Source organism: Helicoverpa zea, chromosome 21 (assembly GCF_022581195.2).
Source record: "Helicoverpa zea isolate HzStark_Cry1AcR chromosome 21, ilHelZeax1.1, whole genome shotgun sequence".
Classification (NCBI taxonomy): Eukaryota; Metazoa; Arthropoda; class Insecta; order Lepidoptera; family Noctuidae; genus Helicoverpa; species Helicoverpa zea.
The window spans coordinates 6,400,509-6,522,404 of NC_061472.1; the positions used below are offsets into that span (position 1 = coordinate 6,400,509).

The following is a 121,896-nucleotide window of genomic DNA, read 5'->3' on the forward strand; positions in this document are numbered from 1 at the left end:
GTATGAAGAGCCAGATTATAGGAATTTTCCCTAATAAAAAAGGGAATTTGCAAGTTGGTAAAAAACTACATTATGTTGTGATGTTCCCGGTAAACATAAAAATTGATTGTAAAAAAAAACCTGTTTGTTGAAGCAATTTTCCCTTTAATTTCACCTGAGTTGTAACTCATTTATAGGTACAACAATACTGCGAAAGTAACTTAAAATGACACAAAAGTCAACCGATTTGGTACACGGATAGTCCAGAACTAGAAAAAGACACTTTTTACTCGGATTCGGGAAATGGTTCTCCCTACATAAGTAAAACCGCGCTCAACAACCAGCTAAATCTAAGTAAAAAACGTAGCAACAGCACGAGGTCAAATGGGAAGAAAATTCAATTTCCAACGCTCGAACGTCGATTCGACATAATTTCATTTTAATTTAAAAATGAAAATGTCTTGTCTCACCATGGCGATGGGAGATATAAACATAATTGCATTGCGAGCGCGGCGGCATTCTAATGTAGCATTTGTGCGGGCTCGGCTAAATTATACTGAGAAAGTGACAACTTATTTGGATTCTTATAAAAGTGGTGCTGTTTTTTTAGTATTGCCTCTTAACTAATTTACTTTTTGTATCTCGTAAACGATTTGTTACTTCATATATTGAGGGTTATTTTAGTCCTCATGTTTTATGTACCCATATTTATTTAAATTTACTAGCTAACTACTTAGCACACTTTTATATTTTTGGTATTCTAATGGGCTTGGTAAACTATTCCTAAAAAATAATAACCATATGACCTTTCTTTTGACTGGTTTTGCAATTTCTCCATCCTCTACGCACAAAGGAAAGTACCTAATATTAATTTATCAAGAAACCAATATTATCACAGCATATCTATAGTAATACCTACTGACAGTCACTTCAGTAGGCATTCAAGTGAGCTGAAGGTTCATTCCCTAGACTCCACCATTCTCCATTGTGATGTCAGAACCCCATAATAAATTGCTTCTAACCTTTCGCATAATCATTTCCGTTCAGAGATTTAATTGTATTTCGAGGTTTATTAAATGACTTTACGAAGATTTAATAGGTCAAATAAATTAATCATTTTTAAAGTTGGTAAATGATGAGTATATTTCTTTCTCTTTAATATATCCGAAAGGATACGGTGATTGGTTGGGCGAATGTTGCATTGTGTCGTGGATCTTGTCGACTGCATATTTTTAAAGTATAGATTTTTTGTGTATTTGAAATTTGGTGCAAAGCGTTTGTTTATTGTCCAGCCAGGCTATTCTTTTTTTTCTACAATATATTAATGTTCAATGAAAGTTTCGAAAATCCCAGTTAAAAGGATATGTTTATTCTGCCTTAATTATATAATGGCAAACGTGCTACATATTTTTAATATGAAACATTAACAACCTAAAATAATTAACAACAATTCAAACTGAAAGCATCAATTTAAAAACATTTTATTTGAAATGCGTTCTCTCGTGCATAAATCCGTTTTCAATTAATCCGTACAATAACAATACTGTGGAGGAGGCCACAACCAATTTATTTAAATGAAATAACTGATAATTGCTTACGATATTTGTAAATATAAGCTGCCTACTGTATGTAGAAATTGATTATTTATATAAATATGAATTGTGGTTTGGTTAAATCCAAAATAGAAGGTTATGATAGGAACCATTAGTAACTTTACAAAGAAGAACACATTTAGTAAAATACTAGCTTCCGCCTGAGGCTTCGCCCGCGTAGAGTTCGGTTATATCGCGTTTCCAAGAGAATTTTTCAAAAGTCCGAGAAAGAAATGAATGTTCTTTCTCAAGGTCAACTCTGTCTCTGTACCAAAGAGTTACTTTCGCATTTATAATATTAGTAGGAAAGTAGGGATTTTTTTCTCAATGCAAGCACGGAGCTTGCACATTTTTCCTAATCCATCCATCCTCCGAGCCTTTTTCCCAATCATGTTGGGGTCGGCACATTTTTCCTAATATACTTGCAAAAACATTGAATTATAACACATGATTAATTAATTTAATTAACCTACCAACCTACTACCAACAAACATATTTAAAAAAAATTATGGATTTGTTGACAAAAAGATACAGCTGTCATTTTACAAAGTTACACAAAGGGAAGCCCATTCACCTGTTTCAATTAACACAAATAGCGATTCAAAGGCAGTTTAATGCTTCATTAAACTTTATTTTTATTTAAAAGGTCCAGTATTTAAACATGTACAACATTAAAGGGCTTTTGTTCAAATAAGTACAAAGGAGTAGGGAATAATATTGGACGTGTCGTAAGTTAGATCCCTTTAATTATTTAATGAAGATGGACTATACTTAGAATATTATTGTAGGAGAAACACACTTTTGTATTTACAACTTATATTTATATAGTAAACTAAAACAAACAGATTTATAATACAATAATCTCTCTACGAACGAAAAACCGACTGGTTTGACATGTCTTGTCTTCTAGAACGTAGTTGTCAAACCAGCCGGCTAGTACCAATGAGTTTTCATGAAAAAAGGTAGGTCACTACATTATGAAGCTGAGAGAAAAAAATGTTGAAGGCGTTTTTCATAGATTATTCGACCGCTTAGAAAAAAAGCAGTGTTCGCCCACTTATGAAGTAATGCCACAGGCCGAACTGTAGAGTTGTACCTATTTTGGACTGGTTTTTGTTTTTGGTCTAAATGTCTAAAAGTCGAACTTATATCGAAACAACGATAGTCAACTTTCTTAATAGCCATAAATGTTACAGTTTTTAGATCATTTTTTATTAAACTGATAGCACAATTTAGTTCACGGTGTTATTTTTTGTGGTCTACAAAACCATTTAAGCTAATATGACTGTGGAAACTGGTAATCATTTAATTACTTAGATACTAGAGACTTACGGCCAGTTTCTTCATCAAAAGTAAAAGTTAAAGTAATGTCTAAAGTAAAAGTAACGGTCAAATACGTTTTTTCAAGGCTAAAGTGACAGCAAAACTAATAGAAAATATTTGACCGATTTAATTGACCGTTACTTTTACTTTAGACATTACTTTGACTTTTACTTTGACTTTAACTTTTGATGAAGAAACTGGCTGTAAAAAGGAAGAATAATACCTTTCACAATAGGTTACAAGATTAATTAACTAACAGACGTTGCAGTACAGAAAAGTTACGATGTAAGTTACCAATTCGAGCGAAAAATATAAAAGTAGGAGCCGAGTTTAACTTACTTCTGCAAAGTCTGATCCGAGGCGTTGCAGATAGTTGCGGACTTCGCAGAGAAAGTTTTAATTCAGTTTGAATTTAAAGTAACATGAACACAATTAAAACGAGTTGATTCCTTGAAATTCTTGGGAAATGTATAGCTTAACCGGACGGGTTTGGATGGATTAACTTTTTAGAAATGTGCACTTAGCATTTTAAATCTTACTCAAAAATGGAATCTGTTACTCATTTGGATCTATCGCTATCTGTGGTTTTGAAGATATGATTTGATTTAAAAAAAAGAAGATTATTATTTAGATTCTAGACTATAGGAATCATTCATTGCACGAAATATGTTTTCACGAATGCGATATCGTCGGTACACTGCACGAAGGAGAAAACTTTTCTCCTCCGTGGTACACTGCCTGTTTGACGGAGAAACACATAATACTTTTCAGTGTGCGCATTCCATTCTTAAGAACAGTAGGTATTCATACATTATACTTATTTACGAAATAAATTCACATCAAAAGTGAGTGCGGCCTAAAGCTGCGAGATTAAATACATATTTAAGAATTAATTCATCTCAGAGGTATTTTCTTTGTGGTACATAATAAGTACTTTGCTGTTCATTTCGAGTATAAATTACACAAGTCAACAAAAAAAACATTTTTCTTTGAGTTTGTTATTTAGTGAATATTTTCTGACTGTATACATCGAAAAAAGCAGAAACTCTATTTATAATAAATAAAGTTTGCTTTTGTACCTTTAAACAATGTAAATCGAATTTTTCAGTTTTTTTCAGGAGCCGTTGTATATAAGATACAGGAGAGGGGTAGGGGGGGCTGTGGGTGTGAAACGGGAGTGACAAACTGTCACCGGAAGTGTGCGCGTGCACTTTGCAAAGAAATAACGTATTTTATGTGTCGTGAGGCCTAAAATGTCTTCCAAAAAGTGCAAAAAATCCCGTGGACTCTTATTGTTATATTTGCGGCGAATTCATTAAACAGAGAGCCAAAAAAATTGTTTATCGTTAAATACGAGCCTTTGTGAAGCCTAAGAAGCTTATTTTAATTTACCCCGAGCTTATTACTGATATGCTTCACAACTTCAAAGTTATGGGTTGCAGAATGTCTTTGAAAATCCACATGCTACATGCTCATTTGGATAACTTTAAAGACAACTTAGGTGCATATTCAAAAGAGCAAGGGGAACGTTTCCACCAAGCTGTAATGAACTTTGAAAAGCGTTATCATGGATAATATAGTGAAAACATGATGGAAAACTACATTTGGGGGCTCATACGAAAAAGTTCCAAATTACACAGAAGAAAAAGCAAGTCTGTTCATTTTAAAAGTCTTTTTTGTATTCTTTTTTGTGTTTGGGGGTTTATATATGCCGTCTTGTATAATTAAAGTCAATAAAAATATATGAATTCAAAACTGTTTTCCTTTTACATATAATTGAAATTAAGAAATAGAGCTTTTTCATAAAAAAATAAATTTCGTTTTAGTAACTACAAAAGCAAACTTTATTAGATAAAAATATTTTTGTTTTAATTAGTTAGGCATAAGTAATCAAAATCAGAGGTACAGAACGCAAACTCAAAATTCGTGTTGACCTGTGTTATCTTTTATAGGTTGACTTTTACCTCATTTTTGCGTAAGTGAACAATCTTTGCATTAAAAGAAATTGTGTCTGTTAGGTAATAAAGGCTTTTTGAGTTTTAAAAATGAAAAAAGTTTTTTTAATGTAATATTTATTAGCATAATATTTTATGATAATGAATGTGTGATTAGTACTGAAACATTTTAACCCTATAATGTTTTTTTGTAAGCCTTTGCAAAAACACCAACGGGAACACAAAAGTAGTCACAAAAGAAATTCATTAACGTCAACTCCGAGAAATATTAATATAAAGAAAGCTTATAAAAAAGTGTTAAAGCTCAAAATGAGCGTAAATTTCAGAGATACAAAAATACACTGTGGCAAAAAAAAAGCAAAAAAGTGTTGGGGCTTTTCATAAAATTAATTTCAGTGAGAAGCAACTGACTGGGTATGAATAATTTATATTTCTTTGTGACATATCTCTTTGGGACCGTCACTTAGTGCCGTAAATAGAACAGGTACCTTTTTTGTTCCCGTTCTAAACTCAATACAATTTTAGCGAGCAAAGTATACTAGGTTATTCGTTTGAGGATATTATTTTCATGGTAGTTCGTGGTTCTTTCTATAAATTCTATTGTTATACAAAGTTGAATCCCTATTAAACCTAAATACCAGCCGGGGAACCAAATAATGTGTATTAAAAGATTACAATCTTAGGAGTCAGTAGTCCCAGAATTCAAACAAAAAGTCTTCAGCTTTATAAGTGTAGATTGAAGAAATAAAGAAGTTGTTTGCAGAAACAAAATATTATTTGTAATATTATAAATAATACTAGCCGTTTTCCCGCGGTTTCACCCGCGTCCCGTGGGAGCTACTGCCCGCACCGGGATAAAATATAGCCTATGTTACTCGCAGATAATATAGCTTTCTAATGGTGAAAGAATATTTAAAATTGGTCCAGTAGTTTTTGAGTTTATCCATTACAACCAAACTAAAAAACAAACAAAGTTTTCCTCTTTATAATATTAGTATAGAAGTATAGATTACATGTAATTTTGTTAAATGAAGTATCAAATAAACACGGTATTGTTAAGAGTCTCCGAGACAGTTTTCAGTAAAATTAGCATTGTGAGAGCACGGAAGTCAAGACTAAAGGATTGTTGAGACTTTCCTTGATGCAGCGCCAAGAATTTAAATGAGATACACTGCTGACTTTATGAACTTTGTCATATTTGTTTGGTTGTTTGATAAATAACTGTGATAATATATCTATATTAATTTGAAATATAATGTAGGCACATATGGTTCTGTGCTATGTGTATCTGATAAATCATTAGGTAGGTAGGTGATTAGGTTTAAAAAAGTGTGATGTTTTTTTACTTACGAGTAAAATATCAGAAAAATCATCAAAAAACACGGGCACTCTTGAAAGAGTGGTAGTGGCTGTTGATGGGCAGGGTTGCGGCGCACTATCGTCGGGAGCCTTTAGGGCCGCTGCACGTCGCACGATGCCCCTCCATTTTTGCCGGTTTTCGGCATCGCGAACACATTGTACCGCAGTCGCTTCTGTTGTAGCTTTAATGAGGTCGATCCAGCGGGTTGGAGATCGACCCCTCAGTCTTGTGCCTTCTACACTGCCTTGCACTACGCCTACTATATGTAGTACGCCACTTATATATAAATAATTAAGGACTAGTATTAAGATCAAACCCTATTATATTTACAGACGATACCGAGGTGCCTTGCTGATTAAAAAAAGATACACGTTTTAAAAGATTTTCATTAAATTATATGGACCTGCACCTGCACTAACCTACCGTCGTAGGTGCATGAAAAAAACAACTTAAAAGAGTTCTTAATAAATTATTAACACGTTGTTGGTAAAGTGTAAAATATAATTACATTCGTTGACCTGGATATAATTTTACGTCAGCTTGCATGCAAGTTTTAACAAAAGGTCACTTTTTATAAAATATTTTATTTTATTTTATAGAAAGTTGATGTTACGTGACAGGAAAGTTCTAGACACTTTCATAAGTGAGCTTAAGGTTCTTAAAACCAAAATAAAAAATATTAAACCTACTTAAAAAAAGGAGGTTCTCAGTTTGACCTGTCGTATGTTTGTGCGCGATTATCTCACGTTTTGCTGAACCGACTTTGATTTGGTTTTCACTATAGTATTTTTACTATAGTACTGAGCAGAAGGTTTTCGGTACATTATATATGCCTATTTAATCAGTTTAGTACTCACAGAACTTCGCAGTTTTTGTAAACATAGTTTTAGTATTGAAGCTACTTACTAGACTCAGACAATACCAAATTAATTAGCTAATTGACTGTAGCGGCCATTGCAGGTTTGTGGGTGACGAAACATTAGTGCTATACTTCTTTTGTTTTTATTTTAGTTCATAATAGTTCTGTCTGAATTTAGACATAGGTTAAAAACTGACATATTTATACGCTAATGATGATGATTAGAAACTGATATAATAATAAACTTACAAGTAAAAAAAACTGAAACTTAACTGAAACTTATTTGAATTTAGGTACCTAATTTGTGTTTTGTAAAACACTTTCATCTTATTTATAGTTGACGAGTACGTTATATACGTTTGAATATCTACTAAGCATATTTAATGGTGGTAGGCGAGGGGAACCGGGTCAGCTAAAATTAAATTATTAAAATTAGTTAACGTGAAGGAAAAGTTGCGGCTAATTGGAAATATTCCGAAAGGGACGATGGGTTTGTAAAACATATTTCAATGTAATCTCAGTTATAATTACTTTGTATACAAGTATTTTGGGTTGGTCTTGGTTCAACCTGTACAAAATGACTGCATAATACTTATAGAAAGGTATTAATTTATACATTAAAAAATCTATAATGTATGTATCTGAATTCACGAATAGTGTATAATACCCTTTTTTTTCTAATCAAAAATGTTTTAGCCAGCATGCAAGTGACCTTGAAAACGAATTGCCAGAAGCTTCTTACACACAAATATTTATAACTAGCCAACTACATATAGAAAAAAATATATAGTTGTCTAGTTGTAGAAATAGCTGTCTGTCTTAGGCCCTGAAGTTATTTCATAAGCCGCTTACGTAGCTGATCTTCTAGAAAAGAAGATTAGATCTAAGAAATCAGGATTTTGCTCACGAAATAGTATAAGCGACGTCCATTTTTGTGATAAATAAAATACACAATCTTCAAAAGAAATTCCGTAATATTTTTCCCGAAGGATTTATTGAAGTGAAAATGAAATATTGGTTTTGCCAGATTTGCTTTGGAAGGGACTCCTAAGTAAACTATTTACATTATTATATAGTTGATATAATATTAAGAATATTTGGATTGATTCTTCAAAGACCCTTTATGATAACTTGGTAAGTCTCAAGTAAATATACAAAGGTCTGAAAAAAGACGTTGATTTTGCACAAAAAAATTGGTCATAGAGTGATAAAAAAATCTTCTTCGACTTTGAGATCTTGGTTTCCAGATTTCGAACTTAGCTTGTATCTATATTTTTGCACCTATTTGCATCCAAAAATCAATATGCTGAGAGTGTATTGAAACTTCAACTCAAGAATAAAAACTTGATTTTATGATCAATACACTATAAGATTCTACTATTAGAAGTTAATTTATCACTGTTGACCTTGAACTTATCAATTACGACATTTATCCATTTATTTATTGATGGGTAAATCGCTTTATTCTTCTAGGTAAAACTTAACCTTAGGTTCTTGTAATTTGTATTGTTTATTTCCAAACCAGACTGTTAGACTGAGTTCTTATTGGTGGAACTTCTAACATATCTAACAAGACTGGACGAAAGTCTCTCTCCAGCTAAAATGAAAATAAGTGGTATAATAAAAATGACCTTGAAACATAAAAGGCATAGTATTATCATACAAAAGCTAACAATACATATAAAACATGCGTGTTATGAAGTTTTATGTTAGAAATAAAATAAATTAGCAGTTAATAACATTTCCACCATTATTCGTCGTTTCTTTTGTTTCAAGGTCAAGGTTGGTTTTGGTTTGCTTTGAAATATGACCTTGGCTTTTAAATATTTAGGCAGTAGGTATTGATGTCAGTGAAATGGTTTGAAACACGTTTTTCGATTGATTGATTGTCTTTTCAACTTTAATTTCTGGCTTTTCCCTTGTTGCTGTAATGTTTTGTGTTTTCTAATAATTTAAGTAGATATTACATCGCTTCCGCCTGCGATTTCACCTGTTTTCTAAGGGAACTACTTCCCATATATGGATAAAAAGGAGCCTATAGGTTTATGTTATTCTGATTGGCAAATACCTGAAAGAATTAAATATTGCTTTGTAATTTTCCATATCATATTGCTACCAATTGATACGTTTGACAGCTTTCATTCATAAACCATTCATTTGTTTCATTTATAAAACGGGTTGTTATTTGCTCACTTAAATTTCATATTTATGACCATATTACAGCAATAAAATTACGTTACGCTTGTTACAGTTAAACAAATGACTCTCAAAGGTACAATGAAGTCTATATGTCACTGAGATTGTGTGACTTTCTGGTTTAATCACTCATTAGGGGACCGCACATAACTTGTGTAAGTTTAAACGGAGATAGTAAGCTTCTTATTACAAACGTTTTCGAATTATTGCCCGTACCGGGATAAAATTATAACCTATGTTATTTGGGAAGAGTGTAGCTTTTCATCTTTATTATATCAGTGGATGGAGTTACTTTAGAATCGTTCGATCATGAAAGTTCCGTTTTTATTATTTAAGTATTTAAGCTTCAAAAGGTCGAAGACTTAAATTGTTAGTTGGTTGGTCGGGTGTTAGATATTGTCCTGACCAGAAGTACATTTTGGACTTATCATACCGTAGCACAACACTTAACTTTTATTTGACGTTTCTGTGCAAAAGTTATTTAAATAGAAATAATACCATACGAATTAAGTATCACTTAGACGTTGGAAACTCCTTACTTAGAATATGGAAAACAGTGGCAGATAGAAGACTATGGAAGGAGAAACTCTAAATAAAATTGAGAGAAAGGCAGGAGCGTGATGACGATAATGAATATGGAAAATAGTAAAAAGAAACAGTGAATCCCAATGCAATAGCAAAATATGCCTTATTTGTCTCAGAATAAGATCTATATTTAATTAAACCCAATTATTATATATGTCACCGGAAAATAACAAGATCCATAAGTACGTCCACATTTTCGTAAATTGATAAACTTACTGAACTCACTCGTAAAATAATAAGTAAGCAGTAACCAAACGCTACGCGCGATCTGATTGGTTGGCTGTCACGTGTTACTTCTCATTCCTAAGCATTGCCACTATGAACATTGACCAATCAGAGAGCAGTGTGTTATTTTATGTATTTCAAAGATCGTATATTTAAAAGAGTTTCTGTGATTGGTCGAACCATATAAAATCTTACGAATAGATATTCGTTAGTTTATAAATTTACCGTATGACGTCGGAAATTGATAAATTTACGAAAATGTGGACGTAAAATATTACAATTTATCTCCCGTTTAGAATCTTACGAAAGTTTATAAACTTCCTAGTAAATTGATAAACTTACGGATCTTGTTATTTTCCGGTGACATATACATTACAATCTCAATTTATTCCCCAAAGAACAGCCAAATTATTCGTCACTTAATAACAATGTCTAGCAGTCAGAACAAGTGACATCGCATTAAATCAGATCTAATTTGAATTCTAATACGAGTGTCGGAAGAAGTGTCAGGAGATTGCCTGAGATCAAAGGGATGTCAAGCGAAGTGTTTTGTTCAAGTGTTAATTTTCGCACTTATTCACAGTTTGACCTAGTTTCGATAAATTGGTCGAAGGTATTTGTGAACTTTGAGATAAAGATTTTTTTTTTGAAGTAAGTTTGGGTCATCGAAATGTTTTGAATGGTTTATGGAATGTTCCAGAAATGGTTATTTGTCAGTCGATAAGAAGTGTGATTCGTAACATAATATCAATATGTTAGACTAAAATCTATACATATAATAAATCTGTAGAAAAGTAATTTTTGTACATTGAAGAAATTGACGAAAAAAATAGCCAGCATGTTAAAGGATAACTATATAACAGAACCCATTTCCATCATTTTTGTCTGTTTGTCTGTTTGTCTGTTTGTCTGTTTGTCTGTTTGTCTGTTTGTCTGTTTATCTGTTTGTTTGTTCGGGATTCACGTAAAATCTACAAATTAAATGCAGACAATGCTTATATACAAAAATTCTACGTAACTTGGGGTATTACTTAGTTTTTGTTTCATCGAAATCGATTCACTCTATCAAAAGATATGATTAATTTTGTGAATTCAAGATGTAAAATATTACGACACGCAATCTATTTGTCAAAACTGTACATTTGAATGTTGTACTTATATTAGTTGATCGGCCTATTATTAATCTTTACACAGAAAATCACACCTTTATAAGTAACTTCGGAAGAAAAAAAAATATGAAAATTTTGTTTAGCCAAGATTAAAGTAGCTCCATCTGTGGTAAATAAAATACATCATCAATTTGTCAAAGGAGCGAGGTGGTAAATGACAATATTACCATACATTCTTTATAGAGGATTATTATTTCAACAGATGGAGTTGTGTATTTTCCGTAATTCACCATATTTTAACACGTAGTGTAATTTTTCGATAGACATTTCAATAGTGTTTGTCAGTTTGCCGTGCCACATCAAAATCCAATTATAATTATTACCTTGATGAAAAGAAAATTAATAGTTCTCAGCCAAATTTAAAACGGTGCCATCTAAATTATTTTTTGAACATTATGTCAAAAATGACGACTTTAGTGGAACAATTAATTATCATTTAAAGTTACAGATGGAGTTCATATCAGAATTTTTTCATAAACATAGTTTAGCTTATCTTTCACTAATGTGGTGGCCTTAAAACAAATTACTTTGAGTGAGTAGTATTAAGTAGACCTTAATTATTTTTTCTGATGCAAAATATGTAAACTTAATCCTAGAAGAAATGAGGATCTATCTCTCGCAAGCGCTGCTAAGTGAGGAAGGTAATGTAGGATTCTGTAGCTTTAAAAACAAGCCCAGATACAAAGTGCAGATAAGAAATGGGAGCTCTCTCTATTTAATACCATACACACGTAAAATGCTGTATGCGTCTGAAAACGTACAAATTACGCGCCGCATACCAGAGACATGCTTACTTTCAACTTCTGATCGCAAATACACTGTTCACGATTACGAACAGTCTCAGTAAGACCCGAGCCAAGTCTAAAAACCCTAAAAAACACCTTTTATATAAAACTACGTTTGATGTCATTTAATCACAAAGACAGAATTGTTCTCTGTTGCAAATCCTATCCACCTATATCCTGTCCTAATCCAGAATGCATTGCAGGTGTGCATTGCACAAAAACCAATGGTATCCTATTCGAGAAGTCAAAAGAGTTGACCTGCCAACGTCAGCTTCTGCGCTAAGCAAGTGTTCTTAATAGTACAGTACCATCAGAATTACATTCATCGTTAAATGAGGTGAATAAATTTTCAGAAACCACAATAACAGTAGGAGCCAAAGAGTATTATCGCTTCATAGAGCTCTGATTGGCCCCAGGTGACCAAGTCAGGTCTGATTTGTTCGTTCATCAGATCTTTGAAAGTGTTTCGGTGGATACATATTGTCGTCCTGTTTACGTGTGACACAAAATATGGTATATAAACGTCCTCCGCAAGAGCGAAATTTTCCCGGTGTGCGGTAGTGACGCACAGTATACAACACTTATGTTTCTTTTGATTTGCTGGCTCCACCAAGAAATCACAAATTGCGAGCGTACATTCTGAAAATCTTGGCAAAACTACAGGTTTCAAGTACGAACACATGAAGTGGACTCTCACAGATACGTACATTTTGCCTATTCGTGAACTAATGCAAACATTTCGGTGGAGTCCCGGCTTAGGCCTCCCCCACATTAGGCGTGCGCGATCCTCGGGCGTGTGAGTAGCGCGGGCGTCGCTCACGCAACGCGCTCGCGACGCACGCGCGGCGCCCGCGCTACTCACACGCCCGAGGATCGCGCACGCCTAATGTGTGGTCAGCCTTACCATGAGTAAGTGAAACTATCCTACCCTATGCGCCTGCTGATGATGATGACTCATTTTATCATCCATCCAGCTATTCCCCAACTATGTTGGTGTTGGCTTCCAGTCACCGAATCTGTTTTAGTACCAATATTTTGCTTGGAGCGACTACCTATCACAATCCAGTCAACTACACAAGACGATATCCATATTATGGTAAGACTGACAGACTTTCTGGCTTCTGATTAGTCGCAGCAGCTGCAGAAAATGTACAAATGACAGCTTTGTCAGACTCAAAGCATGTAGACATAGATTATAGCTGTTTCCTGTGAAAATTACTTACGCACCATACGTAATAATTTTCCAAATTGGCTGAACAACGTCACAAACTTTACTTCTTTTGTTTAGATAAATGGTCACATCCACAACACAACCTTGATCAATGAATCTATGCGACTGCTAAGTGCTAATCCTAATTATACTGTCACGTGAAAGAATGCACCTACGGGATAAGTAGTATTTTGACTATTCTATATTGCCCACGCAGACGAAGTTGCGGGCAACAGCTAGTTGTAGAATATATTTCGAATATGTTCTCTTCGATTATGTCATTCGTAATAAACATCAGTCATAAAAGTAGGGTAGATGGCAATTACTTCGTTACTTATTATTCAGCTCATACATCACACATTCTCGTTTATTACGACGTGTTACTAATGAAATTATGGCCGTCGAATGACTAATAAGCCCAATAATGTAACAGTCATATTGGATTATGATATCAGAAATACTGCGTCGCATTTTGCTCAACAGGTTATTGGCACCCACCGTGGGACCATTCATATTTTTTTTAGACAATTTTAGTCATATTTAACCTGTAGATTTATGAAGTATTAAGTTCGCATAAGTCTGCAATAAAATCAATACCTCGATAACATTGAGCTGATTGGTCCCACGGTGGGCGCCAATAATAATTTCCCTAATGCAATTGCGTTAAAGCGTCTCTTCTACAAACTACAGCTTATTCCCGTGTTCTATTTAATAAAATTAATGTACCGCATCATGACCTATACCAAGAATAGATGGGAAGACGCCCGTGGGTGCCGTAAGACGATACCTGTTATATGTGGGTACTCAGTGACCGTAGGTGGTGAGAAGTTACTATTATTATGTATATGGATACTATTTAGTTAATTGACACTGGAAACTGCTTCAGTTCTTGGGTAAGAGTAATATAGGTATCTATGTATGTGGGAGTTTTGGTTTATCTAGATTTTTTGGATTTTCCTATCAAGGATTGTTCTTGCTTTTTGTTGGTGATGTATGATATACCAAAATAGTTAAGGTACACAAACTTTACTGTTTGTCTCGTTTATTGTTGGATTATACAAAATCGTGGCGTACGACTCAATAATAAGACGCAGTTGTAAGAAACGATCACCCTATGTCAAAATATTTACCTACAAAAAACTTCACTTAAAATTCTCTAAAACCCTTCAGGCAAAATTCCAATAGAGCTGTAGAAATAGAGTATTAGTTCCATGAAAGCTTTTGAATAGGTCAATGTGATTGTAGTGGCCATTCCGATGGCCGATAGTTGGGATTGCTTTGTAGCTGGCGTGGTTCGAGCTGTTTTCTAAACGAGCTTCACATTGCCTGGTGCATACTTGAAATACAATTTGATTTTGAATTAAATCTAGGGGTTTTTATTGTGAAGTGCTTTTGGTATGACTGTAGGTTTAGTTTGAATGATATGGTGGTTATAATGCTAGGATTATCTGTGGGCGAAGTTTACCGGTTTTATATTCCTCACGAGGGAACTGTACTTACCGCAGAAGGATAAAAAGTAACCCATATGTCTTTCTAATATATGCACTATGCACTATATTACCTACTGCCAAAGTTCACAAAAAACATCCAGTTGTTTCAGCGCGAAAGAGTAACAATCATACAGACACGTACTAGTATCCTTATGATATGAAGTATTTATAATATTAAAAATATCTTTTCCAATTTCATGAAAAATCCTAATAACAATCCAGATACACAAACTGTAAAAATGATTTTCTATATTAATGAAAAACTTTTCCATAACATTTTCTACTAAGATCTCCTTTTCTTACAATTCCGTCTATCTTAGACGTAGATTCTAGCTATAAAATACCTACCTACGTTATTTTGCATTTCAAAATCGGATTTAATTCCAAGATTTGAATTTCACAATTTCCTATGAATTTCCAGTGTGCATTCAAGTAAACGGAATACCGAGTTTTCCCGTACAACACTAAGATTTCAGTTTAACGAGCTCGCTGCGGCTTCAGCCTGAATATTCATGGCATAAACATACGCCTGTTCTTTGTTCAAATAAATTGCCTGAAAATAATACCCGCATTTACATAGGTAGGTGGACTAATTAACTGGAAGATTTTGTGGTTTAAAATGCATGTTTTTTTAGTGTTTGGATTTGTAAATAGGATGTATGTTATGATAATTTTGGCATGTTAGTTTTAGGCAAAAATTTTGTCAGTGTCAATACACATAATTTATAGAAAAAAAATGAATTTTGCTATTTAATCTCACACTGGGGTCTTTCTTTTATATGCGATTGTTAAAAATATTCTCTATTTTTGGCTTTTTTTATCGAAAATACAACATTAAAAACTGAAATCAATTAAATTCCTGACCAAATTATTACACACCAGCCAAGTACCTTCAAAATTACGTTTCCTACTACAATTTGTTTATGAGTAAATAGTGCGTGGTATTTACTTTCAATAGTTTTCCGTGCCAAAAAGCTATAATACATCCGAGATACACTGCCGGCCATAAAACTTTGGTCGTTAAACCGTTTACAGTTTTCATGAACAATCCTGAAATTAGGTTAACGTACAGATAGTTGTATGTATTTTTATGACATTGGTATTGACACGAGTAAGAGTACCTAGTGGCGGAATATTATTTATAAATGTACAAACATGTAGTACCTAGTACATAGTAGGTACTGAAAAACATGCTGCGCCAACTCCAAATAAAATTGGGATAAGGGCAGGAGGATGATGAGTAGGTACTGAAAGTTTTGAACAATTAATGATTTCTGAGGCAGTCATCAAATGGTCATTGAGAAATATCTTTTGAAGATTCTGCGCTTTTTTTGACTAAAGAGTTATTTAAATACAGTTATTCTATTTACATAATATTAATATATAAGTACTTAGACTTACAAACTTAAGTTACTTAACAAGATTAAACGCCTACGCCTTTATTCTGATTTCTTTGTAAGTTCTCTGCTACTTTATAACTTGGTAATTTCCCTTAGCTTCGGCTTCATTAAAAACCAATTATACAAAAAGAAATTCAAAGCTACATTAAATAAATCTGAAAGAGTTTAATTACAAAAAAAAAAGTAACAGAAAACCAGATTATAATAACTCACGATGAAAAATTAGAGCTGTAGCACAAAAAATATGTTTAAAGAATTTCTATAGGAGAGCTCGAAAAGTATGATAAATCACTCTTTCCGCTATCTAAACTGTTTCCCTTTTGTTTAACTAAAGGTCAACAAACCTAGCTGTCGTAACTTGTTATAATTAATTAAATTTATCGCTTCGGATGCTCTTTATAACGACTTTGTGAACTTTTGCTGTTACGTTCCGCTTAAGCGACAATTTGTCCGCTGTTGTTTATTTTAGTATTGAGAGGTAGTATTTACTAAAGGAAGATCTTAGTAACCTATTTTTTTATTTGCTTACAATAGATAAGAACATGCTTGTATGGGCGGTTAAGTTAGTTGTAAGGGGCTTATGTCAAATGTCTATCTTTGGTAAGAAAATCAACAGAAAGATCAATCACTAGTCAGCATAATATTATTTTGAAAATAACCTTTCGCAAGATGATCTTAAAGGTTTGAGGTGCCAAATGGATAAATTCAGAAATGCAAAATGTTGGACCGGGAGATCGCTAGATTGCTCAAATGAAAAACTTGATTATGAGATCACGACGTTTATTGTACGAGCTCGGGTGGTGAAGTGACAACTTCAGTATAAAAATCCTTATCCATTCTTTTTCATGGAACCAATTTAAAACGATTGTCCTGCCATCACCAAAATATAATAAATAAAACCTTACAATGAAAAAGTTTCTAACTAAAAACATGAAGTTATGTCTAGCCGACTGTAAATATATTACCTACTACTTATGAGCATTATTGCTATGTTCATATTAAGCGAGGTTAAACTAACTTATATTTTAAAAGGTAGTAGATATAAAAATCTTCCGTGTTCTCTCAGTACTTCATTTGTTAGCTTAAGTTCTAGTTGAGTGAAGTTAAGTATACCTTTAAAGCGCACTTAGTCTAAGTTGTTTTCTTTGCTACTTCAAGAGACTAACGGAGATTATGGAAAATATTTTATATTGTAATCTCGTAATAAGGAGTAATCTCCTGACCTACTAAACAAATTCTGAAAATACTTTTTTTTTATAGAATTCTAAATCTACTCTATGAAATTGAACACATAAATTAAAATTAATATCTACATAGATATTTACAATACATATCAAAAACTATCCTAGTAAATTGATTAAAATTGATGTCGTTTCGTCCTCTCTTTTGAAATATTTTTGAAACGAAAACACTGTTATAAATGTCTACTCGAAAAAAAGTGTTTGTATTGGTCAGTGCCCAAAACAAATAGTAATAAGCGTAAATAAATATATTTTTCCTCTAACAAAATCGGTGTCTACAACCATGATAACTAATTTGATGCCTTTGGGATTGGGTACAACATTTTCCTTACCCAAAGTTGTGTTACACGCTATAAAACCGACTGCAAATTGCATTTGCAGATTACATCGGCAATAGCATAGCAGAATAAGTGTCATCCCTCCGGGGTTCGAATAACTAGGGAATTCGTTGGTTAGGACTGGTCTACACTAATGCCCGGTCCATAGAAACAAGAAACGATTCGTTTTGTTTGCGAACGGTTATTTGAGGTTTATTTTATGCACATCATATGGCTATGTCATTGGCTTATATAAAAGAATTAACATGTATTTTAATTTATTTGTAAGCAAAATGACTCGTATCTTTTTATATGAACCGGGCATAAATATATTTGGTGAGTACTATGAAAATGCTATGCCATTTTTTTTTTTCAAAGTATTGAAGAATTGGTAAGATTTATCTACGTTTCAGTATGCACTCGTTGAATCTAATAACAAACATGGCAGCTAAGCTATGATATACTTAGTCTAGAAGCTTTTGTTGGAATTTTTAATTGGCATATCCAATCAGTCCATATTTTATAAACATAGAAGATACGGCAAACTATGTTCGCTTGTAATTTCTAAATATTCCTGCTTCGTTGGTACATAATGAACCAAGTGTACTCTGACCTTTACAACGCATTCAGTACAACAAGCACTTGAGCTTGGGATTCTGACACAGGTCAATCGTACCAATGCATTCTCTACGGAGACATAATATATGCAAAATATACATATATTCAGTTATTATATGTAGTTTACCGAAATTATTGAGCTGATTTGTACAATTCAATTTCCTGTTTATTATTTTAGTAAGGACCAGTCAGTAGGGAAAAATAACAAATCTTGTGCTTCTGTTAATGAGTTTAAAAATAACACTTTAAGTAAAAAGGCCGCTTTTTTCTATCGTCAGATAGAGAGCTACGGCTTGAGAAGAAACGCAGAAACAAACAGTCTCTTTTAAAGCCCAAACATGGCTGTACTAAGTACTACCCGGGTTTATCGGGGTTTCACCCGCGTCCCGTGGGAACTATTGCCCGTACCGAGATAAAATATAACCTATGTTACGCGGGAAGAGTGTAACTTTCCAATAATGAAAGATTTTTTTACAACAAACAAGTGAAGTGAAGCAAGGAACTCAAGTGGCTCCCAATTCGTCTTCGCAGGAACACTCGCATTCTGTGTCTTTTATTTAATATCCTCTTCAATCCTAAATCTCCTTCGTACCTGCGGGAACGTTTCTCCTTTCTCCGCTCACCTGATGCGTCCTGCAGGACACATCTCAAATCCTTACTTAAAATCCCTTCCCACTCCACTGATTTCTACTCCTACTCCTTCACCGTGCACGCTGTACGGCTGTGGAACAATTTGCCGCCTGAGCTGAGGAGCTGCCAAACTGTTGCTTTATTTAAATGGAAGTTGAAGGAACATTATCTGTCCTTACCATCATAGACGCATATAGTATTTAGTGTATTTATATATATTTATTTATTTATATGTATATATATATTACATATGTATTTAGGTTAATGTTAGTAATTATTTTTAGTTATAGCTTCTTTCTTTTTTACACACTATCTGCATCTCTTCTTATTCTAACTCTCCCATAACGGGCCTGCTGGAAGAAATTTCTCTTGAAATAAGCTGTGCCTATGTACTATGTGTTCTATCTTTCTTCTTTTCTGTATTCTGTGTGTGTATCTATGTACATAAACTATTAAATAAATAAATAAACAAACAAGAAAATGTTTCCTATTTATTATATTAGCATGGATGGGCAATATGGGCTCATATAATCCGGCCTTATACGACACGGCGCCGTGACGTGCCGGTTGCAATCCGGACCGGTTTAATTAAACCTCAGATTGCACTGTACACTATACACAGGACGAAAAACGAGCTGTTTAAACGAGTTTATTAATTCCTACAGAGTTGGAATACAGTTGAAGTGAAGTTGGGAAATTAGTATTGCAGTGCGCTTAAAATTGTTATTTGTTTTCTATGGATTTTGTGGTTTTATTTGTGAAAGGTAAAATGTATTGTGAGTAATCAAAAAGCAAATGTTTTTAAAACCCTCAGCAAAATGTTGTTTTATCATTTATACGAGTACATATGTAGTAGCCCCAATATATTTTAATTGCTTAACTCTGCGAATGCCCCAATTCGCGTTGCTGAATGAAAAGCGCTATCACACTAGCGGATTTTCTGCTAGCTTTTTCTGCGCTGCTCGGTTCTTAGGTTGCATCTACACGGTGCAAGTAGCTTGAGACACATGCGCAGGCTACATACCTTTTAAAAACGTGCGGGATGTACATACCAAAGCAACATACCCACCCGCGTGCTCTTATCACTTGTCACTTGCACATGTTCTAGCTCCAGCTACGTGCACCGTGTAGATGATCCCTTACTGCATCGCTGACAAAACAATTTGACATCTGAAACAGCGTGGCCGATGTTTTCCGCGCGGAGTATGTAGAGAAACTACGCGTAGGTAAATGTAAGTACGTGCGATAAAATCCACTAGTGTGAAAGCACTCTTAGGTTGTCAGGCATGGCTGGGATGTTGCGAACATATTAAATTATATCGTTCCACATCGCAGTTGACATTTTCGACGTTAATACGTTTTATTGGTTACTTTGACATTGGAGGAAATACCTACATATTATTTTATGTTTGTATTTTTTTATAATGATATTAATTTCTTTAATAGTGCCTAGATATTGGGATGATGACAGAAAGAAGAGTACGAAAGGTGAAAACATGCTACACTGACCTGAAATAAAATTAAGATAATGGCAGGAGGATTATAAGACAAAGTATCATAAATCCCAAGTGTCAAAAAAGTTGTAATGAAAAAAAAAGTCTTGAAAGACTTTTTTGATAGAATGTTTTTACAATATACAATATGTTATTATATAAGCATAACTTATCCAATATATAAGGTTGCCAGCTTCCATGGATAGAAAAATAAATATGCCAGTTTCCGTCACGTAGTACGTAATTTATCATTTTTTTTTTTCATTTCTTTGAGCATAACGTTTAAAAGGATATCTTTAGAAAGTTTTTATCCAATATCCAAACAAAGTAAACAAATGCTTTTATAAGTATTTTTTAATTTGCTTTTGACACGAAAAACAATTGTAACAGAACAGTTTCATGGCATTATTTCCCAGATTTAATGAAACTTCAATCGGATTTCTTTCAGAAAGAATAGAACCGTTCTTTATTCAGCTGAGAGAGTTTCAGTTTGTGAAGGCTACGCTATCGATACCTTTCAAACGGTTTGGAACAAAAGGATAAATCTGAGGAAAATGTAACTGGTTTTATGAATAGTTTGTGTTGTTTTTAACAGATTTTCCAAGAAGTATGTTCTGAATTTGGATGTCTTTAATTGTTGCCCCTTTGTTTTGTGAATGAAGTTATTTATTATTTTAGTGGTATGATAATTGATTAGCTTGAAAAATCAATAGGTAAGTAGGTTCAGTTTTTGTTTCCGCAAATGATATCTACAAGTTGGGTATTGCATGGTGTTTCAACAACCCGTTTCATGGAATAAAATTATTACTGTATGTAATGTACTAACTATTTTAGCATCAGCACAAATCTAAAAAAACAATTTTCTATTGCCGAGCTTTTCTAGCTCAAAACCAATTACACATGTGTACCCAGCTTATTTACACAGCAGTGTAAGCCAAACATGCTACCTACTGCAAGCTGCATTCGTTGAGACAGCAGACAAATGTATACCATCCTTCTTGTCTCAAAGACTTGAATTTCAATCTGATATCACAAACATGCTACGTTTAATGTTTATTTTTGTAATGATAGTTGCAATTCAATGTTTGTTGTTTAGTTGGAAAATAGCTGCTGTTTTTACTAAGTAGTTTCTACTTTAGGTAAAATGATTTTAATTCAAGATTGGATTTAGTAGAGATGTTCATATAGGAAGACCTCGTGGCTAAGTAACAGCTAAACCCGTCGATTAATCATGAGGTTAAGCAACTATTGGTGCGGTGGATCTGTGGATGACCAACAATGTCATAAGTTCCTCCGTGATTCGGAATGTACGTTAAGTAAGGGTTTGTTCCCACTAGTTCTACTGCTTAGTTCTACCGTAGAACTAATGGGAACTTTTTTTCCCACTAGTTCTACTATTTGAGGTGTAACAAAATAGTAGAACTAGTGGGAATTATGGTTTTTATTGGTATTCCCACTAGTTCCACTGAACATTTGCAGTAGAACTAATGGGACATTTTGTTCTACTAGACAGAAGAAGTACAGTCGATGGCCTGGGTGGTTATCTGTAGTTGTGATTTTTTTCAGAGCTCAAAATCGATAACAATCAGAATAACTTAGATTTTTTTTATGAATTACAACAAAAATTAAATGTTTTTCATTATAAAAGTACTTGGACAGCAGACATGAAGAGGAGCTAGGTGGTGTTTGAAATCAGACATTGATATTCATCTACAACACTACTAATTAAAAGACATTGTTTATAATAATACACATTGAATAGCAATGTAAGTAAACAATAACGCAAAAATTACTTTGAAGAGACTGACTATTTGAACTGCAGCCCTATGATTTAGGCAAAAAAATAACAAATAAATAAAAATAATCTTTTAAAAAAACACAATAATTCGGACATTTACCGTCGTACCACAAAAAAATTTAAACGTCTGTTGAACACTTGTATAAATGACAAACGACGTTGAAATAAGGTCCCTTTTGTAGCCACACTTTTTTAGACAAGTGTTCAACAGATGTTTAACTTTTTGTATTAATACTGTTAGTTTCAAACACAACACTCACATCAAACTAACAAAATCAAAATCAAAAAATCTAAAATCATTTATTCAAACTTGGCTGCAAGACAGCACTTTTTGAACGCTAGGAATTTACAATAGACAGCCCCCAAAACGCCCGCCCTTCACCACTTCCTATGTGTTTTTGCTGGGAAGAAGAAGTGGCGCTACAAACTCCCCAGCAACACATGTCTGTCTGTAGGTTAGAAGAACCTTTTAACTAAACTGACTTTAGTGTGTTTTTTTTAATCAATGTGTCAAATACCACCATAGAGGTGTTATAAAATTTTATAACACCTCCACCTGTTTAAAAATCAGAAGAACAAAAAGATTAACTAGCTCCTCTTCATTTCTGCTATCCTAGTACTTTTATAAAGAAAAACATTAGATTTTTGTTGAAAGTAATGAAAAAAATCTAAGTTATTCTGCCTGCTATCGATTTTGAACTCCAAAAAAAATCACAACTATCGGCCGTCGACTGTATTTCTTCTGTCTAGTAGAACAAAATTATGTCCCATTAGTTCTACTGCCAATGTTCAGTGGAACTAGTGGGAATACCAATAAAAACCATAATTCCCACTAGTTCTACTATTTTGTTACACCTCAAATAGTAGAACTAGTGGGAAAAAAAGTTCCCATTAGTTCTACGGTAGAACTAAGCAGTAGAACTAGTGGGAACAAACCTAAGTAAGCGGGCGCCGGGTGGCATTTATAAATTTTTGGTTATTGTGACGGCTGTAGTTAGAAGTCAGAAAGTCTGATCCGTTTACACTGAAAGTCGACGTCAATCTATTTGTGAAAAGGCTAAACAGTTTCCACCTTTAGTAATAGCTTTAGTCTACTGATTTTGTTCGGGACGGTGGTTTAAAGGTGGAACAAAAGCTGGTACGTTTTATAATAAGGATTTATCGTTATCGTTTTATACAAAGTTACTTATATTAAATCTAGTACGTCTAGATTCTGCTAACGAGTTTGTGTGGGTGTAGGCTTTCGCTCCAATTAAGATGCGGCTATAAGTATGTAGGTTTCAATATAACGTAGGCATAGCAGCATCTGACCTTAACAACACTGTTTCCGTTACTAAATGTACCTCGTTAGTTCGATTGTTGATTTGTTTCCTTATGATTGAACACGCTAATCTCAGGAGCTAAAGGACTCATTTGAAAAAAAAAATCACTCAATACCTACACAATATACAGGTAAATTTCTAGATTTATATAAACGTAGCATGAAAATTCAACTACTTTAACTTACGAAACTGAATTATTAAAGGATAAGATTGACTGGTGTTTCAATTAAACGTTTTTCACATTTTGAAAATTATTTTCCGATCCAATTTCGAAAATATTTTCTTAAATTCTTTCACATATTAAATTTTCCGAACGATATCAAACCGCAAGCGATCGGTTTCCAGACATAAATTAAATCACACAGGTGGATACTTTATGAATTTTATGCAGAAGTAGGGGTTTAAATTCATATGAAATAATATTATCACATTATTACTACTATTTTTAGTGGATTTTATACACTCTTTTGCAAAAAAAACGGGCACCTATGCGAAATCTTAGTTTTAAGGACTTTACTTTATTTATTTTATTTATTTAACAATTTATGTACACACACACAGAATACAGAGAAGAAGAAAAATAGAAAAGATAGTACAAAGGCACAGCTTATTTCATTAGAAATCACTTCCAGCTGGCCCGTTATGAGAGAGTTAGAATAGAAAGAGATGCAGATAGAGTGCGTAAAAAGAAAAGAAGCTATAACTAACATAAAATAATCACTAACTTAACCTAAATATGTATATATAAAATATATATCAATATATATATATATATATATATGTATAAAAATATATAAATACACTAAATACTATAAGCATCTATGATGACAAGGAAAGATAGTGTTCCTTCAACTTGCGTTTAAATAATGCAACAGTTTGGCAGCTCCTCAGCTCAGGCGGCAACTTATTTCACAGCCGTACAGCGTGCACGGTGAAGGAGTAGGAATAGAAATCAGTGGAGTGGGAAGGGATTTTAAGTAGGGATTTGAGATGAGTCCTGCAGGAAGCATCAGGTGAGCGGAGAAAGGAGAAACTCCTCATCATTTTTCATATGGTTAATTTAACATTTATCTCAAAATTTGGTATTTTTTTAATGTCAAAGTCTGATAGGAGACGAGTTGTGATCGGCACTGCTTACTTTAAATTGGTTTTGTCGCAGCCCAAAGTACTGATACTCCTCTAAATAGTGTTTATTTATGAAAAAGCGATATTTTAAACCACGTGGGTACAATATCTAAACAACAGAACGCTTTACACAAAAATACAGAAACTCTTAATATTGCTATCAATCATCACTATAGACCAATTAGAGCAGGTGAAAATTTTATCAAATACGCATAGTTTTTCAAAAATGTTTTGATCTAACAAAAAGGTACATTAATTAAGACTGCATTATCAGTTTTCTGAAAATCACTTCAAAAACTTTTCAAATCGCTGACGAACTTTCTACGACGAATTAGTCCAAAACAAGGATTAACTAATTTCTTAGCAATTGTAGAAAATTCAAATTTAGAATACACTCTCACCTATGCTTGGTTAATCCTACTGATGCTAGTCACATACTATAATCATTAAAAGCCTTTGAATTACACGTAAAGTCCTTAAAACTAAGAATTCGCATAGGTGCCCGCTTTTTTTGCAAAAGAGTTTATATAGGAAACGTTCGATTTTCAAACTCAAACCAATAAATCGTCTTCTGCATTTTAGCCAAAATGAAATGAATGTGAAATGAATCCAGGTTCTCTGTTCAAAACTCCTTCTCAGTCGATTCCCAAAACGTTGCCAAAAACCCCGTACCCAGTATTCCCTATGAAAGCTGTACAAAGTGGGTCCTCCAATGTAGTGCTGCACAAACATGGCCTAGTTTACCCCGCGGCTCCAGTTACATTGCTTTGTTGTGACGTCATTGATAGGCTCACATCGTGTGTAGGACGACGAAGTTTTTAACGCGTCATAACTTTGTGGTCACAGAAATTGTTAAGTGGTGAGTTTATGTGAGCGAGTTTTTGAGAATGATACAAATGGATTTGTAAAATTAATTGTTTTTATATAATATAGAATTATAGGCCTACTAACGAACACTAGCTTTAGACGAAGACATAAATTTTCCAAGATACAGAATGATAAAAGACCAACGAAAAATGAAAAATGAATTACATCAAAATATAATTTCAACAACGTATTACAAAATAATTCTATTTGTAGACCACAAAACACTCCGGATTTCTCCGAAACGAGCTTGCAAAACGCTTCTTTATTATCTCAAATTGTCTCACTGCCAAATAAGGGCCCTCGAATCCTCAGCCGACTATTATTTCCCAATCCTCGAAACGAGAGGCAATTACTCGAAAATAACGAGAAAAATAAGGCGAAGAACTCACCTGCGGTTCTCTAAACCTTAATAATATTCCCTTGGGAGTGATTGGAGTCTTCTATATCCCAAATTTATAGCCCTCCTTTCGTAAAATATAATAGGAGCTTCCAATTTATTACTTGTTAGCTGTAAGCAGAATTAATTATGGTTATTAAGCCTTAAGTTGAGAGCTCTCTCCGCGATACCGTGTAAGAAATATGTGCACATTAATTTACCTGAGGGAAAATGAATGTGGAAGGATATCTGAGGATTTCTTTTCTTTTATGTAATAAATGTATTGAAAGAGGGTTCTCTTATTACATTACATTTTTAGTTGAGAACGTGCAGACAGTAATCTAGCTACCATTTAAAAAGTTGTATTTACCTATGCCGTGACGACACGGTTAAAACTTGTGTTTTTAATGACCTGTCTTTCGGATTAGCAAATAAACCGATATATTATAAAAATATCGCATAAGTATTTCTACCTAAAAAGGACTTATCACGAGAAAATAAAAATAAGTGACCAATATTTTAGGCTAATCTAAAAAACGGACAATTTATACTTAATTACTATTTTATTCGTCCTGGTTAATATTTCTCTGTTGAGAAGGTCCATTATGCCTGAATGAATATTAGGTATAGGATTATAGCAATGTAGGTGCTGCAATGGGCGAAGTTTACCTAACATTACCTTTTTACAATATGAAGAGTAATGGTTATCGCAGCAATGGCTGACGTTTTGCAGTCGATATTTTATAAATCTTAAGTTACCATCCCAGATCAGCTAGCAAGATTAATATGAAAATACCTGAATTCACAGGAATTTTATGATTTTAGAGTATAGCGGGACTGGATTTTTCTTTAAAGGAAAATCGAATTAAGTACGGCCCGTACTTTTAACCTTATTAGTTCTTCGACCTAGGTCGGTCCTAAATTAATTCTGAAGAACCTGCTTTTTTCAGTCTATATCTAGTGATTTTAATTTTATGATTTCCAATTATAATTAGACACCTTGACGTATTCAGAATACATTGATTGGGTCTTAAGTTTGATACCCCCACGAATTTTATTGGAAAAACAAATAGAACTTTAATTTAACCATACAAACAAAGAAGAAACAGGCGCTGATCCCGAAACGACAATATTATCATACAAAAAATTCATCAACATTACCAATATTAATATTATAATATTTTATTGTTTCCTGGTTACTGCTGTAAGAAGTATTTCTGACAATGTTCTTACGAATTTCATTGTAGACAATAAAATAAAACTTTAAGTTAATCCTTCCACTATCTAAAGGTATATTTTGTCCCCCAGCACGATGTCCCTGGTTCCCCCGGGGGGTGCGGACTCCCCCAGTCCGCGGCGCGCAGTCAGTCCACTGCTGGAGATGCGCAGACCCCACTGCACGCTCGCCTGTGACTACTGCGCAGCTATATTGGAGGATAAGTTTAAAAGTGAGTAGAAACAGTATATTTTCAATCACTATAAGACAAAGTCGCTTTTTTGTCCCTGTGTTCATATATCCCTATGTCCCTTTGTACGCTGAAATCTTCAAAACTACGTAATCGATTTTCATGGGTTTTTTAATAGATAGAGTGATTAAGGAAGAAGGTTTATATGCATAAAAACATACATTAGATGGGAGAATACTGTCATTCCGTGCGAAGCCGGAGCTGGTCGCTAGTCCTTACTAATGTTACAAATGAGAAATTAACTCTGCTATCTGTCTGTAGTTCATAGCAGACGTTTATGAGGTGGAAAATCAGCAGAATATCTCTCCCGCTGTGGGTGCATTCTTGCGGTTTAATATTTTTTCTTTTGCAATTTTTAAACTAACATAGTTCCGATTCAAATAGGTTTATTAACGTTAATGCTCAACCGATTAAAGAATACATTAACATAAAATGGTTTCCTATAAAAAATAACATCACTAAACATTTTATACCGCCTATATTTACGTCGCAAACATCGATCGACAGCCATAACATAATCAAACGAGAATATATTTTCTATACGGCCCATTTCTTCATAACCTCGGGCATGGAGCATATTTTCCCCATAAATTGTCACATTAAGTCCTCTCTCTATGGGGAAAGGGAGTTACGGGGCTTACCTTTCATAGAGGTATAGATTTACTATGGAAAGGCCAGGTGTTAGGAATTGCCGTAGAATAAAAATAAAAACTACATAGTTCGATCGTAGCCAAAACCAATAGCGACCTGTTATTAAAAAATACTCCGAGCATTTTCGGAATTTTTCCGTGCATTTTTTTTCGAATAGGTATATCAAATCGTGTATATGGGATCTGTAGGTATTTTCGCAATAAATCTGTATTTCTAGTGATTGATCTAAAATGTTATTGTGAAAGGCCATTTGTTTGGTTCACAGCTGGAAAAATGTTTCTGCCCATAAGAAAAAGGCAATAAGCTGAAATAACAAATGACAGAATTGTGTTTCTCTGTGAATATTACTCAAAGTTTTACCTATTGTTACATAGTTGTTTTCAAAAAGATAGTACCTACATGAAAGGCGGATCTAGTAAAAAGACGGGTCGGGGAAAACTCGGATAAAAGATTATATTTGGTACCTACATAAAATGGGAAGCCAATGTAACTTTTATGTAATACCTAACTTTATGTAATACATACTAATCAATTATTCAGGGGAAATCACGGCTAGCACGTGACTAATTAGACCACATTTGCACATATAGTTAGTTAGTGTACCTCAGGAACAAAAAAGACATACGTAAATACTCAGTTCGTTTTGTATTTCCCACTTATTTCGGGATTTTCACAAGCAACGAATTTTTATTTAAAAATACTGGAATTCTGTGAGTAATCTTTCAAGGGACATTTTAATTTCATGGGCCATTTAGTAAATACCTTTTAGTTCTTAGTGAGTTCAGTTTATAGGCTATTAATTTGTCTGAACCTTCACGTTTTTTAAACGCTGGAAAAAGCTGTTTTTAATTGAATCTTCGTTTAACCGTTTTATGGCTAGAATTGACTACTCATTTAGGTCTTAGGGTAGACAGACTAATGATTATACTTAGCGTAGCATAGAACAGTTTTAAGACAGCGTATTATGCGTTTTCTATGCAACAACTGCAATATTAAGATGGTATGCCATTACATACAAGGATGCAACCCTGTAGTCTGGACCCTGAGAAATAAATATGCAGTTTATCTATTTAAACCGACCTTCTTTTTTTGGATATCTTGTATGTCTTATGTTTCTTAGCTCATTGATCTGTTAAAATTGTTTTTTTGTTTTACCATGTTTTTTATGAATATTCGCATGTCTGATTTGTGTCCTAAATGCTTTAATTTGATTTGATTTTATCTTTATTACACCAGGAAGCGCCGATATGCGCAATCGGGGCACATCGCCGCTGTCAGCGTCACCGCGCCAGTCACTGACCGGGGAGCCACCCTGGACCCTCCCGGATGACGACCGACCCGACTTTTCAGCACTCAAGGAAAACATACAGAGGATTAACAAGTAAGCAAGCTTTATATCATATTAACTAGTTGCTTTTGAACACAGGCTGACCACAATGAGCGTCAAACATCCCTTTCTTTTACGAACAAAAAGTGTACGCGACGAGACGGTGCGAGTCCAATTATGTTAGCGTGTGTTCGGTTACAACTTCGCGGACATTTTAGAAATGTTTGGAAGCGGTTTGTTACTGTTTGTGTCACAGTGCCGTACACTAGTGGAATCTCTTCTTTACAATGCACTGATGCGTAGAAGGTTTGTTAAAAGTCTTTTGTTTTGTATTCCGCCTGAACTTCTTTTGATGAGCGTTAAACGCTGTGCCTTTTGGATATTTGGTGGGTTGTAGATTCAAATGCCCTGTAAGTACCTATTATTGTACGCAGTTAAAAAATAAGAAATTAAATATGGAGTTGAATTACATATGAGATGAATTGTGGGATAGCTTGTGAATATCAGAGTTAATATTGAATAATGAAGCACTGCTACATAAGATTTTTTTGGTTCGATTTTGGAAGAGTACACGTAGGTTTTGTTTTGCAATTGATAATGTTCCAAAACTACTTTCTCTTCAATTGTTACATTGCTTGCATTGGAAAAGCAAACATGTATGAATTAAGCTGAGTACCAAATAAGTTTTATGTGTATTAAATACTAATGATACGATATTTAATTGGAACATCATAACTTAGGCCTAATGGTTCAGTGCATTATTTGGAAAAAAAATCAATTCACATCCACCAAATCTAGTCAGTGAACTTTGGTCGTAGAATTTAAATAACTTCTGGGAAGACGGGTCGACAGGTGGACCTGCCTCAATACAAAAACTTGTCGGCCAAAATTGAAATTGATATTATTTTATGTAGTTGTGACGTTATTTAACAGATGATAACCAGGGCAGAGTTTCGAAGACTTATGTTTTATTATGGTCAATTGTCCAATTTAAATAAAATTTATTCACGACTCGTCCTCCTAGGGATTGCGAAACATCAACAAGGCTGGACATGCTGCTGACGCAAGTAGAACAGTATGCCAACAACCTGGAGGCGCTGGTGGAGGAGAGGACTTCGGACTACCTGGAGGAGAAGAGGAAATGTGAGGAACTGCTGTACCAGCTGTTGCCGAAGTAAGTGGAGTTGTTATATTTCGTATGCATTTATAGGTGCTTTGAAATCTATAGTGCGGCCCGCCAGAGCGAAAGCATTGCCGGGACTGCGGGATTCGGAGGATTAACCGCGACCCTGGTACATAAAGGGCTTCCGAAGGAACATGATGGGTTTTAGTCAGTAAGAGACTGACACTCCCTCACGCTGCTAATCCACAGCGGGAGGGGTCATTTGATGAACAACCATAAAAAAGGTGCTTCGGAATTGTGACATCTAAGGGTGCGTCCACATCTGGCAAATGCGCCGCGAATGCGCAGCACGCGAGCCGATCGCGAGCTGTCCGCGAGCTGCGCGCGTGCAGTCACTGCAATAGTTCGGTGCGCCTCTTTAGCGCAACTCACGCAAGGCTCGTATAGAGCGCGCGAGCGGCGCGCGATCTGCGCGCAATCAGTTCTCGCCCTTACAGTTCCGTATATTGGCTCAGTGCTATCGAAGATGTCAGACGTCGCGCGCCGCCTGCGCGCCGCTCGCGTGCGGCGCTTAGGTCGCGCGCGAGCTGCGCGCGGGCGGCGCAGAAGCGGCGCACGAACAAAAATGCACGCGCGCAGCTCGCGGGCAGCTCGCGATCGGCTCGCGTGCTGCGCATTCGCGGCGCATTCGCCAGATGTGGACGCACCCTTATAACTTCCACAGCTGAATAGAAGCCTCCCCCAAAGTCCACCACTTTACTCGGCACTTTCCACTTGTGCTGGGCAAATTATTATTGAAAAAGATCTATGCGAATCCAACCTGTAATTTTCCTGCATTCATTGGTTCTGATAGCGCAGTAATTAATCTTTTCATCATTCATTCAGCAATCAATCATCAAAACTCATCTAAACTCCCTCCACCTTTTGAACCTTGATCATACGACAGTCCTTCATTTAATACGTATCTTAAATGTTTCAATTATTTTCTTTCCCTCCCAGGTCCGTAGCCTCCCAGCTAATAATGGGACAGCCCGTGATGGCGGAGACATACGACCAGGTCACGATCTACTTCAGCGACATCATCGGCTTCACGCAGCTGTCAGCCGAATCCACGCCGCTAGAGGTCGTTGACCTCCTCAATGATCTGTACACCAGCTTCGATTCTATTATTGAGAATTTTGATGTTTATAAGGTGAGTTTTGATATTATTATAATCGATGTCTAAATGTTCGTTTTTAGTTATAGTCAATGTTTATTGGAATTTTCCTACTTTAAAAACATAAGATAATACATCATAACATTACTCTTTTGTCTCTTCTACGATTAATTACTACATCGATTTCGACATTGATAAGCGTTTAAATATTTTCTCATTTTATAATTCAACTCACTAAAAAAATATCTCCCATTACCATATGTAGCCCTTATTATCTTATTTGTGGTAGGCCAATATGTTTTCTTCTTCTATACTGTTCTGTCTGAAGTCATCGTACATGGAACATTATTAAAATTTGAAGCCATATCATCTTTCAACACAATCCATATAACAGAGAACACGAATTAAATAACATACAGCCATGAAAAAAGTATCACTGCACACATTCAGAAACTTCTACTGACCAAGTTTAAATTACTAAAAGAAACATTAAGCGCTAGCTTCATTTCATCACTTTTCTATGTTTTATTTCCTGTATTATAGAAGTGGAACAAAATGATGTCGTGTTTGAGCGTCCATCGTTCACTGCACTTTGCTTTCTTTGGTCGGTGTTGAAATGATTCTACTTTATAAGAACAAAGGAATCTTAAAATTTTTAATATATCATTTTGACTAGGGCAGTAAATCGTAAAAAAATCTTTTCTTAAACAAATCTTGGGGCGTCCTCAAACTATAAGTTCGTGGAGCCAAATTCGATCAAAATTACCATCACTATCATTAATTTGTCTAGTCTTTTCTCAACTATATTGAGGTCGAATTCCAGTCTAACCTTTTGCAGCTGAGCTAGGGTTTTACATGCAGCGATTACCTATCTGACTTCCTCAAACCAGTTACATGAGCAACCGAAAACCTCTTGAAGATTAATTCTTACACTTTCTGGTTTCTGAATATCAGTGACGATTACAAAAGATGTTAAAATGACAGCCAGAATCCACAAATTGTCTTCCTTTGTTCATTCATTTCACCAATGGAGGCACTGTTACAAAGTTTTTTTTCTTCACTTACCCAATTACATTTCAATTTACCTTATAAAACAGCTTGTCCCTTTCACAGCCACTGAAAGGGCAATCAGTAGAATATTCTAGCACTAACCTCGAAAAGGGACAGAGTAATCAATGCATTATTAACCGGCGACCTATTTAATTCCGTATTGGACAGTGATAGAATATTAATTAGTTCTGCCCGGCGGGTTTGTAACTAATTTATACTGATCTGATGACATTTTAGAGCGAATTGCTATTTATGAGGTAGTGGATTAGCTGAGATAGCGTAATTATTTAATAGTGAATTAATTTAAATATTTTGATCGTCAGTTCTTATGACGCAGAATAGTTCAACGCTCTGTGATAGATGTGAATGACAGTGAACAATTGTGAATTCCGTAAGTTCTTAGCGTATTTTTAAAGATCATACTTTTGAGTAAGAGCTAACAACTTTCTGCGTTACATTACTTTTAAACCTTTCTATCAAAATCTATCTATAAAAATGTATGCACCTATTTATGGTATACTAATTTATCTCAAAGTCTTTGTGAATGTAAAGTTTACAGAATATCATTACTCTGTATTTCCGTATAGTTTTGTCTGTGACATCAAAAGCTTCGCAAAAGCTCTCTCCCTAATTCAATTTTGGACTGAGCCCGCTTTTGTACGCAACAACTTCAACATGGATATGTTCCATTTTCAAGTGCGAATACAATAAACATACTTATTGCTATAACAATAGTTTCGAAAATCGAATGAACTGTAAAAGTTTTTTGTAAAAACTTCCAATTAGTAAAATTAAATAATTGAGGACAGTTTCAATACTATATTTAGTCACGTTCTCGGACTGTATTGCCAATGCACTTTTTTCAGGTAGGGTTTAATTTTGTGTTTTTTCAATAAGACTTTAACTAGGTAATGGTGAGAGACCTATAGTTGCTATTATAAAAAAAACCTATAGTTGTACGACGTAACTACATTCATTGATTATTGATATAATAATGTTGTTTTAATGCTCCTCAATTGTTAAAACGGTAAACAACCAGCAAAAATATTTTTATCGTAACTGCAACGCCATTGCAAAGTTACGTCGTCAGTTCAATCGCGACGTGTCAGGAACGCATTCTCTGAATGGCCGAACTATACCTCCATGTTTCGGAAAATAATAGCGATCTTTTGATCCCATTTTACATAGGCCAAAAAATTATGATTAGAAGAGTGCCGGTATTCAAGGTGCACCATATACCTATAGTGATATCAGCTTCCACATATCATCAACATCACACTCTCCCCAATATTCCTATACTAAAAAACACAAATTTTCCCCAGGTGGAAACCATAGGCGACGCCTACATGGTGGTCTCCGGGCTGCCGATGCGCAATGGCAACCGTCACGCCGCAGAGATCGCGCGCATGTCTCTCGCGTTACTGAACGCGGTGCGCGTGAAGACGGTGCCTCATCGGCCGGGAGAGCGTCTGTTGCTGAGGATTGGTATGCATACAGGTAAGATTTTGTTGGTGCCTTTACACTAAAAGCTGTTTAAATATTCTATCTATCACTGCATTGGATTAAGTACTATATACCTATAGATTTTAGACATAAAAATCAATGTAAAAAAGCATTTATCCAAAGTAGGATGAAAAAATAATCGTTTGATGAAAGAAAGTGTGAAGCGTTTTGTAATCTTTACTCTTTTTGACAATACGCCCTACGCTTTCTTTCATTTGTCTGTTAGATTTTAAGAATTAGCTCTACACAAGTCATGTAGATATTTATTTATCATTTCTTTTTTTGTTATGCTTAACAAAAAATAGATAGAAAATTGGGAACGGCCGTAAGTTCGTAGATCAACTAAGTATCTTAATATACTTTGGTAAGAGATTTTTTATTACAAGCTTTACCTCGTAGAAATTAATGAGTTTCCATTAAAGGGGTTTATATTATTGTATTAAATAAACTTATCTCAAGCACATAACATTTGTTGCAAAACTTTCCATACTCCCGTCAATGTATGCAAATTTTTTTTACTTCTTACTCCGCTTTACGCAGAGTTTAAAATATACACATATATTATGTAAAACTAACACGTGTTTAACATAAATATTTTCTTAACTTAGAATCTTAAGCAAGTCTTGATAGAAAAAAATTATTAAGTTTTCAGTAATTCCAAAGTACAGATATAAAGAAACATACCTATGTATGTAAAAGAAAGTCCTGTCAGTTACACTACCTATATCTCATGAATGACTGAATCGATTAAGATGAAAATGACAGGACACGTAGCTCAGATATGGGAGAAGGACATAGGATAGTTTTTATCACTATCCGGCTACGAAAAGCAGACGCGTTTGAAGCAGCGGGCGGAAGCTATTTAAGAATAAACAAAAGAATATAAGTCAGAATTGAAACAGTATTACTTAAAAATGCTAGCATTTATTTCACTTTGAAAACCAATAGTTTTTCAAGTTATTTTATCAACCTTTCGTCAGTCGATAAACTACGCAGTTTAGCCTACATTCTTACAGATTATACGCAATATCGTTCAGTGCAGACAAAGTAATGAATCTCCCTGTCAACTTATCGCGAGGGCATATCAATCACGACATAGCGAAAACGTACAAAAGTGTATTACATTGTAAATATAGGAACTACTGCGTAGATTCTTAAGTTTCGATCGGAAGACGATACTGTCGGTATGTCCGGAGCGTAGGATTAGTGTGCGAATATTCTTTTGTTCTTGCAACTGGGTGTTTTTGTTTACGATTAAATAAATGTAGGTACATGAAACAAACAATTCAAAAAAATTAAGAGCATAAAAAATGAAATAGTTGTTTGAAAAGGAAGCCAGAATGAAATTGCTACGACGTAGTGGTGTTAATGAAGTTACTACGCTCGAATGTCGTAGCACTTACCTGTCTTGAAAATTAAGATTTGTCATTTCCCTATTTTTTCGCTTGTCAAGTTTCATAGCGCGAGAACAATATAGACATTGTCAAATTAATAACTAAACGTATAGCTAAACCAGTCTGGGTTGTTTCAAAGTAGCTCGATATTTAAAGATTTAAGGGATCTACTAAGATATTTTCTTATCAGGATATTCCTACCAAATACAAGATAACGATTGGGTTTGATTCGAAAATTCTCTACACCTGGTTCATTTTAAAACATAATGAATACTTTGAGACGTGGGTGTAGGTAACTAGAATCACGTGCAGCTATTAACATTTACTTAAAGGTCGTATCAGTGCAATAGAAGTACATACACACGAGCTTTGTACCTCGTATTCACTTATTTAAACCATTAGGTACTTCCCACACTTAACACGTGTGCTTAATCCGAGGGTACATTATATATCTACATTTCCAAAATACATACAAACTACTTCTTAAAAGTGGCCGACTAAAAGTTTTCAGTGTGTGTTAGCTTTAAGCAGTATTTTTGATATTTTTTATATACTTTGGAAATTGGAAAATGTATTTTTTTTTTTACAATTCGCAAATTCTTAATTCAACTTAATTAACGCACCATATCATAATATTCAAAAATTATACCTATTTGAACTCTTAAAATTTAAAGTTATGTCCACTTTTATTTAGAAAATCAATATACACAGATGAATATTTCACACTCTATGGTTTTCTATTTTATAAACTTTCGACAGTGCAGTCTCAAAAGAATTGAAGACCTCCAACCAAATTATTAAAGTATTTTCTTTTCGTTTTCAGCTTTGCCTATTATAAGGCTCTTTTGTAACGGAATAAAAATGAGGCTCATAATTTTAGTCGCAGGTGCAAACTATGTCTTTGAGCTTTTAAATAAGTTATTCCCACTAGGTATTTTATAACAAAGAGAGTATTATTCGGTCCTTATTAATAATATATTTTTATTAAACGAAACCGCCTTCTGTTCTATTTTTGAAGAACCTAGTGTTTTTCTTGAGATTATCGATATAAAATGATTGTAAAAAATATGAAGCTTTCTAAAAAACTAAAACTACTGGACTTGCGAATTATTTATTAGAAGAAGAATTAGTCAAAGGATTGTTGTTTTTTTTTATATAGGTGTATATTTTCCTAATTTATATAGGTTTCATAATAAAACCTATATCCTCTTTTCCTAGGACCTTGCGTGGCAGGAGTGGTAGGCCTCAAAATGCCTCGATACTGTCTCTTCGGAGACACAGTGAACACAGCCTCAAGGATGGAGTCCCATGGAGAGGCCCTGAAGATCCACGTCAGCCCCAAGACCAAAGAGGTACTGGATCTATATGACTGCTTCGAACTGGAGTGCAGAGGGGAAATTACTATGAAGGTTAGTAACTATTCTGACACCATAAACTAACAAATGCCTGGTCCTCATTAGATAAAGTTGAATTTAAAAATAAAATCTTGGAATATTTCTAAGTCTTATCAATTATGTAGAAATGTTCATAAGAAAGAGAATAACAAATGAGTACGAAAGATGAAATACAAAAATAAATTTCCATAAATATAAGGTTTCATTTCCGCGTTCGTATCAAAAGGCGGTATATTAAGGGAAAGCTTTGTCTTGTCACAACTAATGCTATCTCATGCATTTTCATCGGAATCCCTACAGTTGTAATTTCTAGGAGAAACAGGAAAGTCCGTTTCCTAAGAAAATTACCTTTTAACTAAAGAATCTAGGTGGGCCGTGTAATCACTGGTTTCATAAGACCACCAATTAAACTTTTGTGACTAATTATTATAAAAAAATTGTGAAATTAAAATATTGTTCACAGGGCAAAGGAAAAATGACGACATTCTGGCTGATAGGAGAAAAGAAGCCAGAAAACCAAGATTGTTACTACACACAAACGAATCACGCGCAAGCCACGTTAGTGAACAACCCGAGCATCACCTTTCAGGGTCCGGACAGTCCTGCATCCCATTCCTTGACACAAAGTCATAGTCCCGAACAAAATATACCAGAAACCAAAGAAAACCACAGACCACTCGAAATACAAAGCGAAAGAGATCGCATTAAACACGAGATAGCTACATTCGTTGCAAAAGACTTGATAAACAACATTGACATCGCTGTGAGAGAATTTCGGAAATCGCAAAGCGCGAATTTTGCTTCCCATGCAAACAATAAGCCATTATGCAATGGGAATGGTAAAGGCCTAATAACACCAACGTATGATAAGGAACTCGTTATCAGCAAAGGTAAGGTCCGTGACGTTGTCAACAGATTCAACAACTCTGTAAACGAGGGTAATAAGTGCACGAAAATGAAAATTAAAAACGAAGACTGAACTGACAGGAATGGAACGCTTATTGTCTTTCCCGGCCCGGTCTAAACAGATGTTAAATCTTTAGAAGTGTTTATAGAGATACTAACTTAAAAAAAAACGTTACTAGTATATTTTGTGCCAAGCACATAGAAGATTTCTTTCTTAGTCTAGTCATTACTGTTTTAAGATATTATCGTATTAATAATGCATAGTACATTCCTAAGAAATTACATGTTAAAGGTAGTGGGTGACCAAATACCCTCCGAATTCTAGTTAAGTATAAAAATAGATGATTTTAAAATGTATCTCATAGATATTATAAATGTCATAGATTAAGGCGACGATCGCAGAAGCGATTTCAAGAAAGATGTAGTGAGAATTATTATGTGTGAATAGTAAACGGTAACTATTGTATAATACACTTGGACCCTGTAGTGTTTTTACTGACCTTTTATACTTGCGTATCTTTCTAGTCCATTATACTGTCGTGAAGTAAGACATTTGTATGATAGATCACTTTCTAGCACCGCTGTTATTGGTGGCATTTCATCATTCCTTTAATTAACATCTTTCACTAGTGATATACAGCTGAAGAGTTTGTCTGTATGAATTTGCTTATCTCGGTATCCACTGGACTGATTTGAAAAATCCGTTTAGTGGAAGATTGCTCATTTATCGAGGCAGCTTATAAACTACTTTTGAACGCGGGTGAAGCTACTAAGTCAAGTATTTGATGCTTATGTTAACTTGCGAAATACTCACTATTTCCAAATTTCACCCACACTTATAGAATTAAGTGGTTGTTAGAATTCTTCTAATTTTAGAATTGTTCGTTGCGTCTGTATGCTGTAAGCATTTTTAGATGATTTGGATGTTTTAAATAAACTATTTTATTGTGATAGCTTTGTGAGATTCTGATGTATGGATAGTTGGAAATACTTCGGATACAATACAAGCAATTAATAGTTATTTTTGTTGCTTTCAATGAACTAAAAGTTTAGAGCAAAAGTTGATCATTCTGAAGTTTAATAATTTAGCTATATTCAAGTATCTTGTAACTAATTATAATTCTTTCAAATCTTCTGAAATTCGTTCCTTTTTTGTCGCGACAAAAATCTTGCATAATCTAAATATCTAAACTCTGGAACAGAAAATATGAAGAAAAACATTAGCAAAATTATTTATGGCAGTAGGCGCGGTTGTTTGTGGTTACTGCTCTACTAAATGCAAAATGGCTGTTACTAATGAAAATACGAAGTGCAGGCTAATGGCAATACCTGGCTCAATTATTGTCTAACTTTGACTGGTACAAATACATTTTAATCAATCAACTAATATAAACAATTTGCGTTAGCAATTGTTGCGTTAGAAATTGACGTCTTTCAATTTCAATTTCGTCAATTGTTTTGGCTTAGGCTGAGGCTTATAATTTGCTAAAACATTGCCTGTATTGTATCCTCAAAAATAATATTTTTGTTGTTATAATGAAATTATAAATAAAATACGTATTATTCAAAGATCTCTATTCTAGTCCATTTTGAAGTTTTGATTGTGATATAATAATTATTATTCTAGTACAACTTTACCTGAGCTGTGACTGTATTCTATATTCATTTAATTATTTATTGAAGTTCCTTTAAGCAAGATATTTATGTTGCGTCATTGTATGAATCATATATGAATAAAGAAATATATAATTATTTTTTGACGTTTCATTTCTTTTTACTTTCTCCTTAAAATATTTACAAAAAATATATAATTAAATATTAAGGGATTATTGTATAACTCTAAATATTAAATGAAGGTGTATCAACCCGCATTGAGCAAGCGTGGTGATTAACGCTCAATTCTTTACTGTGTGACCCCTCTCACACAGAAGCCTGTCCCCAGCAGTGGGACGATAAAAAGGCTGATGATATATGATGATGAGATGTACCTACAAAGGGAGACAAGTAATTAAACTCGAATTAATAAGAAAAACATATATACCTATCATATACCTACATATACTTAGCTATGTATCCTTTAAGAAGCTTTATATAACGTCCACGGCCATAAAAAGGGGATTAAACGGCCGTTTGATGTTTTACTAGGGGGGAGTTAAATGCGGTGCATCTAACAGCTTGTCGGTACTTATTCCGCGCGATAAACTGCCAAGCGCGAGCGATTCAATCGCTGGTAGATTGGCAAATCTTTATGTATCGCTTTATGGGAAGACAGAATGAGGTTTGTTGTTATGTGTACTTTTACTTGGGTCACGTATAGTTTTATATTCAGGAAGAGATCTAGCTTTGATCTTATTAATTGATTAGATGGGACTTTTCTTTTTTGCTATTTTTTCACAATAATAAAGAAGTTCTCGAGGATATAAAGAAGCTACATAGCAGTGTTGCTAGCCTGTGTTTGAACGATAGACATTTTGCGGACATTTTAGAAATGTTCACACGCAATTTGTAACTGTTTCATAGAGCGAGTAGACTAGAAGAATCAATTGTGTGCGTCTCAGTGTCGTTCAATGCCGCACACTATCGAATCTCAGTTGAACCAACACACGGAAAGCAAAACTAGGCAACACGTAACAGATAGGTATATCAAACAAACACACGAGCTCTAAATCCCCTAACGATAAATACAAGTGCAGGAGTAACAAGCTTTGCAGCAAATGGGTCAAACTACGGAGTGACAGCACACAAAAAAAATTGTAACACATAGGTACATATTGTACATGAGATGTCGACTTGAGAAAAAATCTTTTAAAAACGATCTATTAACTTTTATGTTAGGGTGCGTCCACATCTGGCGAATGCGCCGCGAATGCGCAGCACGCGAGCCGATCGCGAGCTGTCCGCGAGCTGCGCGCGTGCAGTCACTGCAATAGTTCGGTGCGCCTCTTTAGCGCAACTCACGCAAGGCTCGTATAGAGCGCGCGAGCGGCGCGCGATCTGCGCGCAATCAGTTCTCGCCCTTACAGTTCCGTATATTGGCTCAGTACTATCGAAGATGGCAGACGTCGCGCGCCGCCTGCGCGCCGCTCGCGTGCGGCGCTTAGGTCGCGCGCGAGCTGCGCGCGGGCGGCGCAGAAGCGGCGCACGAACAAAAATGCACGCGCGCAGCTCGCGGACAGCTCGCGATCGGCTCGCGTGCTGCGCATTCGCGGCGCATTCGCCAGATGTGGACGCACCCTTAGAGAAATACTTAAAGGAAGACTTCAATTTAATTCCAAACGATTTATATTAAGTTCAAAACAAGTTTCAATTTTATTATATAACATACTTTTGTTACACACTACACAATATTTTGTAGAACAAAAAGTAATGACAAAGTCTTTAAAAGGGATATCAATTTACTAAAAGCATCAGACTCGAAGGCACTTCCAGATATTGCGAAGACATTTTAACTAAAGCTTATATTTGGCCATTTCGTTTTAATTGCCTTGTTCCTAGCAGTTATTACAATAATAACTGTTATTTGTTTAATAGAACCACTTTACGTAACTATTGTAAGTTGGAGCTACAGAGAAGTTTCAGCACACCCTTGTTTTGTTCTGACAATGGTAACTAGTAAGTATTTAAGTACGTAGATTAAAACTATTATTACAACCATCTACGTAGACAAGTACGATTGGCGTCATAAGTAGACAAATCAAAATTTTCAAACGTTCCTAACAATATCAAAAGGGTCATAATTTCGTAACAACACAAACGCCAAAACATAAGAAAGGAGATGAAGTAAGTTCTCTCTCTGGTAAGTTATAAGCGACACGATAGTCAGCAGTTTTTTTTTCAACTACTTTGGAAGCTAACTGAATCTACCACATAATGTAAAGTAGTCGGTCCTGCGCATGATTTTTCTGCGGTCACGCTCGAATTGTCGGCTTATTTTACTATAAGGGTGAGGAAATGGAGTATAGAAGAAATACTTTGAATATTTTGTGAGTGTCTCTGCAATTCTTGTGCACTAAGTATAATGTAGCCTGCAAGGCTGGCAGATCTCCTTCAAGAACTTCAAATATCAGCCTGGGTAACATTATCTAACAACTTATGAACACATTTCAGTAAATAACAAACGGTGTATACCATCCCATATTATTGCTACTATAACTATAACTAGAGGTTGTTCCTTTGATCGACAAAGTTGGTAACAACCTCATCCCGTATTCTATGATAGTTCGACGACTCTCGAACTTTGTCTAGCTAGTAACGACCCCATATCGAATGTGTATGATGTCTTTGTCGTGAGATAACGAGCTTTTGGATATAACTTTGATAGGACATAGTATAATAGTCTTTTGTTTTTTACCCGACTGCTGAGAACGGTTGTGTTTTTCAAAATATTTTAATAAACGCTTGTTAGTTTTCTTTTATATCCGTTTAAAATGATCGTGTGAATCGATATACCTATGTATATGTATATAAAAAGGTTAAGTAATAACTGGAGCGGTATTTCAAAGTGCTGATTTTTAACTAAACTTTTTTTAACTGAAAAAATGACTGTTAAAATTGTTCTTGCTTAGGTTTTCTTTCTTTTTTTAGTTTTAATCTGGTCTTCGACATAATCTCTTGCTTAATTTCGTCTGTGCTCAAATGGATTCATGGATACTTCACACAGTTACAATAGTACTTATATCTAAGTAGTTATTGAACTTGAAACTTCAAACATCAAGCTCTATCCAAAACAACATGGAAACTTAGTAACAAGTTCTAAGAACCTTAACAAGGTGCCAATTCAGATCGCAGCTTGTTTCAAGTTCTCAAGAATAGCATGCACGAGCTCCTTCAGGCATTTGCTAATGCAGCTGGCTGGAACTAAGTTTGTCTTGCTTGCATCCATGGGTACATGTCAAGGAGAACAAAAGACGAGAGATGTCATAACGCAATATCTCCTAAGAAAGTAGCGTACGATAATCCGGGTGTTCGGGGGTTGAAGTATGTTACCGCCTAGGCCTTTATACGCTTTCTTTGAAATCTAACATATCTATTATTATGTCAAAATCAAAAATCATTAATTCAAACTTGGCTGCAAGACAGCACTTTTTAAATGTCAGGAATTTACAATAGACAGCCCCCAAAACGCCCACCCTTCACCACTTCTTATGTGTTTTTGCTGGGAAGAAGAAGTGGCGCAACTAACTCCCCAGCAACACATGTCTGTCTGTAATTTAGTATATGTAATAGAATGTTTGTGAACATGTTAATTTTTAGAAAGAGTGTCTGTGAAGTTTCTTGCTGGTTCTTCTCCATGAGACCAACTTTTTGGAACCGTGCAACTAGTGTGACGACGATTTGACAAGGAACCCGAGCGCCTCGAAAGTTCTAGTAACTGCTTTTGCTGAGGTTACTTGACCTACAAGAAGGTGTTTGACCTACCTTCCTTATGGCAACTTCGCTATCTTTCCTTTATCCTTGGTCCATTCCGTGGACATAAGTGCATCTCAACTTATAAACTGTTCCTACAGATAGTATTAGCAAAGTGCTTCGAGGCTATTTCCAAATTAACTTAGTTCGAAAACTTATAGGTAGTGTTGAAGTCAAGTTTGTGAATGTAGTCCAATTTGCTTGTAAGTTTTTGGTAAGTTTTAATGTCTGTACCTAAAGTTCTAGATAGTTAAGACCTTGAATGAAAATTTGTTTACATTTGTGTTTAGAACTACTTAGCTCTTGAAATTGCCAATGTCTGTGTTGCTCATATCGAACCGCAGATGCTTAAGTAAGTGTAAAGATGACAGACGTAATTCTACTCAGGCTTGTTTTGAAAAAACTAAATATAAGTGATGTTATAGGCAGTAGAAAACCAACAAACAAATACCCAGAAACTGACCTTCAGTTGTTTTCCTCACTCACCGAATATACAGAGATTTCTTCGAAAAAACAAGTGAGAGTAGATCCGTTTATCGAGATCTCTCGCCCCGGGATTTAATTCATCCGTCGCGTTCTGGGATCAATCAAATTGGATCCATGACGTGAGCGTTTGAGCAAAAGGGTATTTCTAAGAAAAGCTTTTATGACTTATGGCTTATTACGCAATGTATGAAATCCGTAAGTTCAGAAACACATATTAGTTACTTGAGTTAAGTTGCTTTTTGTGTTGTAGGCATGTTTTGAAGTGTTTTCAATTTGCCTTTCTTTTGTTTGTTTGTAGGCATAAAGGCGTCACTGTTGGGAAGCTACTCTATTTAAGAATAACGTAGGCTATATTTTATCTGCATACGGCAAGGCGATCCCCCAGAGCGCGAGTAAAACCACGTTAAAACTGCTAGTTCGTATATTATGTTACTGTAAAAGTTTATAGCAATAGGTATCTTTTGCACGAGATATTTATTTTTCATCCCACCATCTCGGAAAGAGTAGTTTTACCCATTGATATCTGAGCGCAAAAGCCGTTTTTATCCTCTAGAGCGGCAAAGTGATTTGAATTTAGAACATCATGTGCAATACTCCATTGGTGACAATCTTGATAAGACTTTTCAAACTAATACATATTAAACAAATAAAATACTGCTTAAAATAATTATTCAATAAATTAAGTAATTTTATGTCTCTACCAGACCTCGGGACTATAGAGTCCCGGATTTTTGGGAGGCGAACGTGGGGCCGAAGCCAACACGCTGAAGCCCTTTTGAGACAACTTTAATGAAATGGCGACACAAAACCGACGATTATCCCCGTATACACTATAGAAATGTACCCAGGGACAATCCCCGGTTCTGTGCTAAACTATTGCTAACTATGGAGGAAAACTACTTGGGCTATTGCGATGGGATGTTAGTGGACTAGGAATGGGAAGACTATGGGAACTATGGCACCTGCCGATAACAATGTTTGCACACGTAAAAATGGCAGGCGGAGACTCGCCAACTCACTTACTGGGCCCCCGGGAATCAGTCACTGAATAGCAACAAGAGGGCAACAGGTACATGAGCGGCTGAAGGGTGAGGATACCTCGGCGGACTTTAAACGCAGATCACGCGCTCCCTGTGGGTCCAGCATCACCGGCCCACTCGCCACTTACCACGAGGCACCTACCCTCCGAGTGGGCTGCTAACCCTGCTCTAGCGACTCCACTCTGACCGGCCGATGAAGGCAAGCCAAGAGGCGGGAGACCTATCCCCCGTCATGCTTCACTCCGGCAGGCCGGAGATGGGGGACAGTATACTCTCCCTGGAGCACTCGGATATATAGCCCCGCGGGGTCGCTACTCCCCGTCATCCGCCTCAGATGCCCTGCGGGGCTAATTTTATTATTATTACATTTTGGTATTTCAAAGGTAGGGAGATAGTCTAGTTGACGTAATGTGTTTAATCTTTTTGTCCTATTCAATTTACAAATGTCACTACTATACTGAGTTACAATTGCTAAATCTCTCTTATCAAATATACTCAACACTTTACAATAATTAAACAAGTTGTGATAATTATCTTTGTTCTTGAATTTAACTTTTAAAGGAACAATTGTTTTTAAGATTCTAATTTGCAAATTATAAACATCATTTAGATACGTTTTATACGTTCTTCCATAGCTAGTTAATGACAATACTATTACGTATATAATTTACAAGAACATCCAGTATTGTTGATGTCACTATCATAAATGGGACGAATTTCTGCGAGCCGGGCAAGCGTTGGAATGCTTTTACCAATTCAAACATTCCAGTTAATTTGCTTTACATCTGTGAAATTTAATTGAATTCATAATTCATCAAAAGCATTTATATACCTGCCTACCTATAATATCTATATCAGCTTTTCGAGGTAACTACTGCCAATACCGGGATAAAACAACCACCATAGTATTTTCTATCTATTCTCATAGCAAAATTCATTTATGTTGTTACAGCGATTTTGCTATGAGACTGAAGTGTTTTTCAAATTGGACGTTTCGTGCAGCAACGGTTTGTTTTTCGTCAGATGCATGGACGGAAACTGCGCGGCATGTAGAGTCCTAACCATTAAACTAAATAAATTAGTATATTTTAAGTAGGTAGAGATAGATTTTATCTACAAATCTAAATACAATCTAAGAACTACCTACATTGTTTAGTACAAAAAAATCAGTTTACTCTATTATCCGGAATTCCTTTCAAATCCCGATCACTACAGCACATAATTGGAATTCTTTGTCCTCAAAACCAATAGTAATTGGCAACCCTAGTTTTGTAGGAAAGTGGCCATTAAGGGGCGGACTCAGTACTAATAATAGTAATAGGGGTGCCTACTGCCGACGCTTAGGAATGCCTTGTGCAATCAAATAATATGCATTGAATTTGTAAGGCTATTTAGCTTATATTCGATGTCGAGAAATGTGCTTTATGGGGTATGTGACCTTGGAGAATAGGAAAAAGTGTAGTAAACTAATATTGTAGTATACATATACCAGCTTTTAAGTTTTATTTGTATTTGGCAGACAATTTTAACGTTACTTTTGTATTATTAAATGATAATTCAAGACTCAAGAAATAGATTAACTTACGTTTTTTTTTTGTTTTTGAGATTTTTGTATGGTTTTTGGTTTTCGAACTCTTTTTAAAGATTTCCACAATAGGGAGAATTCTATGTGCCTCGCTATAAAAGTTTTTAATTATGTCTATGGTTAGAAAAAAATGACGTAACTAAACACACTTGAGTTATTGTATTAACTAAAGTAAACATGACTTATGACACCAGCGTCACTACAAAGAATTAATAATATTATATGGCAAATATTTGTATTGGAAACAATTGTTTATTCTGCGAAGTATATATAGTATATGCGCAAGACGTCAATAGATATCAATATTTCTGTTAGAAATATTATCTTATAGTTCGGCCATTCAGAGAATGCGTTCCTGACACGTCGCGATTGAACTGACGACGTAACTTTGCAATGGCGTTGCAGTTACGATAAAAATATTTTTGCTGGTTGTTTACCGTTTTAACAATTGAGGAGCATTAAAACAACATTATTATATCAATAATCAATGAATGTAGTTACGTCGTCAGTTCAATCGCGACGTGTCAGGAACGCATTCTCTGAATGGCCGAACTATAGTTGGAAAGAAAAATAAAATTATTTATTATTCTTTTTTATCTTAACTTTATACTCTATATTAAAATTATCAGACTGAAGAATTATTTTTTTTAGATTTCTAAAAATATTTTAGTGTTAGAAAGGCCACTTATTAAGAAAGCCTATATAGCTATGGGCTATGGTGAAGGGTGCGTGGAGAAGTTCAATTCAATTCAATTCAATTCTTTATTTACGTTCCATATGTAATACAGGTGGTATTTTTATAAAGTTTAAACAATATACTAGAAACAATATTGACCCTGTAGGGCACAGCATAAAGAGGTATAAGAGGTTTGCAGTACCTACTTATCATTATTACTTAGTTTAGTTTTATTAAATCTATACTCTACTTGTTCCTTGACAATACGGGTGAAAACTCTATCAGGAGTTAGGTCCTTTATTTTTTTTATATTCCCATACCTAGTGATAAACATAATTTTCAGAAAACGTAACATACTTTAGGCTTCACTTACGAAACCCAAAAATGAATAGGTACAAGCGAAGCACAAGAAATCTTTTCATGAAAATTTTCTTTACAAAACATTTTTTAGGTACTTTCACTTACGATACTATACCTTTTCTGAAGATTTCAAACCTTCTACCCCGTGGGACCCAGTCTTGTAATGGAATAGAATGGTTCACGCATTTTATGCTCCTAAGTTCACGTACCTACAACTATTGGTACCTAATATTAGTTTATAGTCTCCCTAGGGGTTCCCTAGATACGGGTTCGACTAAAATAGGCGGCTGTAATAAAACCCTAATATGATAAGGTGGAGAAAAGTTAGACTTTTACCTAGTTTTTTCAAAGCTTTACTGCATATAATTGGTTGAAACAAGAAATATTTTATCCGGGTGACGTAAGTGGGATCACGGGTAACATCCAGTGAATGCATACGTTACTGTCATACTCTTACAATGTAAGTAACAGATCAATCAATCTATCAATTTTCTTAGTCGAATTTTGGCATCAACGTTCACCTTACATAGTTGTAAAGATGTCTATATCTAAGAGGTAGGTAATTTAGATTTTCCAGACTGAACATTTTGTTCCCAATTGGTTTTTTAGCGTGATTTATGAGCACTTTCAGTTAGGTGGCTAGTACCTGAATCTTTTGTAAAAGAAAAAGCCCGTTCTTAGGTAAGAGCATTATGATGAATATATTTTTGGTATTATTTCGAATGCTCCTATCATTTTACCCGAGACGCCAACGCCACGATATTATTTAGAAAATCTTAAGGGAAAAAGAAAAGTTCATAATTTTAGATATAGATTTTTTGTAAAATGCCCTAGGTATAAGTTAAAAGGGTATAAAATCTTCAATCGCTGTCACTTCGTTCACTCGGTGCCGCCTCTAATTTGCGTTCACGTCAACTCTATCGCCATATTCAATTAAGTTTCTTACAAACTACAAAACTTAATGCATTTATAATTCGTAGTCATTAAATATTTATCTTACATATGACTTAAATATACATAATCTAATATTGTTGTTGAGTTTGGTTGTACAGGTTGAGAATATTTTTCTTCCCGGCTTATTTCATTTTTGTTTGTAAATTCTCGTTTACTACGAATAAAACTTTCACAACCAGTACCCTAAAGTTACTATTCGTAATAGTTTCTGGAGTAAATCAAGATACTTATATATATTTGAGGGTGCATAAAAGGATATTTTTATGGGAATGTGAAAGGAAAAGTTGAGTGTAATAGGAATAATTCTTGGGAAAGGAAACATGTAAAAAGAGCATAAAACATTATCTAATGCCCGCAATACGTGACATGGGGAATATTTCCACTCCATCCCATATTCCCTATAAATCAGTTTTTGGAAATATTGTACTTTTTGTTAGGGTGAAGAAAATGCCTACGCATACCTACCACCAGCGTTTGGGGAAACGAATAGGTTAGGTATATGGGGCACCCACTCATTAAAATCTCCTCCAACATGTTCGAATCCCGCCTTTATGTCTTTGAGTCACCAGATCTGCAATGGCAATGCATGTCTTTCGCAACCCTCAAGACCTGTTTCTAACATTATTAACAACTAATTAATAATGTTGCTTGTTAATAATGTTAATATTCATTTTACAAAATGAAATGTGGTTTTATAACCACTTGTATCCTAACGTTCGTAAAGGCGATAAAAATAAAATTAATTCCATAATTAAAATAATATCAAAAAGTTGATGAAAACATCAAGACTTTTTGAACAAGGCAATCAAAATCTAAAACTTGATAGTTTTAGAAGCCGCGGTTCAGCTAACGGACAGGTTTTAAATTAATTCAAAAGTTTGTAGACTTTTGTACTAATTTTATAGATACACTGTTTGTGTAAGTTTAATTAAAACTAGCTTTAGACCGCAGGGTTCAAAGTTAAAACCACAATATGTATGAACTTGGTTTTGGACAGACGAATTGACTAACCGAAAAGGTCACGTCTTATCCAATTTTGGTAGCATGACGTGGAACATAATGAAACGACTTCAATACGTTACTGACTGGGGAATACGTTATTTTATACTCGTGTGTCGTAGGTAAGTCTTTATAGTTTTAAGTTCAGATCTATTATTCATTACTTTAATATTGGGTGTTTATATTTGTTGTGATCAAAATAGCGAGTACAGTGCAGTTTGTGCATGTAGGTACAATGCTACTTCGCGCACCTGAGTAAAAAACCTATAACCGTGTCAATAGTTTACCATGTATCTATATCGCTCACCTAGCAGTATAATGACACATCTACTTTTTTCTTATTTTACAGAAATGAGGGTCAAAGATTTTGCAAACGTTTGAAACGAGGTTATGACTTCATTTTATATTTTATCTTAGATTTTATTGTTTTAACAACTAACGCCGTGCCGTTTTACCACTTTATAAATTATACACTTTTAAACACTTAGGCCGTAAAAACCCAATTTCGCTTTTTTTGTAAATGTGCCATTATACTGCTAGGTGAGCGATATATGTAAACCAAATTTCGTCTCAATAGGTACAGCAGCTTTATTAGGCGGGCTTGTCTTCTTTTATGTAAAAAAAAACAATTCTGTTATTTAAAATAAGTAACAATATAAAAGATAGGTCCTACTGATAACAAAGACCTGGTACCGCGAAGCTATTTTGGTGATAAATGAAAACAAAATCTAATTGACAGTTCACAATCCAAGATGTTTCCAGTATTTTTTCAGTTATTCATTCATATCAAATGTCAAGTCTTTTTCAAGAACAGACTGAGATGTATTGTTTTCGTTATAAATTAACTTTATATTTATATTTAAACAGTTTTTTCCCCGAAATAGGTGAATAATTCTTTTCAGTGATACTTCACTGAAGTCTTATTTCCGATATAAAAAAGGAAAAAATAATGATTCTTTCTTTGTATGTAAAAGTTTTAGTTGACCTTTAAGGTGTCCATAAATAAATTTACACAGAACTTTGCAGAAACACGTCTATCCGTTTAACGTGTACACAAACTCTATCCCACTAACTGATAAAACTTGCAGTGACTATATTCCAATTGAGCTAAACTCTCATGGTAGAATTTTTATTATGTAAAAGTCCTACATACAAACCTATATACATGATGATGATGTCCTCCTAGCCGGTTATCGGCTACTCATAATACCCATATATATACATACATAAATACATATTGGAAAAATAAACTACAGCTTAAAATAATGATTCCATTGATTACGCAATTGTTATATAATTGTGTATAAATTGCTTTTTTGACGCATTTTATTTCGAAACGAAATTCTGTACTAAAAAGTCATTTAAAAGTGGTTTACCTTTAGTAAATGCCTACTGAAATAGAGTATACATACATAGAAGCTTGTGAAACTAAGGGTACATCAATAGGTTACAAGCCACATTTAGATTACGGCTCGTGACGTCACTCGTAACATTTAACATACATGTTACGTCATAGTTCAAAGAAATATATGTTTTACTTTGAAGACGGGCTTGTGTATGAATTTTCTTTCAATCGTAAAGCAATAATATTGATTCTATTAGATTTGGGATGTTTACGCTTCCTTGACGTCAAAGCTGATGTTAAACGTGCGTGACGTCATATTTTGAGTGGAAAATCTGCCGTAGGCCACTCAAGACTCAAGCGAATCACATTTTATCCAAGTAAAAAAAATGTTAATTATAAATAATAAAGTCAACCTAGTTGCACGGTTCCAAAGAGTTGCTCTCATGGAGAAGGACCGACAAGAAACTCCATGGACACTCTTTTTAAAAGAAAATTAAATGAACCCCACCCGACTGCTCGGTCAAGCAGTTTACGTACTTCTTGTTTACCGCTACCGCATTCCGCAGAGGTACGCGGTGTCTTGTACGCAATAATTGCCACAAAGTTAAAGCAATATAAGTATGTTTGATGAACTATTATCTGTGTATGGTGATAATGCCGACATACATGCGTTACGACGCTTTTCATGCTTTTTACTGCCTCGGTAAGCTATCAGTATCTGAGATGCACTTCAATGATATAATGGATGTCTCTGGGACTCAGGCGACCCGTGATGCCTTCATTTATACATTCACATATTTCTTTGTCCTTTTTAACACTATTTACTAAATAGCACGGAAAAGTATTCTCCTCATCTATGTATAAATAGTTTACATTATACAAGAGCAACCGCAAGCAAAGGCTATACATATATGTATAGTTATTAATAAAATATGATAGTGGGAAACTGTGTAAAAGCTCACGGACCGCATGTAGGTTACACTCGCGTTACGTCACGGGTAACATTTAACCTGTGTGACGTCATAGTGTATCTGTTGTATCTGTGTGTATGTATGTATGTATTTCAGTGGGTCATTTGTTGTATGTTGCAAATGCGGTTTTGTTTTGTTTATAATATTATATTATTTACAATGAATTTCCAAGTAATGAATTTACTTTTCGCTTTCAAATATCCTATTGTCTGGATGAATTTAGACAATTTTGACAATTTTGTCACACTTATCAAGTCCGTAGATATGTATGGATGGCTGGTATGATCACATATAACTATTTTACAGGTCACTTTCAGACTCTAGTTTGGTCTACCTAAATACCTAAGTTCGGTGCTTAATTCCAATGCTCGCCAAAACTGTCGTTTGGCTTACATAGTTGTTAGTTCTGCAGAATGATTCCCGTAGGAACTAACCGGACTTAACCCAAACTCTATAAAATCGAAATTCTGAACTTACCACCCTACAAGAAACTGAAAAACAAAGTTAAGCATTGTTCGTTAGTAACAAATAACAAAGTAAATAAATTGTTTGTTTATCAATACTTTAGCTAGACGTCGATATCAAAAACTGTTTACACTGTTAGATATTGCGGTGACGTAGAAATTATTTGCTTCTATGAATATGTAAAGACGGGTTTCGTGTTGATTATAATTTCGTACTCATTAAACGCGACAGCTTGACACAGTGGGAGCTGTGATGGAAAATTGTTGTAACTTAGAACTGTGAACATAGGTAACTTATTTTAAGGTTTGTTTTAAATGGAACTAAAGCTTTTACATTGGTCTAAGCAAAATTAGAACTAAGTAGAAGTTTTATAATTCAGCAAAGAAACCTTGTTTTAGTCCCTTCTCCAGCCGAACGCAAATTAGAATAGTATTAGAGTAGGTATATCATCATCAACACCATCCTGCCTTTTAATTTGAGATTTCAGATCGGCGCAGTTTGCATACGCAGCGCAGCATGTTTCATACTCCATACTCTTATATCTAAGTACTGCAACTCTCAAGTAACTACAAATCATAAAAGGGTACTATGTACTGTAGGTAGTTTTATTGATTTGAGTTTATCGGACATCTTCAATTTACCTACAGAACACAAAACGTCACTCAGTTTAACTTGCTTTATCTTTTACCTTTACTTTACCTCTTACCTATTCCAAGACATTCCCCTTTTACAAACTATGCACGGGATCCCTGGAGGGCGTTGACGTTCAGTTCGTTTCTGGTTCAAAGCTGTAAGTTCTAAGGACACTGATCCGTGATCTGCACTGATCCGTGGCCGCTGCAGTGAAATCTAACCATATCCGAATTCAAATTCTTACATTTATTTGAATTCCACTGGAGAACTGTCGTTTAGATAGGTTTTTCGTGGCTACGTAAGTTTTTTAGTTGAAATGTTAGGTGTTTAAGAGATACTGCATATTTATTTATAAGTATAATTCGTATACATAATTTATTGTACCTAATAAATGTTTTACTTAAATTAAAATATTAATATAAGTATTTTGGATTAAAGTTATATTTAACCAACAGGTACCTATATACCTACAGTCGATTCTTTGTTAAATACAATCAAATATGGAAAATACAAACCAAAAAGATTTTGAAAGTAGTACCTTCAAATAATTCAGATTCAGTTAAGTAAAGAGCACCTTTTGGAGCAAGATAAATAAAGACTTACTTAAACAAAACATTAGGTTTAAGACAAGATTTCACTAGAGACCTGTTCAGACCTTTATTTCTACTACAAGCTGAATAGAAATTACTTTCATTTCACACTTAGGTTAACCTGGGATTTCTGACCCTCGATCTTAGGGGACCACTACCAATACAGACCTTTCAGTTTCTTCGTACCTTAAAATCTTTATTTATTTCACTCGCGTCCCGGTGAAACTTTTACCTTCACCCGTATAATACATATTCAGCGTGTTCAGCAAAAAAAGACTCTTAATCATTTGACTATCAGCATTTTTTGGCTGAATAACCTACATTTGAGTCTACCATTACAAACATCGAAACATCGATTTTCATCAATAACCCATTAGTCGAATATCAATCACAAGTATTCACCAATCACGAACAATTAATTATACTAAATTACTAGAACAAAGCTTCGTCATGGCTTCTAAAATATTACGAATCATTGCGGATTTGTGAGGAACCCATTATTTCGCCATAAACCCTCTTTACGACGAAAATGAATGCCAAGCATTTCCAAGCTAAATAAGATTTTGTTGCCTCGAAAAATGTAAGCAAAATAATACCTCAAGGCACTTGAAACACAAAGTATCAAGACTCCTCAACGATTTTTTCGAAGCCTCAAGTTTTTTCTTCAGAAACCTTCACAAGTTTTAGTGCCAAAGTTCTGTGCTGAACGCTCAAAGACTTGGGTTGGGAAACTCGTTTATTTGTGTGGATTTTTTGGGTATATATTTTTCAGAATTAGTTTTGGTTGACAACAGTACCTAATACCGTATAGTCGTGGTGGCCTAGTTGTAAAAGCACCAACCTTTCAAAGACGAAAGTGAAATGTAACTTTCCTAAGTTATAGCTGCTTATTAAGATTTTCTTGAGCACCAACAAAAAAGGGTAAGGAAAACATCTCGAGAAAACCTGAACTGTAAGTCAGAAATCGCCAATCCACCTTGAACAAGCGTGGTGATTAACGCTACAATATCGACCATGAAAAGGCCGGATGCAGATGATGATGACAACACTATCCTTTTAAATCTGCTTCTATTTCTGGCTAAAATAAAGTGCCTGTTAAAATTTGTTCTCAATGACTTATAGTTTTAATTTAAATGAAAAAGTGAGGCAACAATGAAAGTGATTTCTGTCCTAATTGGTATTTGACTGATTCTTTTAATGTTTCTTTAAGCATCAAACAAAAACGATAATTAATGAGCACTCTAAGCTTGGATTAATTAGAACAAGAAAGAATTAACAAATTCTATCTCATGAAAAGACAACATAGTTTTATTTGCGAACATTTTTCTTAGAATTTTCCATTTTCGTGAATTTTTGCAATAAACTTTGAGCTGTGACTAATCAAACGTTTATTTTTGGTCAGACAAAATAATGTAGCGGTTGACCTCAATTAGTTAATTTCTTAAAATGATTAGGTCTGAGCAAATGGAAATATAAAGGCCAAATATAGACTTTGGTAATATTAAGTTTGTCAAATAGAAATCGTAAGAAAATTATTCACAAATGGAGTCCGAGATTACGAATTTTCCTTCTATAAAAGATTTTCTTATTTTCCATCAGATATTCAAAATTACAAAATCGGCTTTTCAAACCTTCATACAATTACTCAGAGTGTACAAAAAAATGATAAATCAAAGGCTTTCATTCGTATTTTTTTGCTAGGGTTCAGAAATTTCACGTAAGAGCACTCAGTTATCCGAAACCCCTTTTTTGTATGTAATCCGCTAATTTTAAGCGAGAGAATCGATGGCCTGGGATTTTGTGGAATAGAAGGTATTGATACGGGAATATAAAAGTAATTATTCGAGATTAACTAAGGGATTATTTTGGTGTTCAGTTAATGTTTGGTTCGGTTCGAGTGGATAAGGGATGGGTCGGTACTAATTTTTGTTTTTCTTTTACGGTCCAAAAGAGGTTTATTGATGGATGTAGATCTCTACAGATTCATAACACGGATCATAAGTGATTGTATAAGTTGAAAGGACTTTTTGTATAATACCATGTTAGTGCTGATTATTTATTTACTTAAGTAGCCAATAAATAGGAGTATTTTAACTTCTGCTGAGGCAGTGGTGCTTTTACAGGGGTTTAGTTGCTAATATAAAAGTAGCATTTTCCAACATCAGCGACCCAAACTTTTACTATTGACAAATCTACAACAAACAGTTACCTATAAGATAATTTTGTAGCTACATCTAAGGAAGTTTCAGGCAACATGACACAATTTACTGAACGTCTTCTACAATTTTAAGATAAGTACAGTTTCCCAAAAATCCAGACATATAATACCACAATACAACAAACCCACGTGACGATGTCACGTACTCCAGCTAGTTAGACTTGCTTGTGTTTGTCTACCCTCGTACCCAGCAATGTCTTTGTTAAATGTGCTTCATAATATACCACCTAACTCATACACTCTACTACACCCCTATCACTTGACGAATAAGGTCCAAATTGCTTAAGTAAACTGCGTGGTTAAGTTGGTGGAATTCGTGAATGCATCTACCAAGCTATTCAGTACGCTGATGCTATATAAATTATAACGTCAAGTGAAAGACTGGAAGTATTTGTTTACACTACAGATTTTCTCCGAGTTTTCTGTAAGCAGGTGTGTTAGCGTGTAAAGTGAGTAGGAGATATGGGGTTTTCAGATTTTAGTTCACATAAAATATTTTAGAAATAATACAGACTTACAAATAGAACATTTTTTACTTTACTTGAAGATAGCTCACGGGAGTGAAGATTCTTCAAGGCAAAGTTAAGAAATAATTCCTCGATATGTATACCAAGTTCATGATGTGTTAAAATCAGGACATAAATATATTCCTAAGCACAATGTCTGTAGAACAAAAATATTTAGTTTTTCTTAGAGCATGTTTGTTGATAGATTCTATAGTCCTATACTCACAATCCAGTAAGTTAATATTTGCTCATATTAGCTTTACCAATAGTTATAATTTAATATAGTTAGTTACTTATCCAGCTAACTATGTATGAACTAGCTGTTATATTGCTAACAATACATTGAACTAAACTAATGAAATATTATTACAATCACGATCACATAGCAAACAAAGCAAATTAAATGCTCAATGCCATATGTTATTCCAATCCAATGATATCGGTATTTATTAATTTATTGTAGTAATAATAATGTCACATGCATTCACCAATCCCACTGGAATGATAAGTATTAGTTCAACATTATTTTTACAGCTGAAGATTTTGTTTGTTTAGCTAGTGTCATCATCCTCCGAGTCTTTTTCCCAACCCCGTTGGGGTCGGCTTCCAGTCTAACCGGATTCAGCTGAGTACCAGTGCTTTACAAGAAGCGACTGCCTATCTGACCTCCTCAACCCAGTTACCCGGGCAACCCAATACCACTTGGTTTGACTGGTGTCAGACTTACTGGCTTCAGACTATCCGTAACGACTGCCAAGGATGTTCAATGACAGCCGGGACCTACAGTTTAACGTGCCATCCGAAACACAGTCAATGATATCTAAGATATACTTAAAAAGTACATACAAACTTAGAAAAGTTGCATTGATACTTACTTGCCTGACCTGGGATCGAACCGCGCCCTCATACTTGAGAGGTTGGTCCTTTACCCACTAGGCCGCCACGACTACTAGCTAGTGTACCGATTAAAAAAATAATCATAGTCATCATAATCGATTTATCGAGGAAGGCTGTAGGCTATATATAGGTTTTTTTATCTAGGTGCGCAGAGCAGTTCCTCGAGATCCGAGTGAAGCTGGCTATAATATGTTAATCGCAACAACTATATAAAATCGCTTATATAGACTAGTTATCATGAGTAATTTACATCTATGTTATTCTAAACCAGATTATTCCCGATGTTATTCCAAAACAAATCACAAAGTCACCATATGAATTAGTTATGGGTCAAACCGCAAAATTATATTCGCATGAAAACGTTTAACAAATATTGATTATTTGCCTCGGTTATTGGCGATTGCTGTTGCTACAGATATTTAAAGAATTCATGAAAAATTACATGAAAATATTTTTAGTTTGAATATGCAAATTTGGTGAATTAAGTACTACTAACCTAAAGACTTCATATCAATAAAGTCTATGTAAGTATTTATAAAGTAGTCATAGTCAAGTAAGTAGATTTTTTTCGGCTTCTCTGCCTCATTAAACCACCCTTCAGCACTGGTAGTTCAATAAGTTAATAAACCTTATTGTCTTTTTGTTTTTTATTGATAAAAATATCTATATACCTAAGTAGTAGATAGCCCGTATTTTTTCATAGTTTTCATTAGTGAGAAAATGACTGATGTCTGGCTCTAGGATCTTACTCTATTATCAAAGCACAACAAAAAACCTTCATTTGTTTACTTGTAATATAAAAAATACCAATCCTTTGTAAGACTGAGCCGGCTGCCCAACAAACGCTGTAGTAAAAGCAAGGTTACAATATATGACAACAAAGAGAGAAAGGCGGAATGAGAATGACTTAGTATTTGGGACTGAAATTGGCCATGTTGTGACCAAATAGAAGAAAAGTTATAGAGTTTTTCAGAGAGAAAATTGCAAACCTAAAGCAAAATACGCCGTAATATATTTCAGTAAGTATTTGGTTTCGAAAAAAGTGTCGAACTACTACATATTACAGAGGTACAATAAATGCAAAATATTAAAATAGACCTTTATCAAGTCTTTTTATCAGACATGTTCATAAAGCGTGTATTATTTTATTAAGAGCGAAGTCCAAACCAGGAATTACGGTATTAACATGTTAAAAATTCTCACGTCACCAAATATCCTGGAATGAAATACCGCCGAGTTTTATTTAAGGTACTTATTTCAAAAAGTTCTAAACATGTCAACGTGTGTTGGTTACATACGGACAGACGGCAGATAATTGGATTCCGTGCCGGCATTATCTTTATCAGAAATTATGAGTACGGTAACAATATTAACCTATGGAAATGTAAAATTGGGTTTGTTCATGAAAATTGGGGTCGCGTTTTGTGTATTATAAAGCTACTGAAAGGAACACCTTATTGTGAAAATGTTTAGATTTGATTAAATCACCAATCTTGAAGTAACTCTGTCTGTCGGTTTGTCGTGCTTTCGTGTGGAAACTACTGAAGCGATTTAAAAATCAAATGTTAACAAATAGTCTGATACTTACAGGATAGGACAGAAGTAACTTTTTATCCTGATAATGAGCGTTTAAGTAGGTAATACCTACTTTTGAGAAATGTAGTTGAGTAGGTAACCATCTCTCCTACATTTTATAGCAAACATGTAGAGTTTTTAATTCGTTATGTCAAAATATTTTCCTGAAAAAACAATCATTTTTTAACAACTGTATGTCGGTTAACAAAACAATTATCATGTTTACTTTGTCCCTAACTTTTTGCACCCGCTAACAAGTGAAAAAATAATGGAAGCAACAGAATTATTTCCGCATAATTACTTTTGTAGCCGTACATTCTTTGTTTCACATTAATTTTGTGTCACTCTTCAGACTTCTTGGTCGTTTCCTCATTTCTTTATCTTTATTTTTCTTCCTGCCATGACGGGTTTCGCTTTTGTTTTCACTTCTCTTTGGGAAAGTCAAAAAATTGGTATCGCCCGCGGCTCATCGCGCGATAAAAATAAGAAAAACCCATAAAAGCCTCGCTAGAAGTGCTGTCTGTTAGTGCCTCGATCACCCGGACTCGTGAAAAGACAATACGAAGCAAGTGCAGAGAAAGTGTCCCGCTGGCCGGCCGGCATTTCGAGTGTCCCGTCGTCGGCAGACTGCCTTCCTGTCCACTTCCCTGTTTCCCAGGTAAGTTTGCCTTTTTCACCTACATTGAGGGTCACGGGGTTTCAACGGGGACTTCAACGGAGTTTGCAGTAACGCCAGCAATTTCTCCAGCGAGGCCCATCCATTCTTCTTTTGGTGCCTCCTGTGAGGAACGAATTTCCTCACAAAATCTCGTAAATACTAATATTTCTTAGTAATATTTTCTCAAAATAATATTTCCTATCGAGTTTTCGATCTGTTCCACTCGCAAAACTTCTTATACCTCAGAGTATTGTTGCTGCATTCGCCGTTGATCTCTTATAAGTAGTTCGTAGTGACAGTTGTGCTCGAAGGATTTTATTTTAACTATAAACCAATCAGTTAACTTTTTCTTTCTTCATTCAGTAGTCTCTGAGCAAGATGGAAGTAGAATTGAAATCTTTGATTAAAGAACGCGAGTATGCGTTCAAAAACATGCAAATTATTTACGACTTAGTTAAAAGTTGCCAAGAAAGTAAAGCAAAAATATCTACTTTCAAGGCCAGATATAAGTCAATAGAAAAAATTCGCGATACTTATGTTGAAGTCTGTAAAGAAATTGATAAAATACAATTAAAAATTAATCCGAAGTTCGTAATTGATAATCTCGTTTTGGTGTCGTTTGACGAGTTATATTACGCGGCCGTTGAGTTTGCCGATTCGCTAGACTCTAGTTCGTGTGCGCCACTGGCAGTAGCATCTGGTACACAATCATCGATTGCTGCTGTAAAGCTGCCTAAGTTGAAAATTCCAAAATTCGATGGCCAGATTGAAAACTGGCAGACGTTTAAAGATAGTTACGAGCCATTAGTGCATAATAACGCCTCGTTATCCGATATAGAAAAATTTTATTATCTAATTCCATGTTTGTCCGGCAGTGCGTTGTCGCTCACGAAAGGCGTTCCTATTACATCAGCGAATTACGCTGTAGTATATAACGCGCTCATCGATAGGTTCGACAGCAAGCGCATTCTCGCGACAACTTATTTAGAGAAATTATTTAAATTATCCCCAATTCAAAAACCATCGTTATCGAATCTATCCGAGTTAACCAATACACTGTATGAAAGTGTCAATGCTCTTCGTGCTCTAAATATTAACGATTTAAGTGAATTTATTTTATTTTACATTGCGTCTCGACCTGTTGACTTTGACACTAGGCGAAGGTTCGAGTTAGAGAATAAGAACGAACTTCCCACGTTCAATAACTTTCTGGCTTATTTACAAAATTATATAAAAGTTCTGGAAGTAAGTCAGCCACCCGCGTTAGCTTGCTCTTCCAACATTAATAAATCTAACGTTCGGACTAACAAAGCCGAAAATCATGGTCGCCAGCGAACGTCATTGATTTCGTCGAATAGTAAGAAACCTACCTCAAATAATACCAAGTCAGAAAAAATAATATGCATTTGTTGTAATGAAAATCATTCTGTTTACCGATGCGGAAAGATGCATTCGATGTCGGTTGATCAACGTAGAACATTAGTTAAAGGTTTGCATTTGTGTACCAACTGTTTGCGTCCTGGTCACGATAATGATAACTGCAAATCGAGGTCGTCTTGCTACATTTGTAACGAAAACCATAATACGCTGTTGCATATCGAACGTCAAAATTCCGTAACACATTCGGGTGATTCCAACGTGACTGACGAAGCGGGTTCAAGCACTACGCTTACCTGCGCCTCTAAGTCAGCTGACCCTTTTAAGAGTACAAAGATCTTAGGTACTGCTGTAGTGCGCTTGTGTCACTCAGATGGTTCTATGCAGTATGCTCGTGCGCTCATCGACAGCGGGTCGATGGATTCGTTGATCACAAATGAGTGCGCACGCAGATTAGGTTTGCGGATTAGAAAATGCAACTTAACCGTGTCTGGGCTTTGTCAAAATTTCGTTAATATCAAGGGTCACACTGTTGGTTCGATAATACCTCGGTTGAGTGAGTCACCACAGTTTGACATCTCTTTGGTAGTTTTACCAAAGATTGCGGGAATGATGCCTTCGTCATCGCTGCCGATGTACGTCAAGGATCATTTCGCACACTTAGATCTCGCCGACTGCGATTTCTATAAATCGGGTCCGATCGATCTTTTATTAGGAGTTGAGTGTTTTGACCAGATATATACTGGCTCTCGTTACACTCCCGGTCCCGGGTTACCCTGCGCGTTATCGAGTGTATTCGGCTGGGTGATAACAGGTCAGTTTCTTCATGACACGTCAACTCGTACACCAGATCAATCCGTTACGTCACTCGTCGCGTTATCCAGTGCGCTCGACGATACCGTTCAACGGTTCTGGGAGTCTGAGGAGCCGTCGAAATGTAAAATTTCCGGCCCTAAAGACGAAGTTCACGAAGTTTGTGAACAGAAATCCGGTACCTATCGTACTCCGGAGGATAGGTATTTAGTTCCTTTGATGTTAAAGGATAATGCCCCTTCCCTTGGCGATTCTTCTCGCCACGCTTTAAAGCGATTTCTCCACCTAGAGAAACGTTTATGTACTCGACCTGAGTTTAAAACGGAATATCAGGATTCCATGGAGCAGTACAAAGACTTGGGACATATGCAGCCTATTGATTCTTTGTCTACTGCTCAGTATCTTATTCCGCATCACTGCGCCGTGCGTCCAGAAAGTACTACGACACGACTGCGTGTAGTCTTCGACGTCAGTAGTCGGACTACGAATAATTACACGTTGAACAATATTGTTCATACAGGACCTAAACTTGAAATCGATATGTTATGGACCATGTGATTAATTCGGACATTATAAATAATGCCCGAGCATTATAAATAATGTCTAGCTTTATCGGGCCAAGTGATTAATAACTATCTTAACTTCATTATTTATCACATTACACGGGCATTATTATATTGCTACATGACAGTTGGGCAATTTGATAATAAAGCTATATTTTACGCGGTGCGAGGGTGGGGAGGGAAGTACGCAAATAAAATGTTGGATGTATCAAGCGCTAAATATCCCATGGCTGCAATTGGTGACACTGTAAAGGTCCGAGTTCCCGATGCTGATCGCGCTCGTAGTGATGGAAGAAATATGCTTCCTACAGTTATTGCATTAACAGCCATCTGAAGTGCAAGGTTATAGCACATGTGGTTGTAAAGGTGGTTGCAAGTCTGATAAATGTACTTGTCGCAAACCCAAAAAGTTATGTACCTCAAAATGCTATCACAGTGGCAGTTGTTCTAATAAATAAATCCTGTTACTTGCTACATATTTTAAGTATGATTATTGTTTTACATTTTATGTTCAATTTTAATTATATTTTCATTTAATTTTTTTAAGAGAAGATGTTAATTATGCCAAATAATGAGTCTGATTGCTTAAACTTTAGTTTATTTTGTTTTATAATAATAAGTCATTTCTATAAAACAAAGATATGTTGTAAAATTTTTGTTTTAAGTTTAATTATATTTTTAATATGACTTTCCTTAACTTTTAAATGCAAAAACTAGTGGAGTTTAAAGGCAGAAGTCCTTCATAATTAATCTAAATCATGAGGCTGATTATTTAATGGTTTAATATTTAGTTTATTTTAAGTTAAATGGCAATAACAATATTTGTATTACTTTGCCCAACAGGCCACTGGCAATATGTATAGAGCCCGGTCAATTTGATTATTTGAATGATTACTATCAAATTGCGCTCTCATATTGCGCATTTTTCATAATGACCGGGCATTATGTATACTGCCCAATTTATCACTTGGTCCATAACAGATATAGTCGATTTAGTTACAAAGTTTGGCTTTTATAAAATTGTTCTTCTTGCTGAAGTTTCTCCTGTTTGTAACATTTACAGGCAGATTCAGTTCAGGCCTGCACAAAAGTGCTATCAGTATACTTTATGGCGAGACAGTCCTACCGAAGCTCTCGTAGAATATGAGCTCAACATAGTTGCTTATGAAGTAACGAGTTTGCCTTATTTATCTTGGGATGATGCTATTTCTCAATATTTAGCCAAACAATGGCATTCGCCTGCCGCGAATTTATTAAGTTTGAAAAGTATAATCTTACCGCGGCTAGTCATACCTCCGGATCTTATTGATATCTACTTAGTAGGATTTTGCGACGGTTCGTTAAAAGAATATGAATGCTACGTGTATTTATGCGCTGTTACATGTACGAATTCTACTGTAACGCATCTATTTATAGGAAAGTCTAGAGTGGCTCCTACAGTGAATAGGCTCGAGCTAAGCAATGCTTTGCTTCTAGCGCGTGTGCTATCTCACATGTATAATCTGTTAAAGGATAAAACTCCTATTCAAAGTAATCGTGCTCATTCTTATAGCAGTAGTACGCTCTCTTGGATTAATACTAATCCTCATTCACTAAAAATGCATGTAGCTAATCGTGAAATCGTTATCACAGAACATTTACATTCTCGTCAAGTTCAAGATGTAAATACAACTTTAATTTCTAGACATTCCATTTTTATGAAACATCAAGGAATTTTAGCCTGGTGTTTTCGCATTATTTCTAATTTTAAACGTCCCAAACAAAATTGGGACACTTCTCCTCGTTCTAGCGCTGAACTTAATAAGTTATTGAGAACTCTGGTTCAGTATACTCAAAGTCAATATATGACAACGGAATTTAATCCAGTGCTTGATAAGCAACAAGGTTACAAATCTATTCAAAACCTTTCACCGTTTATAAATGAGGACGGTTTGTTGCGAGTGGGGGGACGCATTGGTGAGGTTTACTTACTCACATCTTCGTTACACCCTCTGCTTTTACCTAAACTAAGTCCACTGTCTCCAATGATAGTTAAACATTTTCATTTAAAGTATCTTCACTGCGGTCCTAGAACATCGCGATCGTTGAGTCAACATAACTTCTGGATAATCGGATTTGCTTCTCGTCGCGATATGTGTTATTATGTTCTAACCGCTTGTCGTAAAAATTTCTTAGGCGCGAATAAATGTCTCAAAGAGTTCGTTAATGAACTTTATAAAAATAAATCTGCTATAGTATACAATGGCTTAGCTTGTCTTCAAATCGTCTTTTGGCGAGCTTGGCAACGTGATTATCTTCACACACTTCAACAAAAGAAAAAATGGTTTCAAATCGCGCCTAATTTAAAAGATAACGATTTAGTCATCGTCAACGAACCAAATCTTCCACCTTTGCTCTGGAGATCGGCTCATATAGAACAAGTGCACCCAAGTGCCGATAATATTGTTAGAGTTGTTACTCTCCGAGCTGCTAATGGCAAGACGCTTCGACGACCTATCGTCAGGGTCTGCCTTTTACCAATTCATTAATTTATGTTAGATATAATTCGAGCAATATCGATCTCAGTAATTTATATCGTATTGCTCATTCTTAGAAGTTAAGTTTTAGTTTAACATACATCTTTCGATACATCTTTCGAGCATAGCTTCCGTTGCGTTCGGCTTATCCGTGAAACCCATGTGGCTTTCAAGTGGGGGGAAATGTTCAGACTTCTTGGTCGTTTCCTCATTTCTTTATCTTTATTTTTCTTCCTGCCATGACGGGTTTCGCTTTTGTTTTCACTTCTCTTTGGGAAAGTCAAAAAATTGGTATCGCCCGCGGCTCGTCGCGCGATAAAAATAAGAAAAACCCATAAAAGCCTCGCTAGAGATGCTGTCTGTTAGTGCCTCGATCACCCGGACTCGTGAAAAGACAATACGAAGCAAGTGCAGAGAAAGTGTCCCGCTGGCCGGCCGGCATCTCGAGTGTCCCGTCGTCGGCAGACTGCCTTCCTGTCCACTTCCCTGTTTCCCAGGTAAGTTTGCCTTTTTCACCTACATTGAGGGTCACGGGGTTTCAACGGGGACTTCAACGGAGTTTGCAGTAACGCCAGCAATTTCTCCAGCGAGGCCCATCCAATTGGGTTTGTTCATGAAAATTGGGGTCGCGTTTTGTGTATTATAAAGCTACTGAAAGGAACACCTTATTGTGAAAATGTTTAGATTTGATTAAATCACCAATCTTGAAGTAACTCTGTCTGTCGGTTTGTCGTGCTTTCGTGTGGAAACTACTGAAGCGATTTAAAAATCAAATGTTAACAAATAGTCTGATACTTACAGGATAGGACAGAAGTAACTTTTTATCCTGAAAATGAGCGTTTAAGTAGGTACACTACCTACTTTTGAGAAATGTAGTTGAGTAGGTAACCATCTCTCCTACATTTTAAAGCAAACATGTAGAGTTTTTAATTGGTTATGTCGAAATAATTTCCTAAAACAATTTTAATTTTTTTAGCAACTGTATGTCGGTTAACAAAACAATTATCATGTTTACTTTGTCCCTAACTTTTTGCACCCGCTAACGAGTGAAAAAATAATGGAAGCAACAGAATTATTTCCGCATAATTACTTTTGTAGCCGTACATTCTTTGTTTCACACTCATTTTGTGTCGCTCTCGGGAAAGTTATTAAAACTAAGGTGAAAAGAAATGAGAAAAAAGGGACACAGCTCACTTCACAAAGGTTTTCAAAAACTTTTATGACGAATGACACTTGGAAAGAACCTTCAGGAAAATTTCGAGAGCCCGTGAAGGTCTTATTCCAATTATTTCCAAATTTAATTTGAATTTGGCGCCTATCAAGGGTCTTATAAAGTGTAATTTTAATTTGGTCATCGGTAGGGAAATATTAATTTTATAGGCTTAATATATTCTTATAAACTTGAATAAGATTCTCTAGTTACTTAAGATTTAATTTGGCATTTACTAACGAGGTTGACTATTCTTTATTTAATTTTTGATTCTTAATTAAATCAATCTGCTAAAAACAAAAGAAGCCCGTATGCATAATATTTGACTTTACAAAATCGTCTGAAATATTGCAGTTAGACCAAAAAGTATTTTTTCAGTTTATGTAGTAGGTATATCATATTTCGTCTACGTACTCCCTAGAGTTTAACTAGACGGAGGTGCAGTACATATCGAAAATAAAACAAAATGTTATCCATAAAAACTCTCTAGTGAATAATCTTGCTGAAAGGCTCAAAAAGATCATAAATATCTTGTGCATTTGGAAGGGTAGGATAGACTTGTAAACTAATAAATATGTTGGTATTTGTATTAAAAAATATAGCTCATCTTTTGTCTTCATTCTTCATTTTACAGACATTCCTGAACCCTAAGAACTGCTTTCTAATAAAAAAAACTTTGGGTTTTCTTATGTAAAAGGTCAAACTGGAAATCTAATATAAATAAACCAAAGTAAAAAGATCTGTTCGTGTCCAAAAATACAAATATTCATAAGCTTATCTTCAGAGAATGTAAAGCCACAATAAGGCCGTGTATACATTTCATATGTATTCGTATTCATGGCATTTTCAGGTTGACAAGGCCCACTTCACCGGGGTAATCAAGTGAGCCGAGTAATTCGATTTCTGTTGCTGGACAAGCTATGAATTAATATGACGTGCCTACAACGATGTACTGTGAAGACTTTTTTTTTTTTTTTTCCGACGTCAAAAATCATCAAATGACCCCTCCCGCTGTGGGTTAGCAGCGGTGAGGGAGTGTCAGACTCTTACTGACTAAAAACCGTCGTGTTCCGTCATAGGCCTTTTATGTACCAGGGCCGCGGTATCTCTTTCATACAACCCGCAGCCCCGGCAAGCCTTGGTCATGCTGGGCCCCGCTGGGGTACTGTGAAGACTTGATTGGGTTTGTTGTTTTTAAGGATAACTTTTACGTTACGTTACAGCCTTTTTATCATCCCACTGCAGGGCACAGGGGGAAGGATAACTTTTAGCAAGCCTATTATTGTATAATATTAAATGGCGAATTGCTTTTCATAAAAGGCATAACATATTGATGTAAGCTGAATTTACTTAGAATAACCTAGAGATTTTTTTGGTAAATGGAAAAATGGGTGTACCTACCTTTCAAACAAACAAAGGAAGGTAACTTCCATAGGCCCCCTCTATAGTAGGTAGCTAAGATATCGATAAGAAATATTACACGAAGAGGGCTCTGCTACTTAATTTCCCTTATTCCACAAATCCGATTACTGTACCATTGTATAAATAACACAAGCAATTACCTCTACCTGATTTACTCATAATAATAGTTCCAGTAGTATTTTACACATCCCATCAAAACCAATAACAGCATTGACTCACGCAATTGGTTCAATTAATTTGCAATTAAAATCAGCCATTCAAATCGGCTGATCGGCTTAACTGTGTCGGGTAGAACGACTATATTATTTCGCATCAACCGATGATAACGGGTACATAAACAAACATGTTTCATGTACATAATAAAGATTTATTTTCAGCTATTGTTTAATAGGTCAGTCAGTCACAAATACAGTAAATTCTAAACTTAACTTTACTCTGAATAAAAGCGTGGTAAAAGCTCGTTACTTACCTCAGATTGTAGTATAGTTAAGTATTCTGCAATTGTATGGTGTAAACAATTATTGGTTGGCCAATAAAGAAAATAACATGGACTTAGATTAAAAAAAAAAACCGTAAATGCAAATGGTTTGGTTGACTGAAAGTAATCGTAAATTCATCATTGTAATTAGTACAACTACTCATCTCCATACAGATTTGAGAGCCCGATCAAACTATCGGCCTATTCACTAAAAGTTTGTCTCTCTGAAGTTTGAAACTCTGTAATCATGCAAAATTGTTGACGTTGAACTTAAATTTCCTTGACCTATGTGCCAAAACCCACTTAGCGAAGGTATAAGACCGATGACTAAGCGGTTCCTAACTCCTTGGGTAATAATGTGTACGGAAGGGTTTGTTTGGGGAATTAACGTGCTATCATATTTTGCGGTCAAAAACATAAAGTAAGCAGTAGTTTTGGAGGCTAATTTTAATTGAAAATTTGACAATTCTACTTAAAAGTCATCAAACATATATTATGCACGTTGTCTTTGTATGTCACGACGACTCTTCGCTACCAAAGTGCCCGCCAACCTAAGGCATACAAAGATAGACAGTGTGAATTTACCTGTAAATACACAGTACACACACAAGTATGATACATCTATGTTTGTGAATTAAAACGTCTATAAATTACTCGTTGACGAAAATCCCGTTTAAAATCCAGTCACTCACAGTATTTAAAATAAGTGCCGCTAAACCGTCGGTTAGAAACCGAGCGAATGATAAAGTTTTCTCGTTAAATTGAAAACTTTTTGGCTTCGTCAATTCAAAGTAATAATTGAATTGCTGATCTTGTTTATTGAGGTTTTATTTATGAGATTCTATGGCTTACAATCTTTACAGAATTCATTTTAGAAGGTAAGATTTGTAAGAAATGATACGTAAGTAAGTAGGTCGCATTTTAGGGTTCCGTACCCAAAGGGTACTACGGGACCCTATTGTTTTCACTCCTCCGTCCGTCCGTCGGTCCGTCTGTCACCACGCTGCATCTCATGAACCATGATAGTTATACTGAAAACTAGAATTAAATACATATTTTGGGGGGCTCCCATACAACAAACGTGATTTTTTTGTCCGTTTTATACCTTTAAATAATGGTACGGAGCCCTTCGTGCGCGAGTCTGACTCGCACTTGGCCGGTTTTTAACTGGCTTCCCAAAATAGGAGGTTCTAATCTTTTAATACAAAATTACACAGAAATTTTATAAAAGATACCACGGTACAACGCTGTGGGTAAATTCAATGCACAAGACTCAATGTTATAAAGATATCTTATATTGGTATAAAAATATCCGAAGGTTTTTCCCCAAATTACATTACTGGGAACGTATTTGAAACATGCTTTTATACTGAAAGCAAATCTTTGTTTCCGATCGTATGAGAACCGTGTAATAGTGTTTCACACGAGAGAATTTTCGCCAAAGCCGAAACCGGAATATGACTTTATTTTGTCGTCTCGGTTTAAAAGGTATTCTAACTTTTTTGATTAAAAATAAGCTTTTTAAGTGTTAGGTACATTAATTATAAATTTAAAATGATCATAGTTACCTTTTCATCAAGTGAAGTGAGAGTGGTGGCCTAGTGGGCAAAGAACCAACCCTCTCGAGTATGAGGGCGCAGGTTCGATTCCAGGTCAGACAAGTACCAATGCAACTTTCGGATGGCACGTTAAACTGTAGGTCCCGGCTGCCATTGACCATCCTTGACAGTCGTTACGGGTAGTCAGAAGCCAGTAAGTCTGACACCAGTCTAACCAAGGGGTTATCGGGTTGCCCGGGTAACTGGGTTGAGGAGGTCAGATAGGCAGTCGCTTCTTGTAAAGCACTGATACTCAGCTGAATCCGGTTAGACTGGAAGCCGACCCCAACATAGTTGGGAAAAGGCTCGGAGGATGATGAGTTACCTTTTCATCAACTGATAAGGAAGTTTTTACTAGACAACAATAAACTTTTTATTTGCCAATCAAAATCGTCTGCACTTTTAGACAAAAGTAGTTCCAATAAAAACAATAACACTAAAATAAAACATTAGGTTAGTCTACGAATTCTAGTGTAGATCAGTTGAGTCATTCCAAATTACACTCTACATCTCCTCTCTATCGATTCCACAGTTATCAACATAATCAATAAATCGATACTCGTTTGCATGTCTCCGCCAGTCCGTCAATTTACTCCGTACTGAATCTAACAGCCTTTGAAGCCTAGTCTCGAGCAAGTTCAGGCCGAAACCGAAATTCGGGCCGAGAAATTGGAATCTCTATAGATTCCATACATATTGAGAGTAATCGAGTGGACCCGAGCAATAAATGCAAGAAACCTTTTAACTGGTTTCTTTAGTTGCTAACGTTATAGTTATTTGAATAGTTTCATTAGATATAATTTATCTGTATACATATAAAGTACTAGCCGTTCTCCCGCGGTTTCACCCACGTCCCGTGGGAGCTACTGCCCGCACCGGGATAAAATATAGCCTATGTTACTCGCAGATAATATAGCTTTCTAATGGTTTTCGTAAAATCTAGGCAGTTTTGAGGATAATACGGTTAGGTTTGTTTTGTGGCAAAACGATAAGCTTACGTGTTTTGATTCAAATCATAGAATTGGTATGTAGACTAAACATGTAAGTAAGCTGTTTTTTTTTGTATTAGAAAAAAATCTTCTTTTACTTTCTCCCTAAAGATAACAACGGAAATATAATGCGTTAAGTTTGTTTAGGTCACTGATTGCGACCTACCAACGTGAAGTCACAGAAGTTTTATGCGGTAAATAGAGAAAAATATATATATTGGAAAGGAAAAACATTTCCTATACAATAATAATTAAGTATATTATTGATGGTATAGTACCGTATGATGAAATTAAACGGTAATTAGGGCGAAGCTGAGTACGGCGCGGCCTGTAATCGAATCAGTTTGCCGCATCGCTCTGCCCTGGCCGTGCAATTGGGTTTGCCTGTTACTGATAGAACCTACCTATAAGTTACTTTGCTTAACATTATTTATGAAGAAAATTGGACAATGAGGACTATTAATTGTGTTAAACTATGCAGGTGTAAAGTATAGGGGAAGTAAATTTAAATGAAAATTGTTTTTATGATTAAGTTTAGGTAAAAAATTGTTTAGGTACGTACACAATTTCGGGTTTCCCTCGAAATCAGGATTAGCGAACAATTTCCGTAATAAAATGACATCAGCTTGTTATGTTAAATTCTGTACTACCTGCCTAATGCTATTGCAAAATCAATAATGACACTCATATTTTTTAAATACCCACAAAAACACCAAACACTGCAATTTTCGACATAGCAATCATAAAATCCAAACTGTTTATTACGGATTTATTACTTTCTCCTCCCTTCCTTTCTTTTGAAAACCGACAAACATTTACATACAAAAGGACTCTGATATAGAAACTACACAAAATCAAAATGAGCAAAAAAAACAAAGGAAGTAGGTACGCAAGTTTTGCACGAATCAACCTCTTTATACCTTTGACAACCGAAGTTGAAACACAGTTTTGATATAGCTTTTGCATTTTTTTTGAATCCTACCTCTATACCTATATATAGGAATATTTCACCATGGGGCGAGATTCCACTACAATTGTTCGCGAACAAAGTGTCAAAATTCTGCTCGAGTCCACTGCTAGGTGTTATGTTCGGGCACGAAGGATGCAATTTCTTAATGTTTGCTAGAGCGAGTGGACCAGAATTGGTGTGCGTCCCAATTCTACTCGCAAGTGGAATGTCGCCTTTAGATTGGGCATGAAAATTGTTTATTCTTTTGTTCAAATGAACACAAGAATACTACATATTAATTAATTAGGCACATTTTTTTTGTTTCAAAGAGAATAATTTTCCCAAGTAAAGAATAAGGCCTGATCTTGCCTTCGGCCATACATTGTTTGTTGTAAGTATATTCTAAGGTAGGTAATTAGGACCTTTGTACAAAGAAATATATCATCAGGCTTATGTACTACTGTGTACTGGGTTTCTTTTGATATTATTTGACTGGAGGATATACATGTTTGGTACAGTCATTATAAAGCCAAAAAGCTTATTTCAAGAAGATTTAGAATAAGTTTCAAATACCTATATCCTATTTATCGAGGCTATTATCAGGATCAAAGATGTATCACCACCCGTCGATGTTTGTATCTAGATACACTGGTTTTATTCTACAACGACGACCGTTCCTCTTTCATGATGGTGGTTAAGTATTTTAAAATAGTACAGACTTTAAACTTATTTTTCTTTATTATGTTCCTAAACGGAAAGTCCACATCGTCCAGGATTTTATAAATAAAACCACGAATAAATTGTAATCAGACAGCGTCACAAAGTTCCATCATTTGTCACAAATAAATGGAAAAGTTCCGATGTGCGACGAATATACTCGTGAATACATATATTGGAAATACCATCCTGACTGTGCTTCTATTTTCTATACATATCTGTACATTTTACATCACACATCTATATATACATCTGATGAAACGCGAAAGCCTGTCATTCAAGAAGTAACGCACCTGAAAATGTTTTACGTATATAGTAACTATTTCGCTGAAAACTCTGCCTGAAGCATACCCTATCATATAAATAGTCCTATATATGTATATTTTCAACAAGTAGAAAGTTCTGTTTATTTGTCTGTCATGCTTTCAGGCCAAACTACTGACGCATTTCAAATGGCTACATTTTATTCTCGTGTGGGAAGTAGCTTAATCGCAACGTGGGTGGAACCACAGTGTAGTTAGTAGGCAGGATACATTTAAACCTAGTTCGGATAGTTTTTCAAGGACACGGGTAAATCCGCGCGAAACAGCTAGTACTAAGATAAATTAATTACAGAAATACTTGATTACTTGGACAAACTACATAGGTATACATCTGTCTACCTGTCCCCGGAAATTAAACTTCCTTTTCGTATCTAGAATCATTAGTACCTCGTCGTGTATATTCTAATCAAGTGCATCATTATACTTGCTACGTGTTGGCAACTTGTTCCAAAGTTATCTTGTTATATAGTGTCATCTGGGGTCGCCTGTGTGTCGTGCAGCGTAATTATGAATGTTTTATAGGACTTTCGCAAGTATCACCTCATAAGCTCATGTTTCATTTTAGCTAGGGAATTTTGTTATTGTATGAAGTATTATTATTTTCGTGAAAATTAAAATGCTGGAAAAATAATCAAGTTTCGAATGCCAGAATCCATAAAATTAAATCAAACTATTAGTAGAATACTTTAGTTTGAAGTGCAATTTAGCGTTCAAAATGTTGATACCCAAAATTGTCTGCATATTTAAACAAATAAAAAAAACAAAATAATCATGAATATCTTGACAGATCTCAAATGATCTGAATATTCTATTTCAGAGGATAATGCTATCGTTCGTGTATCGTGTATCGTGATCTCCACGTTTCCAAATAAGATGCTCACTGGCTGTGAAATTGAAATATGTTGTATAAAATCATCATTTACTTGTAGATGCGTCACCCGAAATACGTATTCTGTGAAAATTCGGTGCATCGGCTTAAAAAACAAACACTATTTATCTTGGAATTTTGAACAAAATCTACTTACTTTCGAGAAACATTTTAATATTTCTCAAGTTTATGCCTGATACGTTGCTAGAATTTTAATTAAGAGATTGTGTGTACACTACGTGAGCGGTTGCTAATGATTTAGCTGAAACTGAAACTTTATAACAAGTTCAAGCAAAGCACTTAGGACATCAAAACGCAGCTATTATCATAAAATTTTCTTAAAAGAGTTTGTTCACTTAAAATATTGACAAAATTAAATTGAAAAAGAAAATGCATGGATGGAATAAATAAACAAAGAACCAATTAATGGCAACGTGAATGAAAGAGATTAATTACTTATCCCAAGCGCGAATTTTATGAATGTCAGTTTTAAAGATAATTGCCCAGGCAAACTTTAAAGCCTGGTCTTTAAACTCATTTTCTTAATTAGTAGCTTAAAATAGGTAACAAAACTTTATAAATAGTGAAACTAGTTACTTTGTACCCAAACCAAAAGTGTTTATATTTTTGACTCGAAATAATGTCTTTCTAACGTCTGTTCCCAGATGCAGTTGCGGTTTGTATGAAAGCATAATGAATTCCAACGCTTTCTGACTGCGGTCACATTAACTTTGGTGCCACACTAACGATGTTTGTTTTAGAAACACGTAACAAGGAAAACTTTAAAAGACATCAAATGAAACGAGACTTTAAACGAATATCACTATTTTTTATTTTACAGCTAACCTATTTACAGTTGGGAGATTAAATCTAAGGCGCGTCGTCTCCTCGAAGGGGCAGATATTGATGGCGTCTATTCGCAGGCAGGGGTCGGCGTTTCTGGTGCATCGACACAGCGTCTATCGACGACCTGGACTGAGCCTCTTGGAGGTTTATTGAGCTAACTGGCACAGGGGTTACCGCGTACCCAGCTGCAACAAGAGCTGCGAACTCCTCAGGAGTATACGCCTTGTTGTTCTTAGGAGGAGGCAACTGCGCTCTCTGCTCTTCCAAACTCTGGCCATGCTGTTCAAGGTTTACCTGCTCAACGCTCGATTGCTGGCTGTACAGTTGCTGAGGCCTTACCTGTTTCCTCGGGGCTACATTTTTGCTGACAAAAATAGACGACTGTGGCGCCTTCGCAGATTCCGATACCCTTGATTGTTCAGATTTGATCTGAGCTGGCATTTCATACCTTGGTCGCTGTTCATTAGTTCTGTAAATAGGTCGGAGATAATACTGCTGCTCGCCAATAATTTGAGCTGGTTGTTGGGGTACTCCTTCAGCAATGGGCTCGTAGATTTTGACAGCTCGCATTTTGTCTTGGTCGGGGAACCTCTTGAGATATGAAACTGGTCTTTCAACACTCTGGCTTATAAGACGTTGTTCTTGAGGTCTGATAACTTGTCTGGGAGCTTCGTAGATTCTGTATTGCTTAGCTTGGGCTTCGGGCTGTTGATATTGTGGTACAATTCTGTAGTTCAGCTGAGCTCTGGGCTGTTGTTGCTGGATTTGCTGTTGTTGGATCTGTTGTTGCTGGCTGATGGGCTGGAGCTTGGGTGCTGGGACGACTTTCAAGCCTTGAGACTCGGGACGTTCATACAATATTTGCTGAGATGCCGCTTGAGTTTGAGGGACCTGCACGTAACGCAGAGCCTGTGGTACTCTCTGGGGCTGCGAAGGTTGGCGGTACAGAGGCGACTGCTGGATCGCCTGTTGTTGAACGTTGGTGGTCTCGATCAAATATTGCTGAGGAGCCGTGGATGGTTGAGCTGGAGCTATTTGCACTTTGTTCCTCAGTTTTGACTTCTTGCTCGGCTTTGTTATGTATCTGTCGACCTGGAATCAGAATTACAAGCAATATTAGGAATGTTAAGGAAGTTTACATATACTTATAACTTTTTAGGGTGCAACGTACCTGTTGATATTGAGGTGCAACACTCTGAACGTTAGATGCTTGTTGAACTTGCTGGATATGCTGTACTTGTTGAGGTTGAGCGTACAATTGCTGTTGAGGTTCCTCAGCCGCCCTCAAAGGAGGTTGTCCAAGCAAAGCAAGGAGATCTTGGTTGTAAGCATCATTGTGGTTGGATCCTGAATCACTGACGGATAAGGCAGCTCCTACTGAGGCTTCACCACCGTTGGAAGTGTAGTCTGGACGAGCGATGACGGCATGGGATGATGGTTGGTAGGACACCTGAAAGTAAGGAGATATTATGTTAATGTTGCAAGATGGGCTGTAATATGTAGGCGATTATCACACTGCCCCGCATGATGCAGCGTAGTGCGTGGATGCGTTTTTTTCCGTTGTATGGAAATATCTCCGTTTGTATGGAAAACACGCATAGTCCAACACACTGAAAATGCATCCACGCGCGTTCATGCGGATCACGCATATACATGCGGAGAAACACGCACCCTCGCGCGTAGGTGCGGGGCGAGACGCAAGGTATGGCACACTGAATCCCGCAATGCCGCGCGTGATTTTGAATGGGCGTGACGTGTATATTTGAAAATGGAACTCGCTGTGCGTGAATTTACAAAACGCACCTACGCGCGTGAGTGCGTGAAAAACCCGCACAATGATGCAGATCTGCACTCCCGCAGGAACGCGCGTAGGTGCGTCGACACGCAAGATGCAGCGTGATGCGGGGCAGTGTGAAGATCACCTTACTGACTCAGTTTGATCCTACAATGTCACAAAGATGGGCGCCTGTCCTTCATATAAAGGCACGTGAATAATTTGCTCATATAAATAGATCCTATAACGGTAACGCTCTCAGTGCTGTCTGATTGCATGTAAACCAGTTACGGTGAAATATTTTATTTCGTATGTCGAAATTTTATTTAAAAGCTTTTTGATTCGTACGAAATATTGATTACTCAAAGGGTAATTGAAGCACAGCTATCGTCTGTGAGGTTAAGCGTAAAATTATTTTTACAGTTAGCTCAAACGATTTCTCGTAAGTAATTAAAGCAATAAAACTGAGTTTAAATAACTTGCATCTTTTATAAAACTACGTGTAGCGAAATCAGCTAACGACTTTTTTAAACCTTTTGTTCAGAAAATATAACTTAACGACTGCCAAGGATGTTCAAAAGTCAGCCAGGACATACAAAAACGTGCAGAAACAAGGACATGTAATATATGTAATGATCATCAGTAACTGACCGACGGAAAAAAACAAACTATGAAGGAATTCTTGGAGCTTAGAACTATGTTTCATAAATGAAGGTTATATTACCTGACGCGCACTCTGAGGCTCCAAATAGTATATCTGCTGCAAGTTGGACTTTTGTTCCTGCTGGGGCCGGTATAGCTGCTGCAGCAGCTGGTTGCTGGTGAGGGGGGCCTTCCTCTCAGGCTGCAACTCCAGGAGTTCTTGCGTGTTCAGCGAGAATACCTGGCCGGGGCGGTATTGTTCGTTGTCGGCGCGACTGGAATGTTGAAAAGGAGAAATTAAAATTAGATTTTTTGTTACTGTAAAATGTTCTTGTGTGGTATGATAGGACTCGTTAAAAGTTTAACTGTAGATAATAATAATTTTAGGAACTGCTAATATCTTAAAATTAAAGTTTAAAATATTGGAAGACTACGTTAGAGTCCAGTGAACGGAGATTCATTTTATGTAATTTTTGGTAGTATAGTTTTTTAAGGAAACAAATAAGTTACCTAACTTTTCTACGCAGTTTTAAGTTTTTGGCAACAAAAACATATTTCAAAAACTTCATATTTTCCGATTGGATTTATTTACCAAATTGCGATAGGTATTTGCGCAATGCCGTAAGACAACTAGATTTTTGGCTAAAAGCCACGCAACGGGAATTTTCTGTACTTTTCTGATATAAAATATCATTTCTCAAACAAGTGAGGTAGAAAATGTCACATTTATAAGTTAGCCAAAAGAAACAAAAGTTTTAAACTGAGAAATAATCTTGGAACATAAATTCTAGCGAAAGACAAACCCACTTATCTACCGACATAGTTTAGTACAAATATTATTCTGTGTTGCAAAGGAAATGATATTTCACAAACTGCTATCCAGTTTGTATATAAATTAATACTGGAATAACCGATATTTCCTTCTGAATGATAAATGCGAAATTGAAATCAACGGACACAACTAATCAAGTTTAGTTCGGATTTATCCTTCATAGTCTTTGGATTATTCCAAAGCTCATTTACAATAGCACAGCTACTACAATTCATAGATTTTAATCCTTATATCTGGAGTATAAGGTTCAATATTAATTGGGAAAATTGCTGCGCTCATCTGTACTTCAAAGTTGAAAACAATTTTCTTACCTGACAGGCTTGTCATCATCTTGAGGCTCTTCCACTGGGGCGACTTGCTCCTGTAAAATATAAATTAAAATGTTAATAAAAAAAGTTCGAATGACTTTTGTTTTTAATTGAAAAAAAAGTTTGAAAACTCGTCTTGCCATCAACAAATTGAAATAGAAGATTGACCTGTACGATAACGCAGTAAAAACAATCACCTTTTCCGCAATAACATAAGCATACAATACAATATGGCGGAAGGACATTTATGTACCGTTCTCACATAACGTAAGAAAAAGTGTATCAAACAATCAGCCTGGGCCAAACGAATTAGCGGTGTGACAACAATGCATGTCATAACACGCAGTAGCCGGCAATTATGTATTACATTAGATGCGCGTACGTCGGTGAAAGCCAAGGAAAATGAGACAATGCGTCGCGTATCGGCCATTTTCGAAACTGGGGGCGGATCGGTCGCGAACGTCGTGTCAATCACCTTTGCACAATATGTTGATCAATCGTCCCGGGTACTCTCCGGGCTTCGAAACGGTTCCTTGCGCTAGTTAAGTCTCAATCAATCAATTAAGCTGTGTTCAATTTTGCGGTAAAATTGCAAAATTGCAGGTGTGTTTACTACCACTTGCTAAAGTCTAAATTAATCATTCTTCCGTGCATTTGCCAATATCCTTAAATTGATCTTTCAAAAATGTTTAATCAAAATGCTGGTTAACTGTTTATTGACACTTTTGCATTATTTATCAACATAGCTTGTTTTACGTGACTACAAGTACCATATTAGAAACTATAAGTCACAAAAACCAAATCTACATACAATTCACAAATGACATAGAACAGAGAAAGTACTTATTGTAATACGTTTCTGATCAGTGGGTGTAAATACCTATATTGGCAAATTCAAAGACGCAATGAAGTGAAATGCAATGACTCATCTCAAAGTTGATGAACTTTTAATGGGAAGAATGACTATTGTAAAATACTCGTACATATACTTATTGTGATTATAACTGGCTGCTTGCAGAGCTTAAAGATCATCTTGTACCTACTGTATTACTGGCTTCCTATTATCGTCGTATTCTTATTCTTATTTTTTGTCGGAACGCTATTGAATTTTGCGAAAACTGTACTCAGCTATGTCCTTAGAGTAAAGTGTGTCAAAAAATTTTAACTTGTTACAAATTCTTCTTACCAAAAGAACCATCTTGTGACATATTTTCTATGTTTAATTGAGGTCGAACACATGCCTAATTGTTTTATAAAACAAAAGTCAATAAAGAATAGGTACTCAAAAGCCTTTTAAAAGCACTCAAAGACACCAATTGACTCAAAACTTACCACCATGTTTAATACATGAGCGTGATAAAATGTTCTCGTTTCGATGTGTTTCTGTGCAGTTACAAAATAACGGGCATTCCTCACACAAGGTGTGATTATAGTGCACTTGCAATCCCTACTTACGCCGACCGACTATTATTTGGTCTCCTACCATGATGCAAGCGACTATTAAAATGGTATTAGAAGTGGATGACTGTGACGAATTGTTGAAGGTTGGATATTCAGCTGTTGTTGTTCAGAGGTAATATTTGCAATGTCCTGTGTGTTTTTTTATAGACAGTAATCTACACTTAAGTATATTGTAAAGAGGAAAACTTGTATTTTTGTTTGCTTGTCAAACTCTAAGGCGTCGTCCTAATTGACAGCGATCGTACGATGGCACGATGCGTTCTCGTCGTGCGATGAGTTCAAACATACAGATTTCATCAGAGTGTCCTATTTGAACTACGCAAGTAATCGTGCGAGCACATGAAATGCTTAATAACAATCATACGATACGTTTGATCGTGCGACCATGTAATCAAAGCAACAGATCTCTTTTGAGTGTCCTAATTGGTTACACACGCGATGCGTCGACGCGCGAGGGGCGCGGTACGAAAGGGGCAAGGGCCAACACCAGTGACACACAGTAGGTACTGCAATTTTTAAAGCAATATTTCCGGACAGCAAAATCTGTGCATCTCTATAAAGAGCCATCGTTAAAGTGGCGTAAGGGCGACCGCCGCCATCGAGCAACGGCATCGCACGATAGACATCGCGCGATCTATTAGGACACCTGTTAGGTCATCGTACGACCACTTTGATCGTGAGATGAAAAACGCATCGCGCCATCGTACGATAGCTCCCAATTAGGACGACGCCTATAACTACTTCACCGATCTTAAAAAATCTTTCGGCATTAGGAAGCTACATTATCTGAAGTGGTATAGGCTATATATATGTAGTTCCCATGGGACACGGGTGAAACCGCGGGAAAACGGCCAGTAGGTAGGTATATGAAGGTACGTTTTTTTTTTAAGTTTAAACACGTTTTTAACGCGTTATTTCGGCATTTTCTTTTAAAAGAGCTTGCGTCTTCGCTCAGAATAAATATCAATGTTGTATTTCGTAAAATACACACGTATTCTATTAGGAATAGTTCAATGAAAATTCAATACAAATAGTTTGGAAATAGCTTCAACATGTACCTTTTTCTAGTCAACGAAAAAAGTATCCAGATCTTTCTTAATAAATCTCCTTGTCACATAAGATTTAATCTAGAAAGATTAAATAGCTTCGTTAATTATTTTAACAATCATAGTGCTATTGAGAACATATTTTAATTATAAAATTGGATGCCAATTAGGAAAAAATAATGCTGCAGGCATTCCGATACGCTTTTTGCTTTCACAAGATGAGAATGAAATAAAAAACAAATATACACTTTTCCGCCAGTCAGCGTACAAAGGTCACATCGAAATGAATTAAATAATTTTACCTTCAGGCGTTTGCGATATTTATACTTATTTGTTTTATATAGCTGAAGAGTTTGTTTGGTAGAGGAACCATGGGACTGATTTGGGAAATTATTTCAGTGTGAATCCAGGAATCCCATTTATCGAAAAAAGTTACTTTTTATTACGGCGAATGCAGAAGTTCCCACGCGGATGAAACAGCTGGTGGTCGCAAGTTAATTTATATAGCTTTTCTTTGGAATATAAAAGTTACACCTTTTATCGTTTCTACAAAAAGCAATTAAATATATGAATATATTTACTGTTTCTCACACAAGTGACGAACATTATGTAAAGATATATTGGAACGAATGGTAAGGCCGTTCTCGTCCAATCAATGGTTCTACGTGATCAGATTAGCGTCGGCTGCAATCAAACCTGCACTGGACTGCTGAACTGGCTTGTAAACCACTTACAGGAGTGTTACATTTTAACTAGTAAAATTGATATTTTTAAACGTACATACTGAAATTGATTAGCTGAGTTCATACGTTTGAAAGAAGCCCAAGTATTTGCAAAATGTTTTATTCCCTCAGAACAAGATTTTGAATAACTAGTAAAATATAACACCAGAACGTTTTCAGAAGACTTAGAGGTATTATAAAGGTTAACTAGTTCTTTCCCGTGGTTCTACCTGAGGGAACTAGTTATCACAACCAAATAAGTATCCTTTCTCATGTTCTAGGCCATATATTATGTTCTGTAATGGTATCGGTTCACTACTTTTGACGTGAAATTGCCACAGACAGACATAGTAACAGGGCTGACTTGTTTCGTGTTATATGAGCACACCAGATTGAGATAATATTTTAATTAACTTTTGAACCCAAAATGTTAATAGAATTACACCTCAACTGGTAATAAAAACCTCAAAGTAGATTTTAATTTTGTGGTATCTTTGCGAGGCTCCATTTACTTCTTTTATATGGTAAACCGCTTTAATTGTGGTAATTTGAAGCTGTAATTACGTGTCAAATTTATTTTATTTTGGCTTTACGGCTTTGTACAAATGACATACAACATTGAGATCATATTTTTTTACTTTTTTACTCCAACTGCTGAGACTATTTTTTTTATGGGCCCGGCGAGATTTGTTGTATATACCAGTATAAGTAATTGGTTAAAGGTTACCTAGCATATCAAAGGACAATAGATTATTCAACTAAAAATTGACCTTTAGCAATAAAACGCTCAGGAGACTCTAACTCCAGTTTAAAATTTCAAAGAAATTAACGCAACATTTTACGACATTCTAATCTAGCAATACGTATTTTTGCTATTTTTCTTTTGCCAAACTATTTAAAGCAGGCGTTAAATCTTGAGGGTTTCTTGTATAAATAATAAGGCCAGACAGCCGCGATAAACGTTGTTCGTCTCGGAATATCAAAAAGCTTTTATGAAGGCAGTGGGCTGGGTAAACACTTCTCATTTACACTTAGGTAGCTAAAGTGATACTCTATTCTAAATAGGGATTATTTTTTTGCAAATATTTTGGTCACGATAAGTGCCTTTTTGATCTGGTATTGTGAGACACACGGTATTATCTGTAAATGTTACGGTTTACCTACTAGCCTGTCATAAATATGTTTTAATCTGAAAATACATTTATTAATTAATTTAATTTTTCAAATAATTTATAACTTTTATAGGTGTGTCTATAGTCCAAGATCAAAACCCGATAATAAAGTCATAAAATTTTGCTACAGCCAATAGAAATAAATTGATAGATTAAACTTCTAAAGAACAAAGTTTATATCAAGCATTTTCGTTGGCAAATAGTTATTTTAGTTGACCCCAGGTTAACTAGATAAGTGGCCATTCATGATGGCTTATCTGCATTTTGTGCCTAGTTTTGCGTATAAGGCATTGAGATTACGAATATTTTGTGTCTAAATGTTAAACTCTTATTTAGAGTATTTTCACACAAAATATAAGGGGCTGATTGTGAGCTTTTTCAGTGTAGACATAATAGTTTATTTCTTATTATCCTTAATTCAAAATACTTAAACTTATTTTTTCTTCGGTACTGATAATACATTTTATTTAATGAATTATCTTTTTTTCTTTCAGTTACTGTCCCACATTTCTTACATTCCTAAATTTTTTTTGTCTGACGCTTGGAGATGAGTCACGATGGTATGAAAAATCTAAAAAATGTAACTCCTTACAGGCAACGGTATATAACTTGAATGTTACACGCTTTACGCAAAATGCGAACTGTCCTTAATAGCTGCCTTCATTCATAAATTATGCCTATAGCAGGATGTAACATTTACAGTTCGTTTAAAGCTCGTTTGAGTAATTACATAAACACCGTCCTTCGCTATTCTCCTTTTTAATAAAACATAAACGATTTATCTTTCATGTTCCATCCCACAAACCTATGTAAAACCAGATTCTTCCAAGTTTCTGTACATAAAAGGCACGTCTAACAAACACAAATACTAGCCACTGCCTGCAGTTTCACCCGCGTTCCGTCGAAAAAACTTCGCACACTCAGACAAAGAGTAGAGTAGAGAGCAAGTATAGACTTACACCAAAACTTAGGATGTAACATTTACAGTTCCTTTAAAGCTCGTTTGAGTAATTACATAAACACCGTCCTTCGCTATTTTCCTTTTTAATAAAACATAAACGATTTATCTTTCATGTTCCATCCCACAAACCTATGTAAAACCAGATTCTTCCAAGTTTCTGTACATAAAAGGCACGTCTAACAAACACAAATACTAGCCACCGCCTGCAGTTTCACCCGCGTTCCGTCGAAAAAACTTCGCACACTCAGACAAAGAGTAGAGTAGAGAGCAAGTATAGACTTACACCAAAACTTAGGATATATAAGTCCGAAATTAATACATTTTCAAATCGTACCAGTAATTCCTTGGATGAGAGTGTTCTAGCAAATAAACTATCTTCAGTATAGAGACCTAGTAAGAATGTATAGTTACCGTGTACTCCACAGTTTAAAGGACTGGTCGGTCGTGACCAAAAGTGGGCCATAGAAGTGAAAGGGCGACTTAGGACACGACACAGTGAAGTTGACTCACTTTGCAATGTTGGAGAAATAATACGATTTATTGATGTCAGGGGATGGCTTATTGTGTCATCTTATTCTTCGTTACGAGTAAAAGTTATGATATAAATATTGAACAAATCAAATTGGAATTATATTTAAGTAATCGGTAATACAATACTTTAGGACAATACAATAAAAAAGGCAGACGATAATGAATCTTCATAACATAGACCACGCAAAGGTACAAAAAAAAACTCTCATTCTTTAACGAATGCATTATAAACTGCTGAGTTCATAAGAGATGCACATCTTTACAATAGACTTTTATATGCTGACATGGTGGCAACAGACAAGTTAACATCAACTATACAGACGAAGTTCTTACGACACCATTATGGTGATAAAACACCAGATACGTGTTTTTAGCTCTCATTTACATATCACCATGGGAATATCTATGGGGTATCTCTATGCAAAGATCTTTACACCTATTAGGAGTTATCGCGCCAATTCACAATGGGAAAAGATGGAATTATGCGTGCAATAACAGATTTAGGAAACTTTCGTTGACTTTTGATTGACTGGAACAAGCAATGTACATCATAATAGTCTATGAAGAAACATCACAAACATCACAAATAAGTGCCTATTACTACATGCATTTCAAAGATTTATGGGCACTCCTTAAGAAGAGTGCCACAAGGTCATTAGTTGGGCCCCACGCGTTTCCAAACATCTATCCTAGAGAAATAACTTGTGCCAGAGATGTAGTTTACATTTATACTAGAGATCTTGTTAGCCTGTCCTCCTACGATTTCCCACGATCCTCGTTGAATTATTCAAGTACCAGACATTCACTGAAAGACTGTTTATAATCCAGGTATGAATTTGATAGTATCCACCTACTTTTTATGCGACTGTAAAGGTCAGACGATCTTGTCTCTGGTCGCATATTTGGCACAATATCTACTGATTATTTTTAAAGAGATATGATTCATAAGATAATTTTTAAATATTTAAAAAGGTACTTTTTTCTATTTACAGTATAAATCGTGAATGAGAATATGTATAAAAAAAATAATTCTTTAGATGTCTTCGTCTTGATATTCGCATTTCCGTTATATATACAATTAAGTAGGAAAACAAACAATAATTTAGTAAATAATCTGCAACCGGATGTATCCATCAATCATAAAATTACACTATATAATAATGCATATAAAGTATTTATGTTCACTATATAAGTTTATATTAAAAAAGTTCCAATCACGGCACACTACTAGTGAACTCGTAAAGTCGTGGCAGCTTCGTGAGAGCTCGAACGGTATGCAAGTATTATAATCGCCGTTACAGTTAAAATGTCATAATTACAGGTATTGACTTGTCGTCTACATTTGGTATTGCGTTTCCACTAATCCATCACTACCGGTCGATAAATAATTGACATGAAACACTCCGCTACCGGTTTCGAAATGCGGAATAGGAAATATTAATTTTTCATAATTTTTCTACTCTCGTAATGTTCCACCATTTTAGCAATAGAATACTAATGTGGAAAATGATAATGTTGGAAATTTTACCGGCATCCATTTATCATACTTAAAATTATGAGCCAGCATACTTCCCGTCAAGTTTTGGAAGCATTATGCAGACACGGCGAAGCAACAAATTTTTGATAAATAGACCGTGCAAAGTAAAGACTTTGGTATGTTTTGTGTTCGATGTAAATTAAGATGTTTCGCTTTGCTACTAACCTTAATTTATCACAGTCAACACGCTTTATTGATCAAGTACGATATATCTTATAGTGGCTGCATTATAAAATTACCCGTACCCGTGTTAGAACCAATTTCAGTAGCAGTTTTGTAATAGTAGAAGCTTGTTAAAATATATTTTTTTGCTATGAATTTGTTATTTGTAAACTCATTTTCTGCTCAATCTTGGTTTGGTGGATCCCTTTTGGACACAAAATGTTACTTTTTCCTGTAATTTTATTTATGCTTATAATTAACAGTACTGGGATTCTATAAAACTCGATCAACAACTCGCATTTCACTTCGATTCGTAATGTCATTTCATACTTTAGGGGAGGTAGGGGAGGGATGGGCACTTTTTCACAATTTATTGCATAAAAAATCAGATTTTACAGATCATTATCAACTTTTATTGCCATTTCTTATATTCGGCTAGATATAATGAAAGAGCTTTCCTAAAAATTACAATCAGTTTCAACATTACGAGATATTTAAACGGTTTTATTTAGCTCACCCCGTTTGTTTTATTATTTATTCTTGGATCAAATTTAGTAATTCAAATTTCACCCTCTTCCTGTCAACCGATTGGTCTGAAATTTTGTATACACCTTTAATTAAATCCAATATGGCCGCCGGCACAAAATGGCACAGCCCCCTCAATATGGGTATCAAATGAAAGGGCTACACAAGTAGAATACTGTCAGCAACCCCAGCGGGGCGCAACAGGGCCAAGGCCTGCCTGCACGTCGATTCTATAAAATTCGAACAACAACTCGCATTTCACTTCGCTATTCACTCTCACTTCGCATTCGATTCAGAACGACCTTGATTTTGCATTCTGTAAACATCACCTAATCACTTGCGAAGTGAAGTGAGCTCGACATCGACCAATGCTGTGCTAGTGACTTCCCCACTCGACAAAATGTCAACCGAGATTAATCAGTTTTTAATTTTATCAGTTTTGACACAGAATTTTAGCTAAATATGATGTTTTAGTTATAATTTGTTATTATAAGGAATTTGAGGCAGCTTTTAAGTATAAAATAAACAGAAATCTCTAAATTCGTGCTGTGAATATAATCTATGCTTACCCTACGAAAAAAAATACTGACAGCGCCAATACCATTATTAATCTGTGGACAATATTTTCTTCTCTTCTGTCATAGAGGAAAGTAATATATCGGGTATCTTCTGTCTTCATATTGTGTTTAAGCTTGTTTGTTTTCGCCGGTTTTCGCCGTAATTGTGATAAAATCATGAAGTAATTTTATATTTCTTGTTATAAAGTTAAAAATAATATTAATTAAAGAAGTGTTTATTTTATTAATCCAACAATAATTTCAGTCCAAATGACAGGTCGTCTCACCCTTCGTCGGCTCAGGTTGAAACTCTGGTTGAGTTTATGGAGCAAAACCCTGGCCTGGCGAAGGGTTTCGTGAGAACGCAAAATGCCAGAGAGCGAAGTCGAAGCCAGTGGGAGGAATTAGCCGTGCGCTTAAACAGTATAGGTGGCACCATCAAAACCCACAAACAGTGGACCAAGGTTAGCAGTATTTTTTTTTGTCTATGGATGAACACCGTTACCAGTCGGTAACGTAAACTACCCAATTAAAAAAAAACAAAACTATGATCAGAAATCAGAATAAAAGGACCCCAATTTTATTCTGATTTGATCATGTCTCCCAACTGCCCATCTCTCCCCTACCTCCCCTATAGATAGACAGATTTTGACAAATCTGTCAAAATCTCGACTTTGATTTAGTTCAACTTGTCAACACGCTCGATAGTGAAGCGCTAGTGTAGTTTGACAATGTCAATCACGAAACTTTAAGGTAGAATTCCGTGGGTCGCGATTGTCGCAGCCGCGCGCGACAAAAGTCAACCTATGAAAATGTATGGCACCGCTGCCGAGGGCTGCGACAGTCGCGCGCGGACGACGAATTTCGTGAGCCGCTCGCGGCCGTACGCTTCTCAACATGGTCTAGCGCTTAATAACATCTATAGAATTTTAGTAAAACCAGAATTAAATTTTTGACAATGCCGCGAGCAGCTTACGAAATTCGTCGGCCGCGCGCGACTGTCACGGGCCTCGACAACGGTGCCATACATTTTCAAAGGTTGACTATTGTCGCGTCCACGGAATTCTACCTTTAGATCGAAGTCGAAGTGAGAGTGATGTCGAAGTGAGTTGTGATATTTTATAGAATCAACATGCAGCTCTTAATCAAACTTATATTTGCTGATGAAATTGGCTCGATAATTATAATGTACTGTTTCAACACATCTTACCTGTTTCCTAGCTGTCCTGTATCCTATATGCGTGTATACTCCTTGTGTTTGTCTCTTGTCCTTCGCGGGTTCTGCCGCTTTTTCTGTCTCCTTCACTTCGGCTGCGTATGCGCAAAGCGCGAGAGCTGTAACAATGATAAAGGACCAATTAATTTTGAGAGAACTTTTCAATAAAAATCTTAGATTGTATTTGAAAAAAATACAATTTTTAACATATGTTTTATGCAAATAATATTTAAGGAATTTGTGAATACCTAGTAACTTCCTATAATACCTGTACCTATTTACGTTTGGCCACTATTTATTAACTATTTCTACATCATCAATTGGAGCACCATTAGTAAAACCTATTCCTGTTTTTATCGGTTTCATCTCGTCTAATCTCTTCTAGCCTAACATTAAAAAAAGTAACACTAAAATATTTATAAATTCCCTATATTCCGATACTCAGGTGATTCGTAGAACTTAAGTGCTATATCGCTAAAAGCAAAGTTGAGAAATAAGGTAGTTTCAGCAAATGTCACCTGGTCTGGTACTGATCAATAATGTCTGCTGTATCGACATTAAATTTTATGACAGTTGTTTAGAGTACCTCGTGTTGTCTTTAGTATTGTTTTTATGTAGTCTTTGATAAATGAAATCAGTATTTTTCAGTAGTTTAGAAAGACAATTTGCATATTTTCATTATATCGACTCTGAATCGTAATTCTTCTCACACTACGATAAAAAGTAATAATCCTTTCTGCCTTCTGTTTTAAGAAAATTTGGTTCCCAAAAAATAACAAAGTTATTACAATTCTATCCAGACGGGTGATAAACCCTTCACTTTCTCACTACGAGGTCCAAAATGTCCGCGTTTAAGATGGACCCTTGACCCAAAATCATAAAATTGCCTCATTCTTTTCCAATAAAACGATTTCCGATGAGTCCCGTAAAGATGGAACTTGTTTTTTATGGAGTTCGGGTGATATGGAGTTTTTATTGCCAGGGAAGTGTTATAGTGGGTTAATGCTTTGGGTTAAATTGAAGATAGTTAACGTAGTTTTTTCATAGCCCTTTATTCCCCATTTGTCCCAGTACATGGACACAGGATTCTCTTACATACAAAACAAGCATGAGCGCGGCCAATATTTTGGCTGGTTGGCAATATTTTTGGTCTTAGTTTTCTCCTGACTTTATTTGACTTCACCTTGTCCCAGGACCTACAGGACACAGGATTCTCCTACATACAGAACAAGCATTAGCGCTCTGCCAATATTTTGGCAGGTTGGCAATATTTTTGGTCTTAGTTTTCTCCTGACTTTATTTGACTTCACCTTGTCCCAGGACCTACAGGACACAGGATTCTCCTACATACCTACAGAACAAGCATAAGCGCTGCCAATATTTTGGCTGGTTGGCAATATTTTTGGTCTTAGTTTTCTCCTGACTTTATTTGACTTCACCTTGTCCCAGGACCTACAGGACACAGGATTCTCCTACATACCTACAGAACAAGCATAAGCGCTGCCAATATTTTGGCTGGTTGGCAATATTTTTGGTCTTAGTTTTCTCCTGACTTTATTTGACTTCACCTTGTCCCAGGACCTACAGGACACAGGATTCTCCTACATACAGAACAAGCATTAGCGCTGCCAATATTTTGGCAGGTTGGCAATATTTTTGGTCTTAGTTTTCTCCTGACTTTACTTGACTTCACCAGTTGTCATTTAATTGATGTCCAAGACACACTTACGAAGCATATTATAACTTTGAAGTGTTACTTTGTTACTTGCCTGACCTGGATTACTCCCATGTGTTTTAACAACTAGGCCACCGCTGACTTTTTGGTAATGTATTCTACGTAACATTATTTAAAACTCGTTAATATGGTACCAAGTACAGGATACTTAATTTGCTTAATTTCAGTCCTCGTATGGTTAGACAGACGTTTGACTTCATTAAGTTATTCAGTATTGGTATTTCCTTTGATGAGGGCTTTACAAGTTTACCTTGCATTTGTCAGTAGCATTTAACTGTCGTCGCATCCTAAATATATATGAATCTTAAGTACATTCACAATTTTAACGAGTCTCTTTTATAACCTGTGCTTTGCCATTACTGGTCAAAAGCATTGCTCATAATTTATCAATCTTTTTCAATATAATGTATGCGTGCTTTCAGTAATTTGTGTATGTATAGGACTAAATTGTTATCAAACACAAATATTATTACGTATTCATTCACAATCGTTTCTGATATCAAGGTTATACATAATTTCAATAGTTATGATTGTAATGGCAGTCCTTCAAATACCTACAAAATAAATGTATCAGTCACGAATTTAGAGCATTCTATGTCAATCGATTCTATGGCTTTTTGTCGTACACCTCATCATCATTAGAAGGCAAATGCCTAGTTATAGCTTCGGTAGTTATTATAATTCCAATGCTGACCTATTTATTATATGTATGTTAAAGGTATATTTACACCAGCTTAAGCCAGCGGTGTCGCCCGCGACTATTACGAACGAAGCTAACTATTGCAAGGCCCCGAATAAAAAGTAGCCCATAGACTTAATAAATGCGTTGAAATAATTTTTCAAATCGGAGCAGTTGTTCCCGAGGCCAGTAGAAAAAAATAAACTTACAAAGTGAGAAGGGAACATAGATTTTGCATAAATGTTTTGTTACTATTAAGAACCACGTAGAAGAAGCTCGCGTAGATATGCTACAGTATAAAAAGACAATAGAAATCACTCGTGTCTCGCATACATCTTCGCTGCCTACAACTATAAACTTTGTCTCCATTCATATTACATTTTAATATTCATCACAATATAAAAACAAAATAGAAACATGCAACAATCATCAAGATGCATACTATTGTATTGCAAACGGTTTTAGTATCATTGACACGAATATATTTCCGTATAACTGATGCTACTACGTCAAATATGCATTTGCATAACATATTATATGCCGTAATTTTAACGAAATCTTTGTCTTATTAATTTGACGTAAAACGATTTGATAATGACGATACGAAATCTATGTTTGGTTGAATTTCTAATTAATTAATTATAACTGACGTCAGAAACAGTGAGTTATTGTGAAATGTCTAGATATTTGCGTAGTTGGGACTAGGTTAGTCTAGGTTTATGGCGCCAGAATTGTGTAAAGACTATTAATTACAATTGGATTAATTGTCACTTCCTCCTTCTTATATCTACACTTTTATAAGAGGAACTTATAAAAGACTTATTTAGGTGTATGTAATGAATAAAGTCGAAAACCATTTTCCGATTTCAAAAAAGATTTCACCATTAAAATGCTACATTAAATAATAATATTTTATCTAAGTATTTCTCCCTGGACACGGGTGAACGCATGAGATAGAGTATCCTTCGAAATATAGCTAATCTCGGATCACTAAACGCATCCTACAAATATACTTTTTTTTTCTAATAATTCCCTTACTATGTTTCAATCTATTTCCTTAAACGATATTCTTGTTAAGTCTTTTCTTATCTAAAACAAGCTAAAAATAGATATATTCCCGTTAGCGATATTGGGAAGCTGAAAAGAAATGGTTGATTCAGCGTGACGTAACTAAGCTGCGTTGACTGAGCATGTCAAAGGGTGCCGACGACGGCCTGAAAACGTGACGCAAAAACCCAAAGTTCGGGATGAAATACAAGCTGACTATGTACGGAATATTTGTACGGATTATATGTATTTATTGATCTATTAGACAGAATCGGTTTATTGATAAAAATGTTCTCTTTAAACAATTCGCTATATTGTTTTGTGCATAGGAAATGACTAGTTAAAAAAAAAAACAGTGTGAAATTCATAACCTTATTGTGATGTACTATGTGAAATTTAGTATTGGTTTAATGTTAGGGCCTATAAAGGAAAGCAATAAGGAAAGAGGACGGTAGTTTTCAATAAATTTTTATACAACATGTAACTTAATTAACGCACATCCTGAAATTCGGATTTTTCAGAATCGTTTACTGAATCGACTTATATCATTTTTAATATACCTAGGTAATTTTTTATCCCAAAAATAATTAAAACTACGGAAATTATTGTCATATTAACCCTGTACAATCAAAACAAATTCAAATAGACCGTAACTCAAAGTAATAAGACTTCGTGTATTGTCGGCTTTTTTCGTAGTTTCGTTATGTTGTGTCGAGTCGAGCGGCGCGCGGCGCGATATTTGCGTGCGTAGTAGTATGACGAAAAAGTTCTCCAAAAATTGGTATAACTAATTTAGTAAATAACAATGCATATACATGTTAAATTAAACATTCAGTGTATGTATTATGATTATAACATAATATTCTAATTGGGGTGTTTGAGGGTGTGCGTTAATTACGTTACATGTTGTATAGAACAAAAATATATTTTCCACAATGAGCCAACCTAATACAGTTCAACTCCATCAGATAAGCAATTGTGCACAGCTTTACAAAAAAAAAACTTAACAAATGATTGGGTCAAAGCTTTTCCCACAAAAGGTTCAATGGTTAAACTTGACAATACGTCCATTTTGCTACACTCAAACATTTTCTGAAGTCCATTGTGTTCTTCAATTGGTCTCGTGTATAGGACCTTTCGAACCATTAGGAGAAATTGTAGAGTAGGTACAATTTAATGCGTATGTAGTATGGTATAGCCTATAGATGGGTGGATGATGAAGGTTGTGAACTTCCTGGTACCAGTAATAAATTTAAATTATGAAGTTACTGTCAATACTTTTGCTTATTTTGGTTCTTCTAATAGTAGGTACTCAACAAACTGTAGTAATAAAAATAATATTCTAAATTGAATACAAAAATTATTTAAAGTTGACTTTCACTAAACTCAGCATTAATTGTAGATGAACTGGTGAATAAGGTTCTACGCAAATTATCTGTACTTCTAACAATTCCTTCTAATTAAACGAAAAGTTATGATGAATGATTAAATTAATCATGAAAAACTTTAAATTCATACACATATGGTCAATCTATAGACATCAATGACAGAAAATATAAAGTTAAATTTTAGCATCAATCACTTTTATTAATAACCGTAAGAGGAAAACAATGTTGCTAACACAAAATTGCAAGTCATAAATGTTGACAGTTCATCAGAAAGGTAAAAATGTTTCTCAAACCCCTTCTTTTGGAGCAGTCGGGTTAAAATAGGAACGTGTAAACTTAACGACTGTGAAGTCACAGTGCTGTTTGATATTTTTTGTTCGGACAATGTCCCACTTTCTGGTCGGAAGTTTTAATCAACCGTTTAGTTTTTCCACTTCAAAACGTTTTTGTTAGCGTTCAGGAATTACATGTTGGCCTACTTTTTTTTGTTTAAGTTTTTATACCTATTTGTTTTAGTTACAAATAAATAAAAAATATAAAAAAAAAGTTTTTTTTTTTTTTAGTAGTTAGGTAAATCATGTTGGCATTGCAAAGGTTTGAGTAGGTAGCAAGTTTCTTTGAGTTGAGTAAATATTTAGAAATCAAAAGGCTTCGAGTACGCTTTCCAGCTGAAGTGTACTTGTTCGGATTATATCCTTCCTTTATCTTTTGCTTATGTAAGATACTTTTCTTTCATATAATAGACTAAGCAAAATATACATTTCATATTTACAAACTACTGTTTTTTCATCAACTTGCCGTTTATCCGCGGTTTCACCCGCAGCCTATGGGAACTACTGCCCCTGCCGGGATAATATGTATAATAATATAGTCTATGTTGCTCAATTTTTCGAATCGGTTTTGTCGTTTCAGAGCCAGAGCGGTTACAAACAAACAAAATGTTTCCTCTTAATTATATGTATAAGTTTAGAAGACTTTCAGGCATTGTAAATATTCAATGCACCAGGGAACCGAATCCATAGTACACAATGCAACAAGTCATTTAAGCAAACACTGCACCAGCTGTCAAACAGACAACTGTATTGTCCACTAGTTTAGTTCACAACTGCAACATTTTGCTTAAGTATTGTAAAAGGCGAGATTCCACTGGTGTGCGACATTGTAAAGCACACCAATGTTTCTACAGGTCTATTCCCTCTACCAAACGGCAAAGCAATACGTATGAACATTTATTTTGTGTGTGCTCACACAATACTAAGATTTGTACGAAATCAAAATGCTAGCACTCTAGCACTAGAATCGTGTCGACGCGAATATGTGAGCGGACAATTTTGAAAACTCGTCGTAAGTTGGTAAAACAAGGCAAATTATGAATCACTCTACACAATATTATTTATTACTTCTTTGTTACCAACATATTCAATTTAAATATTAATGTGACGTGTATTAAAGTACCTATCGTAATTCTCTCCTACGGAAACTGTACTAATTTATGTCTGTAAGTACATTATAATTTATAACTCCAACGTGTGTCGGATTATTCGTAAGACGAGTGGTTCAGATGAATCTTGTTTAAGGGTAACAGTACACGGCAGACTAAACAGTTGCCCGACAGTTGTATATTTTTTTAAACAATTTACTTCTATGTGGTATTTAAAAATGTACATTATTTAAGAGTAAACAAAATCTTGATTCTGATCAAAGTTTTCAGTCGGTCTGATACCGGCTAAATACCTGATCTTTGTAGGTAATATGCGTACTACCATTCATCTTCATACTAATTTACGAGTCCATAAAAAATATCGGCCGACTAAAAGTTGTCAGTGTGCGGGAGCTCCAAGATAACAATTTTAATGAATTTTGTAAGCGAAGGTGTAATTATTCATGTTTTAAGGTATGAAGAGAAGTTGTAATTGAGTGTGTTGTTGTGTTGTAATTTTGTTTTATGATGGTTTTATTATTTTTGGGTGAGCATGTTGCATGTTTGTTAATCTGATAATGAACTATGGACCACTGTTATGTAGAGTATTTTTTGTAAAATAACTTACGTTTTTTTATAATGCTTTGATGCCTAAATATTTTTTTTTCAAAGGTATTTTTTACAAATATAGCATATGCGATTATGCAAAATTCAAGCAGAAATGTGAAAAACATTAAAGTATCTCGATATAGTTTCGCAAAAAAACTGCTGTCTATTGCAATTTTATGCGTATTCGGTAGATTTAATTCATTTAATTAATTTAGATTCGAGATTTTGAAACTAATATTACTCAAAGCCTTGAAATTCCGTTTATTTAAAGAATGCGTAAGAAATCTTAAGAGTTTAACAAATAGGTACCTATAATTAAAGAAACACAAGAAAAGTTAATATTTGTTCCAAAAACTGGTCTGTAATGTGTATTTCTTGTTGGAAATCCAAATAAATAAATAAGTACCTAAACTATGTTTTTCAGCCTCAACAAATATCCATCTAAACTTACACTATGTTATTAGTTATACAACTAGGTAAGTAAGTACTTAACTATAAGGTTCAAATCGGAGGTTAAGCAATATTCAAATGTCCTCTTGTGAAGGAAGTAAAACAGGCTAGTTAGGTGTGTTTAACTGACAGGCTTGGAAGTAAATATTAAACTAGACTTGTTTTTGAGCCTATGTGTAAAGCTGGAAGTTATGTATTTATCTAGTTATGTCATTATTGAAGCTTCTATATATATAATTATTTGCATGTTTGAGTTTATGGGAAATGCATATTGCTACTGTGTTATAAGGTTCAATTCGTCGAAACAAATGTAGATACAGAACATGAAAAGTAACTTAAAAATAATATTTTTATGCGTTTGCATAGTTCAAGTTTAAACTGGTTTTAAATTGAATTACTGGCACTAACATCTTATATTCGAGTTAGATCAGATTTATTTACACCATTCAACATTTACAAAATAATTTTAATTGCACTCTGCGTGTCTGCGTACAATACTCACATACATTATGACTCTCTTACTTCACCACATATGTATACATAAATCCAATAAACAGGCCATCTTGGTAAACAAATCGTTCTTCAACAAAGCCGTTACTTAGACAAACATGAAAGTAAGTCCATACAAGCTGGGTAGCATCCACTCCATAAACTGGAAGCCCACCATAACACGAAATCCAAAACACAGTGCGCTGAAGGTCAGAGATTTAGATGGCCACTGTCCTCTCACACACAAGGCCATTCACTCTCACTTGCGCGTACTAGCTGCAGAAGAAGCTGTATTTAAGTCTTCAATACTGTTTATTTTTTTAAGTAGGTAAGCAATGCCATTCTGTAAATGTTAGGCAGTAGGCACAGCAGTTATGGTAAATGGTAATATTCTGGTAGATGTAATGAACAAGGTCTGCTTTATTTTACTTCTTAATTCAATATTTTTTAATGATAGACAACTAGAGAGACAGTTTTTTGTACAGCTTTTGTTGTTTTTTAAGATTTAAATGATTCTTCTAACTCTATACAAAACCAACAATTTATAACGCTTTCAAAACCTTTGTCTTATTAGTCGCCCTTATAATTCAATTTCAGATTTAACAACCTAAGTTTAATCTGTGCAACTCAGCCAAAATATTAATCTTAATTATAGTCACAATAACAATAAAAGATAAACTGTATAACTTCGAATAAAGTAAAGAAAAAAGTTTTTTTTATTATTATTTGAAGATCCAAAATAATAGCCGTCCTTTTTTGCTGTCGGTACAGAGCACGGCCTAGTTCCCACAGATCTTTATAATGTCAAACGTAAAACGCATAACAAAGTAAGTATTTATTTTGTGGGAGTGCAACGATGACCTTCATTATAAACAATTATTGTTTTCAAACATGCCAATTTCACTTTCTAGAAAAATGTTCTACTTCTTGCGAAATTAATTTTAACTTTTTATGATCATTTTTAAGAAGGTATGTAACGAGTCATCGCTAATATATAACCGGTTTTTTTTTATAGGGTTAATGACCCAATCTTTAAGAAGTAAAATGAAAAGTATCTTTTAGTATGTTGTTAGGTTTGAAGCAGGTGGCATTTTATAGCTAATGCTTGCCCAATGGGAAAAGAGCTTTGGTATATACCATTTGGTATGAACTTGAAGATATTCTGTTGCTATTTGTAAGAGTCTCTTATGATCCTTAAAAAGAATCCCTATGGAATTAACAGGCCTTAAAAACGTTGTTTTCTCAAAAGATAGATTTTTGAAACGTTTGGGTAACCCCTTGTCTAAAAATGTATAATGCAAATGTCAAGGAAAGCTGGGGAGAAGACTTAGACAGCTTTCTCAAAGACTCGCCACAACCAGCGACCGATAGAGAAAGATGGAAGGCTATGGGGAAGGCATTTGCCCAGCAGTGACAGCATAGCCTAATACGAAAAAATGCAAATGATGATCAGAGCTATAAAAAATATACAGTATCTACGTAGTGTTTAGCGGTACATTCTTAACTACATCTATTGTCACAAAAACCTCGCATCACAAACACTTCATTGATTAAAATCCACTTATAATATGAGAAGTTTTTTACTTGTTCACGAAACAATGAGCAAAGAGGCATTGTGTGTGGTTATAGATAGTTCGTAAAAAAAACTTCTTTGAGGAGAATGACCATGAAAGATGAGTTTTAGTGAATGGATGACGGTACAAAGAATATATGGGAGTCTAAAGTCCAAAATGCAGAGGTATTGACAAAAAAAAACGTTCGTCCATTTTTTTATCAAAATCCATTTAGTAGTTTTTGCGTGAAAGAAGAAAAATCATCCATATATCTAGAAGTACAAGTCCATATAAACAAACTTTCGTGTTTATAATATTAATGAAAAAAGGTAGGAAAATAATATTAATAAGATTAACAAGAAGAAAACATATTAAGTTAACATATTGGAGACTAAACATTCATTCAGGCACAAATATCATAGTGCCTTTAACGCCAAAAGTCAAAGCAACAGCCAAGAAACTTACAGACATAGAAACAGTCACACCAACTACCATTTAGCCCTTCAAGTAACCATGAACACCAATTACCAGTCCGTTTCCACGTTACTAATGCAATGTTCTACTTCATACTAATTCCAACTTCGTAATAGCACTCAGAACTTAATTTAGATCAAGAGCAGGAACTATAGAGAACTTTAAATGGATTGAGAAATTATTAGTGTGCTTGAACTACGATAGTATGGCTTGAAATAAGTATAGTAAAACATACAAAATATGTATTGATAGGAGAAATATAGAGACAAAAAGATAAGTTGTATTTCGATAGAGTAGAGGGAAGAACGTAGAAAATCAGGTATTGTTTGATTTTTTTAAAGATAATATATCGATAGGGTGGCCCATTTTAACGTAACAATATTTAAACACCCACACACAGTGGACAAACATGTGGGTGTGTTTATCCATCTGAAAAATATCCGGCACTAAAAAATAAAATAAATTAAAAGCAAACAAAGATGGGCTCGGGATTTTACAAAAGTTTACAGAAACAATGGTTTATAACCGCATTGCATGTCCGACAGCACGTGTAGCACGGATTGTTATTCGATTGCTACCCATCGCAATCAACCAACTCGATTTTATGCGCTTTGAAAAGTCCACAAACGATTGTGTATCTCTGCAGCCTAACATCGGAAACACGTGAATAATCCAAATGAAATCATCTGTCGTAACACAAAAATTCCGAACTTGGGCTTAAAATAAACGAAAACTTTTACTTTCACGTATTGGTCAATCGGATTGAATAAATTTCTTTGGTAAGAATTGGCAAAAAACGTGCGTGTAGTGGTAGAAGCTGGACGGTCGGTGCGCGGCTGAAAGTCGAAAGTGTTTGCGTGCGCGCAGAGGAACGCACAACATAGTAAAAGTAAACTTCCTAATCGCGCGCGTCGTATCACAATGGACAATTATTCGCATTACGACGCTCACGCGACCGGCTCACAGATTTAGAACACTGTGTCAGTATTTCGGAAGGTCAACTTTTATTCGAGATTTTGGCATTTTAATGATGAGTTGCGGTCGCTGTGAAATTACTCTCGCTTGACTTACATATCGTTATTGTCAATGAGTCATGGTAGCATTAGCCGGTGTAATTAGAGGTAGAATGCTTGGCCGACATTCTCGCAAATGAGACATACATTGGACATTTCTTGTGAATTTAGCACAGCTTCGATTTTATCGCGTTTAATAGTGATTAAGTATTTATATAGATAATTTGATGAACAGTTACCTATAAAATAGAATGATTTTACATTGTTTAATTGCCGATAAGATTGAATAGACAGTTATATTAATATCAATGGAAGGTTTATCTTCATTGTTTATCAATGTAACGATAATTTTATGAGCTGTGCTTGAAGTAACATGCTTGATGGATCGGACCAGGATCACTTAGCTGACATTCCAAGTGAGAACCAGTAAGACTTAGCTTTCACTAAAGATGTTCCGTACTCCATAGTGTCTTCCTACCCGATTCTCACAATAAACTGGTTTAATATTTTCCATACAAATTATGCGAAATTTTACAACTTCTCAAACCGGATTCCTTGTCATATCTCTAGTAAAAAAGTGATATCTTATTAATGAAATTATATATTAATAGAGTTGAGGTATTTCGTTATACAATATTCATAAGTATTTCATAACCGACTGTATAATTTTGTTTGCTGCCTAAAAATATCTAAAATGTTTTAACGAAGTCTTAAAGGTTAGGTCTGTTAGGCTGCCGACCTTTTTATGGACCTATCACGACCTTTGTAACCTCATTTCGGTCCAAAAACAAAATTGAAGCAAATCTTCTGAATTGCCTTGTTTTTAACGTAACTTCGAACATAGCCAATAGTTCTGTGACACGATAATTTCGTTTGTCCGTCGTCCTAGGGTCCTCTCTCATAAATCACTGTCTCTCATCGATGGCGAACTAAGTTCGTTCACCTCTGACCTATTACTGCTGACTATAATTTAGCTTAATACTTTTAAAATTGGTGTTAAGAAAATCTGTTTCTTCATTAATGTGGTTTGAAGATTGAGGAACCTAATCAGGTGAGATTGAAGTCTATAATGATGGTTTTCGAATTAATTTGATGCAGTGTGGAAATAGAGGACATTACAGATTTTTATAGTATAAGACATGCTCACTTCAAACTTTTAATCGGCCAGTAAGTAGTTAGTTTGAAGATGAAAGGAATTATACACGAACGATCAGATATTTGTCCAGTATCAGACCGACTAAAAACTATTTAAAAATTATTTATTTTTAAACCTAAGGGCCAGCGGTCGATCGACTGTTTAGTCTGTTGTCTATTCTAAAAGTTAGCGGAATCAACAAAGTTAATTAGATTTTCAAGCATCTCAGTAATTAAACTGTTCGTCTTCATGTACATTCCTTATTGTATTTTAAGCACATTTTCTACCATTCCATTTGCATGATAATATCTTCCCGGTTCATCAGTCATTAGAAATTTATCGGACGTTACGTGGAACGGTTGTCGGTTGACCTCGGCAACCCTCAGAGAAACCAGATGCTCGCCCGTAATTGCATTAAAATTTTATCGCTATACAAGTTCATCCACTATCACTTATTAAGTTAATTATTTAGGAAGGTCTGACTGGTAATATTAGCACTTGTCGATCAAGTATAGTTAAGCTGTGGGTCTAATCATCTTTGTCACATACGACATTTTTAAATCTCTAAAATTCTTTATACTAAGAAGTTCACTACTTTACCATATAAAGTCAAGTATATAATTGAATCAGAACCAATATTTAATTGTTTTAAGATAGGAGGAAATTGCTCAAACGTCTACACAAAAAATATACTTTACATTTTGGATAAAAAAAAATGTTTATTTTATTTGAAGACTAGCTTATCCTGTTTGACTTTCTTAAATAAACCAGACTTTAAAGTGAAATTTAAATCCTCGATTCTGAACTAAGATTGAAGGCAGACAATGGGACCGGGTGTGGGGTCAAACACGTTGTGATCGTGACCAACTAGATAGTTACGGCATTTCAAGACTTAGCACTGTTATTGATGGACTCGACCAACAATGGACTTGCCCAACTTTAAATTGATGGTGTATTCACAACATAATAGGCGATTGAAAAGTGGGTATGTTATTTTGTAAGAAAATACACGATGTTTTTGGAGTAAAAGTCTTTACTTAATATTATGGAATTGCTGATATTTCCGTATTGACAAAAGTATGAGTGTGATTAAAAAAAAATATTACCTAAATTATATAATATGGAAAGCGAATTTAATAGTTAAGTTTGTTGTTCTGTTGTCTGTCTTTTGTTTTGTTTTGTTGTTGTCTTGTTTAAAATTAAAATACGTAATTTCAGGAACTTAGACACACTTACTTAAGCAATCATAATTTGTAAAATAGGTAATAACTAAGATAAATCATAGACAGTAACTATAATTTCTTTGTGGTATGCCATAAACAATATTATATTCTATCTCACAATAGCTGTAACGGTTATTTTACTACCTATAACATACGATGAAAATGTTATATCTAAATATGTTTATTACGATACAATACTCATAAACTTTAATAAGAAGTGGTTGTGACAATATTCCTTGTTAAGACTATTAGTTTAATATTAAGAAGTAAAATTGTTAATATCCTCGTTTATTACTGGGTCCCGCTAGACTGCGGTTCAATTACGTACTATGAACATATTGAACTTTATCTCTTTGTTAATAATATCTATCTTTACTTAGATGCGGATAATTCCAATGAAAGGTTCACTATGATATAGAAAGAAAGAAAGAAAGAAGAAAGAAAATAAATTTTATTGCGCAACACACTTAAAATTAGACATATTATACAGAAATAATAATAGAAAGGGAAAATATGCGTCTTAAAGCGCACAAAATATCTATTAGTAGACATTTTGAAACATACAATGTTTGGTTTTGATCCTTTCTTACTATGCTGCTTACTTTATCTGACAATGAAAACTCTGCCTCAATAAAAATTTGGCTGTCAAAAAATTAATAGTATACACTGTTTTAAGTGTCCTGGCATGTACAAATGTTTGCTTTATTCACTGTTGTGAAGACGTAACTAGCCTACTGCTAAACAATGATATCCTTTTCATATGTTGTTGTTTAGAGAACAATGGAGGGTCAGCGGCAGTACATAAGTAAATTCCGTAGCGGTTTTCAGCGGGTGTGTAAAAGTTTTAGTGGATCCCAGAAATTAGAACAACAAAACATCTGCGTCTACGCCAACTATGCCGGAGCGCAATGCCATGTGTGAATCACCTTTTTTTTTTTTTTTAGCGACGTAAAATCATCAAATGACCCCTCCCGCTGTGGGTTAGCAGCGGTGAGGGAGTGTCAGACTCTTACTGACTAAAATCGTCGTGTTCCGTCATAGGCCTTTTATGTACCAGGGCCGCGGTATCTCTTTCGAACAACCCGCAGCATGTGTGAATCACCTTATTTGGGTTTTGCGTGGCGTAACATACTATTTTTTTCACATCATCTAAAGATTCGCCGCCTTTCTAACTACATAATTTTTCACATAACCCATCCATCATTTCCGTAGAACTTCTCTGTTCTTATCTACTCTTTCTCATCATACATGCATCAGATAACTAAAAGAAACAAGGAAGCTAACAAAAACACTGCATGAAACAAAAACATAGAGCTGCAACAAATGAATTCACTAACAATACTTTTTGCGGTCAACATTACACAAGACAGCGAACGAACAGGGAACGAATGAATGAACATAAACTTGAATGAACAACATAACGTCATGGTGCAAGTACCCGCTTACCGCAGCATTTCCTCCAAGGAAATGCCGTAATAAATTACGAATTTCCTTCACTATAATAATATCATAAAACTCACGGTAAATGTACATTACCGGCTTAATTATAACTTACAACATGAACGTATTACGTTTTGCAATGTATTTTACAAGAAATGATTACTTAAAATCGCATCATTATAATCCAGAAATGGCCAGTTTTAATTATGTTTCACTTATGACTTGGCTATCATTATTATCAGCTGTTAATGTGCTGTTGGACGCATGCTTTCCCCACTTTGCAGTGATTATGGTTGAAAGATGATATTGCAATTTGTAACAATTAGGTCAGCAGGAAAAAACGTTGCTATTCAAGATTGTTGTCAAGAAAGTGAATGTTGTTTTCAGTGAAATTTCAAAACACATTCACAAAATTACATCAACTTCTGAAGACAAATAATTACGAGTTATAATGACGATTTTACAAGAGATGGTGGCCAACGTTGTTAGAGTGAAAGAAACAGTATTACAAAAGAAATTAATTGTGTCCACTACGAAAGTAATTTTTCATGTTTGCTTTAACAGCTATCACACACTGTATTTCACGTGAGAAACTTGACAACATTACGAAAATAAAACTTTACGGTCCGCGACAACAATCGTCTCAATTGAGATGAAACTGAAATTCTCCGATGAAAAATAACAATAAATTAATGTCCACATTACGGTGGGAAGTGGACATAAACGTTGCAAATGGACCAGTGTGTACACGCAACATTCCAACTTGTGTAATTAATCAAAGTAATTATCTAAAGCGGCTCATCTGATCATGATCTGTATTGGACATAATGGCTTCGTGGAATCAATGTTATCGCGGGAAACAATGATCGTTGGCAACACAGATACTTTTGTACTGCATAATCTATAACAAAAGAATTTATTTTGGTCCAATTGGAAAAAAATATGTTGGAGCTAGATAGCCTACTTATAGAGGAAGGAATATTATGTAAATCATATGATTATGCATAGATACAGTGGAAAGAAAGAAGATAAAGCAAGTGTCTGAAATTAACAATCACAATCTAACTTAGCTATAAAACTTGAAAATTAGGAGCAACCATATTTCACTGTAAACATTAAAAACTATGAGTACATCGTAAAAGCGATACTAAGCAGCTATAAAAATATTAGTACCTATTTCATGCTAGACTTTTTGCAGACACTTCACAAAGACCATCTTCGGCATTCAGTTACGAAGAATTACGAACTTAGCCGAAGTACTAAAAGAGATTTGCTGCGTTATTAAGCATGTTACTGTACCTGTATGTACACATATTTCGACCACCCACACTGTCTGTGCGTACCATGGAGAACAATTTTACAAGCGGAGATGTGATGACGGAAAATCTCCTAAGAAAGTAACGCGCCAAATACAAGTGTTCAGATGATCAAGAACATCCCTGACTACGCCCTCATATACGCTTCCTTTGGAACTCGCCCGTATTTTGTAAAACCAAAAATCATTGACAGATTTCAAAGAACCCAATCGCGTCGTTATTTCCCTCGTAAGCAATCATTTTGGTCACACCCACCGTAAGTATTTGACCTAGAAGAAGGTGGAAGACCTACCTGCCTTACGGCATCTCCGCTCTTTCCTAACTACGTGGTGCATACAATAGGGCTTGCAAACGGTGCTGTCTGACCCAGTTTGTGGGATCGGGTTAAGCTGTGATTCGGGTAAGCCGCGACGATATTTGGGTTAAAACCTCAATTCTGTCAGGCTTTAGAAGCGGATTGTATAGCTTGTCTTACATCGATTAACTTAATAAGATACCGTTATATGCGAAAAGGCCAAAATCTCATAAAGGTTTTAACAAAGATTTTTATTAGTTTTTTTTGTGCCAACCCTATAAAAAACCAGACGGTCATCAAAATTTATAAAGAATTGAAAGTAAGCAACAGGCGTAGGTAACAGATTGTACTAAAGACTTTTGGACCTAAAAGTGTTTTTAAAAGGACGTTTCGATAAAAAAAAAATGCTGATATGCTATCGTCAGATGGGTCATAATATTATTCTATGAATTCGTGATTTTTTTACATTGACTTGCGTTACTTGATTGATTACGTTAGCTCAGTTATTTTCTTTACTAATTTGAACACACAGTGAAAACAAATTAATAAATAGTTTTTTTTTTAGTATATTCACAAAATAACACAGAAAGTTAATTACGATATGATATGAATAATGATTTATCTGATCAGAAATAGACACAAGAATTATTTTCATCCTAGTGATAATTAAATTCAGCCAGACGTATCAAAATAATATTTCCATTTATTTCGCCCTTCAAATATTTGACTCTGAAAATTAATTTAGTGATCCTACTTTTAGTGTCGTTCTTCTTGTTAAAATTTAGATATTATAAAAGACGTGATTACATCATACTTTCTAAAGAAATTCGCGTGACAGCTAATATATCATACTTAGTAATGTACTTACTAGGGCCAAAAAAGGGAAAAAAAGAAAATACACCTTTTACCCAAGTAGGTACACTATTATTTTTTGACCTCACGTATAATAAACATTTCCAGAGAAAGTGTCACGGACGCAAGAAAATTGTAAACAGTTTACATAATAATTTAGTGTTATTTATAAAGATAATAAACAGTTAGTGTTGCCACGTAATGAGGTTTTATTTTGTTATCTCGTAATTCTACCAATTTGATTGTTATAAGGAACTGTGGTAGGAAATGCTTTGCGTTCTAATGGGAAATAAAATTTTCTTTTTATTACGTAACCAGGTACTTCAATTAATTGTAAATTAACTTCTAAATATTATATGAGGTAGAATTAGAATGATTCGCAAATGGTTCTACTAAAAGGAATTAATCTAAGTATTTTATTTATTTACAAAGGAGCATCGTTAAATTAAATAGATGTAGGCAATACGCCTGAATTAAAAAAAAATGCTTTGAAGACAAGAATTCTACGAATCTTCAGAAGTATTTTTATATAAGACCAAGAGTGAAACTGTGTTTTAAGTCGATTTATTTAGTAGGTACTAGCCGTTTTCCCGCGGTTTCACCCGCGCCCCGTGGAAACTGCTGCCCGCACCGGGATAAGATTCGTCTAAGGTACTAGGCGAGTGTAGCTTTCCAACAGAGACAGTATTGTTCAAATCGGTTCAGTAGTTTCGGAGAATTCATGGTACAAACAAACAAAAAAATATTTCCTATTTATTGTATGAATATAGACTGTGTTTCAAGCCGATCTAATCTGGCGCCACTCAATTGATGTTACTTGTAGCACATTTGCTCCCAATAAACTAAGTTTTAATACCAAATAGTGTTGAAATCGTAGTCTAGGAACCAGAATTATATTTCACTAAAAGTTTGCGCAAACCTGCTTATCTAAGTATTTGCCTAGCTGAAGTAAGTGGAATATATTTAGATCTTGGATGTGTTCGAGAATTTCGTTCAGAATTAAATACTTTTTAAATACTTTACTACTTAGAGATAAGAAAAGAAAAGTTTTATTGTAAGCTAAAATAAACTTGAAACACATAATTTCATTACAGTTTAAAATTCTGTAGTTTCAATGTAAATATGGGCTTAGTTTAAGTTACGAAAATTGTTATATCTGTAAATAATTTAATTTAAGAATTTCTTGATATATTTGACGCCTATAAAAAGGCAACCATTCTCAAAATACGGTCCTCAAGTACCAGGGTAGCATAACCACCCAGAAGATGAAACGATAACCAACCGCAAGCGGCCTAAGATATCATTCACTATCCATTTCTCTTTTTAAATAGCAACGTTTAACAATGCATGGAGAAATAGTGCAATGTATAAAGATAACAAAAAACAATCGCTTTTAATATTGTCAAGCGGTAGGTCGGTAGTCTACCGCAAACGCTCGTTTAGTAGAAAGCTTGTTATATTCTTACATCTTTATCTGTGGAAACTGTTAGGATTTAATGAAAAAAAAGGAAAATACAGGCTATAATTTTGAGTGGAATAGGAAGACCCATAAAAAATCATACAGTTTAAACAAAGTCTTGATCATATTTTAGACACAAACTGTGACTTTGAAGATATTCTTGGACCAATTTGCTAGTTACAAGATACCTTAGGGACCTATGTTTATACAAACACAAGGTTTTGCATGAGTAGATATGTCTAAATTAATAATTTTACACTAGTTAGGCGTTCTTCCATGAAATATAAACAATATTGTAAATTAAGAGTTCTTTAAAACAATTGTTTTGTATATATTTACAACAAATTCAACCTAAAATTGCATAATATACATTTGCATACTACATTGCATACTAGACATTTAATTGCTAAATAAATTAAAATAACTCATCACATTTTGCATCATTAATAGGTAAGCATATTTATTTAAGTAATTCATGAATTTGTGAACTCATTTAAATAAAGTGTGTAAACACTAGGCTATTCAGAATTTCTAATGAAGATATATTAAAATGAAGAGATCTTTGACCGTTTTGGGTATAATATAATGTTAACAAACGTCACAGTAAATGCCATTAGGCTTTAACTCGGCAATGCAACATAGGTATTGCAAAATTCAATAGGTTGAAAGACAAAATATGGTTTCATTGAATATCTTATGATAAGAAGGGAAGGGGCAATGAGTAAAGAATAGGGTTAGTATTAATACGGATGATAACGTAAAAGAAAAGGTTATGGAAAAGAGTGAATGTAAAGTTTCACAGTTTACATGCAAGATAAGAAAAAAATAGTTTGCATTAACACATAAAACATGCATTTTGTAACGTTTCATAGCTAATCATATATTGTTATCAGAACTCAGAGCGTGTGCAAAATTTCATATTAATCGAAGGCCGGGAAGTGAGTTAACTTAAGATTCCAAGATTTTCTTACATACATAGTTACAAGTGAAGCTTAGGTAAGCGTGTTAATAAGTGGGAATAAAGCAGACAAATTAAAAGAGAATTTCATCATCAAAACATTCTCTGTGGATATCACAGAAGGTATGTGTAAAAAGTACAGAGTACCTACACCGATGTAATCCAAAAGAACATTCCGAACTAGGTCACAAGGTTAACGTGCATTAAAAAAATGAAATTGGAGCCTCTTAGCTAGAAGGGAGCGTCTAATTGATTGGCTCTCATTGACGCTCCAAGAATGAATTCCCTGATTAATTCTCCAATAAATTGAACCAGGTCCTTCTGTTTGTAACTGAGAATTTATAGGGGTATCTACAACAGATTGCGCAGGTGCGTGCTTCGCCTTAAATAACCATGAAGTATGCTAAATCTGAAGATGGATGGTTAGTGTGTTTTCTCCTTAATTGTGCTCGTAATGAGCTCATTTCTTAAGAGCAATGACCTTCGCTTTTCCAGATTATGATAACAAAAGAAAATCGTTTAAGTTAAAGAGTCAGTTTTGCAAAATGTATAGAACTTTACGCGTTGTCATAATGCGTGCTACTTATGCTTATGAAGTTTACATTTATTTAATGAGATAGGTAATATTATGTATTTCGTTATGTTTTCGTATGTGGTTATGGAAACAATGTTGTTTCAGAGGTAGGTGACCTCTTTCGCTGAAACTTCAAATGAGCTTAAACTGATAATTTTTGAGAAAAGTAAGCATTCTTTTTTTTTTTTTTGTTAAAAGAATTTAGTAATTATTTGTATATCACTAGATATATATAAAGTAACAAGATATTTTTGAAACAGATAGGTGAATCACGTTCGGTATTTTACATGTTCTACTATGTGGACTACTCTGACCTATGACTTTTGGTGTTTTGGTTATAATCGATGTACTTGTATCTTCATTTTACACTACATTATTCAATACTGTTACACATTCTTGCTAGGGCATTTTTATCACTTACATAAGTTCAGCGTCGTAACAAAATGTTGACGCAAATATATCATTAAAGACGTATAACGTGAAATTTTCGTATTTTATGTACCGGAAAATCATTGTTAATGTTTATTTCTATCACTTTTCTTAGATAATGTCAGTTACATCACATTATTCAAAGAACAAAAATAAATAGGTAAAACGTTATATTTCGAAATAATGCGGATTTTTAATTGGTTCGAAAAGAGCGCTCATTAGTCTTCCAATTAACAGTTCAACAATATAATCAATTGAGAAAAAAATACGCCGATCTCACAAGGGTAGATATGAGTTATTAACTTATAAGGTGTTTATAATAATATATAAGATATTTTAGCACTAATGGCTTTCAAAACTACTGTAAAACATAATAAATAGATCGAATCAGAAATAGAAATACTTAAACAAAGCCCAAATCTATTAGTTATGAAACAGGCAGAAAAGGATCACTCAATTAATTAAACCAAAAGGGAAAACTTTCAACACAGTGAAAACTAATTAATATCAATTCAACCTTTATTTAACAGAGCTTCCATATTTTCCTAGACTCGAACCCGGAATAAGAAAACTAAAATACCTATTCACCCATCCAATTAGCAGACAAAACATTGCTTAACCTCAGACAAACGTGCGGATATGTATGACCTGCTCTTTGTTTTAACAATAATGTGAATATACCACGAGGTCAGGTTCTATAAGCGATTGTACTTACTATCCCACATTCATTATCGTCTTACCAAGGCCGGTGAATGCTCTATATACTTAGTTTCTCTTAAATCTTATGTAAACAATTAATTTTGATCGCAAGGTCTAGAGCACCACGTTTGCCATTTAAAAAATCATTGTTGTTATGATCGATTGATGTCCGATTGTATCGATCATCAAATTAATCGATTTTTTTACAATGGCGTTGCTAATGTTCGGTGTTCAAAATTTTGAGTGACCTTTTCGAAGAATATAACTATTTAGTAGTACTTTTTTGTTTAATGCGGATATTATAAGGTTTCTTAAAGCAATAATTTATTGTTATTTATATAATATTTTCACGCTGCAGACAATCCGTGACCGACGATGCAGGATATCGCGAACAGGAACGCGGAGATTGCAATAAATATGTGCAAAATTATTGCTTTGATATTGTTTTGTTGCTGGTTCGTTAGTTTAAGAAACAAAAACAAATAGGTATATTTCACTGTAGTTGCGATATTATAAGCTATCAATAGGTACTGTCGCAATTATAGAACATCAGTTATTTAAACAGCAGAAAATATAGGTAGGTACTCGTAACTAAGAGATAAATAAAATAGATTCGTGTCAACGTCAAAACAGGCAAGTACCAAGGAAATTTTTCTAAGTCTGTATGTATGGTATGTATCTTGCACACCATTGACTGATTAAAGTGAAAACTGGACTACAATGTCTGAAATCACCAACTAGCTTAGAGTAAGTGACATGATTAACACTCAATCCTTCTCTGTGCAGGAGGGCCTATGCCCATGATTATTAAAGAATACAGCTGTTACAATATGAATCAAATCTTTTTTCAAAAATACAAAAGAAACCTCGAAATAAGCTTGCTAAAAAAACCTCACAAAACGAAGAAACCAATTTACATATGAAGGGCCTCTAGAAGCACTATTGGATAAGAGCTCTTAACTAGATGATCGTGGCGTTCTGCCAACGCGATATGAAAATTAGCATTAGTATTCTTAACTTTCCAGGGATTTCTGGTCTTGATGACTTCTTAGGAATTGAAGTTTGCAAACTCTGCAGGATATTTCACAAACAAAGGAATTGTTATAAGTGTTCAGAGAAATAATAATATAAGATCGAGCTACATGAAGATTTTTTTTAAAGATACTGCCTAAAAGTAAAGCCAATTATAATAGATGTATGTTAAGAATTAGTTTTACAAATGATTTGTTAATTAATATGTATATGCGTTGCATTCAAAGTCAGAAGTGATCTTCTTAATTTAGCTCTTAATAAATTCTCTTCACGTGGTTGTCATAAATCATGATTGTGTTACCTTTTTGAGTATAACTTGAAACAAGAATATTCTAACATTTAAGCTAGCGAATCTAATTAAATTAGTTTATCTTTCTAATACATTCACTAAGTTAGTATCTCTTCAATTAATGTTGAGTGTGGTTTTACACGATGGTTACATATGCTTATTTTGTATGAAAATAAAATAATATCTGTGTAGTGTTTAACGAGTTCTTAGATCAATAACCAACCGGAGAGACCTCAAGCACAAAACCTTTGTGCGAAAAAGTCCGTTAATGGAAGCGACAAATAGAGATAGCTCACACATACAATTGAGCAAATCGTACACGACTACAAACATAAACTTAACGCACACATGACCAGCGGTCTTGTACCTTTGGCAAAATGAAAGAGTCAGTACCTAAAGGCATTTCCAGTTCGTTCAATGCTCGAAGATTGAGTTCTGTTCTGTTACACTATGTTAATGTTATGTTGGCTTTATTTATTACATAACAAACACATTATGTCTTGGTTGCATAGATACCATCATCATCATCTTTTTATGGCTTTCTGATTATATGTGGACTCACTTTTTAATGTAGCGGAGAAAAAACTGTTGTTATTAAATTACACTTGTGACGTTTAAAACCGAGACACGAGACTACAGCTAATTTTCTGCTGATCTGAAATTAATTTTAGTGGAGTTAACAATTCTCAAAGACTTGTTGGTGCGAAAGATGATTTTTAAAACCGAGACTGTGTTGGCGTAAGCTAGTTTGAAATACTGACAAAATGTTATTATAACTAATAGAGAATTAACCATAAAAAGACAAACATTGCTTCCCTCAACAAACCTTAACTGGTTCATGTCAATATTCACTAGTCAGTATGTGCAGAAGCTGGTAGACTATTGACTTATTAGAGCTGAAGATTATTGACTTACGATGCGATTTAATTATAACTTACGATTCGTGCGCTAGCGAGTCAGTCGATTGCTGAATCAAGAGATGTGTGTGTAGCATTAATTGAATACTGCTTAATAAGCCAACTACCTCACTTAACTTATCTTTTCAACACGAACATGTTTGTTGATAACATAACACTTTTAAATTAGGAAAAATATCTCTATAAAATTAAATTAAGAAATTGAGAAAATATCTCTTCTTAATGTAACGTACTTAATAATTTTTTTTGTTTGTAATTCATATATCCAATTTTGCGTTAACTTTTCTTAAAACTAGTTATAGGTAGTTGAGGAAAATGCATCAATTTTCCTTTATACATAAATTAAAGTTAGAAATGCTAAACCTTTTTAACACCATGTGAGAGGAGGCCTGTGCCCAGCAGTGGGACGATAAAAAGGCTGTAACAGTAACACCACTGACAACACTACTAAAATAGGTCAGAGCGTTTCTAGCGAATTTCATTAAAAAAAAAAAATAATAGTTCTAGTTTACTTTTCAGTGCTGCGACAAAGTGCTGTCCCTATTTATAAAGCGCTTTTGCCGCGCAAACCATTAAATAATTCGTTAAATAACGAACTGAATAAAATAGGTAGTGCCATTACTGAGAGTTAGTACCTAGAGGAAAAAAAGTAAATTAAAAGAGACATGACAAATTCATGTGTATATTAGATACTGGTAAAATTTTAATTTAAAAATACTTAGTAGACATCGTAGAGCCAAAGTTTTAAACTAAAGAAATACTGGCATCCCGTGGGATCTATTTGGTACATTCAGAGTAGCTTAAAGGCTTCTTCGATAACACTGAAAGAATTTTTGAAATACATTCAGCAGGAAATTTTAGAGAAAAACGCATTCAAACAGATTTCAGAGTATGGATTTTATAGAAATTGATCTACAAAGATATGAAGAACTAAACACTTAATTATTCCAATTAAACATCGCGTAGGATACCCAGCAAACTCCTATCTAGAATATCAATGAAATCTTCAAAGATTAATTAGTTAAAAGTGAAACGATACGGTACAATTTTACAGTCAAAAGCAACCATTTATGAAATGTGGTTAAGTAGCAGTTTCTGCGGCGACGGTTCATATCCTGATAGTAAATAGCTTGAGGATATTACGTCGTGCCTACTAGGCTGTTGGATAGTCTAGACTTGTGTGGGCGTAGGGTTTTAAGGTGATGCCTAACACATTAAATGGGTATTATTATTTAATTCATCAATATTTTTTGTGCAAAACTTTAAATAGAATTAAAAAATGATAAGATAAGATAATTTAAATTGTGTTATGGTTAAACTATATTTTGTAACCAATCGCAATAATGAAGGCTCCTTTTCTATCATTTCGTTTACCTAGTTAGAAGGAAAGTAAATAATTTTCTTAAGATATACATGTAGTGGTAAGTATAATAGGTAAGTAAGTGTTAAAAACTACGGTGTCAATTACAGTTTCATTGTATTTTTTCCAAAATCAATAACAAAGGCTTAGTTTATTAACACTTAATACTCTTACAGGGTCGGTCTGCGAAAATATATAGTTAGGTACTACGGTAAAAGCTTCGCCTTAAGTATAAGTTTTCCAGTGTTTATTTACTAAAGTGTATGTTGACTAAGCGGTTACATTTCCTTGTGCGGATAAATCCGCCGTTGATAACAGACATTTTAGTTACGAAACGTTGGTTATCTTTGTCTAACTACTATGTTTGAAATAGGAAATATAAGTCTGCAGATTTTTTAATCCAATCTTTTTTTAAGTCTATGTTTAAGTACTTTAATAGAACAAAGCTGCTCACCCGCTTTAATGGTAAAACTTTGATTATTCTTTTGATAATAAGTCCGCTCCGAAGGCTCCAAAACTACTTAGCTAATATTAAAAAATATCACTGCTAGGACACAGCTACACTTTACCGGGTGACATAAGCTATATTTTATTCAGGTAAGTACGGGAAAAAAGTCCTCTAGACGCGGGCGAAACCGCGAGCTAGTAATTTATAAATAGTAGGGTAATCGAACATAAATAGGTACCGATGTGGCAAAATGTGGGCAGATGAACTCTAAATGAACCTTCCAAGAAAGGTAAGATGTAATGACGTTTATAACTAGTACTTTGGTCTGAAACCTGCTCATCTCGCTACCAAAGGAGCTATTATTAAATAATGTTAAATGAAAGAAAAACCAACGAACCATAGTAGTCTGCATCGTTGCGTTTTTCATATTATTTAACTACCGTGTCTTCAGCGCTTCTGTTATTTTACCTCTTAACCTTCTGCGCTAAAGTGCTGTTTTGTGAGACATTTTTTTATAAATATAGATAGATAATTAGAACTTTGAACACCATCATAATGAGGTATAATAAAAAATGCCGTCTTTAACAGTTTCGCTAACAGCAAAAAGGGCTTAAAAGTATTTCGTTAAAATATACATTTTTAAAGAATAACAGTTAGGAATGTGTGATATAATAAATGTGTGATATAATTATGCATGATTTTCAATATGTTTCTCTAATCTGTATATTGATTTGGATTTACAAATGTAGAACTTTCTATCTTATGTTTGCATAGTCAATCTACTGATATAAAACTATTCTTGTAGAAAAGAGTGACCAACTATTTAATCATGACACCTACCACTAACTGTTTGAATAAAGAACATATTAAAGTAAAATAACTGACGATACAAATGATACAATCAATGAAAAACAAAAGAATGAAGCTTTAACAATTAACAGAGTCGCGTTAGACAAAAAACTACATTTATTTATAAAACAATAAGCAGTTATGTTTAAATGGTTATTGTCGGCCATGAATCTAAGATATATGAACAAAGAGCAAGTAACTTTTCGTTTAGGCGTATTCAATAAATATTAATGTATTTAAGACATATACCTATACAAGACATGGAAAATCATCATTTGTCTAGGCTTTTCCTAACTATGTTGGGGTCGGCTTCCAGCCTAGCCAGATATACCTGAGTAGTGTTTTGCATGGAGAGATTTCTCATCTAACCTCCTCAACCCAGTTACTCGGACAACCCAATACACACATAAAACCCCCCTTGGTAAGACTGAATGTCAGACTTTCTGGCTGCTGACTGCCCGTAACGACTACCAAAGATCTTCAAACTCGATGTCTGACTTCTAACTATCCGTAACGTCTGCCAAAAAAGTTCAAATGACAGTCAGCCTTTAAAGGTGCCTTCCGAAACACGGAAATATAAATAGCAATTTAATACCACATGCAAAAACAATGTGAGCTCTACCATTACAAAAGTATGTTTTGTAATCCAATGGTAAGTGATGCCGATCCTTGCTAGGACCGTGACAAATTGCTTGCGACATCACGTCATTAAACTATGGTCATTTCCCCATAACCCATTAACGACTATGACCTGCAATGGCCCATATGGACTTATGGCTTAACGTGCTTCGCTTGTCGGCATTTGTAAAGCGTACAAAAAGTGCAAATTTAGGTATCCATGTATTTATTTTATGCTGTGGATTAGGGAATTGCGACCCATATGGTAAAAGCTCTTGGTGGTAAGAAATTTAAATATCAGTGTACTTTTATTTTTGTTGGGAGTTTGATACTGACTTGAGTAAATGTGGTGATTAGTTAACGTATCTTCTTTCTATGAGGAGATGTATGTGTAAAAGATAATTAAGAAATCGACGAGTACATTTTGTAAAGATACTCGATGATAAAATACTTTTCGATGATGGGGTGTTCTATAGTTTTCAAAGTTAATAAAATTAACAAAGTTAAAATAAGAGGTGGATCGGCACCCTCATGTCTATAATTGATCGATTGATATTTGATAAAATTGATTTGGTACATCAATCATTCATATGTCAAGTATTATAAAGTATACTGTAACACTGTAATCATACCATAATTGTCTAGTATTAAGAGGACGAATTGGAATTTTTGGCGCCAAGGATGTCAATTTTTCTCAGTAAATACAAAACGGATCAAAATACAACTTGGTTACCTGAAAGTTCATGATATAAGCCTTATTTTGTTAGTTGTAGAAACATGATTAGGTAACTTTTATAACAGAGAAAAATATATCAAACATACCTCTTTTTAAAAAGAGATTCACATATTATGGGCAAACGGGACCGATTTAAGCCTCTTAACTTTTTTAGTAGTTGAGTATATACATACTCTTTAAAATGGTAGTAGGAATTTTTATTAAATTATCATTTCTAAATATTAAAATTACAAAACCATTTTGTCGCTTACGACTTTTAGTTATAAGCTAGCGCGCGTATTGTTATCCTCGCCCCGCTCAGACGCTCCGACCCCTTTTGGCGCCTTAGATGCGCGTGCCGGTTATGGAATTATTGTTGACCACTTCCTCGCCTTAATACCAATCTCATTACTTTTTGTAAGCTCCAATTTTCGCAACAAAAGCAATACATTTTGGCGCAGCATATTGCTTCTATTGTATTATTTTGTGAACAAAAACTCCTTTATCCAACGTTCATACAACTGAACTGGACTGTAATCCTAGATAACGCAAAAATTGATCACTTTGGAAATTAAACCTGCAATAATGAACTATGAATTATTATAGAAAGTAAATCATGCAAGAGATAACATTATTTTTGGTAAAACTATTCATAAAATTGGGTACTATATTTTATTCTAGGGCTTTTATTCAAAGAACGTTTCCAAATCGACTGATTCAATATAACAGTTAAAGTTAACTTAATAACACGTATAATGCATCTGAATAGTAACCTTACATTCAACCTTTTAAAAACTGAAAAACTACATTCATTTACAAGAATACCGTTTTCTGTCACATTCGTCGAATATTTTTATTGATCTTAAATATTGCTTGTGAATTAGCTTCTTATAATCAAACATTACATATATTTTAAGTCATACTTAAAAGTCTTTTTAACCTAACAATTAACTACAGTGTGGTATAGATAGAATGACATTTGAGCTGTCTTTTAAATTGAATGGCGTTTCTGTACTCGACCGCTTGTGTTACACTTTTCGCTAGCTTACTTGTCCACAGTACATGCAAAAACGTTTGTAGATTTGTAGATAATGGCTAATTCATACAAAGTACCGAAGGACCACCATGAGAACTATTTCCAGATCAATATCAAGTAATTGTTGTATTAATGGTTCGACCAGTTCCCACACATTTAGATAGTTAGAGGAAACAGCGCAATACTGAAACCTTCGAACTTAGTGTAGAATTGATAAAATCTTTGCTAAATTGACGTGTTAATAAGTGGTTGGTGGTATATGTTTAAGATAGGCCCGCTTTGCAGTTTAAGTGACGAAGTTATTTGCTATAGTGATAGGAAAACTGTAAAAATCCCTTTTCCGTATTTTCATGAAATTACAGAAAGATATAGAGGCAGTATAATAAAGCTCTTCTTACTACAAAAAACAGACATTCTTTTGTCTTTCACTTTTCGTGGAACTTGAACTAGTCATGTGTTTTATTTACGAGTAGGTATATCCAGATACGAAGAGGGACTATTCGAGTTTAATGACATACTTTAGTAATATTGAGGTCATGCATGGAATCATACTTATTTCAAAACCAGAATTCTTTGTTTGTATTCTCAATAATGGAAGTTTTAAATCGAATACTTCATCTCGAATGACGCGGATCTGAAGATAGAAATGGATTCACTTTAAAGAAACCCATTTATTTCCAGTTTGTTTAAGCAATGGAGTAGATATTACGTGGACTTTTCATTCAGTTTTCTAACATGTTATTGTGTAATTGTTTGGTGATAGCGGTCATAGTATCTTAAAGGTTGAATGGTAACAGGTTCGGAGAAAGTAAAGTGCAAATAATTATAATTTGATTGATGTTAATAATGTACCTAAAATTATACCACGATCTAGCGTTATGTTTTAAAAGCATGGAATTCATCGCCCACTTGGAATAGGTATTATTTCATGTAGTTTATCTTGTTATAAACCTGACTTAACATAACGAGGGATTTCTTTCCAAAATACAGAGAAAAGGTACCAAACAAATAAAAAGAAAGTACACCGGCCCTAACAACGCTATGTCGTAATCCTCCACAGAAACCCACCGTGAAACCCATAAATTCAACTTAACACCTTATTAAGGGTAATAGCAACATGTAAAGTGTCAAACAATAATACTAAAAATGTTATTACGAGTGTAATAACAGTAATAGTACAGGTAATAATGTCATTATTGTCAACGGCAGTCGTTAGAAAATTCGCGCGGGAAACGCGGCGGCCATTGCCTACGGTTAGAAAAAGTAGTGAGGCCTAAGTACGATGCATTGTTCAGCCTATTCCAAGAAGTTCTTACAATGTAAGTACGTATAGGTTTTGCGTTGACAGGGAGATCTGATGGTTAATTATAGATTTAAACGTTTGTTGACAACATTTTTTTAAATCCTCTTGTACCTTAGGAACAGTAACGTTGAAAATAATTTAAAAAGTTGCAATCTAAGACGAATCCTACTAAACAGGAAAAATATCAATTTTGCGATAAAACGCGATTATAATTTAACTAAGAACTAACTATTTAATCAACACTAACTTATTATTTAATTAAAACTTAAAACAGCCTTTTATATTTTAGCCTCCAGTTTCATAACACACCAAAGAGTTTATAAACATTTTATGGTGAGAACCACAATTCCAAGGTACTAGGTACCTACTTTATCCTCATTCTTAACCTAATGCCTTAACTTCCACCTTGACAAAACCATTGACCTTAATCCATAGACAAATGTCATCACTGTAAAAATTAAGAAAAAAATATCCGCATTTATGGTTTATTTCCCACGTTGTTGTTAACTCTTTACGTATTATTTATAATAATTGGAGCTACGGTTGCTAAAGATGTGCACTGCGATATAGACAAGCAACGAACCTGTCCAATTAAGTTGCATTCTGGGACGGTTGCGCTAAATGCAGTCACGAGATACTGACAATGCAATATTTTGAATTTAATTAATATTATTTAGAGCATACGAATTAATTTACCGGCTCATACATGCAGTGTTCTGAAATTGTGACAGTTTTTATCAAAAGAAAATATCGTATCTTTCTGGTTTTCCTAAGTTGTTGAGTTGTTAAAGACAATAATTTAAATGGGACACATACTTGAGTGCGAAAATCGTATCTTCTAATTTTGTTTGTTCGACAACCTTTTAACGATTCAATTCTCTATCTATATAGTGACGCAGTATCTCAATCCAAATACAAACCAAAAATTTACTGTGAAAATAGCAACCTATAATCAATCATCATCAGTATTTATCTGAAACTTCCTCTACTCGCACTATTTCGAACTTGATGAAAGAAACCTGAAGTTCAAAAGTACCTCACAATAGTTTAAGATATAACAATGTACTGAACTCTTAACCAACACAATATATAGACACAATTCAAAATCAATCCAGTCATTTGACCTGCATTTCAGATCATTATCGGCATTAAAATAACCACAGTGTAAAATAAACAGTAGGACCATTGCAAGATGCACTGTTTCACAATAGTAAATTACCTACTGATCCTATCTCTTTAGATATTGTCGTCTTATTGCAAAGTTTTAATTGCAAAAATAATGAGCATGTTGGCTAAGCGAAATACCTTTTTTTGTCTTTGACTTTTATTTAATTAATTGGCGAGCAACATGCTTCTTGTGAAAAAAATATAAAAAACAAAAACCCTGAATATTTAAGGATTAGTTTCGAGTCAAGTTTTTTATTTCTTCAGTTTAGTTTTTTTTTTTTTTGTTAAATAAGAAGCCGAAAATCGATCTCAGTGGCGTGCACTTGGAGAGGCCTATGTCCAGCAGTGGACTGCGATAGGCTGATGATGATGATGATGAAGAACATTATTTCTCAAGAGTACATTTTTCTTTAATAAAACCAAATAGTTATGAGAAAAATCTTAAATTCACATATCTATTAGAAAAAAAAACTAGAATTTTGTATCACGTTTGAACCAGCAGTTCATCATTTCAAAATAACGGTAGCGTGACAAAATTATGTAAAATAATGTACTTACAAGAAATAGTGGCAGATCACCAGCTCATTATTTATCTGTGGGCTTAACGCTCTAATTATCTACAGCAGTTTAGTGTGATGCTTCGTGATAAACAACTTAACATTAGTAATTTTATGTAGGAACTTCCAACTTCCTACTTATACTTTAATTTATCAGTTTCGTAGTGGAAGTAACTATGTAATTACAATAAAACATTGTTTAATTATTAACGTCATAATTCGTTTTATTAGAATTTTAAGTTGAAACTATAGTTAAGTATTTCATTTATTTTTTCACTTTGAATTAAAAATAATGATACTTCCAAAAAGTTCACACACTTCAAAATATTTCATGAAATTTCTAACATTGTCATCTACCTAACAATCACAACAGACGACCCAGTTTACAAAATTCCCCACAGAAGAAAAAAAAACAACTTAAACCAAACACACGCACATGTTATTCGCATGTTGGCGCGCATTCTATCATTACACTATTAAACCATTTTTTTCACTATCAAAGAAAACATACATAATTTGTCGTTTATTTCTGTTATATGCGTGTTTCAATCCGACGATCACCGCCACATTTCCTTATGAAAACAATGGAATTAATTCGTCAAATTATCATATCGCTAAAGGGTTGTGAACAACGTGCGATGACTTCTTACCGCAAAATTTCTCCAAACTTCGTGATTTACGGTGCTATAACAGTACACGTATAATTTCAATTTCACTTGTGAATTTGTTGATACCTCATTATAATGTTTTGCGGTATACTACCGCTAGAATACGCGCCTACGCGCCAACAAATTGGCGGAAAATTGTCGTGCGTATTTTTTTCGTAGCGAGCTGACTAATAGCCAACAAGAATTTTCATGCTTTGTTTAATGTGCAAATCAGGAAGATATCGGCACTTGCGTGTTATCATTTTGCTATTAAATCAGCGATCTCAAATATCGGAATAGATCGCACGCGGATTTTAATTTGTTTACATGAAAACAGAATGACATAAATTAGAAGTTTTATAATAAAAAAAAACTTACCGAGAAATATGAAAATCTTCATGGTGAAGTTTTATAGAGCTTGCAACACAGACACAAAGTTTAAAAGTTAACAGACTTAGTTCGAAGTTCGAATTTATTTGAACAGCGGCGTTCGACGTGGTCCGTCGCCGAGCCGCGTGTGTTGGATGCGCGCACGCAGCGTCAGTGGACGGTCCGTGGCGCCTTCACTTTCTACGTGGTGGGGTAAGGAGGACCGGGAAACCAAGGGTTTGTTGACATTACTGCATACGCACGAACGTAATCGGACGAACTCATTACTGATGAATGTTACATAATGTCGGTGTTGATTTATGATTTAATTGCTTTATTTATTAAATTCAAACGTAACATTGACCGTTATTATTTTTTTATGTATAATTTTTACTGTTTTCCTTTTTGTAGTTCCTCGTAGATTCGTGACTGACCAACTCAACATTTCTGTGTCAGGATGTGAATTTAGTTTTGAATTTAGTGACCATATTAAGTAGATACTTTTACAATAGGGTCGTAATAAGCTCTAGCTGAGGACAGGACAATACATTCTATTGTATTCCTTCACGTTCGCCTTGTTTACAGTTTTTAATTTCAGTGACAGCTTTTGTGTCCATTGTCCGTTGCCTACCCTCCAGTAGCCACAGGCCACAGCTGCGCTGAAACGGCTGCAGCTGCAAAAAACCGCAAAACGGCACAAATATAATAAACCTTATTGGTAATAATATTTGACTTGCTCTTCTTTCTCAGATAAACTGTTTAGTTAGTAATTTGAAGAAAATTTTGAAAATCTCAAAAGGTAACACAGGTTAATGCGTAAACCATACTACGACGTCAACATATTTTTGCTGCACTATGACTTTAAAACCAACATAATTTACTTTGGTTTACAAACACAGTAGTAAAATCAAGATAACACTAGATGTTAGAATATTCATGTAAATATGTTCATTGTGTGTTTAAGCGTGTTCATGGTTTACAGTTAGCTAGGCTCGGAGATCGCAAGTCAGATTACAGGCGGGCTGAGTAGCCGCGATCCATTAATTTCACTTGTTTTCTCGAAAAACTGGTAACATTGTGTTTACTTTGCAGGTAAAGGAATATTCTGTGGTGTCATGCTGAATGTTTTGGGAGATAAATGATTTTATAGAAACGTTATATTTTTGTTGCTTGAAATACATCTAAAAACCGAGGTTAATCGCCGTTTGTATCTATGTCTTCTTCTTCTTGCTCCTGCCCTGTTCCCAATTTTATTTGGGTTCGGCGCAATATGTTTTCCGCTTCCATTTTTCCTGTCACTCGTCATACTGACAATCACTCCCATCCAATTCATGTCATCATCTTTCAGGCAATCCATCATTTTTTTCTTAGGTCTTCCTCTTCCTCTCCATCCATCTGCATACATACTTCATTCGTACCAAAAAGGGTTATACGTTGAGTTTGTATAATCTGTTCGCAATAAAATCAAAAACGTAACCAGGTTTTCGTGCGGAAAATTGAAGGTTTTATGGAACGTTAAAAAATCATATTTGGAAACGAGATTACATATTTTGTTTAAATAATATTATTACGCAAAAAAAAACGGAAGCTAAGGCAAGTTATAAGTAATAACTTACTAATAACAGAATTACAGCTATATTTTGAAGTAGGTACTTACCTATTCCTTTTTTAACGACGTCAAAAAACATCAAATGACCCCGCTGTGGGTTAGCAGCGGTGAGGGATTGTCAGACTGTTGTTACTGACTAAAAACTTTTGTGGTCCGTCGTAGGCCTTTTATGTACCAGGGCCGCGGTAACTCTTTCGAACAATCCCGCAGCCCCGGCAGACTTACCTTATAGTAAAATTGACATAAGCAGTGGATGGCATGCAGCCATTATAGAAGCACCTCCAATTGTGACAGTTTCACTCATTAAATGTACCAGGAACATATAAGATTACATCAGTGTCCGTTGATTTGTAACACTCGATTACATCTCCATTCTTTG

General features: G+C 34.9%; 3 protein-coding genes across 3 annotated transcripts; 2 read left to right on the forward strand and 1 right to left on the reverse strand.

The window, feature by feature from the left end:
- The first annotated feature begins 29,274 nt into the window (after positions 1 to 29,274).
- LOC124640848 (atrial natriuretic peptide receptor 2-like) lies at positions 29,275 to 39,625 on the forward strand. The gene is made up of 6 exons (XM_047178784.1): positions 29,275 to 29,413; positions 30,384 to 30,533; positions 31,482 to 31,674; positions 34,011 to 34,185; positions 36,804 to 36,994; positions 37,443 to 39,625. The coding sequence occupies exons 1-6, from the start codon at positions 29,280 to 29,282 to the stop codon at positions 37,956 to 37,958; spliced, it is 1,359 nt and encodes a 452-aa protein (XP_047034740.1). The 5' UTR covers positions 29,275 to 29,279; the 3' UTR covers positions 37,959 to 39,625.
- Positions 39,626 to 60,695: 21,070 nt separating this feature from the next.
- LOC124641039 lies at positions 60,696 to 66,614 on the forward strand. The gene is made up of 3 exons (XM_047179046.1): positions 60,696 to 61,977; positions 62,984 to 63,663; positions 66,579 to 66,614. Exons 1-3 carry the CDS (start codon positions 60,696 to 60,698, stop codon positions 66,612 to 66,614), a joined length of 1,998 nt encoding a protein of 665 aa, XP_047035002.1.
- Positions 66,615 to 73,880: 7,266 nt separating this feature from the next.
- On the reverse strand, positions 73,881 to 120,130 carry LOC124640786 (bromodomain-containing protein DDB_G0280777-like). Its single transcript, XM_047178711.1, has 6 exons — positions 119,918 to 120,130; positions 87,359 to 87,483; positions 77,478 to 77,527; positions 76,417 to 76,609; positions 75,090 to 75,368; positions 73,881 to 75,010 (listed from the first exon to the last, which is right to left on the reverse strand). Exons 1-6 carry the CDS (start codon positions 119,937 to 119,939, stop codon positions 73,943 to 73,945), a joined length of 1,737 nt encoding a protein of 578 aa, XP_047034667.1. The 5' UTR covers positions 119,940 to 120,130; the 3' UTR covers positions 73,881 to 73,942.
- Between the last annotated feature and the right edge of the window lie 1,766 nt (positions 120,131 to 121,896).

Coding starts and splice junctions, on each gene's coding strand:
- LOC124640786 (XM_047178711.1), bottom strand. CDS start 119,939: ATGAAGATTTTCATATTTCTCG. Junction 77,528..87,358: donor ACAGGACAGCTAGGAAACAG/GTAAGATGTGTT, acceptor TATATTTTACAG/GAGCAAGTCGCCCCAGTGGA. Junction 75,369..76,416: donor AGCCTCAGAGTGCGCGTCAG/GTAATATAACCT, acceptor CCTTACTTTCAG/GTGTCCTACCAACCATCATC.
- LOC124641039 (XM_047179046.1), top strand. CDS start 60,696: ATGCATTCGATGTCGGTTGATCAACGTAGAACATTAGTTAAAGGTTTG. Junction 61,978..62,983: donor AGGACCTAAACTTGAAATCG/ATATGTTATGGA, acceptor GGTCCATAACAG/ATATAGTCGATTTAGTTACA. Junction 63,664..66,578: donor ATTCTCGTCAAGTTCAAGAT/GTAAATACAACT, acceptor TGGCATTTTCAG/GTTGACAAGGCCCACTTCAC.
- LOC124640848 (XM_047178784.1), top strand. CDS start 29,280: ATGCGCAATCGGGGCACATCGCCGCTGTCAGCGTCACCGCGCCAGTCA. Junction 31,675..34,010: donor AGAATTTTGATGTTTATAAG/GTGAGTTTTGAT, acceptor AATTTTCCCCAG/GTGGAAACCATAGGCGACGC. Junction 34,186..36,803: donor GAGGATTGGTATGCATACAG/GTAAGATTTTGT, acceptor CTCTTTTCCTAG/GACCTTGCGTGGCAGGAGTG.